This window comes from Topomyia yanbarensis, chromosome 3 (genome assembly GCF_030247195.1).
Source record: "Topomyia yanbarensis strain Yona2022 chromosome 3, ASM3024719v1, whole genome shotgun sequence".
Lineage (NCBI taxonomy): Eukaryota > Metazoa > Arthropoda > Insecta > Diptera > Culicidae > Topomyia > Topomyia yanbarensis.
Genome location: NC_080672.1, coordinates 172,193,617 through 172,319,027, shown reverse-complemented (window position 1 = coordinate 172,319,027; position 125,411 = coordinate 172,193,617). Strand labels below are relative to the sequence as shown.

General features: G+C 37.4%; 4 protein-coding genes and 1 pseudogene across 7 annotated transcripts; 4 read left to right on the top strand and 1 right to left on the bottom strand.

Annotated features, from left to right (window-relative positions):
* The first annotated feature begins 41,760 nt into the window (after positions 1 to 41,760).
* On the top strand, positions 41,761 to 79,829 carry LOC131694328 (pyruvate carboxylase, mitochondrial). 4 transcript variants are annotated; one of them, XM_058982977.1, is made up of 11 exons: positions 41,786 to 41,918; positions 60,926 to 61,166; positions 72,297 to 72,748; positions 74,789 to 75,045; positions 75,113 to 76,365; positions 77,040 to 77,084; positions 77,353 to 77,750; positions 77,815 to 78,074; positions 78,129 to 79,158; positions 79,223 to 79,298; positions 79,358 to 79,829. In XM_058982977.1, the coding sequence occupies exons 3-11, from the start codon at positions 72,653 to 72,655 to the stop codon at positions 79,528 to 79,530; spliced, it is 3,588 nt and encodes a 1,195-aa protein (XP_058838960.1). In that variant the 5' UTR covers positions 41,786 to 41,918; positions 60,926 to 61,166; positions 72,297 to 72,652; the 3' UTR covers positions 79,531 to 79,829. The 4 variants fall into 4 exon arrangements, with proteins under 4 accessions (XP_058838959.1, XP_058838962.1, XP_058838960.1 ...); XM_058982976.1 differs by lacking the exon at positions 60,926 to 61,166 and having other exon boundaries at positions 41,761 to 41,918; XM_058982978.1 differs by lacking the exons at positions 41,786 to 41,918; positions 60,926 to 61,166 and adding an exon at positions 42,166 to 42,489.
* A 2,683-nt stretch (positions 79,830 to 82,512) lies between these two features.
* On the top strand, positions 82,513 to 83,668 carry LOC131692365 (collagenase-like; annotated as a pseudogene).
* A 4,752-nt stretch (positions 83,669 to 88,420) lies between these two features.
* LOC131689311 (protein Red) lies at positions 88,421 to 124,297 on the bottom strand. Its single transcript, XM_058974308.1, is given in 5 exon segments — positions 88,421 to 88,745; positions 88,807 to 89,013; positions 89,076 to 89,274; positions 89,339 to 89,579; positions 123,469 to 124,297. Coding segments are annotated over 5 exon segments (1,548 nt in total). The 5' UTR covers positions 124,158 to 124,297; the 3' UTR covers positions 88,421 to 88,533.
* Positions 98,362 to 99,441, top strand: LOC131689312 (brachyurin-like). The gene is made up of 4 exons (XM_058974309.1): positions 98,362 to 98,463; positions 98,527 to 98,690; positions 98,751 to 99,010; positions 99,078 to 99,441. Exons 1-4 carry the CDS (start codon positions 98,416 to 98,418, stop codon positions 99,371 to 99,373), a joined length of 768 nt encoding a protein of 255 aa, XP_058830292.1. The 5' UTR covers positions 98,362 to 98,415; the 3' UTR covers positions 99,374 to 99,441.
* On the top strand, positions 108,292 to 110,058 carry LOC131689313 (vitamin K-dependent protein C-like). Its single transcript, XM_058974310.1, has 4 exons — positions 108,292 to 108,848; positions 108,921 to 109,084; positions 109,145 to 109,404; positions 109,464 to 110,058. Exons 1-4 carry the CDS (start codon positions 108,801 to 108,803, stop codon positions 109,757 to 109,759), a joined length of 768 nt encoding a protein of 255 aa, XP_058830293.1. The 5' UTR covers positions 108,292 to 108,800; the 3' UTR covers positions 109,760 to 110,058.
* Positions 124,298 to 125,411: the final 1,114 nt, after the last annotated feature.

The following is a 125,411-nucleotide window of genomic DNA, read 5'->3' as shown; positions in this document are numbered from 1 at the left end:
TCACTAGTGGTCTATCCCCCACATGCTTGTTCATATGTCAGTGGCGCCATAATTTAAAATGTGACCACAGTCCCAACTACAAATATATTTAAAATGACCGTTAAAGCGGGCGAAGCTTTGTTTTTTAGTGTTATGTCTGTTAGTCTCTGCTTGAACTAAGACCACCAGGGGCTCTATTTTGCCTGATATGTAAACTTTGCGGTTGGAGCCAACAGTGTATATGTTCAATTCTTTCGCTATTTTGAAATGATGCCGTCGCGTGGTAATCTTCGGTGGAAAGCACAATATAGTAGGCTAAGTGACCTTGAGTGGGACTATTTCTCGAGTACTTTTTCAAATGGACGTAAGTAACAATGAGAGATTCTCTTTGAGGTCTTTCTCTTCTGTTCATTACTCGGCCATTTCAACATTTACTACTCTACTCTTTGCATAATATTGTAGTAAAAACCGTCGGCTTTCGATATTTACTGGAAAATTAGTACAAAGTGTTGTAATGATGTCGTAATAAACGAAAGAGAAAGTAAACAAAGAGAGGCTCTCAATGTTACTTACGTCCATTTGAAAAAGTACTCGAGATTTGTTGTTTTTTCTGCAGCATTGTTGACGCATATCTCGATTTTGGCATAAAATTAGAAAAATATTTTATAATGCACAATAATTTGTGGATTGAAATGTATATTTTACTGTGATTGGAACCAGAATAGCAGTTATACTGACTAAAGAAAATTGATTATGAGTTGGAATGTGCTTATCTTGAATGTGTGTGTGTGCGTTAGCCTTCTAAATATCACTGGTCGGCAGCGATATTATGAAAAAAAGCTTCCTGCATATGGTCTGACTTCTCCATACAAACAACTCAATCTCGGGATTTAGCAGGTGTCAGATCTGCCAATTTTCCAATGACCCATTGCAGAATGACAGAGACCTATCGGTACATTCCGAGGTCATTTTCCCGTCGGCAAGCCCCGCTCAAATTTATACCTGTATGATTATTAAACTTTCGATTCCTTGCCACGAATAAGTGTGCATGGAATTGACACGCATTTAGTGTATCATCATTAAATTATTATGGGAACGTTTCGGAAAAATACCGATCTATTTTTTATTGCAGTTGTTCCGTTGATTTTACCATCTTCAGTGGATTCGGCAGCACAACGCTTCTGTAGCTCTTCGAGTTCCGTATTTTATTATAATTTCACGCTGATTGTCGCTAAATTCACTTTGATTTTCGAAATCAAAAGTTATATTTTTTTTATATTTTTGCTTGAAAAGCACGATAAAATAATGACAGACTGTGAATGTGCTTATCTTGAATGGAACTAAAATTAATTTTGATTAGAACTATAGTTTCAGTCCTTTTTAAATGCTGTATCAGGTTTCAAATGAACTATTGGTATCCCAAAATATTGGGATACCAATATTTTAATAAGTTTTAGTGCTCCAATCTCTATGAAATGTATCGATAGTAGCATTGGCGTGCGCAAGGGGGGGGGGGGGGGGGGGCTAGGGGTGGCTATAGCCCCCCCTAATGCTCTGGAATTAAAAAAAAAAATTTAGTATTATTATAATGTTGAAAAGACATGTCAAACTTGCTGCATATCTCATTTTATTTAAGCAAGCCATGTTATCTTAGTTGGCGCAAGTTCATTGAAATCAGGAATCTCTATCGACAAGATAAGGTTGCTGAGAGGAAGCGGTAACTGCAGCAAAGATTCGGTTACCGGCTTAAAAATACAAGAGTGTTGGTGATCAATTTCATTTTTTGCTTTGACTAAAAATTATAAACTTTTTTATTGCAAATGATTAATGCAGTTGGTAAAGGCATATATGGTGATTCCAGGAGGTATTACATGGAAAGCGAGAACAAGAGAAACTTTCAACTTTCTTCTAAAACTTAACAGTAATATAATCTTAGAAGAACTGTATAGATGTTATTTATTTGAATAACAACTTATTCTACTTCTACCTTTTCATTTTAACGACATTAAATTAGCTAGAAATGACTAAGTAGGAAAAGTTAAAAAAAATAGTTATGGATTTGGAATATACAGATAGGAAAGCTACCGGTTCTATTGGTTAAGAGAACGACTCTGCTGTTGCCGTGAAACATGGTAGATTTAAGCAATTCGTATAGTAACTCTGCCTAAGCACGACTCCTACCAGCAGAAGATAAAAAAATAGTCCGTAAGCTTCTAAGCCTGTTTCTACCCAAGTAACAATTGAAGTTTTATAGCATGCTACAAGTGCAATCTTAATTTAATTGTGAATACCAAAAATATATATGTTTAAATATCTTATTTCATGGAGCATAAGATATATAATTCCTCCTTTAGGACAAAAGGTTTTGGGGAACGATCAACAAGAGATTGCCTGATCACAACGTAGCAACAAGTTCATAAGGAGATCAGTTCAGTAGTCACATGACTATCGGATAACACACGAAGAACTGGTTCGATGTGGAGTGCCAACGAGCAACAAGATGAGAAAAAGCAGACTAGGAGCTTATTGCTCGCACTGGTTATATGTTAGAACAGTGTAGTGAGCTGAAAGCCGTTGAAAAGGACGATCACGACAGGGGCGCATGAAGCTTGATAATTATGGACTAGCATGTTAGAGACAGTTTAAAATGATATTCAGTTTTGGGCATGTAGAGCGTAGGAGACTCGTTAAAGTGATCAGTAGACAACCTATAAGGCGTCGTCGACTTTTGGGGAAAGCGTTGCTGTCACTGGAGGTATGTAACCGAGGAAAATATGTGTGTGGAGCGTGACTGGAAAGGTGCTCCCAGGAAATGTCTAATGCATTCAACCATGGTTCGCATCAAATACCCAGTCGCTATAAATAGCACAGGTTTACGAAAAAATTGATTTCTTTCCTAACTATGTTTTCTAAATGCATTTTGGACCACTCAAAAAACCTCGACAAGTGTTATTAAATGTTTCCCTACAGAAAGAAATTTGTTTATTTTCTACTTGATTCTCGGAGTTGCTCATAAGTTGTTTAGAAGTTTTGTTTGTCGTCATTTTTCTTATAAATCCATTAGAGATTCGCCCAATACCTTAAAAAGAGATTTTTTTTTAAATTGAAAAAATGAATTTTAGGTGAAAATGTAGGTTAGAATTCACATACTGAAAAAAATGATATCATTAAATTAAGTTAACAAAGTTTTAAAGTAAAATAAAATTATTTTTTAAACTTAAAAACCTATAGTGACAAAAAATCAGTGGGCCACAATCCATTACCAAATCCTAACGAGATAGAAAGAGAAACAATATATTTCATAAATATTTTGATCTGATTACTCAAATCAATTTTTGTTTTTTTATATTTTTGTTTTTATATCTCATAATGAATTTTTTATGGATTTTTCCACATTTCGAGCTCAGTTCATAGTACTTTTTTATTGATTTTATTTATGTTTTGTTTTTTGTTCAGTTGTAATACTTTTTATTGAAACATTCTTGAGTTTTGGATGCTCAGGAAAAATTTAATTGGTATTAAAAACGCTTTTAATCCACCTAACAGTGTGATGAGACATTTCTTATAACTCTTATCACTCTCTTCGGATATTATATCGTTTGAGAACATTTAGAACTTGATGCTTCGCGATGTTTTTGATAACACATACTACATGGGATAGTGGCAGGACTCAGAGAATCGCTCAAATCAGCATAGGACAACATCAGTGCTATAAATCTCAAACCAAATCAATGGGAAGGCGAAAAAATGGCCCATAAAATACACATACCAACGAATTATTGTTAATGCTCTGTTAATCAAATATCTAAATTGTGGTGGGAAAACTGAATTTTCCTAAATGGGTTATATATTGTACTGAGTCAAAAAAACCGATTTTTTTTTTGAATCGATTTGAAGTTTATACTTTACTCAAATTTCCAACGCGACTGAGAACTAAGAAATCAACGCTTTCTTGAAAAGGGCGATACTAGCAGTGATACCATTCAAAGAAAATCAACAGTGAATATTTCCAGATTTGTTTTTATTTCCTATTTAAGAACTATTGTGTTTTTACATCCTAAATTGCATGATTCAGTGATCGAAACCCAAAACTTCATAAAGTATTTGAAATCATTAAATTAAAATTTGTTTTTGCTATTGCAATTGACAAAATGATAGAATTACCCCTTTGACGATTGTTTACTTTTTCGGTCCCACCTATCAGCATTGAAGTATCGCCCTTACGTTTTTTTTTTTTGCAATAACTACCGTTCTACACCACCGATTTCGTCCGTGTTTTTCCAATAGCGATCATTGTTACTATTTACAGCTGGTATCAGCTTGATAATCCTAAAAAATACGAAAATAACAGTTTCGCCTCTAAACTGCTAGCAAAAAAAGTATCGCCCTGTTTGTTTGCATGGAGCGTGGAGAGCGAAACTTTAAATAAACAAACAAAAATACAGTTTCGCCCGTTGTATTTTTTACTGTAGTTTAAGAAAGCAATATCGTAGAATCCAAATTTTTAGGTTAATTTCTTGCGTTTCAAAGCCCTCATTCGCATGTATGAAAAAAAACCCTTATGTTTACATTAGTAAGTATCGCCCTTTTCACAAAAAAGCGTTGAAATGAAATCGCAGCTCCTGATATCACGCTATCTCCGAAGTGCATGCGTGCATAGTTTCAAATTTTACTTCGACATCGACTTTTTCTAAAGGTGACTTCCCAGTAGTATCCTTGATTTGAATTCTTATCGCTAATCCTAATGCCAGAGAACAAATAAAAACCTCTCGAACACGAACCGTTTGGGAAAATCATCATCATTACTGGAATTTTCATTTTCACGAATCTTTTCGATAACCTTCCGTCACTTGCGTTAATGCACTGGGTGCACAGTGCTCTGAAAATCTAGCTATCTGCGCGGCGAGTTAAATCTGTAAAGAATACTAAAAATTAATTTCTATTCCATAATTTTCAGTTCAGCAATTCGTGAGATCGTGCTCACCACAAGCCATGAAAAATAGACTATGTTGTGAAGCGATGGTCACTATTTACTAAAAAATCGCGGTTAAATAATAAATTAAACTATTAAAAAATTTCAAATAGTTTTTAATTTTCAAAAACCTTTTAGAAAAATTGTTTAATAAGCTTTCGTAATATTGTGTAGGAAAAAAGCTGAAAATTTCAGTATTTTCTCTATCTGCAACATATTAACTCTTAGGTATACCAATTAATTGGTATGCGAATTGGAATAGGTTCGCCAAATTTTGGAAGAAGTCTATAAAATAACCCCTTGAAAGCTACCTAAAAATTGTTGTAGTTCGATGCAAAAAAAATCCCCAAAAATGAAATGTACCTATTAATGTGAAATACAATGAATAATGCATACAATAAAGACCCATTTTTATCAATCTCATGGTGCATTTTAGGCTGACAAAATGAGGGCATTGACTAAATCGGGCAATTTTTTTTCTTTATAATAAACTGAAGCTGTTAAAATATTTTTCCCGTACCTTGATGTAGTCTGATAACTATTTCTGATTATGATGAACTTTTTATTTTTATATGGGAATTTGCTGTGTGATTGCACTCTTCAACTCGTAACTCCGGAACCGGAAGTCCAATCAATAAAAAAAATTCAGTAGCATGCAAATCGGTCCAGCCATCTCTCACAGACATTTTCCGATCTCGACGAACTCAGTCGATTGGCATATGCCCTCCCGGTCGGGATTAGATCGACGAATTTTAGAGTGAATGAGAAAGGCAAAAACATTTTTAGCAAATGTTGAAATTTATGCATTTTTTGGTGAGCAGTTCTATGTTTCATAGACATTAAATCAATTTTAACTTCACTTCCTATTAAGTAAAGACCCTTATTACAGTACATCTCTACAAAAACGAGATCAATTTGAAATTAAATCTGAGGATTATGATTGATTACAGAACTCTGGAATTTTCTATTGGAATGTTTTCAGGCAGGAATTTGACATTGATACTATTAGACAACTGTAAAATCAAGACCAAGAGATCAGTTACATATCAGGACCCCATTCCGACAATTTATCAAAAGTCCTCATGATGTTTACAACAACAGGTTATCAATCTACGGATCAGATAATTGTTATTGTAATATTGAATTAAATCAGTCTGCATCAATAAATTTTCAACTTCAATCCAATTTTTTTTGGGTGTTGTGGGGGGGGGGGGGTTGTATGGTGTTAAACCCCAAAACCTTCTCTTGGCTACGCCGTTGCTTGGAGTTATTTATTTCGCTTTTCATTTTCCGATATGTTTCAGATCCGATGGTTATAAGTTATAAAAATTGCAGTCAGAAGGTTCGCACAAATGAACATTTTTGTACTGATAAGTTATCAAGTTCCTTCCAGACAACTTGGAAGTGTTCGGTGATTATTTCTAGCGGTTGTAGATAGTAAAATGAAATACAAAATTCGTTTTATCGAAATAACGTTTGGCTTATTTCAATGGATTATTACTATATTGAACAATAAATAGGCGACAAAGAGTAATCAACAAACAACAAGCCATAACTTTTAAAGTATTCAAAATAGATATTTGAAGTCTTCAGTAAAGTTATTCGCAAAAGTAAGAGCTACAAATTTGCTGAAGGCATCATTTCGATATAATCACTTCCAAAAAAATTTGTGAAAATATCTCACTCATAGGGGGATTAATCAGCAAAAGCACAATACCAAAAGAAAGGGTATATTGCCTCCATTAAATTCTTCGAAGATACTATTGACCTAAAATAAGCCGTTTTGGCGTTAATAATAGATTACATGTTTTTGGTCATATTTCTGGCAATGGGAAATGATAAAAATCTTTCGTCCGCATTTAATGTTAAATATCTCTTTTGATAATAGTCCGATTTCAACAATCTATAGCTTGTACGAAAGGTATTTGTTAAAGCTGTCTAAAAACATATAAATTGTTAATCTATATTGTCAATTTCGGCAGATAATTTAAAAAAACTGCAAAAAACGCCATTTTTACGCATTCAAACATTCATATCTTGGAAGCTAAACATCAGAATCAAAAACAAATTAATAGCGTTCATACTGTTTTTTAGATCTTTCATTTAAAATTGGTTTGGATAAGATCGGTTCAGCCATTGCTGAGAAACACGAATGAGAATTTGTCCGTTACATACACACACACACACACACAGACACACACACACAGACATTGTCCCAAATCGTCGAGCTGAGTCGATTGGTATACAAGACTCGGCCCTCCGGGCCTCGGAAAAAATCTTGAAAGTTTGAGCGAATTCTATACATTTCTTTTATAAGAAATGTAAAAAGGTAGCTTTATAGCAGGCGGCCTAATAAAATTTGAGATAGCTCGGATGTTGAGATCCACTCTGATTTTTTAACAAAAATTTCCCAACATAATTCTAAAATTTAGAAAATAATCTAAATTAGAAAGATTTGAAGCTCTACGAATGTAGAATCGTTATGAGTTTTCTTTTCCGGTATAGTGCTCTTTGTGACCGGTTCTGGAAATTTTGGATTGCATTTTACTTGCAATGAAATGCAAAAATTTTAAAAAAATGCTAATGTTTTCATAAATTGTCACGCGATGGAAAAATAGAGAATTAATTCTGCACAAAAGAAATGAAAACCCCAGTATGATGATCACAATGACCAAACCTTTATATGTGCAATACAAACAGATTTCATGTAATGTTTGTCTGCTGTCCTGAAGGTGCCATTGTGTTGTCGAAGCGATGTCATCGTTTTCGTATAGGGCTATCAAGCAATCGAGCTGGACCGTTAAGCAAAACATTATGGCCAAAATCGCGGGTCTGAAAGATGTATGATCAGGATCTAAACAAATTCCATAAATGCATCTGATAGGGTAATGAAAATCTGATTTTAAACAGCTTCCGGGACAGAAGCTTTATGTTGCCAAAAATCACAAATTTCAAAGTCTAAATTGTTGTTGCACACAATTTTTCCGGAAAATATGTATGATCTGGCAGAAAATTTGCAGTTATGGCCGTAAGAATCCGATTTTCATCACAACCTACAATATGAACCGAGTTATACATCTACGATAATCTTAAAAACATCTAGTGATTAATAAATTGGTCCCTCCCAAGTTTTTAACAGATTTGGCGAGTAGCTACTACAGTAAGAATGCGCAATACAGGTCGGAATCGATTATCCGGGGATTTGAAAAAAATCTCACCCCGGATAATCGAATCACCCGGATAATCGAATCAAACTTTTTTTTTGCGTTATTTCATGAATTTAAGCTTCATTCGTGGAGAAATTGGAAATAAAATGACCAGGGCAAATTTTCCTATTATGGTAAATGTACCTATTTTGGCCCTAATCGATTTTTCAGACTTTCAGGGTGTGATTTGCATTTTCAGTTGGTTTTCATTTATTATTCATATTGGTAACGAGTTAACGATATGTATCAGTTGTTTATAGCTATTTGTACAAGAATTCTAAGATAAACTTTTTAATAAGGTGTGTCTTTTGCAATACAAGTCAAACTCGATTACCCAGGGCTTAGATTTTCCGTGGTAATTGATTCGATTACTCGAATACCAGAAAAAAATAAAGTTAGTAAGTAAACTGGGGGTCGTCTGTTTCTCGGCTCCAGTTTAATTTACGTGGAGTGTCACATAGCACAACTAACATGTCTAGTAATTCTAATTAGAAGAGTGCGTGTTGCGCACCCACAAAGAGATCCTTGTCCTTGTCCTTGTAGCATCATTTAGTTGACCAATACTGGATTGTCAAGTAATAACTACGCGTGTAGTCTTCGCAAACTGTCCCACTCATACTTGTCACTAGCGAAGGACTACCAGGTTCCCGGGCGCCTCAGCGAGAAGTACTCCTGCGCCCTCTTTACATAGCCTATCATCCATCTTTGCTTGAGCTACACTAGAATTGAAATCACCTCCAGTGACGGCCGGGTCTCTTTTCAGAATCTCGTTAACCGTTTCTTGACCAACTTTTTTCTACCGTCAATAGGGTCCCAAAACTATTTTTCATTAAAACTGTTGGCGTCAAGAAACGCGAAAAACCTGGTTTAAGAAAGATAGGTGCTTCTTTTGCAGCTGCTCAATATTTACCTTCCGATCTAGTGCAATTGCATAAAAAAGGTAATTGAGGGCAATCTAAATTAGAAAGTTTCAGCAGTTTTCAATAATATTCCCAGGCTAAGAAAATATTCCAAAATTTCATTTCGCCATTAACAGAAACTATCACTGGCAGCACTGCTTCAGCGGAACCCAATCAGATTAATTGTAATAACTTCTGTTCTAATGCTAATATTTATAACTTTTAGTGCTCAAATTAAAGATCTTAGTCGCAGTTATTAGCCTTACTCGACGTTGTGTAAACCAAAAGTTATAGTCATATAGAAACATGGTAGAAGGGCACGAACGGGTTAAAGATTCTATTGGAATTCTGAGCAGAAATCACTTATTGAAGGGGATAATGGGAGAAGAGCAATATTGTTTGTGTCAAAGTCGACTGGAACTCAAAGCAGGATATTCATGAGGACATTACACCGGATTCCAATGATAATAGGACCATGATTCTATCAGTATCTGGAATAAAGCAAAATCTTCAGCGGAATTCTATCTTGAGAAAGATTCCACTAGACATTTAAGAAGTTTTTCTCTAGAACCCTGCATCAAAATTTAGAGAAAAAACCGTAGAAATACGGATAAATATTGAATCGAAGTTCTGAAATAGATTCCATTGGGATGCTAAGAAAACTTCGATCAGAATCTTGAAAAGTATCCCAAACAGAATCCTGAGAAGTATGGCATCATAATCCCAAGAGATAGCCAGAAAAAAGTTGCATATTTGGCAATATTGGCATTAAAAACTTTTCATTTTTTTCAATCCCTAAACAAATCTTAAAAAAAGTATCTCGCTGATTGATTCTAGTGCAAACAGTACCAGAGATATAATCCGAAGAAAAACATTTTTTTAAACAATTTGTTGAAATTAACTGTTATGTGTCCAACAAAAAAACACCTATAACAGGCCAACGAGGCTACCAGGGTACCCAAAAATTAAAATGCTCATAACTATGGCTTCCTTTAACCAATTTTGACACTTGATGTTTTAGATTCAGGAACTCGTCCACTTTTGGATTCTGTAACATTGAACCCAATGAATGGATCTGGTTCTTGGTAATCCGGATTTTCCGGAGTAATGTTCCAGTACTAGGGTATGATTTGTAAATTTAAATAATGCCCTAGCAAAATGAGTATCAAAACTCTTCAAATTGTCTCGGAAGTCTGTTATTTATTGTTGCGGGATCCTATGGTAGTTTGAAAAATGGAATTGGAATGGAATGGCCATTCACGGCCCTACGGGCGCCTGCTCCGGAATGTCTGTTTCGGGGTGAAATCACCAAATGGTTCCAATACCACGAGGTACAGCCTATTGATGCTATGCCAAGAATTTTGATACCCATATTGCTAGTATTCCATTGAAATTCACAAATAGTATCCAAGCACTGGAACATGCTTCCGGAAGTCCGGATTCCCGGGAACCGGTTGGAATAACTCGATTCATTTTTACCAAGTTTAAAAGTGGATGAGTTCTTGAATCCAAAACACCCAAAAGCATCAAAATCGGTTGGAAATTACCTTAGTTATTGACATTTCAGTTTTGGGGATACCCGGGTATCCACGTCGGCCTGTGACATAGTAAAACATTCAGGAGACCCTCCTCACTCCCTTCTTACTATATCAAAAACATTAATATCCCAAAAGCTTGACTTAGTGAAGTTCTAAGATGTCACAAAGTTTCAATTTCCAGCTAAGGATAAAACATCGGAATTTCATTATTTGTAACCTAAAAAGGTATCCGGGTACCGCGTCGGATACATAACAGTTAAGAGTGTTCCCATGGACTGAGGGGCTGTTTAAACGACACAACAATTTAGGTTATTATATATTATCTCTAAATGAACAATTTCTTCAAAACTGGTTCCAATCCATGATGGTCGATTCCAAGTTTTGTTTTTTTAGGTCACTTTGCGCGGATAAGCTATTTTTGAGGTAGGTTAAAATTTGAGAGGAGGTTAACCCTAGACCCCCCATTTGCCCGAAAAAACGTTCTATTGACGGCAATGATGGAATTAGCACTATAATTAGACATTATAGTTGAAATTTGATTTTTTTCAAAACACCCGGATAATCGAATCATTTTCCCCGGATAATCGAATCACGGATAATCGAATCCCCGGATAATCGAATCCCCGGATAATCGAGTCCGACCTGTAGCAGTACCGGGATAATGACGTCAACGTCCTTGAGAATAGGATGAACTCCCCAAACTGCCCGGAATTCCACACCATCCAAATCTATACGCTCTATAAATATACAAAATTGAAACATGGCTAAGGATGCTAATTCAATGACCAGATACTGGAAAAAAGCAGCCAGAGGTGTTGACCAGCAGCTTGTGCAGAAACTAAATGCAGGTATCAAGCCCAAAGCTCAAATTTTCATTCGAGACGAATAAAAAACGCAAAAACCCACAATGCACAGTAGTTCCATTCCTTAAGAGAGAGGGTCATAAATATGTGCAATGCAAATATCGCTACTAAACTATAATTCTTTAGTAAATTTTGGATTGCTGAATCCGAACTTCACATTAAAAAATTGGTTGTATCCACCCAACAGTGTGATATGGCCTTTCTTATAACACTAATCATTCATATTTAATTAACATTATTTTTTGCTCTAACATTTTTTAGAGTATCAAATAGAACATTTTTTGATGTGATTGCGAAAAACACATGATTTTTTATTGAAAATTCTTAAGACTGCAGCTTTTGTGCTTGAACGCCAATATTTTGATATCGTTTCCAGTGAACATGATATCTCGTGAACCAAATCACAGACCAATGTTCAATTTTGGAATGTTGTTCGTGATTATAATGGCAAGCTCACTGACAAAATTTTAAATCAATGGTGAATGTTACAAATTTTTAAGAATACAACGTGTTTTAGCCACCATGAAAATAAAGCTTTTCGCATAATTAAAAAATATCCTCATTACGGTACCAATAATTTTAAAATAGAGCAACAGTTCATGACTTCAAATTTATTTATGAATTGGAGCTACGCATATGGTATGAATCGCAACGGACTTTCTCAAAAAATCCGCATTCGTTGTGGTGCGAAGTAGAATGAGCCGCACATCGAATATTCCATTCTGACATGTGTTTCAAAAAGTAGCGTCCAATAAATTAATATAACTCAAGTTGTAATGATCCGATAGAAAAGAAATTTTGTGAAAATAATAATTAAGCTATATAATTTCAAGATCTGAAGTATTAATAAATAATATAGTTTTAAAATGCGAAATGAATTTTTTCGTCTTGTACTAACTCGTCAAACATATACAACATCTTAGATTCTCCAGGAATTCTGGGCGCAGACATGCGCAGCTGAAGCCTAGTTTAAAAGGAACTGAATAGTCTGATGATCATTTTAAAGAAAAAATCGCGAGGGATATCGAAGGAAAAAGTTAGTTAAAGCCAAATTCAAAATTTTTAGTTGATTCTTCATATACATATACAACCATACTCATCTTTCTGCTTTCCATATCCACCTAAGCCCGACAATTATCGTTCAATACACAGCTATTAGTAACGTTGTCTGACAAAAATACTAATATTGATAACCACAGTTCGACAAAAAAAAATTCTGATGAGCAATCAATTATCAATATTATTAAACTTATCGGTATATAGCGAACAACCCTAAGAATTCATCTACACACCAAAAAATAATGAAATTTAAACGACATGTAAATCAATACGAATGTAAACATACAAAGATTGAATCAAAAATTTGATTGAAAATTAGGTTAAAAGCAATTGGAGGCTTCAATTTGGAGCATCAAACAGCATACAATTTTACACTTTCATTCGTGTAATATTACATGCCATTCATTTTACAACAGTATTCGTAAAATTATAATAAAATTCGTTGAAGAAAGCACGACAAGTCGTGTGTGTTTGTGATGGAACTTAGTTTTACATTTATATTCATGCTCCAAATATGTGCATGAAAATAAACTTAAAATTACAAAATATTTTTTTCTGTGTATATACTAAAAAATCAGTTCATTATTGTCAAAATCAAGTTTGAAACAATAAAACACATATCCTTAACCATACAATCACGAGATAAAAACACGCTCTTGCCGATATATTTTTTTTATATTATTGAACTATGGGGGGACCATCATTTTCTTCTAATAACATTTTATACTTCCAATAGAAAGCATCATATTGGCTTTGCGTATTGCAGGATACATGAAGCAAATGTTAAAAAAAAAATCCATTCAACTCATACGAAATCACAACTTAATATATTCTTAAAAAATAAATGCTTCAATTGTTTACGAGTTATGTGGGATTGAAAATGGTAAATTTTACTAACTTCAAATAAATCATATTGCAAAAAACGTGAGAATTGTTTTGCGTCAAAGACCACGAGAAATTTTTTTCGAGGAAGTTGAAAATGTTTAATGTTAATTTTTAAACCAACTTAAAATGGGATGATAATTAGATACAGAAATACTTTGATTACCTTTTTTGAGAAACCAGTTTCTACATTTAAGAAATAAATTAAACAACTTCAATTTCAATAACAAAATAAAAAAAACTGTTTTACAATCGAACATTTACCAGAAATCTACCTGATAATGAAGGTTTAACATAACTGAATGTTTTAAGCCGTTAGCCCCCCCTAATGGAAAAGGCTGCGCACGCCTATGGATAGTAGATATATTCTATCAAAACGTACCATTAAAGTTATTTTTACCTGTATTTGCCGCAAACCGGTTACCGGTAATACGAAGAAGCTCACATTGACGTCATAGCTTATGTCAATCAAAGCTCTCATCCGGGACACACGCATCACACAGTGGAATTAAAAATCTGTTCTGTTATCAGAAAGTGGATCTTGAAATGTTCCTGGAAGGCGTCGGTGGTTGAGAGGTGAGCGTGACCGCCACTCACCCCAGATGGTTTGGGTTCAATCCCAGCCGAGATCATTGAGATTTTTATGAGGTTAAAAAAAGCTATGTGCGTGTGGTACCGGTCCATGTTTTGGCGGGTCGATATCTAGTCCAGATAGTGGAAGACACCTCTCTGTTTGGCCTCGTAGCGGATAGTAACTAGGCAGACGGAAAGTAACTCGAACTAGAATAAGAAGAAATGTTCCTGCAAAATGCAAACATATAATAGCGTATCTCCTCCACCTCGAAAGATCTGTGATCAATAAGAGCTATTTCCATGAAATAAATTTAGTGAATTGAACTAAGTTACATAACTTACGATCCTCAACTTTAGGATCAATTGAAACACTCAAAACCAGCATATTTTAGGTATAGAAAGTGTGATGTATAACAGTTCATATTGAAATATAGATATTGTCCCGATCAGAAAGAAATAACAGAATTATTACAGACTGAGTTACTTTGTTATGATAACAAGTTGTGTTATAAATTTGGTCTCGTTAGTTGGTAAAATAACAGAAAACATAACAGAAATTCTTCTAGTATATATCAAAAATATGACAACCTGTGATAGGCTTCTATCAGAATTATAACAAAATTTGTTAGGTTCTCCCACGGCCAATATAGCTTTTATTACCTATTGTATAGTATCAACGAATTTAGCGTGCAGGTCTAAAAATAGAATAAAATAGAAAAATATAGCATACATTAAGGCGCTTTTCGGTTGGAAGCAAAAAGCTTCATGTAGCAAAAGCTTTCTTTAGTTTTGTCAAATGATTGCATACATGCTGGCTGATTGTTATTATGAATGTATGGACACGCTGATTGTTATTAGTGGATATAGCGATTTGAACCTGAGTATTCTGAGTTTTACGAAGATGTTTCCTGCATGAACCAACGACGTTGCTTTCGACCGATGTTTAATGTTAGCATAATATTCTACGCATTCGTCAAGGGCAAAACGATTATAGATGCAGAAGATGTTTCCAGAACGCACACATTGAACTTGGCCAAAGCCAAAGGACTGTTTGTTTTCCTTGTATAATACGCTTTGTTTTGATACAGTTTAGCTCACTACTACAGCTGCCTATATGACGATAGACTGAATAGCTTTATAATATCTTTTCAGATTAGGAAAGTGAGGCTATTTTTAGATTCTGAATAGTGCGCTTCGGTGCTTCTCTTGTGCGTTAACATGATTTACACGATTTTTAGGAATAATGTCGATGCGATATGGTAACATTTAGCGGATAATTTACTTACATTATTTTACGGAGAACACGACAAATGTTACTTATGATTCCTAATAGATTCAAAGAAACAAATACCAAAGTTTTGAGGCTTGAATTTTGAGATTTCAAGTAAAGTCGCTTTTGGGGTTTTGTTATTGGCATTTTTAAAATGGGAAAGATTAAGCAAACCAGTACAATTATCTCACATCTAATAAATTCTCAGAATGCAATTTTTTTATAATAGTTCAATCTATCAACTGCGAATATAATAACAGATAATCATAAAATTCGAGAAATTGTTGAGGAATCTTCGGTGTGACGAATTTTAGAATATTTCATGTTTTCTAAAATACAAAATTTTTCCTAGAATCATTTGACTAATCCATAAAAAATAGTTTAAAAATGCTATTTTATTTGAATCCGCGTTTCTTTATTTCATCAGGAGTGCTTGATACTTCCTGCATCTTCTTCAAAATAAGTTTTATATGAAAATTATATTCTTTAAAATAGCTTGTTAATAACTTTGCGATTCCAAAACTTTTTGAATAAAGGCTTCAACATTGAAATCATAAGCCACATATTCGAAATTGCGTGTCAGACGAGTGTATCACAAAAAGGTAATCTCTTAATCAAAATGCAACCAAGTAAGTTAAACACCTTATTTTCAAGTTTTCCGACCTCTTGCATCTATAACTTATCTATTCTCGTGGAACTTTGAATGTCCATGTAGAAAACGCAAATATATGGAAATCAATAAAAACTTCGAAAATTTGCTTTAAAAAGTTGAATAAATACGCATAAAAAGAGGCTTCAGCGTATTAGCAAATAGACGATCATTGGTGTAATATAACAATCATTCACAGTTGATCGATTGATTTGGTTAATTGGGGCTTTAACCGACTAGTCATTTGCCCGTTTTACAGTTTACAGTTAGCGTTCAAAGATAATTGTTAAAGAATATGTAATATATTATAACATCATCGTTATATGCGTACATTAAAATCATATTAGCAGTTCAATGATATCACCAGAAGATATAATGTTGAAATAAGTTTGCTTGCCTTGCTGATAGGGATATCACAAAAATAACACAGTGAGTAATAAATATTACCATGAGATATAAATTTGATAGCTTTCTGTTATGTCGTTCTGATCGGGGTATAGTGCATTCGATATGTCATAAATAGTAACGCGAGGTAACGCGTTCGAAGCTTAGTGAAATATATAGCAGCTATGAGCTGACGCTCGATTGTCATAGGTAAGTGAAATCGTACAGTTGTTATTTTTTTAAAGTTCAATTTCCACAAATTCTACAGTTCGTTAGAAGTGCTCCACCTATGTGTCCCCGATTACTAGCTATTGACCCGCTAGGTAAGTTTAGGAGATCCAAAGTCTCTAGTCTTAACAGAAAGCTTGAATATATGTCTTGTACTGACGCTATGCAAGCTCGGGATATCACCAAGAGTCAAAAATAGCTCCATGGACAGCAAAATGGATTTATGCTGAACATTGGATATCTGAATCATTTGGCAGAATATAGTCGGGTAATGAAATTACTAAAATTAATGTTTTTAATTTCTATGAACTTTGTATTTTCCGCACTATCTAAGGAATCCGCAATCTCTTAACACCTGAATGGTAGATTTTTGTACGACTTGAAGGTATATGCGAATCGTGCCTTGCAGGCTGCAAGGAAATCGCAAATCTGTTCGGCATATGAGCTTAAATTATGCCTTACTGACGAACGCAACAAAATTAACATTGTATCTTATGATTTTGATACTAAAGCAGAGATAGGTTAAATTGCATAAACATCGGATTCGAACAATTTGTTACAATTGCAATGGAAACTAACAATCAGAACACGAACAACTGGAAGATTCATCGATCATACGTATTACCGCAAAACAAGTACTTGTTAAAAGCTTTACACTTACATAAAAAACAAGAACCCAAATTGGGACAACAAAATCACTCAACACTGAAAACACTAAATGTAAAAGCTGTGAAGCACGGCAAAAAGTTAATCCTCTTAAGGAAGATGTCTTTCATTTAATTCCGCTATAATAAAGAAAAATTAACAAAAAAACAGTTGCTTTTCACCATCAGTCAGATACTAGTATTTCAACTATTACTAATAGTCTTCTTCAGTGTTCATATTGTCAAAGATGATGCGGATGTGCGTCATAGTGTCCCGGACGTTATGACGCACATTCATTTTCGGGTTCTATGACCCTTGTGCGTCATAATATACCGGACGTTATGACTCGCATTCAATTTCGGATCTTATGTCGCAGTCGATATCCTGGACACTGTGACGCACTTATAGGTTCGGATATTGTGACGCATAAGAACTGCCGTATAATTTCCCAGGTCACTTCGTCCTAAAATAATGTGCGTCGTAGCGTCCGGGACATTGCTACGCACGAAGGTGCTTCATAAGGTCCGAAAATAAATGTACGTCATAAAGTCCGTAATCATTCTAGTGCCACAATATCCGAAAGTAGTCCTGCGTCATAATGTCCGTGATCTTACGACGCGCACTGATACTAGGATGTTAAGACGCAGAGGAATTGCGTCATAAAGTCCGGGATAATATGACCCACTCATTGTTTCGGATATTTTGACGCACAGGTACTGCGTCATAGCATCCCAAGCCATAAGATCCCAAAGAAAGACGCGTCATAATGTCTGGGACAATATGACACACCAGGCTGCGTCATACGGCCCTTTTCTGCGCGGCTTGTGACGTGAGACGACTAATCTCACCTCACTCTAAGTGACTTTTCTCACCCAATTCTGAAGAGTCACTTCGGGTGACGTGAGACACCCATTTAACCGCAATGGGGAATCTCACATCACCCGAGTCGACTCTCAGAATAGGGTGAGATAAGTCACGTAAAGTGAGGTGAGATTAGTCGTCTCACGTCACACGCCGCGCAGAATGGGGCCGATAATATCCGGAAACAGATGTGCGTCATAAGTTCCCGGACTTTATAACGCAAATTATGTCGCACACCTTGCGCGTCAAAATGACCCGGACGTTATGACGTACGTTCGTTTTCGGATCTTATGTCGCTGTTGGTTTCGTAGACACTGTGACGCACATATAGTTTCGGATATTATGACGCATAAGAAAAGCGTCATAATGTCTCAATGCTGTATGACTTGGGATGTTATGACGCAGTGCGTGTGCGTCAAAATATCCGAAACAATGAGTGCGTCATATTATCCCGGACTTTATGACGTAATACGTCTGCGTCATTACATCCTAATATCAGTGTGCGTCATAAGATCCCGGACATTATGACACAAGACTACTATCGGACGTTGTGACACAAGAATAACTTCGGATGTTATGACGCATTTTTGCTTTCGGATATTATGACACATTCTCGTATATCATAATGTGCCGGTCGTTATGACGCTCACTGTTTTGGGACGTTATGACCTGGGACATGATGACGCAGCACCTGTGCGTCATAATATCCGATACTATGAGCGCGTCACAGTGTCCAACAGGTCCATTGCGACATAAAATCCGAAAACGACAGTGCGTCACAACGTCCGGGACATTATGACGCACAACGGGTACGTCATAACATCCGAAAACGGATATGCGTAATAAAGAATCGACCTATTTTACCCAATTAATCTGCAATCATATGTTTCCCACATGCATTATGTTGTTTAAAATTTATCATCATTTAAAACCAGTTGACTCAAATTAAGTATTGATTGTTTGTGTTTCAGTAACTAGCACTATCTGGGTGCCTATAAATCAATACTTAATTTAATTTAGGTGCCTTAATGCGTTTGTGCCCTTAATACTTAATACTTAAACCTTAATTGGTTTAAGCCAATTTTCCGTTTTGGGAACTATGATTGCATAATGCCAGGCGTTTGGCGCTTTAGCCATAAGACAAGAGTTCGTTTTCGTTATCTCGTCAGAGCTTCTGTATTGGCCAGACCAGAGCTTCTGTATTTGCTTCCCGGGACATCACTCGGGACGAGTCAGTTGCTTTTGACGTTCACATAATCACATAAGTCGTGTGAACTGTTTGGAAATTTTTTTGTGTCCAACTAGTGCTAATTTGGGTACTAGTTTATATACATCGTCTGACTAGGCTAATCAACCATCTGGGTGATGGTGCTAGTTACCAGAATTAAAAATAATCGTAGCTCTTTTTTGACGGCTGAAAATGAACCTGATGCGACTCATGGTGAATAAAAAAAATATTCAAATATCCATGTTATTCATTCAGTATATTCATTTCACTAATTATCTAGGAAAATGTTTTCAAATGTCGGTAAAGCATATGAAACAACAATCATCATCGCTTACATTGTGCCAGGGCCTACTTCGACGCATTTGATTCGTTGTTGCACTCTCACTTCGTGTAATAATCGGAGAGGAATGAAAATCTGCATGGATGAATGGGCGGTTTTTTCGTTTGACGTTTTCAGCTGCGTCACTGAATATTGAAAATGAATGCGGCTGAATATGATCAATTTTCATTCAATGAATTTGAATATTTTTAACTCTGCTAGTTACTGACGAGATGAATTCGAAACACAAAAAATCAATACTTAATTTAATTTAGGTTTTGTGCCCTTAATGCGCAAATTGGTTTAATCCAATTTTCCCTTTTAGGAATTATGATTGCACAGTTGACTCAAGTTCACTAAACCGCAAGTGCATGTCCTAATATCATCGATATGACGAAGAATACACAAGTGAATAGTTCCATTCCAGTTTCGACTGACTTCAGTTGGAGTAAGGCGTTCCCCGCGCATACATGGTTGAATATGGAAGATTGATACATTTGGATAAACACTCGTTTTCAATGGTTTCACTTTTGGCGACCATACTTTCATCAATATGAACTTATAAACAGTCTATCAAATGCCCGTTGTTCACTCTGAACCTATCAGAAACTTTGCCGGCACACGCAGCACTGGTAAATGAAGTTAGACCGGCTGGAGTAACTCCAATTAAAAATCGCCGACTTTTATAATTGGAGTAGCATGATATGCGGTAATTCAAGCATTTCAGGGTGGCAACTGGAAACTCAGTTCAGAACTATAGATACATGCGGAAAGTTTTCTCTGAAAACCAATGGAATATTTTTCTTCTTTAGATGGCAAATATAGGGTGACGAGCCCATTTTCGCCATGTTTCTATTATCACGCTATCCATTTAAAGCCGTTGGTTAGAGCAGAATCTGCCATCTTTGTTCAACGCATTGAGTCAAATGGTAGCGCAACAATAGGAGCACTCGATTCGAGTTTTCGTTGCGTTCGAACACGAGCATTTCACTGTTTTCAGCGCATTTGTGTAATTATCTTGGTTCTTAACAACGAAGCAAAGCTGTTGATGTCAATTTTTACGCATTCCATTGATTGTAGGCCAAGAAATTAATGAATTAGTGAAACACCTTTCTTAGTATGGTGAAAATAGGCACTTTACCCTATAAAACGATTAAGTATTCTTTCCAACATCGGCATTGTATGTGAGAAGTCTTTTAAAACTTTAACCCCTGTTATACCTAAACACATGCCTAGTAGAGTAGAGTTATAACGATTTTAAAACTTATGGTTCAATCCAAATGCAGAAATTTATAATTTTTTAAATGGAACTTATATAAATGAGAATATATTCATCGCAGAAACGTAGTATGTAAGTGGGGGTTTGCCCACTACTCGGGTTCTGGTTTGCCCGGCGAACCCTTCTTTTCAGGGCGGCCTAGGTGCCTCTACAGAATTTCGGATTTTCGTAACAACAAAAAAACAAAAGTAAACAAACAAGTAATTTACTAAATTTACCGACTTTTATTTCTCCGCTTCTCTACTTCACTGCTGCTGCTGCTGCTTTTGATGACTGCGGAAGGCGGGGGTTTATCCGACCGGCCGGGACTCCGACGGCCGAGTTCTCCTGCTGGGATCGTTGGCTGCTATCGCAGCGGTCCTTTACAATTAGCTAGGGAGGTGAGCTTTGCTCTTTTGTTGGAACCTCCCTAGCGACAGGGCGACTGATCGCCGGGCCCACTCACTCCCCGTGAATGGCCCAGGTAGATACCGCAGTAAACTACCTCAGGTGGATCCGTTGTCCTACCTGCTTCGCCCTCCTTTGCGATTAACTGTGGAGGAGAGCTATGCTCGTTCGGCTGATCCTCCACAGTGAGGGCGGCGTGGTGTTACTGGGTCCTTGGTAATTAGCCGGAGAAGCGAGTGGCTCCTTTGCGTTTAGCTTCTGATATCCGGCGACCCAACACCACAGAACACTATGGTAACCGAACCACGACCGACACTTTTCGACGGGATTACTTGCCGTCGCACGCGCGCACTTAACTCTCAGTCCAGTGGCGGGAAACTGTCCCGGAAAAACACTATTTACGGACGTCTGTTCTACGCCGTGGTTCGTCACTTTCTGTTCATCTCGATGGCCGCCTTTTTCACTCCACCAACCACCAAAAAACACACCGCCGCATAGCTGTCATTGCCATGGTACAGCATAGTTAGCAATCACTTTTACAGCGAGAGGAGAGCGGAGACCTATCTAAACCCTATGTTACTAATTCACAAACGTAAAACAAAAATTATCTAACCTATCTGTACGAATAAAACCGTTCACAAACGCGAAAATGAACAAAAATTTACAACTAAATGTGAACGGTACCGAACAGCGGTGAGCATAATTTTACGTAAACAATACACTCTACGGAGTGTATACGCAAAAAAAGGTATATTTCCACCCAGTGCAAAATTGTTACCCTGGCGGGTTACAATCTCGCCCACACCGGGTGGAAAAAAATTGGAAACAATTTTTTTCTAACCTAACACCTAACACCGATATAATAATAATAACGAAATGAATCAATAAATAAACAAAGAAAAACTAACTAACCCTAACCATTTCTTCCGCAATTTATCAATAATATTCATCACAAAAATTAATCGACCGAGTGTCCTCGTCGGTGAAATGTTTGCTCAAGTTTGGTCTGATAATACTGACAGCATACGCGAAGCGAGAGGCTATCAGCCATCGTCATTACTCAGTTATGGGTTGAACCCTAAATCCAATCCGAATACAAGATCGGTAACAACTCGAAAATCCCAAATTTCTGCAAGTGGCATTGACAATTTTCAATGTTTCAACTTGCAGGGGAACGGTTGTCGGCATTACATTGTTCGTTTTTTTTTTCATCGACTGTCCAAAAATGTCTTTCGTGTCCTAACGGTACCAGTACTACAACCTTGTGCTGGGGTTTCTATCCAAATACATTCATACATTATCCCATTCATTCATCCTCAATCACTGGCCTACTCGATCATTCACATTCCGATATGCACTTTGAATTGACCCCAAAACAATTTTATCTTATCATTCACACATGCATTCATTCGTTCTTCGATTCTACACTCATACATTCACACATACAATCCGGCTTAACACGTCATCGTTTCTCCCACTCGCAGACATTCCGGACAAAAGTTTGTATATTCGTCCCTTTTCGCCTCAAAACGCTTCGTACATGGCAAAAGAAACGTTTGAGAGGGACCAAAGAATGTCTTTCGCATAATTTAAAAATATCAAAATGATTCCCGCTGAAATCAAACGAACCATCCCAGGTTTAACCATAAACCCAAAATTATGCGAAATAAAATTTTATTATTCGATTCGAAATCGAAGACGCGAAGCGCTTTTTAACCCACATTTCCCTCTAACACGCACACCACTCTGATTCGAATCGGGCTACACCTGCATGATGCATAACCTTGGTGCGAACATCGGGCAAAACGTCAAAATTGATGATGGTGTCATCCATAAGTTGATGAATGAATCATCATCAAAACAAATAAAACGGATCGCGCAATCGTGTCTGCAATTCGTATTCCGCGAATTTTATTCGTTTTCGCGAGTGTCCCCGGAGTGGTAGTCGCGTAGGAAACCCATTTCCGCGAGTGTTGTGTCCCTGGAAAATATGGGAAAAGTAGTATTACAGTAAGATTATGCTCCAAACAATGAGTTTTTTTTACATTTTCTGAACCCGTAGGTGCTGGTGTCCCCCTATTGAAAGGGGTTTTGAATAAATTTGTTTTGCCGGACACGGCGGAAAGTGATGTATTTGATGCGGTCGGGGACCACGGTGTGTTTATGGAAGTGGATAATTCTATCCTTCCGTGGCCAAGACGGGTCCCCGACCATACATTAAGTGAGATAATTTGATTACCTCACTGCGTGAGTGGGGCGCAAAAGAATTTCGCTTCTATTTGCCGAACACGGCAGGTTGTGTATTTAGATACGCCCGGTGCCCGGGAGAACGGCACGGTATAAGATTAGTGTTTTTGTTTTTAGTGGAGTATTCCACCCTACCGTAGTCGTCACCGGGGCCGGAGCATATATTTCGTGCGAGTGTTTGCTTACCACACTGCGCGAGTGTGGCTCTGAAAAATTGCAGGAGGGAGTGTTTTGAAGAACCTTCCCGCAGCAGTTTTGGTCTTCCTCGAATTTAATAGAGAGGACAGAGAAACTTATTTTATTTTATTCGAACCAAAGTCCGTGTTGTTACCGTCGGGAACTGACGGCTGCTTTTGGAAAACTCCCAAGTGAGTAATCCATATAAAAGCATACCGTCAGTCCACAAACGGCACGGAAAAGTTTTTTTATGCTGGTTTAAGGAGATTTGCTGGCCAAACTCCGAGATTTTTACCTGCTAAATCCTCCAGCTCGTAGGAGGATACACCTTTTTTTGAGACAATTTTTGCCGGTAAGTATTGTGGTCCAAGTTTAGCATTGTAAGACTCGAGTGCATTCGACAACTTCATGTTTCGACGGTATACCATTTGTCCCGTTTCAAAAGGTTTGGAGAACTCTCGATGACGCAAGTTGTACTGATGTCGAATGCCCTTGCTTGCGTTTGCCAAATTTTTGACCACAATCTCCCGGATTTTGTCTATCTGTTGGTGTCTTGTTTCTAGGTCACCCTCACCGGAAATCCTGCTGAAGTCATCGGCAGATGCCATTTCACACCCGTGTATAATGAAATGAGGACTAAACCCAGTGGAGGAATGAACGGTAGTATTTAGGATGCGCTCCACATCGGTGATGTGGACATCCCAGTTGCGCTGCTCGGTTCGAGCATATGCCCGGATTGCGGTGTTTATCGAGCGATTTGTTCGCTCCACTGGGTTAGCCTGCGAATGATAGCGGGAATTCAGCCAATGTTTGACGTTGGTTTCTTTTATGAATTGACTGAACTCCTTCGAGGTGAAAGTGGAGGCATTGTCGCTTAGCAGAATTTCCGGGCTACCATGGCGATTGAACCACTGTTCGCGTAGTATCGTACAGAGTGATGTACTAGCGATTTTGCGAACGGGGGTTAACATGACGTACTTGCTGAAGACGTCGAGGACGACAAGCAAGTGTTGATTGCCATGTTTGCTTTTTGGAAGAGGACCAATATAGTCCACAGAAACCATTCGCCATGGTGCATTAGTCGCACGCGACTGACCCATTTCGGGCTGGACTGGGACGAAAGGAGCTTTGATTTCCTTGCACGTCCCACATTCTCGAATAAACTTTCGTACTTCAGATCCCATACGAGGCCAGTAATATCGTAACTGCACTTCGTGGATCGTTTTATCGTATCCCACGTGAAGCAAATTTTCGTGGGTACGTTGAATCAAATCTTGACGGAACTCGGGTGCTAGGACGAGTTTCCAACTGAACCGCGAGTCGCACGGAGCAACTTTCGAGTTTACATACTTGAAAAGTTGATCATTTTCTACTTTGAAGTCGGCATAGTCGTCAGGATTTTGGATAACTTTGGACTTCATGGAACAGTACCAGTCTGAGGTGGACAAAGCGGAAACGGCTGCTACGGCCCGGGATAACGCATCTGGAACGACATTGTCCTTGCCTTTCCGGTGCTCAATAGACATGTCGTAGAGTTGCAATTCTAAACTCCAACGACTCAAACGTGAACTGGTTTTCCATTTAGTCTTCAGTATCCATGTAATCGCTGACGAATCAGTGACCAGTCGAAAATGACAACCTTCCAAGTAACCTCGAAAGTGTTCAACCGCCATTATCACCGCCAGACCTTCCTTTTCAGTTGCATGATAGTTCCTTTGGGGAGTGGTCAGTTTGTGCGAAAAGTAAGCAACTACTTTCTCACCCTCGGGATACTCCTGCACCAGAACAGCAGCGACTGCTACGTCACTAGCGTCTGTCTGAAGAATGAATTCTTTGGAGAAGTCTGGTGGGACTAAAACTGGAGGAGTGACTAGAAGTTCCTTAATTTTAAGGAACGCGAGTTCTGCCTCGGAGTTCCAAACTAAGCTCTTGGTTTTCGTTTTGAGCAGATCGGTCAAGGGAGCAGTGACCTCACTGAACCGATCAATGAAACGGCGGTAATAACCGCACATCCCGAGGAAACGACGAAGTTTCGTCACGGTAACCGGTCTCTCGAGAATCGGCTGAATTTTGTCAGGATTGACCTTGAGTCCGTCCCGATTCAACAAATAACCAAGAAACTTTAGTTCGGGGACTCCAAAACGGGATTTTTCCAAATTGATGGTTAGATTGGCTCTTGCTAGACAATCGGCCACTGCTTTGAGCAACTGTATGTGATGCTCGAACGTTTCGCTTACCACGATGATGTCATCTAGGTAGACGAAAACGTAAGGTTCCCATTTACCTCGTCCTAGAACCTGGTCCATCAGTCGCGCCAGAGTAGCGGGGCTGTTGACGAGACCAAATGGTAGACGGGTAAATTGGAACATACCCCTGCCGGGAACACTGAAAGCGGTATATTTGCGACTATCCTTGGCCAGGGGTACCTGGAGAAAGGCCTCCTTCAAGTCTATAGTAGACAGGTACTTCGCATTGGGTAAGCCGCCTAACATTCGCCCAGGGTGGGGCAGAGGGTATGCATCTCGTACAGTACGCTCATTGAGAGGCCTAGCGTCAAGACAAAGGCGAATTGAGTCGTCTGGTTTCGTGACCGCCACAATATTAAGCGACCAATCCGAATAAGACTCCTCGATAATTCCCATAGACCGCCATCGGTCAACTTCTTCCCAGACCTTAGACAGTTTCTTTGGGCTCATGTGATAAGGATATCGGCAAACGGGTGCCGCACCTTGGAATTCATCTTTGATGACAATCCTGTGCTCTGTGAATGAGGTTGGGCTTAGCTTTCCGGGCTCTACTGCCTGGAAACACTTCTTTACTTCTTCTACGCGCGCTAACTGTTCCGAAGTGAGTATCGACTCACGCGGTACTTCATCTTCTTCATCGTCTTCTGATTCCTGACCTGAGTTCAACAGAGCACAGTTTTGTATCTCAGGAGAAATCCCAAAGGCGCGCCAAAAGTCCATACCTAGAATGGAGTTGACGGTCAGATGCTCTACTACAAGAGTGCATAGGACCTTTGTCAAATTTTGAAAAGTATACGGGAGATACGCTTGTCCAATGATTGGTAAGGATTGACCGGTCGCAGAACGTAGTTCGAATGGTCGTTCCAAACTATTCAAGGGACTTTTCGAAAACTTTCGGTATAGCTTTTTAGTCATAATCATGGCGTTACTACCACTGTCGAGCAGGGCTTTGAAGGATTTGCCGCACACTGCGACAATTGCAAATGGACGGTTGTCGAACGGGTCGTCAAGGACGATGGTTTCGACAGACAACGAATTATCATAGTCCTCATCACAAGCCGGTCGAAAACTGTCGTAAATTTGGGGATGGATTGTTAGTTCTTTGGAGCGCTGCTTTACTGCCAACTGCGACTTCAGTTGGTTCTGATCCCGTTTTTTAGGCAGTAAGGGCAACGAGAAACATCAAAACCTTTAAACGCACACACGATGCAGAAGACCCGCTTTGGTTTCCGACATTCCTCATGTTCGTGTCCTTTGTCTCCACAATTGTAGCAGACGCCGAGCACGGGAGGACGATGCTTTTCCACCAAATACTCCAGACACATTATAGGTTTCTGCGGTGGTTCTATGGGTTTTTGATTGTTTCCCTCGAGATTCTTTCCGTCCTGATTCCCTTGCTGTTTCTTTTTCTGGTTGTCAGGAGGCTTGTTTGAATCAAGACCTGCCGGTTTGGCATTCTTGCTCCAAAACGTTTTGGATTTTGCGTTGCCGTTATTCTGTCCACCTCCCTTTTGGTTTTGATTATTATGTTTTTGTTTGTTTTGTGGTGGATTATCAGAATAAGCAGCAACTTCCCAAGAAGAACCGAAAACTTTCTGATAAATCGGCGTCTTGGAGGCGTCGATCGATTTACCAAGACTCATCAATTCTGAGAGCGTGTTCACTGGCCTGAGGATAAGCATTTGTTTATAGTCGGCTTTCAGGTTCCGCTTGAGCACGTCGAGTTTTTCGCTCGGTGCCATTGGAACCGTCATAGCACGAAATATTTTCTCCATTTCCAGGAAATATTCCTGGAAAGATTCGTTACGCATCTGCCGGCGCTGGAGAGCCTTCATCTTGAGCGTAGCATCAAGTTCAGGATGTACAAAATTTACCTTGAGCTCGCAAACAAGATGGTTCCAGTTAAACAACCGGTTTTGCGCACGCATAGCCTGATACCAGGTCAAAGCATTGCCAGTGAACAAATGCATCGCAGAATTGAAAAGTTCGTCTTCGCACATTTGTTCACACGTAGCGTAATTTGCTACGGTGTCCAAAAACTCATTAAGTCCAGTTCCTTCATCAGTTCCAGCATACTTCCGAATCTTCCAATCAGCGACGCGTTGCGGGTTTCGCGAGTAATTCCTTGAGGGCCACCATCGATCCGTTTCCCGCGTTGGTGGATATCGAAAAGTTCGGATATGATGGTCCCGCCAGCTGTTCGGTCAATTCAGGAACGTAAGGCTGGTTCTGAGTTTGGTACGGGGCTGTGAATCCAGTATTCTGTTTCGGTTTCTCGATAGGAAGTGATGGACATAGATTTTGTTGACCCGAGAATCCTCGCTTCAACACAAATTGATCGGGACTGGGCGCCAGTGTTGGGCGAGGAATCTCTGGTGCATCAAATGAATCGGGTACGTCCATCAAACGCAAATCTTCCAGATCGGTCTGCAGATCCATCTCGGGAGCACTTTCCTTTTGATGTACTAGTGCCCGAAGTTCACTGACGGATTCACGAAGTGAGACAACTTCTTGAACCGTCTTTCTCAAAACTGACGAAATTGTTGTCAGTGAAGCAATCCCACCCATTAGCGTTTCAGTAGCTTTTGAAAAAGCATCAGACCCCTGAGACGCTAGGGCTCTATTATCGTCGGATTGCTGTCGCAATTGTCGAATCTCGTCCCTCATCTCGCACAAGACACGCAACAGGTCGTCCCCTACGAGCTGTTTAGAAAGAGATCCTTGGTTATCGGAAGGATTGGATCCCTGTGGAATTGCAGGTACGTCTGTACTCAGCAAATCTCCCAAAATCTCTCCATCCTCCCCTTCTTGGTTGTCGGGAGGAAGTGCTGCCTGTTCGTCACTGAAGTGACTGGAATAAACTGCTAGAACTTCCTCCAGCAACCCTGAAATTTCCTGATTGACCTCCCCTGCCGCATAATTTCGGATAACCTGGAGCCTAGACCCCAAATGAAGCAACCGTGTTCGGTAAATCTCCTTGTTTGGGCACCGGTACTGGAGATCTTCCTTGATTGTTAGTAATTTACCAAGGCAGATCTCCTTTTCTTCACCCACGTCACCCCGGAAATTGCGAACTAATTCCCTCCGAGGCGACCGCTCATGCGACAAAATTCCCCGAAGACGCCGCTGCCGCTGGACACCCGAAAGATCCGAATCAGGAGAGATAAAAATGCTTCGAGATAGCAACTCAAAATCCAGCTCATCGAAATGTAAATGATCGACGCGCATGAACACACACGCTTGGTTGAATTTCTCCAACGCCATCATAACTTGCGCTATATTAGAAGAAATCACCAAGACACAAAGCATGTAAGTACTGGTACGGTAAAATTTCTGATTTTTCGCCCACTAACGATTCCCTTAAAATTTCAGGAAATCAAGCTGCTCCAAAAATGTCTCAAACCGGGTTGAGAATTCAAGGCGATTGGCCACCGCAACCGAATAAATGACAACAACCTTCAAACTACTCGTCCGGCAGACCAAACACAAACAACGCAATCCACAAATTCGGACAAAAAAGGAAAATGCAAAAATCAAAAAATAATACCAAAAATGAAAATAAATAATAAATATACGACCGCGAAAAAATATTGCGGAAGAAACCTCACCACTGTTCTACGAAAATCCTTGATTTAGTAGAATCACCCCACACTCCGGAAGAAAAAAATATTTTCCAAAATAGGAAAATATTTTTTTCAGTGTGTTTTGCGCTGTGCGCCAAATGTAAGTGGGGGTTTGCCCACTACTCGGGTTCTGGTTTGCCCTGCGAACCCTTCTTTTCAGGGCGGCCTAGGTGCCTCTACAGAATTTCGGATTTTCGTAACAACAAAAAAACAAAAGTAAACAAACAAGTAATTTACTAAATTTACCGACTTTTATTTCTCCGCTTCTCTACTTCACTGCTGCTGCTGCTGCTTTTGATGACTGCGGAAGGCGGGGGTTTATCCGACCGGCCGGGACTCCGACGGCCGAGTTCTCCTGCTGGGATCGTTGGCTGCTATCGCAGCGGTCCTTTACAATTAGCTAGGGAGGTGAGCTTTGCTCTTTTGTTGGAACCTCCCTAGCGACAGGGCGACTGATCGCCGGGCCCACTCACTCCCCGTGAATGGCCCAGGTAGATACCGCAGTAAACTACCTCAGGTGGATCCGTTGTCCTACCTGCTTCGCCCTCCTTTGCGATTAACTGTGGAGGAGAGCTATGCTCGTTCGGCTGATCCTCCACAGTGAGGGCGGCGTGGTGTTACTGGGTCCTTGGTAATTAGCCGGAGAAGCGAGTGGCTCCTTTGCGTTTAGCTTCTGATATCCGGCGACCCAACACCACAGAACACTATGGTAACCGAACCACGACCGACACTTTTCGACGGGATTACTTGCCGTCGCACGCGCGCACTTAACTCTCAGTCCAGTGGCGGGAAACTGTCCCGGAAAAACACTATTTACGGACGTCTGTTCTACGCCGTGGTTCGTCACTTTCTGTTCATCTCGATGGCCGCCTTTTTCACTCCACCAACCACCAAAAAACACACCGCCGCATAGCTGTCATTGCCATGGTACAGCATAGTTAGCAATCACTTTTACAGCGAGAGGAGAGCGGAGACCTATCTAAACCCTATGTTACTAATTCACAAACGTAAAACAAAAATTATCTAACCTATCTGTACGAATAAAACCGTTCACAAACGCGAAAATGAACAAAAATTTACAACTAAATGTGAACGGTACCATACAGCGGTGAGCATAATTTTACGTAAACAATACACTCTACGGAGTGTATACGCAAAAAAAGGTATATTTCCACCCAGTGCAAAATTGTTACCCTGGCGGGTTACAAGTATCTTTGAATGAAATGTTTAGAATGAACTGCTGAATAACATAGACGTAGTCTTAGACGTAGACGTAGAAAATGAAAAGAAGTGAGGGGTTCTTGTGTACCATGGCCCCTAATGGGCCAAAAAACAGGGCCGGCGGGTAGCGTGGGTAGTATGGGTAGTACTACCCACTCGAAAATAACCGAGTGGGTAATTACCCACTCGAAATTTTAGACCTTTTTATAAATTTGAAATCTGCCACGTATATATCTCGGGCACACATTTGAAAATATCGATGTAAGACAATACCATTTGCACAAACACACAGCAAATGACTTAAGGTAAATGTAATGCAAGCGTGTGAATTGCGAAAATGAGACAAATTCCTATTGTATTACCCTCACTCTATGCATACTACCCACTCGGGCTAAAAGTGTGACACCGGCCCTGCCAAAAAATAACGCAAATTTTGGAAATGTTCACAAATCGTTACATAACTTTTACAAATTATAACATAAGAGAAGTCCCTCTCGTCTAAATATAGCCAACGAGATCATGATTATAAAAATATGAGTTTTCTGATTACAGATTTCCCAATTCGCCACAACTTTACTTAAGCGGGACCCATGCAATTTCAACACCAATGTCATCAATGAAGTTTCAAGGTCGGTTTTTTTTAATCTTCAAAAGTAATTGAAAATTCAAAACATGTATCTTCAAAATAAAAAAAAGTTTCTAAATCCATTGAGTAGATGCTTTACAATTTATTAGCAAAAAAAGTGCTCAATTTTAGGCCTCCCGAGTAGAAGACCCCCTTTCCATCTAGAAAATGTAATCATTATTAATGAACTTTTGATTCGTTTTTAAACAAGACATCACATGTACCTGTTGCATATGCCTGTACCTTTTTGCATTTAAAAACTCGTATCCAATTTCTAAAGCGACGATGATTAGTTTCGGTGGGAACTATGCAGTGTGATACCTAATCCAGCTCATGAATGGCAACCAGGTACGGAACGAATCCGGCTTAGGCAATGACACGAATTCGGTGTAGTATGGTCCCGAAAATGTGATGGACGATCTGCTGTTGGTAGACAGCGCATTGGCACTCTAGCAAGCCGGGTCAATTTTCTAGACGGAATTGCACTTGGTTTAAGGTATTTCGATATCACTAAATTAAAATAATCAAGAGGTAAGTATTGCACATTTCACACCAAATTGGACTCTCACACAAGTGTTCAATCTTCTTAGTATGATAAAAACGAACGTCGGATTGCTTTGAAGTAGGGTAATTTGAGGAGAGATGCCGAACATTTCTAAAAATCAACCTTGTATCAAAGTAAACCATTCAATATTTGATGAATTCATTTTTTATCAATTGCAACAAGTTTCTAAAACACTGTAAAATGGTTTTTATCACGAAAAAAAATCATCAAATTTCCATGAACATTCAAAAAAAAAAGGTCATTGCGGGAGAGATGCCGCATGTGCGGGTGAGACGCCGCACCGTGGTCACAAACTGAAAAATGGTGAACAAATGTATTTTTAGCTCTCGTTGATGTTTTTGTGATTAGGTGTCTTCAGCTGAGTTTCATGAAGTTTGATTACACCTATAAATCGGTTAACACCTTAATTTTTCTTAAAGGGGTACTACCATTTCCAGAAACATTTTTTTATTCAACATTTTAAAAATATTTTTCTTTTGCAACCTTGTGTAACGGTTAAGTTAGAGTAACTTAATTAAGGGTACTATTTATCTATATGTTTGTACGAGCGATATATATCTATGTGTTGGGGTTCCTTAACCTTCCGGCAGTCGCGCTAGTGCACTGAGTTAACGCTGTTCTGAAAATCTAGCGAAATCGTCTTTGGGCACCAGCGGCTGCTCTTTCAGGGGGCCATAAGCGCGACTTCCAGAGGATTAAAAGCAGTTTTTGACTGTTCCTCCTAACAATAAGTTTATATAACTTAGGTTTGTTCTTGAAAGATTCATTTTGAAAAACCATCAATTCGTTGAAATTTTCGTTTTTTTCCAAATATTTATATCACAACAAATCAATGCGTTCACGAAAATTAGTGCCTGAAACTTAAAAGAATAAACTAAAGTAACTAATACTTAGATACATATCGCCCGTTTAAATATATTGATAAATAGACTCATTATCCTATATGTCACTGCGTTAGGTCCGTTAGTTTGTGGATATACCTTATTGAGAACCTTTACCTGATGCAAAGGATCATTTAATGATATTCCGAGGTGAAAAAATACAAGTTATCTACGTATCCTCCGCCATCGAGTGCGGCATCTCACCCGCGATTTTGATGCGGCATCTATCCCATTTGTAGGGGAGAGAAGCAGTACGACGATATTTTCCTCTGAAATTATGGATGACCGTGCTCATGATCAGAATGCCTTCTAAAAGGTTTCAGCAATTCAACCGATACATGATTTACCAAAACAAATCGAACATTTAAAAAAAAAACGATTTAATCCACCTAGCAGTGAGATGAGACATTCCTTACACATTTCACTATTGGATTAGTTTGCAGAACTCACGAGAAGTAGGCACCCAACTAGAGGTGGGATGAAAACAGTTTCTAGTCTTGCACGAATAAAATCTCGAATAAACTGAATAAATTAAAGAAATCAACAAAACGATCGAAATAAAAAAGGAAAGCAAAAAATTAAATAAAAGGTTTTTAAATTCATAAAATGAGTAGAAAAATTAATGTAAATCAAAATTATAATATACACGAATCAAATTTGATTAGGTTATTAAATAAAAATTATGATTATATTTAGAAATAGTTATAAGATTAATAGAATAAATTGACTCATACTAACAAATTGAATGAAATAAAACGAATGACTGAACATGAAATGAATAAAATTAAAGATATGAATAAAATGAATCAAATGAATCAAATGAATCAAATGAATCAAATGAACCAAATGAATCAAATGAATCAAATGAATCAAATGAATTAAATGAATTAAATGAATCAAATGAATCAAATGAATCAAATAAATCAAATGAATCAAATGAATCAAATGAATCAAATGAATCCAATGAATCAAATGAATCAAATGAATCCAATGAATCAAATGAATCAAATGAATCAAATGAATCAAATGAATCAAATGAATCAAATGAATCAAATGAATCAAATGAATCAAATGAATCAAATGAATCAAATGAATCAAATGAATCAAATGAATCAAATGAATCAAATGAATCAAATGAATCAAATGAATCAAATGAATCAAATGAATCAAGTGAATCAAGTGAATCAAGTGAATCAAGTGAATCAAGTGAATCAAGTGAATCAAGTGAATCAAGTGAATCAAGTGAATCAAGTAAATCAAGTGAATCAAGTGAATCAAGTGAATCAAGTGAATCAAGTGAATCAAGTGAATCAAGTGAATCAAGTGAATCAAGTGAATCAAGTGAATCAAGTGAATCAAGTGAATCAAGTGAATCAAGTGAATCAAGTGAATCAAGTGAATCAAGTGAATCAAGTGAATCAAGTGAATCAAGTGAATCAAGTGAATCAAGTGAATCAAGTGAATCAAGTGAATCAAGTGAATCAAGTGAATCAAGTGAATCAAGTGAATCAAGTGAATCAAGTGAATCAAGTGAATCAAGTGAATCAAGTGAATCAAGTGAATCAAGTGAATCAAGTGAATCAAGTGAATCAAGTGAATCAAGTGAATCAAGTGAATCAAGTGAATCAAGTGAATCAAGTGAATCAAGTGAATCAAGTGAATCAAGTGAATCAAGTGAATCAAGTGAATCAAGTGAATCAAGTGAATCAAGTGAATCAAGTGAATCAAGTGAATCAAGTGAATCAAGTGAATCAAGTGAATCAAGTGAATCAAGTGAATCAAGTGAATCAAGTGAATCAAGTGAATCAAGTGAATCAAGTGAATCAAGTGAATCAAGTGAATCAAGTGAATCAAGTGAATCAAGTGAATCAAGTGAATCAAGTGAATCAAGTGAATCAAGTGAATCAAGTGAATCAAGTGAATCAAGTGAATCAAGTGAATCAAGTGAATCAAGTGAATCAAGTGAATCAAGTGAATCAAGTGAATCAAGTGAATCAAGTGAATCAAGTGAATCAAGTGAATCAAGTGAATCAAGTGAATCAAGTGAATCAAGTGAATCAAGTGAATCAAGTGAATCAAGTGAATCAAGTGAATCAAGTGAATCAAGTGAATCAAGTGAATCAAGTGGATCAAGTGGATCAAGTGGATCAAGTGGATCAAGTGAATCAAGTGAATCAAGTGAATCAAGTGAATCAAGTGAATCAAGTGAATCAAGTGAATCAAGTGAATCAAGTGAATCAAATGGATTAAATGATAATTCATCCAGTGAATACAATGAATCAAATTAATGAAATGGATCAAATGAATAAAACGAATGGATGAACAAAATGAATAAAGTAAAAAATAAATGAAATGCATAAATAAAACAAACGAATCAAATAAACAAAATGAACTGAAGTGATAAAATGAATAAAAAGAATAAAATGAGCAGAATTAAATGCATTGATTAAAATTAAAAATTGAACAATGGTAAAAGGTTATAAATTAATATAAAGAAATAAATTGAATCAAATAAATTATTTGGATGAAATGATTAAAACTGAAAAAGTAGTCAGATTATTAAAATGAAGAAACTGAACAAAATGAATAAACTGGAAAAAATGAACAAAATGCATACAATGAAAACAATGAATAAAATAAGTTAAATGAATGATATGAGTAAAATGCACAAAAAGAATAAACTGATCAGACTGAATCCAAAGAATGAAACGAATAAAATAAGTAAAATGAACGCAGATACACAAAACTAATTAAAAGATGCGGAATGAAATAATTAATTAAAATGGAATGGTCATATATTTGAAGCTAAAAACATTTTTGAATAAAGAAAATGAATAAACCGGATTGTACGAATTTGAGAGCCATTGCATCAGAAAGTTTTGAAATATTTTTGAAAATGCCATCTTCTGAGAAAAGGCTAATAAATATGCAATGGACTTTCTAGGGCTTCCATCTTTGTTTGGTTTTATTCTTTTTGTTTTCATGCTTCTTTACTTGACGGCGTCGTTTTCAGATTATCTGGTGTTTCTACTTTATTGTTGGACCTTAATTAGTTATCAGGAACTTGGAACGTTTAATTTGCTTTGGAATTCGAAGTTTACTTTTTGGTCACATATTCCCGAAAAAAGATTTATGTACAGAATAGAATTTACTGGTCCAGTATTTCAACGCGCAATTGAATATAGTAAAGTGAGACAAGGTCACATGTGCTTTCAAGCCCCTTGAACAAAGAACGACAGGGAGAATTCGATTCGTGAATGAGACAGGTAGATATTTCAAAGTTTTTATTTGCATTGAAGTAAATAGTGTGAAATGTCTAGGCTATGTCGATAGCATAAAAACCGTGCATTCAGTTGATTGCAATGCAGTCTATTTCCATTCATCCTTATAGCTTTCATATTGTTTCGTTCGGAATTCTCGTGCAAGAAATATGGATAAATAAGTCCTATACAGACCAATACTGTGAAAAAGGAATGGTTCAAAATACTCAGTATATCCAGATATGGACGACGATAAGTTAAAAGACACATTGTAGTTGCATCCCCCATCGAGAGTGGGTACTTTGGGAGACTTCTTTTCCTGGATCTAATTTGTGGATATTTTTGGTCTTTGAACCGTTATTTTTCATGAAAGTTCGTACCAATACAACAAATGTGCAGCTGATACAACTCATGGTTCATTCGCCTGCGCAACGTTCCGTCTTCCATCTGCACGCCACCATAGATGGTACGCAACACCTTTCGTTCGAAAACTCAAAGGGCGCGTTGGTCCTCTACGAGCATAGTCCAGGTTTCGTGGCCGTAGAGGACCACCGATCTAATCAGCGTCTTGTAGATAATGAACTTCGTGCGGCGGCGAATTTTGTTCGACCGGAGCGTCCTCCGGAGTCCGAAATAGGCACGATTTCCCGGATTTTGGAGCAAAAATCCAAATATCTCGAAAACTATTTTGTTAAATTCATTTTGGTTTAAAATGATACTTAGAATTATATTGTGTAATGAAATTACAGTTTTGTATATCAATTAGTATGAAATTTAAAAACATGTATAAAGTAATTGTTAGAAAAACTTTTTTACCGGCAACTTCTCCATCATGCAATCACATTCAAAATGTTTCTTTTCTGTTTAGATTTTTGTTAACAAAATATAATAAATTTTAAAAAAATGTTTTTTTGCAATTTAAATTTTTAAAAGAAATTTTTGTGTTTGTGAAAAATGGTGTATATATTTTTCGCGCAGAAATATTCATTCCCTGTAACTTGTTCTCAGATAGCTTTGTTTTTCTTAAAATACGGTAATCGAACAACTATTTTTTTGAAAATGCTACTTGTAGAAACTATCACGCCATTTGAAAAAAGGCTCTTGAGTCGAAATAATCTTCTTGACTGAATGTTTAGTCTTCCATGCCGGAGAAACGTGTGAAGTTTCATCGGAATCTAAGAGGGTCAGTCACGAGTTTCAAGATTTTCGACCGGATCTTCGCGGAATTCCTCTTGAGAGGCTTATGGTGATCACGATGGAAGTCCAACAGGTCAACTAAAATCTTGAAACTGAAACAAACCCATTAGTATAAGAATATTCCTCGTACCTTAACGATTAGTTGAATAAATAATTTCTTCCTCCACACGGGGACGTTTCTCCTAAAAAATCGATGCTTTAAGCTTTAAATATTGTATTAAAAAATTCTTAATGATGAAACAAAAATTTATGTATTAAAAAGGAATCGTTAAGACACGAGAAAAACTAATTACAAACAATTGACAAAAAATTGAAGAAAATCGGTTGAGTAATTTTTCGCCATTCGGAAAAAAACTATTTTTGGATGAAACGACATTTCGAGATAATCGAGTTTGAAATTTCAAGTTACCACTGCTCTTGGTACACGATGCGCGCTTCGAAGCGCTGTATCTATCGATCTGTTGACCGGAACGCTATGAAAATTTTTAAAAATATTCTAAAGGAGTTGTATTTTCAGACAAAGTAATAATTTTTTTTAAAGATTTTTGGAAAAATAAAAAGGTATGTAACCCCGTAAATGCTGTGCTTATGGGCATAAGAGTACCAAGTGCAAATACTCTCAGGTATGCTCTAAATGCATAGGAGACCACGTTACAGCATATTGTGCAATAGATTTATTTGTTGTGCTACGTGCACTCAGGTGAATAGGGACCGAAAGCTTAATTTGGAGACAAAACGTGCAGCCTATAGTTTCGAATGCGCTGTATACAGGAAGCTTGTTGAAAGAAAGCATTAGTAAATTATTCCTGACGAATCGTAATTACAGTTAAATAGCATACCAGGATCTCTGAATGGATTACTTTCTGTTACTCTTGGTGAAGCCAAAGAGGCTACCTTTGATACTACACCCCCTCAAAGTCATTTTCGGTTACAGTACACAGTAGGACAACCTACTTCTGGCCTGGTAGCCAATATTCATCAAGCTATCCGCAATCGAAGTTACCTCACGACTGTTTCTCCTGGTAAAGCCAACGAGGACATATGTCCTCTCAAAGCAACGTTTGTTACTGTACCCCTCAAAGTAATTTTCGGTTCCAATTTAGCATTGCACAACATACTTCCGGCTCCGTAGCTTACATTAATCTAGCCATCCGTAATTCAAATTATGAAGACATCACGACTGTTCCTCCAGGTAAAAGCCAGGAATGTCTGTGTTCCCCCAAAGCTAGACATACAGATACTGCCTCCGTTAAAATGAATTCGCATTCCCAGCTCCGAATGAACTACCAGAACGGGAGAGGACTACACACAAAGATATGTTCGTAGCTATATCCGAGGCAGAGCACGACATCATTATCCTGACCGAAACATGGCTAAACGACGAAATCAAATATCTGCAGCTGTTTGGACCTACATATACAGCCTATCGTAGCGATCGAGACCCAGTCGTTGCTGGTAAAAAAGAGGCGGTGGTGGACTGTTTCTAATTGGTTAGCGTCTAAACAAAAAGTTATAGTAATAATGGCCTAGAACAACTCTGAGTAAATATTAATAGCCATTTCCTATACCTCCCTCCGAATTTCGCAGATAACATAAATAATATTCAAAATCATATTCAACCTGCACTTGACATTGCCAATTCGCTAGAACCCGAAGCTTCTCATTTGTTATTTGGAGATTACAAACAGCCTGGTCCTGTATGGAAAACTACTTCCTTCGATTATGCTTACAGCGACCAATTCGACTCATTCCTTTGAAGATCTAGCATTGCATTACTAGACGGGATGTTATTACTCAACATCTTCTGTTTATCAATGAAGATGCATACAAGAGCTGCCATGTGTATCGTGCAGATGAGCCATTCTTTGAAATGATCTGTATTCAACAGGTTATTTTTGATGAAATGTTTGACGATTTGAAGTATAACTTTTCAAAACCCGATTTTCACAGCTCACTACAAACAATTAACTAGGTGACTTTGCTCAATAGCGCAACCGATGTAAATGACGCAGTAGAAAAGTTCTCATCGATTCTGACACAACTGTTTGAAATATATGCTCCAGCACCGCGTCCTATACCAAAACCACTTTGGTCCAATCTACGACTCCGAGAACTTAAACGACTTAAACGGCATTATACCAAATGACGGAATCTTAATACAAAGCGGGAATTCATATACACTAGCAACAATTACAAAGCTAATAACCGCTTTCTTTATTTTCGGCACGTGTTGCAATCGCAATCTCACCTTGAGCGAAATCCCAAACGTTTCTGGTCCTGTGTACATGGAAAGCGTAGGGAAAGTGGATTTCTTTCTTGACTTTAGCACTAACTAACACTATCACTACCCGTGGCATTTGTAACATGTTTGCAAAACATTTTTCAAATGCATTTGAAACAGTTTCGACTACTCCAGTACAGAACTACGCGATGTTCCCAGGGACATTAAGAACCTAGCTGACATCCGTTTTTCCGAAGAAGACATTGTTGCTGCTATTGAAAAATTGAAATCTACAACATCAGCTGGTCCAGATGGGATACCTGTCATTCTTTTAAAAAGATACGCGAATGCCCTTTCTGCTCCTTTAAGGCTGATATTTAATCAATCGTTGGCGCAAGGGACGTTTCCTCTGCGGTGGAAAAGTCAAAAAAGTGTGTTTGAAAAAGGTGATGAGCAGGACATAGCAAATTATCGGGGCCTTTCAGTCTATCTTCTGACCTCGCACAATGCAGAAGCAAAAAATCGCTACGCTATGGCAGGCTATAGGCACCAGTGAAGCAAGCCAGCGTTTTGTTCTACATCAGTGCACAAACAATACTGTATCGTTGCCCCCGGCTGCGGAGTGAAATGATTCTGCCAGATAAAACAAAAGTGCCCGTGCTACTGGATAACATGATTTCGACCAACTTCAATAAAACTCATGTTAGACCCGCAGTTCAGGAAGTGGAACAATTAGTTAAAGTTAAAGTGGAGCTTAATCTCGCTGAAGTTACGTACATTCAGCTACACTACGTCAAAAACTGTGTTTTGTTCACGTTTAGAAGTTTAGCACAGACAGAAAACTACATTGCAAAGAACAACGTGCAGCACGAAGTCGAATTTAATAACACCAGAATCAAAATCCCCGTGCATATGGAAAACGGCATGGGGGACGTGCGTATCCATGATTTGATCCCACGCACTAAGGAAGATTACATCAAACGAACCATGTCACAATATGTAGAAGCAGAATCTATTACAAATGACACCTGGAGAATTTTTTTTCATCGGCATTCCCAACAGCGTTCGTATTGTGAGGATGCGAGTGACCAAACCAATACCTTCTTACATGATTATCGAATGCAAATTACCGAGAGAAGGCGTAACCTACAAGCAGACAACGCTAATCACATATCACGGACCGACCCCAACATGCCAATTTTGTAACCACACAGCCCAATACGAAAAAACATGCGCCGAAGCAACTAGTCAAAACTCTACTACTACAGCCAACCCTAACAAGCAGCCACCGACACCTACAGATAAACCAAAAACAACGATCCAATTAACCAATAATGCAGGTACAACGGCCATGACTCCCAAACCAAGAACTAGCATCGTCAATAAAGAAGCAAATACCGATGAAGACGGATTTACAACAGCGACCCGTAAGAACAAGAAACAAATAAGAACCTCTGATCGTGAACAGCAAGAAAGCAGTACCGATGATGACATGGACGGGAACGATAACACGAGAGAAGGCAGACTGAATGACCCCAAGCGGCTTCACCACCAAGGAGAAAAGGATCTCAACACGCAGCAGCAAACTGCGTCAACAAGATCTGGCAGACAGACATTCTTAGTACACGAAATATCGAGTCACATAACTTTATGAATTTATCAGGTGTGCCGTAGCGTAGAAATCTTGGACATTTGATGTTCTCCTTGTTCTTCAATGACGTTTGTAATGTCATGTATCGTGTTTGTAAATACATAATTTGAAATCATTAGAATTGCATCTAGATATTTTTATATATTAATTCATTTATATAATTTGCATATTAATAAGTTAGTTTATTTATTTTTCATTTTATAATTTACTTTTTTAATTTTTTTTATTTATTTGTTTATTCAGCTTTTAACAAATGTTCAGCTAAGGTTATTAGGTTAGGTTAGGACAATACAAAATATATTATTTAATACACATATCGATACTCCACAAAAGACATGCCGTCGGTAAAATAGACAATGTGCTCAAGCAGCACCAGAGCGTGCTGCATGAAGCACGTGAGTTCGCTCATCAGTAGTCAGCCGCAACATAACACGCATACTCCCCTAGCATTGTCCGCGTGCCGGTACAATTGGCGTCGTATAAACAAACCGATCGATGAAAGCTCCATTTGGCCGATTCAAACACAACGCCAACTTCAAAGCTGGAAGCTTCAAATGCCATGATTTTGCTCCGTCGTGTTAGTAAGTATGGCCTAGGTTCGCGTGCTGAACCCCTGGCTGGCAGTGGTCGCATACAGCAAATGCGAAATCTCGGATTTCAGTTGTTGGTAGAACGTGCCGGTGTGAAGTTTAGTGCTCCGAAACAACTGTGTTCTCTGTGCTAAATCCGTGTCTACATCTGCAAACACCTTTTGTTTGCTCTTGTTCTACAAAGTGACAACCGGTAAAAAAAATTTTCTCTTCTATTGTATTTCGTATCCGATCAAGTGGTATTCTAATTATCCGCACAAGCGCACCCCCGAAAATGCTGTGACTCAAATTTGTGTTGGTTAGAGCAGAAGGCAGAATTGATAATGAAAGGTCAAACATTATCGATTCGCTTATTTAAATTGGTCTGGTCCATGAGCTTCTGCCGTTTGGATCTAGCGGCACAACTGCGAATTGCAACCTCATCGAATGGTGTTTGAGAATATTGATGTACCATGTGCAAAAAGTGACATTGCGTAATACGCTGAATAGTGGATGTATTTGATGTATTTCTGTTTTCAACTTTTAACTACCGTTCGACCTATCGCAGCAAATATTTCGGCGACAGCTCACGTATTTGTCTGGCGAACAAACAGCGGAAATTTTACGATGCACAGAATAGATAAGCGTGCTTCGATAATATCAATCGCAACAAAACGATTACAATTTACTCGGCCAAAGACGATTGAACTACAAAAAATGCTTATAATGTTTGTGCAATTTACTGTGCAAGTAGTGAGCTGGGAAGTGCGTAGTTTTCTTGCAAGGTGATATCGTGCAAATCCCCATTACAATTTTATTTCTGGAATTCGCCTATTTGGCGAGGGAGCTTAGGAACTCGGTGATTTGGATCAGAACAATAATTGCATACGAACTACACTGAAAAAAATCTGTCCAACCACACGAAGTTAATTACTATATAATCATCGTTGGAATTTTTCATGTCTATGTTAATTTGTTACATAAACACTAGACGAACTGTAGTTCAAAGTCAGTGACGGTAAATCTACTCTTATCAGCCAACATTGAATGCATCATTTGATCAGTCCGTGTACCAGTCGTAGAAACTTGCGATCGAAATAATTGTGGCAATATAAACTTTCGGTCGTCATTTCTCATCACGTGAAAAATAATTTAATTTATATAGAAAGTGTATAATACCAGCTATAAACCGGATTTCATACAGACATCTCTATTTTATAAATAGACCGCCGACCGCCCTTCTCCATGAAAATGTTTGGTATATAAAAGCGATTTTTGGCACTGTCGCAAATGGATGCACTCGACTTCTTTTTCATTCTCTGCTTTGCGCACAGAGTTTAAAGAAACTTTTCAAGTTCGAATTGCATACCGGCTACTATTAATGTGTTGGTAAAATCGGTAACTCCAGTCAGACTATAAAGAAAACTATATAATTGGATTGGAGCCAGCTTCCTTGACCTGACAAATGGTACAACCACCAGGGTATCGTTAATGCTAAATAAATTACAAATTACAAATTGGAGGGTATCATGGATGATGGAGTTAAGAAGACATTTTCGATTGTGCACAGAGTTTTACAAGAGTTTTAACAAATTAATTAAATTTAATTAAGTTGTAAATAGTTATGAGGAGGATAATATTAGTGTTACTTGACTGGTGGTTACGTAAAGTATTAATGTTTTAGGAAAGAAAAGTAAAAGATGTTCTTCCAATTTTCCCTTCGTTTTGTGATACTCGCTTTGCCCCAGCTCACCCGCTATTAAACGAATCGCGTGAGTAATATCACATGGCGTCGAGTGGTTATCGAGATATACGTGGACTAGATGACGTCTAGTCTACCTTGAAAAGGGTCAACGTGTTTGTTTATTTTCTATTTTACCTGAAAAAAAACAGTGGCAGTGATTGAACCACAGAGAAACAGACAATCACATCGATCAGATGAAAACTGAAATTCGCTAGTGAATATTAATTTATTTCAATTCCGTCGGGCTCTGTAGAATAATTTTAGTGTTGTTAGACTATCAGCACCGGTGCGTAAGCAAATGCGTGTGTATTTTGATTACGCTAAACGATAATAATATATTTACCCACCCGTTTTCGCACCGGTCGTTGGTAAATAGGTTGCCAAAATAATAATCTGTTTTCACACCGGTAGTTGTTATTATAGTAATGTTACATTTTTTGCAATCATGAAATAAAATAATTTTATTATTTTTTTTAATTATATGGATTTAATTCAGTGGAAAAATTATAGCTAGAAAGAAAATTATTATACATTTATTTATTGAATTCAATAATACATTTATTTATTGAATTCAATAAAATCATTTCAGTACCAAATATCGTTTTCTTTTCCAAAAATTATTTTATTGAAATGATTGCAAAATTATTCAAACTGGAAATGTTTATTGAGATTAAAAGTTGATTATTGTTTTAATGCAAAAAAATGTTCGTACTATTAATTTTGCTGATTGAAGCAATAAACATTGTATAATTGAATTCAATAAGACATATTTTTGTTCAAAGATGTTAAAATTTTCTATGTAATAATAATTATGAGAATTCATAGAATTCTATGAACTAATGTTTGCCCGGCAGTTGTTGTCTGAAGTACATACTACGACGGTTCCGAATAAGGAGTGCAATGAAGAAGATCTCATCCTAGATATTACGAACAGACTTGCGGTGGAAGAAGCTTTTCGGCCATTCAACGATTGTTTTGCGGAACCAGTTTTAACGAACGATCGGTTTCGAAGACTTTCGTTTTTTTGTATTTCGAAGCCTTTGAAGAGGAGATAATTGAAAAGCCAGAGAAAGCTGGGTTTTACTAAAATGTGCGAAAGCCGTCTGACATACGTCCTTCGGACGCTACTGTCAAGTATATTCGGATGGGAGAAAATTTGCGCCTTAATCTATGTGAGAATCCTGCTATACCCCAGATAATAGATGTTTGGACAGATTTTTACATAAATATTTAGCCCAAACGTCCCTCATCTCAGGTAATATTGCAGAGAGTATAGTTGGGTAAATATATCTGCGTTTTAAGAATGTTCAAAGGCGATTTTGAATCGCAGAATAGTGGGCTTATTCAGGAATACTTGGTATGCTAGACTGTACCCACTCGAAATGGAAACATTACTGTACAACTTGGGCAGAATAGTATCCAGTAAAACAAAAATAATGAAGTGGTGGCATTTTATGCGTGGCTTCAATAATGATATTAAAGAAGTAAACTTCGTTGTTTTCCGAGGTTGATACACGAAGTACGTTGATATAGTCATCACATCTTGTCTAACTTAGAACTAGAATCAGGAATCAGTAGCGGTTGGCTCAAATGGCACGTTCCCGATGTAGATCCGAGCTTTGTGCTTAAAAGACAATTATCAATATTGAGTTGAGGGGAAGTTCCAAACCAATATTCACCAAACACATCTAGTGGTCGTGAGCAAAAGGAGTATTGTCATCTCTTTCGTGACTGCTGTGAACTGCGCTGCGCCAACAATAGTTTCTCCGGACATCCGCAAGCAACAACCGCTATCCAGCGCTACTATCGGCCAACAGACTTCCAGTAATCGGTATACGGACTTTGCGTACACCCAGTAAAGTTCAAGTGAGCCGGAATTCTGGCTGGTTTTAGTCCATATTCCGGCTCCATTGATAAAACCGATTCTAACTAGAATGTGTCACTGAAGCCAGAATGCGAATTAGAACCAGCCAACATTCCGGCTGAGCTAAACTTGTATTCCGGCGCCAATAACACAACTAATTCCAATTAGAATCGGTTGTATCATTTGAGCTAGAATAATAACTACAACTACATCTACTTCAAGAAATAAACATTAAGTGCGTACGCTGGGACAAATTGGTACACACGAATTTGTGGCAAATTGATACAGTGTATCAATTTAAACTAACATTTTGTCATCGATACGGTAATTCCAAAGATGGAATCAAATAATGAGTTATTGCTCAAAATTATAAATTTCATTCCAATTTATCAGTATGCAAATGACATAACACGGAATCTTGCTTTCAAACAACGGTCCTGCGGGGTAGTGCAAAATTCCTAGCGTCGGCGATAAGAATTTTTTCATAATTCAAAATAGCGTACTGTGTCTCCAACTTTTAACACAAACAATTTGAAATTCTATTAGATCTTCGCCTGTCAAATGCATTAGCATCGCCTTTTACGATGCGATGAGCTGAAGCGACAATAATGTAATGTAATGTTCAGATGTGCTCTTTTGAATATCATCGATGAATTTCCCAAATCAGTCTTCGAATTGTTATATTTGTTTGTCTGTTCTTAGAACGAGCCAAAGCATCATCAGGCGTTTGCCATGGCCTCACACGGGTCTTAATCATAGGTAGGTTAAACAGTCGAACGCTCGAAAAATTTTGAACGTGACGTTCGCTGCTTACCAAATTGGTCATCAAATCCATATCAATGTATCCATAGTTTGGATAAAATTCTCGGAGTAAGTTGAAAAACTATTGCAACGAATTAACAAAAGTGGCTATCCTAGAATTATAGGACATTTCCACATTGTTCGATGCGGAATACTTCTAGTAAATTTATAATAAACGTTTCGAAACAAGCAATTTCATTGTCCAACAATAAATTATAAAGTTAATTAACATTTCGTGTTACTGTTTCGAAGAACAATATTAGAAATGTTAAAATGTATTAAAAATATCATTTTTATAAATTAAGTACAACCACCCAACCCCGTCTACTCCCGCTCTCCACTTATTTCCAGACTAAGTAAATTGAATTACAAGTGCATTCACGTTCATGCATTTCACTATACTGCCTATGATCGCAAGTCAGTCCCATGAAGATAGGAAATCCCATAGAAAACGGGATGCGATCATTGGTAGTATACACCACAACACAAGGGACCATCCATAAATGACGTAGCATTTTGAGTGATTTTTAACACCCCCCTCCCCCATCGTAGCATTTGGTCACAAACCTCTAAATACACCCCTGGTAATTACGTAGCTTGACCGTAAGCCTGCCCCCCTCTCCTTGTCACCGTATTTCTTTTTAATTCTATTCTATTCCCCTTTAAAAAAGCTACGTAGCATGACATGACCCCCTACCCCCCTGTCGTCACACATCATCACAAAATAAAAAATTCTCCCTCCCCCATATAATGCTGCGTCATTTATGGATGATCTCCAATATTATCCCTCGAAAATATGATAAACCACCGGATGAAATGAGATGGTGATGATGTAACAGGTGTGATCTGTGTCCTGCCATGCGTACCTATTAGCAATTAAATCCAGCGTTTTTGAACTAAGTGCCGCAGAGTGTGTGATAAACCATTATCGTCGTGATCTTCTTTTTACTACTGGTCCTGAATTAAAAACTTTTGCGCTAGAAAAATACACGCATTTTCTTTCTTCTCGAATCTTACTTTCCACAGTCCCCACAATCATCACTATTTGTTCGCTGCGATTTTCGTTGGACACTGTCATTTTTCGGGCTTTTACAAGCTTCAAAGCCAATGAAATTCCGCTTCTTGCTAGCATCCCATCAATCGGATCCTGGGACACATCATGCCCAGCTTGACATAATGCTACATCTTCCAGTTCAATCCAAGCTGCTTAGATGCACTCATTTTTACTTCCACGCAGAAAACATACAGCATAATCAAAACTATGGGTAATTGAATACAAACAAATACTGTTCATTGTATCAAACGACAAAATAATTGGTGTGAATTGAGGTTTAAAAGTATATTTTCATTAAAATTATAATAAACTTTTAATTTCAATAATTGTTTTAATTTCTGTAAACTTTAAAAAAAGTTATTGAATTCAATCAAATAATTTATTGTCTCCCAACCAATAATTTTATTTATTGAGCTCAATCCATAATTTTATTTAAAATAAAAATCTTCCACGAGTCGAATCAAAATTCACGCAGAACACTTCTGCATAACATTTATCGCGAGATCCTATTTTTTACATTTTCCTTTGTTTTGCCTCCGTTCTGCGAATAGCAACGTTGGCGTTGGTTGGAAGAAGTTACCAAATATAGACACTCACTATAAACCGAAACGATAAGTTTCCATTTCCCAACCTGTTTACCAACCGCCGGTGCGGTGCCGTGTTATGATGGCGGTTAGCAAATCGCTTTTACCCACGCTCCGGTGCTGTTAGTCTTAGTAAGGCGTCGTACACAATTGACGCAGCTTTTTTCGGCATTTTTCGAACCCATCCCTTCGTACCTCGTAGCATTTGGTCACAAAACTCCACCTTAGAAACAACGTAAACTTCCTCGCCACCTTCACCCCCGTTGCTACCTAATGAAGCAAAAATCAAATATATTTTTGATTTCTTTTAAATACACCGTCTTACAAATTTGCGACTCGCGGCTTTTATCAATATTAACATTCGAAAATATAATTGTCCTGTAAATGTAAAATAGTCATATTCAGAGCAAAAACATCGTGTTGAGAAGTTTGTTTCGAATGACGACGAAATGTATGTTTGACCCGCAGTCGCCACAGTTTTACTGTCGATAAAACAAAAGTAAACATGTCCATCGAAATTTGCGAAAATTTAACCAGCCAAGTAATTTAAATTCAGCTGCCGAAGTAAATCAAAATTGAAGCTTTCTTGTCTATCTCCAGTACAGCCTTTTTTAGTGGAGAATACGAATCAAATATATTTAAAACAGCATAAGAAATCTTTACTATTTTTGCTGGATTGGAAAATCCGCGTAAAAAGTTAGTTTAGTGTATCTGACGTTATTATCGCTTCCTTCTCTGGGAAAAAAGAAAACATTAAATGATGTTTTGGAACCAATAAATTTTTATTCCGATTAAAAATATGAGTGATATCAGAGACACAACTGCCACATTAGAGTGGGACATAGTTAAACGGAAAAAAATGAATTTCGCTCCGAGCAGCTAGCAACTGGGTCCTAGAATACCTTTGCAAATTCTAAGCTTAATCGGTAAAACTATATGGTTGCACCCACAGTTTAAGATTTACGTGGGATTACGCATGCAAAAGTTATTTTGGTAGTATAACGATTTTAGACACGTTAAAATTCGAAGCATGTTTTACAGTATTCCAATAAACTTATTTGAGCCACGTTAACATACCGGTACAAAATTCTACACAAAACCCTTTGAAACTCAGCTCAGCTATTCTTTTGGAACCAGCATTTCATTCTGTTCCGAAATCTCTTAGATGATCGTGCAAGCATTGAAATCGCGGTGCGCACCAATTCCTCGCGGTCAAGAAAAATTTCAAGATCCAATTCACTCCACTCAAGAATTTATCTCGAAATTTAAATTTGATGTTGGTGTTGTGAATTACCATTACCAAGAACCATTTCCCGAATCTTCTCACCTTTTTCGATTTCGTAGCCACCAGTGCCGACAAATCGACCAAGTATCACTTAGTCATTACTAGTATCAGTATAGATCTTAAGATTGTCCATGTAGAAGACATGGGTTATTCTGGTGTACGTCCTCCACTTCGATCGAGTGTTCTACTGAGGGGGTTTGTTAAACAAAACTAAAACTCCTCTCAAGAACATTCAAAACCGCAACAGTCCGTTGTCCCCAGTTCTGAGCTGCTATAGTGCTATGTTGTAGTCAGTGTTGTACTAAAGGGGGGAAATAACATTTTCCCAGGATTTTATTTTTGGGTTTTAACCAGGTTTTTTTCCCAAATAATTTTAACATCTTATATAGTTTTTTCGTTTTATCAAATTTATGATATTTATTTAATGTTATTTTAAGATGTTTGCATTTACATTTTGTTATACCTTCGTGAAATGACCCAATAGTGAGATTCACTTTCTGTGTCTCTTACGATTGTACGCGTGAGCATGAAGTGAAAGGCAAAATAAAAAGTATTGGCTGTTGAGCAGTAGACTCACTTTTTGTTGAACTACCAATAGAAACGCATGTGTTCTTTTCACACTAAAAAGAAATCCTTTTTTGTACATTATAAATTAGTATAGTAAAGTGGCGACGAGGATAAGATAAGACATTTGAGAGACTAAAAATAAAAATCGCTGGGAAAGAACATGCTTTGTAAAACTTCCTTCAAATATGTCAAAATCGAATTTTTCACAGTTTTTATTCAAAAGTTTTTTGAAGTTTGTAAGAGTGGTTTTACATCGAAGTTCGATTGTTACGCTTGAAGTTTATATCCGATTTTTACATTCTAATATGTTTAAAACGGGTTTTACGAAACATGTACTGTTCTTGCTGCCTTTATTTTTGGTCACTTAGTTTGCATCCAAATACTCCAGCTTGTTTTATGCAATACAGCGAACAATAGTCATAGTTACTCTGAATAGTGAAAATCAGAACAATTGTGTGATGCCCAAGCCACTTTTATCCTGCTTGTTACACAGTTTAGGGGTTGCTGCAATTGTAACGAAATTAGGATAGGTATATCGGTAAAAGATAAAAGTGAGTAATATGTAGAAAAGGGGTGGCCTTGAAAGTCGTAAAATTGGCGGATCGACATTATTTGAAAGAATTTCCAAATAGTGTTATGTCTGTTTGTCTGTGATTTTACTAACTTCAATAAATTGAAAGAACAGACTATTTTAAGAAACATGGATAACAACACATCTCATTCTCTCATACTTAACATAAAACATATTTCATATATTTAAATATCTTGTGACATTTTTTGAGGTAAAATACAAAGATTTTATAAAACTTTAGAATGCATAATATGCTTCGAGATTATTTTATTACTTTTCCAGCGAAATCGATTAAGTGCTCGAAGTTTTATATATTCAACTATATTTACTATTGCAAATGTTTTAAGATCCCCATAAAACTGAAAATTCATTCCTTTTGTTCCAATCAAGAATATTTTGAAAATAGAAATATGTGAAGTAATGAATAAAAGCAAAAATAAATTAAAATAAAAACCTTAACCCATTATCAATCAGTGCAATATGCCACTAGACGGACTTAATGTCAAGGCAGTCATCTTTTTGCTCTCCTTCCTTGGCTAGAAAAATCACTCACAGAGGTTGACGCCACAGTAATAGAGTAATTCATTGCTTTTTCACATTTCGCACGATACTCTGTTCTAAAGACCAGTGAGCAAAAGTATGGTAGGCGAACGACCTTATTTGAAATAATTATATTTATCACGACACTCGCGTGTATGTCACTGTCAGTCCACTAATTCATACTGTGGTTCGCGGTACTGTGTGGCGCTAAAATACTACTCAAGAGCTATCATACTGTAGCTAACCTCAACGAACGTTATCAGTTGGGTGTGTTGCTATTTGAACGCACCATAAATTTAAATATTTATATTTAGAGATCCATCGCTAAACCGGTTAAACACTAAGTCGCATTTACGCATTTTTTCTCTACTGTTAGATCAGATTGGTAAAAAATTATAACCATCTCAGCTCACCTGTAGCTACATACGATACTTATAATAGTGGTGCTTGTTATGTTTTTTATATCCTTCAAAACACTAATAGTGACACTAACTTTAAACTGAATTACTTCTAAAAGGGTACTTAATTCATTTAACTGACAGATACCCGTATGAAAATTTTTCTTAAGTTCCCAACGAAAGCAAAAAATAGGTGTCATATTAATAAAATGCAGTGAAATCAGTTTTGTAATTCTGTTTAAAAAATATAACCTGCAAAGGGTTGTTAATTTTAATACACCCAAATAAAATAGTGTATTATAATCTTCGGAATAAAATAATGCCTGCTACACAACCAATCCGTTTTTAATTTTGTCGAAATTCGTGACTATTTTTATCGTTTATCTTTCTGAACTACACATATGACAATACCCATTTAATATTATCTATTATATTTATAATTAATTATTATCAAAAAAATAACCAAAAACATTAGGTGACCCACCTTACTCCTAGGTCATCTATCTTAAGCAGGCATTGCATTTATCACTCATATGAGTAAATGCGTCCGGATAATTTGCTACTGCGACAAGAAAAACTCACATTTTCACACGAAAAGTTATTGGCACTCACACAACTTCTCCGGATAAATACAACGCGTTATTTCTCCGGATAAATAAAACCGCCGGAGAATAAGCGAATGAGTTTATCACGGTATCCTCTTTGCGCTCGCTGCTTTGCTGTCACTATTCCAAAACACGAAAGAACAAGTCTATCGCACTTCTTTTGCGCTTTTCTTGGAAATTAAGTGTATATTTTGACGCTTTTAGTGATTTCCACGAAATTAAAATATTATCATTTTCTCCGGTGAGAAGGAAAAAATCAAAGAAATTTTATCCGGAAAATTATTCTCACGCTATTTGGGGAGACGGAGAATTTTGCGACTCATCTTATCTCGGAAAAGTTGGACATCGGATAAGCTTGTTCTCGCGTGAGTGAGTGAGAATTACAATGCCTGATCTCAAGTGATAGTCACTTTTGCCTTATCGGTCAGAAGCATACCGTTTCGAACGTTTACTGATCTTTGATCTCCATGCTACTCACACGCGACGTGCATGCCACGACCAAGGATGTTTTCAATCATACAACTTCTAGGTTGTGCCTACTCATAGTGTGTTGAGCCCATTTCACCCTATTTCTGTTATCACCTTACTCATTTGAAGCCGTTAGTTAGAGCAGCATCTCCCAACTTTGTTCAAAGTATTCAAATTGTAATGTGTAAATTGGGGTACTCGATCCGATTTTTCGCATCAAAGCACGAAAATTCCTTAACATTTGTAGTAGTTTGTTTTCGTTTGTTAGTTCAGAAAATTTTCGAACGAATACCAGGTTGATACCAGTTTATATGCATTCCATCGATAATAGACCGAGTAGTTAACAAAATAGTACGACAGCTTTTCTAAAAGCGTCAAAATAGTCTCATACTTCTATATCATTCCTCAACACTGCATAACAAAAAATCCGTTTCAACGAAGCATTTGCGTGGTATGTTATACATCCTAATATTGGGTGCATGACATTAAGCATATGTCCATGAGGCATAATGAACGACAGCCATAATTTACAAAAGGTAAATTGTAAATAATGTTTTTATTGTACAGATTTTTATCTTGGACTATAACGAGAGACTGCAAAAAGCCAGCAGTACTACAAAAAAATCAAAAAGTCGCGTATAAATTAAAAACTTTCCTGGGAAATTATGTGAAGAAGAATTGTACAAAATTTAGAAACGATTGGTCGAGTAGATTTTGAGTTAAGAGGTACACCGAAAAACAAGCTTTCAACTAGGCTCTTCTGAAGATTCGCTGTCACTCGCTCAATTTCCAGTATTTTGGAAAGGAAATTTCAGGAAATATTGTTCGATTGTGATATTATTATAATTAAAGTAATATACTACCACCGTCTACGGTGTGCCTAAAACCGTTATTAACACAAAAAATGACCATCAATTCGGCATACGACGTTCGTAAGGTACGGTATTCAAGCATCTTCCCAGTGAATTTCAAAATGATCCATCGAGAGATTCGAGATATATAGCGATTTAAAGTTTTATGACACGTTTCATAAGGCTACCAGCATACACCCACAGGTTTAGTCTTATCTTTATAAACAAAAAATATTTGTCTACTTATTTGGTACTTGCCATTCGAACGATATTGTATTCAAGTATATTCTTTGAAAGTTTGAAAATATTTCATTGACGGAATCGAAAGTTATAGCGATTTGAATTTGTATGCGGTCATCGATGGGTTTTCTACCAGACTTCAAGCATGAATCCATGTTTGTCCATTGACTATTTAAATCGTTTATAGGTGTAGCGGTTTTAAATAAAAACCTTACCATTTAATTACATAAATATAACGTACAAAAGGTGTTATTTATATGCTGCACTGAAAAATACCAAAATAGGGTTGTCTTTCTAATGTTATAGTCAAATGCGTAAAACAAAAAAATTGCATAAAAGTTAGAATGGTTACTTCAAAAGGCCATATCTCAGTGGTATGCTGCGTTGTTTTTTCATTACTTAACAGGTAGACGTTTTATCAACAATTTTCCTTAAGAAGAATATAAAATATAGTTGCCTACCTTAAACAATAGACAACATAATTATTATCAAGTATATGTATTATCATTATTTGAATATCTTTATATTCAAAACGATGACCTATCAATTTCTATACATTATGCTGAAACCTGTTATAAAACTTCAAATCGCCAGATCTCGCGAAACTCTCGATGAATCATTTTGAAATGCACTAAGAAGATGCTTGGATACTGTATCTTTCAAATGTCATATGCCGAATTGATGGTCATTTTTTGTGTTATTAACGGTTTTAGGCACACCGTGGCCCTCTTTTTTTAAAATTGAATTTTAACTGATTAGTTTGAAACCGCACCCCCCCCCCCCCCCCCCCCTCCCTGCAGGTGTTTACTCATTGGTGAGTTCTGAACGTATTTTCGAAGCGAAATTAGGCTCAGAAGCCATTTTGATTGGGCTAATTTCGCCACTCAACCCAAGAAGAAGTTTTGCTTTACAACAGCTAATCATGACGCCAAGCGTTCGACTGTGCTAAACAGTATCGCACAAAACAATAAGACCACTATGGTAGTTGCATTTCATTTTGCGCCACAAACCTTGCATGCCATTATAATGCCATCTAGTAGCTGTGCTGATGCCAATGAGCATTACCAACTTTGTGGGATGAAAAGTAATGCGATGCAGAAGAAATTGCATTTTAACGAGAATGTCATCAAAACAAAGAGACATATAAACAGGACCATGTTCGTGATCTGATTCGTTTCCTAATGCTGCAGTTAAAATTCTATTGTAGGTCTACTTACATTAAGAGAAATGTCGAAAACTACATAAGAAGGTTATTTTATAAAGATATTATCATAGGTTTTTAGCGAAAAGGGACAAAGTTTTAATTTTCGAAGAAGGGACGGTTTTGGATGAGGAAGTAGGGACGGTTTTGGATGAGGAAGTAGGTGTTAGAGAGAGAATCACCAACTTGTTTCTAATGTTCTGTGTGACCCAAACTCACGGGTTTAGTGTTGAAAAATTGTTGGTGGGTGGGTTTAGAATTGAATAACGGAGCTGTGGTAGAACAATTATTTCTCATCACGTACAACCTTCGTCGTATGTGATGAAAAACATGTGTCTTGCTTTTTGTTGCTAGTTCATTGAACTTCAAAAATAGATTTAAATTTTAATGTAACTATGTCAACTATTAAACTGGTTCGTGGTTTTGTGGAAAAAATGATTCCAATTAACAAGCACAGCGATTTTTGAATTTATTTTTGGTCTCAAATCACTGCGCAAATGTTGGGCGCGATTGGCTACTCCTAGGCTTTGCACAGATCGTTTTAAGTTAGTATGGGAAAAGTCAATTTTCGCATCTTTATTTATTTATTTATTTCGTCAATCGATGTAGACTACAGATTTCCTTAATTACTAATGTGTATATTTCGTGAATTTAGTATAAATGAAGCAATTTCGGCTTTTACTGAATCATCCTCCTACGCGTTAGAATTTCTTTTGTGTATAAAATATTGCTTTAGTTTCAGTTTAGACATTGTAAAATCAATTGAGTCGCAATAGTGATTATAAATAGACATCATTCGATTTATGGGGCTATATTTTGCATAGTTTGTGCGAAAAGGAGTTATTGAAAATATACTTCGATTTCGTAGCTGTCGTGAAGGTGCATAAAAGTTCAATTTGGATAAAATTTCAGCTGAATCGATACGATGCGAAACGATATTATTAATGAATGAGAGCATTGCAAATTCGCGACGCTCCTTTAATGTTTGAATATTGATAAGCAAGCAGCGTGCTTCATAAGATGGCAGAGGGAATGCTGTCCATCCTAATTTACGAAGGGCAAATATTAAAAACTGTTTTTGTACCGATTCTATTCGTTCTTCATGTCTGCTTGAAAAAGGGCACCAAATAATACTGCAATATTCCAATATCGACCTAACATATGCAATATATAATATTTTTATTGTATAAGGATCTTCAAAATGATAGCTAAAGCGTTTTATAAAACTGAGCATGTTGTTAGCTTTGTTTATAATTGTGTTATAATGATCAATAAAATTTAACTTTGAATCTAATATAACACCTAAATCCCTAATTCTTTCACATTTTACTACAGTCTGATTTCCTAAGGTAATCTCAACATTCGGTGTTTGTCGTTTTCTACTAAAGGTTATTGAATTACACTTTTTCACGTTCAGTTGTAAGAGGCTTTTTTGACACCACATGTGGAAAATTTGTATTTCGTTTTGAAATGTATTAATATCCTCGGCATTTCTTATCTCCAAATAAAGTTTCATATCGTCCGCATAAATTAGTATTTTCAGTTTTTTGAGAATGAAGGAGATATCGTTCACGTATAAAATAAACAATAGAGGGCCTAAATGAGAGCCTTGTGGAACTCCTGAGGTGACTTTAATTGGATTAGATTGCTTTCCTTTAAATTTAATTATTTGCTGACGTTCGGAGAGATATGATTCTAACCATGTAAGTAGCCCAGGCTCAATGCCGATCTTTGTCAATTTATAAAGTAACATTGGGATGTCAATGCGATCAAATGCTTTACTAAAGTCTGTATAAAGTGCCTCCACGTAGTTTCCATTATCCATTGCAATCAGTGTATAATTAATAAATTCTAGTAAGTTTGTTGAGGTCGAACGACCTTTGAAGAAGCCATGCTGGAGGTTGGAAATTCTGTTTTTTATTTGAAGAAATATTTTTTCGTTAATGATTGATTCGAAAAGTTTCGGAATACAGGAGATTATGGCTATCCCACGATAATTACGTACGTCAGATTTTTTGCCAGATTTATATATAGGCACTAAAAAAGATTTTTTCCATATTTTAGGGAACTGTCCAGATTGCAAAGACATATTAAACAGCCAGAACAATGGGGCAGTTAACTCGGTTGCTAGGTTTTTCATAAATAATGGTGGGATTCCATCAGGGCCAGAACCTTTTGATACATCTAAATGTTTTAGAGAATTGAAAATGTCTTCCACTATGACATGATTGACACTAATATCCAAAGGAAAATCGGGAAGAAAAGCGAAGTAATCGCGATCACGGTCTTGTTCAGAAAAAGTCGTATATATTTCTTGGAAGAATGTTGCAAATAGGTTGCAGATTTCTTCCGAGTTATCACGTACGTTGTCATCCAAGTGCATTGTTGATGGGAAATTGTCTGATTTTAATTTAGTTTTGACGTAGTTGAAAAAATTCTTTGGACAAGATTTGATCTGCTGTTCCGTTTTTGAATTATAATCCGCAAGTGCAGAATCTATGGCCATATTTAGTTTATCGCAAATGTCGAAATATTTTTCCAAGTCCTCATTATTTTGGTTTTTCTTATATAGCTTATGGGCTTTTTGCTTCCTATTTTTCAAACTCTTAATTTGTCTATTATACCAAACGGGATGCTTCGAGTTGCCGTGTCGTCTTTTTTTCTTAATAGGCACCTCTTCATAAATTATTTTGAAAATAATTTTGTAAAATACGTCCACTGCGGTTACAATATTTTCTTCATTTCTAAGGCTATTTTGCCATTCGACACTACTTAGCTTCCGCCTGATATTGTCATAATTGGCTTTATGGTATTCAAAGACTTCTTCAAAGTCACAATCGCTGGGTTTTTGAATTTCATGGATGAATAAGGAAAATTCAATAGCAGTATGAAATGCTTCATTTTTCCACAAAGGAGTTAGAGATTCAGATACACAGAAGTCTTCCTGAATGTTTGTAAATAAAAGATCGAGATAGCAATTCTGTCGATTTTTTACGTGATTTATTTGATTTAGTCCTATGCTAGCAGTTTTGTCGAAAATATACTGCAATGTTTCGTTTTCTCCCACGACTGGGATTAAAATATGTTCGTTTTCAGAGTCCGGAATAAAATCTGCGTTGCGTTGGTTAAAGTCTCCGTAAATGTGAACTTTAACCTCGGCTGGGAGTTCAGATAAAATTTGTTCAGCAATTTGGAAAAAGCTTCGTACGATGTTATATTAGCATGCTCTGGTGGGAAATATACAGAGGCAAAAACATGCATTTCGCCGGCAATGTTTGATTTAACCCACACATGTTCAAATTCCTTAAACTTCACTGTGACTAGAATTTCTGAATTAAATTGAGCCGAAATACCCACAAGGACTCCCCCGCCAGACTTCTTTTGAGATTCGTGAAGATTTCGATCGTCTCTGAATACGTTAAAACCACTGCCGAAAATTTCTTCACTTTTTACGCTATCGTCCCAGCTAGTTTCAGTTCCTAATATAACCAAAAATGACGAACCTAATATACGTTTATGAATTTCTGCCATTTTGGCTGGACTTTTCATCCTATTAAAATTTTGACAATACATTAATAATTCTGTCGCAGTCTTTTTTGTATTGGAAAGTCTACCATCATTATCTAATTCTTGGAAAACACTGTGCTCAACAGCAAACTCGTCTTTTTCTTCTTCTAAGGAAAGTGTCGAAACTACCGAAAACACGAATGTTGAAAGCGGCATGCCTCACACTGTGATGATGATGGCGAACATTCCGTATTTACTGCATTTAATTGATGCGATGATCTTGATGTATCACGTGCTGGGTAAGGATTCAAAATCTCGCCTCGTGTAAATTGAATCGATGGAATATAATTTGTAGATAGGCCGGAAAAACGATCCTTGGCTGCTGCAAGAAGCACTCTATCCGGTGGTAGAAGATTCGTGTTGCAGCTATGATTGGGATGACGGTTTTGGTTATGACTGGAGCTACTGGCACGACTAAAGAAGTTGCGATTGGAAAAATTGGCCGGCGGGCCACAATAACGATCGTTTATTGTTGCAGGGGGTCTCCGATCAGGTGGAAAAATATTGTTGTTGTTGTTGTTGTTTTTAATATTAGTATTCCGGTTTCTAAATATTTGTTTCTTTTTACGCCTTCTAGCCTTATCCGCCTGTTTTTGTTGATTCAATCGATTTATTTCTCGCGCATCGTACTCACTCCAGTCAGCTTTCCATACTTTTTTCGTGCCCAAGAAACGCCATCCTGAGTTAATAGCGTTATTTAATTCAATTTCCAAACTGGGGCGTGAGTCATTCGGCGATAGCAATTGCGCGGTCTTATTATTCGCATATACATATGCTGACATCGATTTAACCTCGTTGAGAATTTCTGGCAGCAACGTTGATTCATGTGACGACCGTAGTTGCTTGGTGCTTTTGTTTTCATTGAGGGCAACTGAGACCGACTTCAACTCGTCGAGAATCTCGTATCCTAGGGTGGAATTTGGAGGATTACTGTTGGCTGTGTCTAAAGACAGCTGACTAAGCTGACTTATTTCCGCGTTCATGTCACGCAAATCAGCGGATAATTCCGAGGTAACTGTTTTTAACGATTCGTATACACTATCTGATGTTGACTTAATTGCTGTGTCAAGCAGAGAGGTAACGTGGTTTTTTATTGCAATAACACTGCCGGCTAGACTACTATTTTTGTTGATTGCAATCAATTCCTGTTTAACAGTAGTGAGAAGTATTTCTAGGCCTTCGAGTGCCTCATGTACTAGGTCCGGCTTGTTTTGCTGAAATGTTAGTTGATGAATCACTTCAGTATTCTCCCGTATTTGTTTTTCCAGAAGTTTTTGCTGCTCGGCGAGTCCGTTGAAAGCAATTTTCCCATGTAGTAGTTCCTGACACGAGTCGCAGCATGGCAGTATGTACGAGTTGACATCAACCAATCTCCTGTCCTTTCTCCTTAGTGATCCCCGCTGCACGGTCACGCCAATGCAAGCTGCATGATACTTCCTTGGGCATCCAACACACGTCCACAGAATCGAATCCGCAGAGGCGTCCAAGGCACAAATTTCGCAGTTCATTTTATTATCTTTCGCACTTTTTTTTAAAATCGGTCACTTAAAACAAAACAAACTTTAGCACGCGGCGCGCGGTCAAATTGAAACAAAACAAACTTTAGCACGAGGCGCTTGGTGAAATTAAAATTAAACAAACTTTAGCGCGCGATACCGGGAGCGAATGCAAAACACGTCCACACTTATTGACGACTAAATATCGAATCCGTCCATACAAATCGCTATTTTATTAAAATTGACAAACCAGCATAAGTAAAATGCCTAATATAATTTTTTTTTTGAACAGTAACTTGATAGGATATAAAAAATACTATTACCTACATTTTTTATCAAAATTATTCACTTTTCACTGAATCACATTAACGTACTAGGAAAATCTGAAAAGCAATCACCTGACGGTGAAATCGAACCCTTATTATACTATTTCTAATTTATTGAATAAGCAGAAATTTGAAAAATCCAAGTTAATTTCCATAAAAACTTTATGCGCTATGCGCAAAGCCGGGTGGCAACAAGACTTAAAGTCACTTGGACCATACAAAAAATCAAAACCTCCTTCACAGTAGATATATAATGAATATATCCATATCAACTTTTGAATAGGGCTTGTAAACAAACTTTTGTTTTGCTGATTTCTCTTAATATGTTATAATTTCAGCACAGAAAACATTTGAAATTGATTCTGCCAAGGGTAAAGATGTTGATTCATGTGTATCATTCATGAAATCAACTCGGCAACTGAATAATGAGCGAAATAAGTTTGTGTAAGTAATTTCATTAGCCCTTTTGAAGAATTAATTATTCTCTTTTCATGTTATTCAAAATAAGAAGTAAAAATTAATTGATTTGCATAAAAACTTGATAGTGAAAGAGCACATAGAAAACAACGAAATTTGCATTTTTTTGAGTTAGTCTTATTATTTTGTCTGCCACTGTATGTCTACTTGTACTCTAACGCAACAAGGTCACTTCTGATAACAGCTGTCCGTTATTTTTTACGTAATGGAAATCTGCTCTTGCTGATAACTGTCAGAAAGGTAAACATAAAAAGTGGATTGGAATAATCAGTGAGCATATATTAATTCGCTTCGTACTCTTGACGTAATAATTTGCATGCTCAGCTCCGAATAATTAAAAATGTGTACGGGCAAACTGATTTTCAAGGGGTCGATCAATAGATATTTCTTTACTTTTTTTTTCGTTAAAAATTTACTTTTGATAGATATCAGAGCAACTTGCACTAATTAAACCTATTAATAACCTGTAAGCATGCCAGATTTCAATTAATACTGATTCAATCGTATGTTCGAAATTAAAACTATACATTTACAATTCAAACACAGTGATGAAGTATAATTAGAAATTTCGCATTTTTGTAGGTCGGCACTGAAAAGGTTCATCTATTCGATTGTACCGAAAAGAGTTATGATACTGTTCATTTACCATGCCCCTGTTTCAAACACTAATAAATCGCCGGATGGATGGTTGATAACTGATGCTCAACTAACCATGCAACTGACAGCCACTAAAAAGTCGGTTAGTCTCGCACGTACTCCGGAGCAGTGCACATCATCATTAAATTCGTCCTAGGAACGGATTGCGGTTTGAGTGGCTAAAAAGGTATGAAGTGTTGATGAATGTGAAAAGTTTGACCCGGCACATTGTATTACAAAGAAGAAAACAAAAGAAAGTGCTGCATTAATCCTGTGGAATGTCAAGATATTCTGTACAAAAATTTTACCTAAACTGATGTGTAATGGTGATACCAAATTTGTGATAAACGGAATGGCATTTATTTTGGCATGCTTATCGCCAATCAGATAATAAATCGGGAACTAAGCTAAAGTCCGACCCCGAATGCTATCTTAATTACAGCGAAATCAATATGATAAAAGCCATTATCGTGCCTTTCGATGACCTATTTGATAGAAGCGCAATTAGATTATTAATAGGTAGTGTTTTTTACATATGTAAGCTGCCGTTAAATTGAAACAATTAAATTACTTCACCATAGTTCGGATATTTCATAGTAGATTACAACATTTTTACAAAATTCAATATTACATAACAATTGATTTTGTAATCATTATGCCTGAATTAGAATTAACTGGAAACAACAACTGATAACAAGGATTGACCTATGATCCTGCGAATCAAAGGTTACTCCTCATACTGACGGAGGACTTTGGCTGAATGATGATTCAATGGCAAACACAATTGATAAGTAGAGTTGTTCACCGTCGCACCACGCCATCAACAGTTCTTCGATGCCGCAGTTTAATCTTTTAATGTGTGTACTGCACCTGCATTACATCTCATATCATATTAAGAAAGTCCTGGTCTTCTCAGGTATTTTTGTGAGGATTTCTGAGATCTACCATACATTTTGATCCACCTTGTGGTGCGATTGTGCCTTTCTCATTTTTCCAAACTATGATTCAGTAGCTGCCTATATTCAATATAATTGTGGAAACGTCGATTGCATTCTTATTGGACTTAGCGCGTATCTCACGACTACCACGAAAGTCGATGCCGAGTTAAGTGACTTGAGTTTGAGCTTGTGCGGCCACGCCTGGCTGCTACTCCGTTATCTATCTGGACTAACTGAAGTTGCACAGGGAATCAGCAGATAATTATGCTTGGGAGTAGCGAAACATCTTTCAATGTGCAACTTCTGATAATCCTAAAGTGTTCATTGATCAATACCGGCGCCGGTCAGACCCGAACGTAGATATCGCGGAAGGAATGTTAGTTCGATACTTGCTTTTGCTAGAGGCCATATAAAGGGCGAACACAAAATTATTGCGACACTGAAAATGTCATGCCAATTTTCTTATAATGTTTAAAATCAAACCAAAATTTTAGGGTAGTTTTATACATATATTTACTTCAAAAATCAAAAGAAAAGTTAATCGATGGAACCTTGCGTGTAAAATTGAACGCATTTTCGCTCCATCAAAGTCTTTACAGTGTCATCCGGTACCAGTTTCTCAGTTTTTTTCAATTTTCTTAACATGTCCTTCTCGTCTTTGACTGTCTTCTTGAACTTCCGAAGCTCCCGCTTCATCATTGCCCAGTACTGCTCCACCGGGCGCAGCTCCGGACATTTTGGCGGATTCATGTCCTTTGGAACAAAATGGACAGAATTGGCCTCATGCCACTCCAGGGCACTTTTAGAATAGTGGCATGATGCCAAATCTGGCCAAAATAGCGGAGCTTCGTCGTGCTGCTGCAAGAACGGCAAAAGGCGCTTTTCGAGGCACTCAGATTTATAGATCTCACCATTTACTGTGCCCTTTGTCACTAAAGGCTCACTCCTCAGTCCGCAAGAGCAGAAGGCCTGCCAAATGAGATATTTGGAGGCGAACTTCGACATTTTCTTCTTCTTAAATTTGTCGTCCACATAGAACTTGCTCTTGCCGGTGAAAAACTCCAACTCCGGAATTTACTTAAAATCGGCTTTTATATACGTTTCGTCGTCCATCACACAGCAGCCATATTTTGTCAGCATCTTCTCGTAGAGCTTCCGTGCCCGAGTTTTAGCCGTCGATTGTTGCCGCTCATCGCGGTTTGGGAAGTTCTGTACCTTGTATGTATGTAGTCCAGCTCTCTTCTTTGCATTCTGGAGGTAGCTCTGCGACATGCCGATTTTTTTAGCCAAATCACGGCTTGAGACGTTGGGATTTGCTATAATCATCCGCTTCACCTTTCCCTCCGTCTTTTTGTTCTCCGGTCCCGGTTTTCTTCCAGCTCCTTTGCCGTGGTCCAACGTCAACCGCTCCTGGAGACGGTTGAATGGCGAATGTTCAACATTTTTCCCAACTGCTGGTGCGACAGGTCAGGAAATTCCAGGTGTTTGGAAAGAATTTGTTCTCTCGACTCGCGTTGGTTCACCTCCATTTTCGTTGAATCGAAAAACACGACTTCGAGTTTGACAGCATGTAAACAATACACATCAATGAGAAAGTGTGCAAAATTTGGTTGATTTTACCCAATGGTAAAAAAGTTATGCCCTGTTGAATGTGTCGCAATAATTTCGTGTTCGCCCTTTATAGTACTGCGCACTCCACAAGTATCATGGGAGGAGAATATTTGTTAGTAAATATAGAAGTTGGATTCTACTTCTTCATTACCGACGCCAGAGAGGTGACTCCACTATCTGGACTAGATATCGATCCATCAACTCATGGATCGAAGAGGGGAAGGACTATGCAACACTCAACTACATATTATGCCTTCTATTTGAAACTTGGTTTGTGAAAATCGACTCAGTCATCACCGAACTTTAATTGTGCAATATGTCCGGAATCCGGGACTTTCAAAATTATCGATAGTGGACAATATATTCAAAGAATGTTTGATTGGCAATCAGTGATCTAGACCTGCGAATAATTAGAGAGATTTGGTGACTATTTCAATAGATTTTTACCCACTGTGGTATTACGATTGAAACGGTTTAAATGGGAAATTCCAGTGTGACCTTGCGAATCAACCTCCGGAACCAAAAGTCTGAACTGAATGAAATTCAATAGCAACCAATAAGATTACTGTATCTTTCAATTGAAATTAGGTTTGTGAAAATCGGTCAAGTATTCGCTAGGAAATAGATATGATAATAGCTTATGAACTTGGCGACTTCCCCAGGGGCATCAATCATCATAGTTGGCCAATGCGGTCAAAACTACTTTTATTGATCATCAGTGATCTAGACTCGCAAATCCAAGTAATGTTGGACCGTTTTTGATATGTATTACACCATTCGCACATGCTGGTGTTACCAGTTCATATGGGAGTTTGCTGTATGACCGCACTCTTTAACCCGTAACTATGGAACCGGAAGTCGGATCAACTAAAAATTCAATAGCAGCTTATGGGAGCGTTATACCATTCAGTTAAAAGTAAATTTTGTGTGAATCGGTTCAGCCATCTCTGAGATAAATGTGTAAGTTTAAATGAGACACACATATACATACACACCCAGCCATTTTCCGATCTCGACTAACTGAATCAAATGCCATATGACACTCGGCCCTCCGGGCCTTTCATTATATGAGAAAGGCAAAAACATTCATGTTTTACATTGAAAAAAGACAATTTTAAAAAAGTACTAGATCTTTGCAACAACCTAGTTGTATGGATGGAATTTTAGAGTAACCTTGGGACTATAAACTGGTGGTAATTACTTTTTTAGGGTTTTGAAACATTAGCGAAATGTTACATTTTTAAACATTACATTACTTTACAAAAAGATCTTATTTTTAATTTTTTTTACCAACCTCTTCTTTTATTCGTTTGAAAATTTTAAAAGTGTTTGAAAAACGTTTGTCGGCAGCCAAGAAGACTAAATCGAGGGAAAATACAAAGCTGGAAACCACAAAAATGGTGCAAAGAGTAGCCAGTTGTTTCAAACAGAACCCCAACTTCTCCGTCCGAGATGTCGTAAGCAAGCTGGGAGTCGGCTACAATTGTGCAACGAGTTTAAAAAAACGAGTCGTGCTGTCGACTTAAAAGAAGGCGGTGACTCCAAATCATGACAATAAGCAAAACAAGTCGACCAGAGAACGATCGCGAGAACTGTACACGAAGATACTGATGAAGTTTGATTGCGTGGTACAGGATGACGAAACCTACGCCAAAACAGACTTGAAAGCGCCTCCTAGACAGGAATATTATACGTGGACTGGAAGGTGGCAGAGATTTTCAAACACATTAAGCTGTCGCAGTTTGCAAAGAAATAGCTCGTGTGGCAGGCCATCTGTTCCTGTGGCTAAAAGAGCGACATTTACACTACAACAGAGACTATCAACCAGAAAATATATGCCCAAGGATGCCTGAAAAAACGCCTGTCGATTGGTTTTCCTCAAACAAAATAATTGATCCGTTTTGTTTTGGCCGGATTTAGCATCTTCCTGCTACGGATAAAAGGCTATGGAGCGGTATGCCACAAGCAACGTCATGTTTGGCCAAGGACATGAACCCTCTCAACACGCCAGAGCTCCTCCGAATAGAAAAATGTTGGGCAGTTTTGGAATACTAGTTTTTGGAAGCACATAAAACTCAATCGAGTGCCACCAATTTCACTCTACCATTTGAACCAACGAGATGAACAAAGGCGGCAGACTCTTCTCTAATCAACGACTGACACTGGTGAAAATAAGACTAGGGAGTAAATAGGCTTATTACGAACTTCGGACGACAATTCAGTGAGATGCAGTGGTCTTTTGGAAAGGGCTAAAAATGTTCCGTGTTGAAAAACATCAGCAGATGTTTTCTTCGGCATCTTATCATTTGTTGTGCATGTCTCGCCGTCTGTGCCCCGTGCTGTAGTTTCGACGTGGTTGCATAAATTATTACCTCCTTCGCATTCAAACAGTCCGCGCCAAATGATTGATTTTCTTAAAAATCTCTGCTTGATTTACAGAAACCCTACATAACTGCTTCTAAATTTAATACAAAATTGGTGCACATTTTTCCAACCGATTAGTGGAGCTAGTGTGCGATTTCGTTCAGTGAAATGAAAGATACTAATGTACAAAAATATCACACCTAAGTAAGTAAGTCCTAAGTGCATAATCTATCAAGAATCAAGAAAAAACCTACAATCTTTATGCCGTCGTACAAATTACAGGAAAGTCCGGAGACTTAATGGGATTACTACATTTTAGAGATATCTTTAGAACTTCTAATAGTTTCTACGAAGCTCAGATCAGTACTAAAATATTAGGGTAAGCCTAAAAACAAATTGTTAGCGAACTCCAAAATATCTTTATGAACTTCAGGGAAGATTTTTAAACTTTATAAACTAATTGCATGTGTTGATGGGCCGATAGCTAGTGTCCAATTGGGGTAGTCTTTTCTCTAGCGTCGATGTTAGGCTAAGTTCAGACCGAGGACGACCGGAAAATAAGCATGATAAAAAACACGTTCTTCCTTCTTCCCTAACGAGGGCACAAACTATCGAGGTAAACCTGTAATCATCTCTTTTTATTTACCTACCAAGCCCCCATGTGGTAATGCAATAATATACTACTCATACAGTTACGCTTTGAACTAATTATCATCAGTTAATTTAGTACATCTGACTCAGATACTAATTAGCAGGAATATGACAAAGAGAATCAACAACAAATTTCAAATCTTGCAAAAATCAATATTTTCTTTCTCTCGTGCTAATTTAATATTAGACCAAACAGATAAAAATGATGACTGTTCCACTACCACACGTACTGCTATCCCCAAATACACCGGAGAGTACTTGGTGCATCGTTCAACTAAAAAAACGAATTGTACAGTTATCATTTCTGTTGTTGTGATCATTAATAGCTGTGAAAATTGTGGGACGGTTGGATGCTCCCCGGATTTTCGCCTTGTGTTTAATGTTTGTATAGAAATTAGTATCGGAATACCACTTTTTATAAAAGAATACTTCGAACGTTTCAAAAATTTCTGCTGGGAAAAATTTCCCAGTATTGGAGTGCATATAATTTAATAATACTGAATGAAATCACCGCTACACATCACAATTTTGCGCTATACGATCGGAAATATATGCATCTATATTATATTCAATTCCGAATAATTTACAACTACTATATTTCACTGAAATAATTATTTTAGTGATAGCAGCAATTATTTGCGCCATAATTGGTCTGCACTATTCGATCGAGTAAGCCTGCGCTGCTATAACTGCCCCTTTGTCATCAAATCAACTGCAACTCACGTACAAAAATGGAACATAAGGAAAATTCGTTAGTTAGCGTTTTGACGTCGTAGCAGCTGCTGCGTTTCATGTCAGCTGCGAAATTTTCGGTGGCAATATATCTCTTGACTGCCGCCAGACATTCATAGCATTTTATTCCAATGGCATGCCAGCTTCTGGCATACATAGATAATACAATGATCACAGACCAACAGAGCACTCTTTCGAAGCCGAATAAACGTATTTCAAGCGTGCGCTGGCGATTGGGCGGATTACTGCGAGAGAACCGCGCTCGCTTACTCTTAAAATTCTCTTTGGCATGTTCAGATAAATTCACTAAGACGCATTAACACTGGTTGTCGCGTTGTGTAAAAGATTAGCTTATTGGATGCTGATATTATGATTTTATGATAGCATTACGGGATTTGCGCATCTATATTAAGACCGGCTTATTTTATATTCAACTATGTTACCTACAAATTTAGTTTGTGAATTCGCGGTTCATTCTGTACACTAAGAAATCTACTTGGTCAAGGTTTGAACATACTATTATTAATAGAGAATTCACTTTAACTTACAGTAGGTTCAAATAGTATTGACGACTTGACCATTAATTTGCTTTATTTGTGCATGCCACGCTTCCAACTGGCCTATTTCCAAATTTATGCAACTAAACGAATTCTTTTTAGGCCCACTATATTTGTAATGAAAATATTCAATAATCGTAAGTAAAACATATGACTTATGCTAGATTCATTCTTTCAATCTTGAAGAAAGGTACAGATATTTTAATATTTTTCATTCCAATATACGTTCACCATTATATCGGGATTTCACTCAGAAATACAGAAATAACTAATTTTATTGCAATTAGAAGATAGTAAAAATTGCAGCATTCGATTTAACAGGCAAAATATATTCTACTTCACTTCGGTTATGTCTCTGAAATTACCCACCCATCTTTTTGCATCTCCGCACATTCAGATCGCTATTTCACTCAAACTGAAAACCCAACCTTATAAAAAATTTGTCCAGAATATGGTTAACAACTTTGCCGAAAACTGTAACATCGTTTTAAAAAACAGCCTTAAAACGGAAGGGTTGCGATAAGAATCGAACTAGGTAGGACTCAATATTACAACATTCAAAAACATTCGATGCTTACAAACGAAACAGCCGTGTTAAATCACTTTCACTTCTTTTAGCTGGCGGACGACTCACTGAAACGCATCCCATTTAGCGCGATGGTGATTTCGCCAATTCTAATGTTTCGGTTGTTGCACCCAACGTCAGTACCGCCGGAAAACGGTACGTTGCCAACTCACTGACGACAACCGGTGAATTCTCAGTGGCGATGTTGGCGATGAAGATATCCACAAGACATATTCTTTCGTGACGTTACAACGATTTGACGATTCTTCATTCAATTAATATGTTATAACTTTATCAAATGAACGCCTACATCAAAACTTATTACATGTTTTAATGATAACTTATGCGGTAGTCTAAAAATCACGCCGCAGTTTTTTTTAATTGGAGCAGAAAAAATTGACCAAAACAAGATTTTTTTTTATATCTGTTGTGGATAGATTTGAGCCATTTGATACATTTATTTATTTGACAGGTCTCAATATAGTGGTTTAACGGAGCCAGAATAGCAGCTTTTATCACATATTTCACAAACTAAAGTAAACTGGCAGTATTGCTTTGTTTAATTTGGTAAGGAGTCTGTTTCCCGATCCAAGTTTATAGTATGTTATTTGTATTGTTGAGCTTAAACATGTGGATTTATATGACAAAGCAAGCACAATTTAAGCGCCAGACAATCGACAGTGCTAAGTATACTGAAATATTGTATATATTGCATAGTTGCAAAGATTCAGAGATACTACGAAAGAATGTGTTACATCCAACCGTCAATTCGACGGGTTTTTAAATATCTGCAAACAACTATAAACACTCCCTCGTCTATCTTTTTTTAACTCATTTAAGATGAGCCAAAGCCTTATTATCCGACTCTAAGCAATTGAGACGATTTAGTGCGATCACCCAGATAGGTCTCTGTAGACCCAATTATTTCTTTACAACCTCCCGTAAATTCGAATAGATACCCGTCTATATTGGATTTTATACCTCAGGCATTTCGATAATGTAGCTGCTTTGAAGATGTATTTGGGCTTGTAACGGAAGAATTGGTTAGTTACTTAAGGACGGCACGTGCGACTGCAACGGAGGTTGCGGATAACCTTATAACGGGCGTCTCGTCGATGATGGCGAAGTGTGGAATGGTTAATTGCTGGGAGGAAAGAAATATTCAGGGAACGCATTATTATTCATGGCTAAAATTCCCTTACAACCTTCCATCGCATGTCCTGGACTACGTTGCTGTTAGCGTTATTGCATCGGAACGTACCATATGACCAGCGTTTAGGAGAGTAGAGCGTAGGTGGACTTTTAAAGAAATATAATGTGACGTTGTTCAATCGTATTCAAATAACCTCCTCCAGCGTTGTAGATCAAATCTTATATAAAATATTGTTTATTTTCTTAATCTATAATTAGGTTTGATGAAGGAGTTCATTTGAAAAGTTATAACAGATTTAGAGAATGAAGGTTGGTCAAATTGTTGTAATGTCACGAAAGAATGTGCCGATGGTATATAACCCCTTAAGCACTTAAGGGTATACATTTATGAATTTATGAATGTCACGCTAGTATAATTTCCTGTTCACGAAACAGCTTGAAAGCGTTTCAATAAACCGTACCGCAAAATTTGACACTATATCTGATAAATCATTCAAGCGTCTGATAAAAGATAAATTACGTGACGTTACAACGCAAAGTGTATCCTGTTCTGACTTTAGTTCCGCACATCCAATAAAAGAAATTGTAGGCTTTTTAGAAAAATATTTTGACGTAGGACTACGTCTTTGTCTTCGATATAGGGGTACACGTTGCAAATTCTACAAAAATGGTATGTAACGAAAAGTGGTCCAATTTTAAACGGATATAATTCAGACATCTCACGATAAATTTTCATATTTTTTTCGCATATCGCTCCAAAATACTTCTAAGAATAGATTCCAATAGATAAACCCAAGGATTTTTGATATCATGGCATTAAAAATTTAAATAATGAACAACCTAGTCAAAATATCGGCAGGCGAAGCAGATCACTGCGCTGTATGTTTTCACAGCCAGTGTAGCTGAGTTAGAAGTCCGTTACACTGCCTGTGGAGGTACGCTACCCAGTGAATGCGAATGAGCTTGTTCGTTCAAGCACTATGCTATCTTTTGTGTTGTGCTCGTTTCCAGCACACTTTTATTCGTACACAAAATAGTTTGTACATGCGAGCTCCATTTGCAAACATGGTGTCGTGGTATTAGTTTTCTCTTTCGCTCTACCCATCAGCGTTCATTCATTTTGGTTTGTGTGCTTGGGTTTAATGTTTGAGGCGAATGTGTAGGTAGGTAGATCTAATTTGTTACTAAATTGCACAACGAAAGTTTCTTATTTACGTTCGATCAATTCATTGATTGATTTCCCCATCACGTGGTTCATTTCCACTCAGCCTATAGTATTTTGATTCTACTAATAGGTACATACTACAAAGCCTATTTATGAATGAATACACTGCCACTTGAAAAACCGTTGCAAAAACGCATATTGTGCATATATAAAATTGTTTTCGATTCTTGTATATTTATAGTTTCGATATATGATTAAGACCACTGCATTCGCTATATTTGTAGGCGTACTTTAGGAAAGTTATAATAATGGGAAATATAACTAGAATGCTTGGTCTATACATGATTCACTGGTCCGGGTTTTATACCACACACAATCGAAAAGTTTTTACAAGCTAATCTTATTCTATAAAGATTTAGTTCCAGATATTAGTTCGGTCACAGTTTTCTGTCTTCTTTCTTTAGATCTTCTTAAATAAGTTTAATCGGATTCGATCACCTACTACAAATGAAATGACCTGATAACCAAGAAGGTTTGGTTCAATATGTAATATTCGATGTTGATTGGTTGTGATTAAACCATACGTAAGAAAAATGTTTGATTTATTATTACTACAAATGTACTAACAAAATAAATATTTCACATTAAGTAGTATAGTCCTACGTCTACAGCTCGTGCAATTTCATAGGGCTGCCCCTTGTAGTTTTTAATACAAAGAGAATCCGGAGTATAAATTTGAACAAAATTTCAGTTTTTCAATAAAATTAAAAAATAGGCAGTTTTCGTGACCTTGCAACGCAGAAACAATAATAACTTCTATTAGTTCAAAAAGTACTAGTGGTCAAATCAAGAAAAAAATCTTTCTAGTTTTATTGTTCTACACTCAATAACTAACAAATTCCTTCAAACAGATACAAATTTCAATAATAGTATCATGAAATAGAACTTTTCTTAGATGTTAATAATTCAGGAGCCATTTTCCGTGAAATTCAACTTGCTTTTCTATATATTTTTCAAATATTTTGTCGAAATGTCAATAGTTGGATTACATAACTTTTCAATGGTTTAAACACTACCGAATCGAGGAAAAATATTGTACTACCAAAATAAGACAAAACAAAAACCTCCTTCTGGTGTACAAGCCCGCGGAATGTGTCATGTAGCATTTAGCCGTAGACGCTTCGGATTATAACGATAACATTAAATGATTGAAAACATGAATTATCACTTTCAATTGGATCTCGAACGAAAATTATTCGGCCAAATATTGTGCTTGTGATATGCGAATTAAAATATTTTTGTGCTATTCAATTCACAACTTCATTTTGCGTTTTCACACATCAAAAGAATGCTAGTATGCCTTTTAGCAGTCAATTTAAATGTCGACAGTAGCTTCAATAAGTAACAATACAATCCGTTCCTCCCTCACAGTCTACTGCTAGAAAGGATATAGGACAAGTAGTTAGGCAAACGCTCTATGTATTATTTATTTTATGCTAAACGAAAATTGTTGAACATTGAACCACATTGCAATAACATCTTATTCAATAAATCGTTGAACTTGATTTTTCTTTCTTTCTAGACTGTAATATTGTAACTGATAAAGCAGCACGGCTCTTAAGTGCGACGTGCCGATCAGAAGCCGCATCAGAGCGGGTGAGCTGCCCGTTCATACGCCAACAACTGACACCGCGGATGAAAGTAGCAACCCAGGTCAAACATACACCGTGCACAAGTACTTCTCCGACCAATCGCACTACTTAACCCAGTGGCAACTACCTGTGTATATCTGTTTTCTATACCTGACTGCTGAAGTACATCGTTAGCTACTAGTTGTTAAAAGTTTTGTTTTTGATATTTATACAAACAAATAGTGAACGCTGAGGCGTGTTTATATAGTTTACTAAGCAAAACTGCTCTACGCTAACCATCATCACAATGTCTATGTGCGGTGCGAGAATTGCATTGAAGTCCTTCCAAAAGGCACCCCGCGTCAGGATTTGGTCAATGGCCAAGAATGCCTATTCAACTCAGGTAATTTGGAATATAGTTCGCGTTGTCCTCGTGTGAAGCAATACAAAATATCTTTGCTATATGATTCGTTAATGGATCGAATTTGTTTCTATACGAAAATGATTCAAATGTCATTGAGAGTTTTACTTGAAACAAATATTGTGGTAAGCGAAAAAGTGTAGCGAACCCCTGTACCAAATAAAATTCACACCTAGTAAGAATACAAACAGTATTTTTAATGGATATACACTGAAGAATGAATTTAGATCTCATTCTTGTGCGTGCGATTCGGTTTACACAATCAAGGTTCTCAAGTTAAGCCTTATCCCGTGCAAGCTCTAATTGTATATTAGAGTCTTTCCGGTATATGAGCCGCAAAATTACGCGCTCTACCCAAGATTTTCTAATAATTGTTATTATACAGATATTAGTTCTAATCATTATATGTAATTCCTTTAGGTCAGTTCTTTTCAATCTATATTTCTTTCCGTGTAAGTGCTTTTCAATACTGAGTGTCTTTGTTTGCCAATAAAATCTAATAGAAGATACGATCGTGAAGTGCTTGGACAGATGTTACTGATGATATCAGTGTTTTCATCAGATTTTCATATGTTACTGTGGATGTTTAGACGCAATGTGCTCGTTTCGGTAAGCATTGCGAGGATTTTCCCAGTTTGTAATTCTACCTCCTCCTCATCATCAGTATTTGCTTAGTGCGTCAATAAATTGATGACACTCTGCCAACAATTTGTCCAGTGACGATTGAGCGGCGTTCGTTATACGTGATTCATTTGAAATCTATCGCAATTTCACGATGATGTATTTTGTGTAGTATTACAACGCGAAGGGCAGGGATTAATAGCCATATACGGTTCCAACTCGTTGCTAAATGGTGCGCCTTTTTGACAAAATATATCCTTCATGTTTAAAGAATCGCAATTAAAATACTGAAATATTCACACTGAGAGTAGAGGGCGAAAATTTGGCAAGTTACACCGTCCTAGAAAACAATCACCATTGCATTCAATCCATGGATAAATCCAATTCCCTAAGAAATCTTCTGCTTTGGATCGCTGAAGCTTCTAAGCTCTCGATACTGCAATTCATTTTTGAAGTGATATGTAATGTATCCATCTGACTGATTTGGGGTCCCTGATGGTTCGTTTCCCTTCTCCTTTTCCAGTTTTTCCTGGCATTTTTCTCTTTAATTGAAATTTAGGCATTTGAGATTCCTTGTTCCACTTTACTTGTGCCTAGGTGTTATGTTTATAATCGCAGACGTTTCATCTTGTGACCAGATAGTCTCTTGGACATAGTGGGAGACCCATATCTTCAGTGGCCATGGTGTCTTCCGCGACAGACCCTTTTCTCTGTGCTGCCTCCTTCTCTTTCTTGGTGGCTGTCTTCAGCTGACTTAGGGCTTGGACTGAAGTTAGAAAAGATGAGGTAGGGAGCGGAATAGGGCTTGGAAGGAGTGGTGGAATCTGTTAGATTGGCACCATTGGCAAACTTAGCGCCGTAAAATGAGGCAGATCGACACCGATCATCCACTTACCAAGGCCTCAGACTTGTCACGTAGAGGCCTGCTAGACAGCATTTGGGTTTCATGTTGCTTGGTGTTCTTGTTCAGTAGCATCGCACCATTGAACCCAATGCGACACCAGCTAACAAATGTATCGACAAGCTCCCGCAGGTTTAAATCATAAGCGAATATCAAGCAGAAAATCATTGTTAAATAGTGTATACGGTAAAATGTGATAAATTGTGGTATCTTATCACATATGTGGAAGGAAGTAACCTGAATCGTGACTAAACATGTTTTTACTGAAGAAAAAATTTAAACGTTTTTCGTGGGATAAACAAATTATTGATCCTGGGAGAAATGCGTCAATTTTGGGCAATTCTTACGCGACATAATAATGGTTCCTTACCATACCTTACACTCGCCTAAAGCCACTATTACAATATTGGGTTGTATTGCATAGGTATGTCAGTTTCACCTGGGGACAAAGAATATATACAAAATGACGAATTAATGTTGATTTGGGTTCCTATTTAAAGATAGAGTACAAACCCATCCGATCCGTGCTGGTTGCGAATCGTGGTGAGATAGCCATCCGTGTCTTCCGGGCATGTAACGAGCTAGGTATCAAGTCTGTGGCCATATACTCCGAGCAGGACAAGATGCACATGCACCGACAAAAGGCAGACGAGTCCTACATAGTTGGAAAAGGTCTGGCGCCGGTCGAAGCTTACTTGAACATTCCAGAAATCATTAGGGTATGTAAGGAGAACGATGTAGATGCAGTGCATCCTGGGTGAGTATGATCGAAACACTGTTTATTACAAACATCTCATTGTGAATACTCTCTCCCTAAATTATAGATATGGTTTTTTATCTGAACGATCCGACTTTGCCCAAGCCGTAATCGATGCAGGCATACGATTTATCGGTCCAACCCCGAAGGTAGTTCAGCAGATGGGTGATAAAGTCGCAGCACGTCAGGCGGCAATCGCTGCTGGAGTACCAATTGTTCCGGGTACCGATGGTCCTATCACAACCAAAGAAGAAGCACTCGATTTTTGCAAAAAACATGGCCTTCCCGTCATCTTCAAGGCTGCCTACGGAGGAGGTGGACGAGGTATGAGAGTGGTAAGAAAAATGCAAGAAGTCGAAGATAACTTCCAACGTGCTAGTTCGGAAGCTAAAGCTGCATTTGGTAACGGTGCTATGTTCATTGAAAAGTTCATCGAGCGACCAAGACATATTGAAGTGCAGCTCCTTGGTGATAAGGCTGGAAATGTGGTACACTTGTACGAGAGAGACTGTTCTGTCCAGCGAAGGCATCAAAAAGTTGTTGAAATTGCCCCTGCTCCAAGATTACCGGTTGAAGTGCGAGACAAAATGACTGAATACGCGGTGAAACTTGCCAGACATGTCGGCTACGAAAATGCCGGTACAGTGGAGTTCCTCTGTGACGAAACAGGCAACTTTTACTTCATTGAAGTGAACGCACGGCTTCAAGTCGAGCATACGGTAACGGAAGAAATTACCGGCATTGATTTAGTACAGTCCCAAATTCGCGTTGCTGAAGGAATGACATTGCCTGAATTGGGTTACACTCAGGATAATATTAAAACACAAGGCTACGCCATTCAATGTCGCGTGACAACGGAAGATCCTGCCAATGATTTCCAACCAAACACAGGTCGTCTGGAAGTGTTTAGGTCTGGCGAGGGTATGGGCATTCGTTTGGACAGCGCTTCCGCTTATGCCGGTGCCATAATTTCACCATACTACGACTCTCTGCTTGTCAAAATTATCTCCCACGCCCACGATCTACAATCATCAGCTGCCAAAATGAACCGAGCTTTGCGCGAATTCCGAATTCGCGGCGTCAAAACTAATATTCCCTTTCTGCTGAACGTACTAGAAAACCAAAAGTTTCTCAACGGCGTCCTTGACACGTACTTCATCGATGAGCACCCACAATTATTCCGCTTTGCAAAGTCCCAAAATAGAGCTCAAAAACTACTTAACTACCTCGGCGAGGTTCTAGTGAATGGCCCCACTACACCACTGGCAACAAAATTGAAACCTGCAGATACACATCCTCATGTACCGCAGCTACCATTGGGTAAGTATTATATGTCTGTCGAAAGGTGTAGGAATGTGTAGTCCCCGGGTGGCAAACCAAGTAGCATTTGTCAGCTTTTTTCCTAGTACTTGCTTTTATTGTTTACAGCGTTGTTCGACAAGTCTCGCTTTCGCATTGTTTTACCTTATCTAAATTTAATTTGTGTTATTCGAACTATTTATGTTGTATTTCCCTAAAAATATTCACTTATCCTACAATGATTGCTCCTTGATGTTACTTTTTTCCTTACCTAATTTCTACGTTACCTAAAGAGAGTGTCGAACTTACTTTCACTCCATACCTTTTATCATCCTACCCATTAGAAGTTGGTTGGAGCAGCGTTTTGTTCGACGTATTGTTGGATTGGTTGGGGTGAAAATAAGTATTTTGCAATTTTTGGGCTAATTCCAATACCAATTTATACATATTCCAATAAGTAACGAAATAGTTCAAACCCATCCCAAAAGAGTCAAAATACACCTATCATCGTATGTCCTGTCCAATATTATTTTTTGTTCCATTCTCTCGTTTTTCCAAGCAATTTATTTTAAAATATTGGTCTTATTTCTCCATTGGGTTTCAAAGTTACAGTTATGTCCCCATGTATTATTGTGTTTTTGGTCAATACTAATAATTTATGTTATGCAACAACCTATGAATGTGTTTCTTCACAGATTTGTCACCAGCAGCGCTTGCTGCGGAGGCGGATGGCAGAAAAGGTACTTGAACGCTAACAAAAAAAAGATAATCAAGCTATGCAATAAAATTCACAAACAAACAATAATGGATTAATCGCAAGCTAGGTTATAATTTTTGCATAAACTTTAAGGCTATATGAAAATTGAGATTGATTTAAATTGTTTCGCACTTACTAATAATTCGATTAACTACCTCCTTATTGCGTAGTAATAATGTTTGTGAATAACTTTCGTAAACAGTAAAGCTGGTATAAACTGCGCTTAACAACCCAATTATCACGTTCCACAGTAACCGATCCTCCTCGTGGCTTCAAGGACATTCTACGAGAGCAGGGTCCGGAAGGTTTCGCCAAAGCTGTCCGCGCGCAGAAGAATCTACTTTTGATGGATACTACCTTCCGAGACGCCCACCAATCATTGCTGGCTACCCGTGTTCGATCACATGACTTATTGAAAATTTCACCGTACGTGTCGCATAAGTTCAACAACCTTTACTCCTTGGAGAACTGGGGAGGTGCGACCTTTGATGTTGCCTTACGCTTCCTACACGAATGTCCATGGGAGCGATTGGAGGCCATGCGTAAACAAATTCCCAATATTCCGTTCCAAATGCTGCTACGTGGAGCTAACGCTGTTGGTTACACCAATTATCCGGATAACGTCGTTCATAAGTTCTGCGAACTTTCGGTAAACATAAAAACTGACAAACTACAAAACCCAACGCAATATTTTATGATGAGCTTCATTCTAGGTTCAATGTGGAATGGACATCTTCCGAGTATTCGATTCTCTGAACTACCTTCCCAATCTAATCCTGGGTATGGAAGCAGCTGGTAATGCTGGAGGAGTAGTCGAAGCTGCTATTTCATATACGGGAGATGTCAGCGATCCAACCAAAACAAAGTATGATCTCAAATACTATACAAATCTTGCTGATGAGCTGGTCAAAGCTGGAACGCATGTTCTATGCATTAAAGATATGGCCGGTCTATTGAAACCACAGGCAGCTAAGTAAGTATTGACTGAATTATTGTAACCCTCTTCAGTAATTGTTTTCTTTTGCAGATTGCTCATCTCAGCTATTCGTGAACGGCATCCCGATGTTCCGATTCATATCCATACCCACGACACATCGGGAGCAGGCGTTGCATCGATGCTAGCCTGTGCCAATGCCGGTGCTGATGTTGTGGATGTGGCCGTCGACTCAATGTCTGGAATGACATCTCAACCGAGCATGGGTGCCATCGTGGCTTCCTTACAAGGTACTCCCCTCGATACCGGTTTAAACTTACCCGACATCAGCGAGTACTCAGCTTACTGGGAACAAACTCGAACTCTGTATGCTCCATTTGAATGCACAACAACAATGAAGTCCGGAAACGCCGATGTGTACTTGAATGAAATCCCTGGAGGTCAATACACCAATCTCCAGTTCCAGGCCTATTCTTTGGGCTTGGGAGACTTCTTCGAGGATGTGAAAAAAGCATATCGAGAGGCAAACTTATTACTTGGTGACATCATCAAGGTCACACCATCGTCCAAGGTAGTTGGTGATTTGGCTCAATTCATGGTGCAAAATCATTTGACTGCTGATCAAGTCAGGGAACGCGCCGAAGAACTTTCGTTCCCAAAATCAGTCATTGAATTCTTGCAGGGTGCTATCGGTACCCCACATGGTGGATTCCCAGAACCTTTCCGATCCCGTGTCTTAAAAGACATGCCGCGAATCGAAGGTCGACCTGGCGCATTTCTACCTCCATTAGACTTTGTTAAGCTTAAAAAAGAACTCGAAGAATCTCACCCGGATGTGTCGGATCGCGACGTCATGTCTGCTGCCTTATACCCTCAGGTTACAAACGATTACCTCACATTTAGAGATTCATATGGGCCCGTCGATAAACTGGACACCCGAGTATTTCTCACTGGTCCGAAAGTGGGTGAAGAATTCGAGGTCACGATCGAAAAAGGAAAGACTCTTGGATTCAAGACTCTAGCCATGGCCGAAGATCTGACAGCGAATGGTGAACGCGAAGTGTTCTTCGAACTGAATGGTCAGCTGCGTTCAGTACGAGTTCGCGACAAGGAGGCTGTGAAGGTAAGCTATTTTTTTTAATATTTCGGGCAAATATTGTTCAACGTCATGAAATTAAATGTTGCAGGAATTGCACATCCATCCCAAGGCAACGAAAGGAAACAAAGATCAAGTTGGTGCTCCGATGCCTGGTTCAGTAATCGGTAACTTTAAACAATCATTTAACGTTCAATTGTAACTAAAACTTGTTTTTAATTTACAGAAATAAAGGTAAAAGTAGGAGACCACGTTGAGAAGGGTCAACCATTGATTGTGCTATCTGCCATGAAGATGGAAATGGTTGTCCAGGCGCCACGTGCCGGTGTAGTGAAGACACTAGACATCACTGCTGGAATGAAACTAGAAGGAGAAGACCTAATTTTAACCCTGGAATAGATCGAATAACAGATAGCAGCACTAAAAATCGAGCTAAGCTAGGAAAAGACATTCAACTATTTTGTTTTGCATGAATGGTGTTCGCGTTCGTAGAAATTTTTGAGTGGGTTAAGTAAGAGTTACGTGGGGCAATGTAATCACCATAGAAACGTTGAGACATACGATAAATTTAAGACTTTCTGTTACACTGTGTCTCGTTCAAATTTTATCATAGACACTTTTTTGTTACTAGTTTTTACATTTTATACATTTTCGCTTTCAGTACTGAAATATGGAAAAATATACTAAAAGATATTCAATCGTTAGAATTTATTTCGAACTCCCAAGCTCCTATGTGCATTACAATACATAGGTGTACAATACTTCACTGTTCAAATCGACAACTAGTCTTTCTTCAAGATGTCATCTCTGATCGTTCGATTGTGTTGCGTTGCGAAGCACGGTGCTATTCGTAGATTACATACTAACAATTATCATGCTGCTTAGAGGGAGTCTAACTCATCTTGCTTGTAAGGTCAATGTTCGGGAATGAACATAATATCTTTCGAGTCCAATAAATCAATAGCATGAGAATCGCCTTTGACGATCGCGACCATCTTCGCCGGTACTTAGTATAGGATAGGAAACGTTGATGTGATGCCTGCATAAAGGAAGGCCTAGCGACGCTTCCATAAGTACCACGGAGTCGGATTGAAGGACAGGTATTCAAGAATTTCTATAAATTTATCGACAGTGAATGGAATATGATGATCCGGAAAACATTCGAATGAGCTCGAATCAGAAAGCACAGGCCCTCGCGCATCTGATTATTCAAACGTAAATTTATTCAAACAGGATTTAAAAGATAGGTCGGAAATTAGATGCGGCCTTGATGATGAAGGAGAATTATTGAACACATCAGCAGTAGAGGAAACTACTATTCCATTGAGATGTAAACTTGCTCAATGTGTGTCGAGATGAAGGACTGGACCTTTCAAAATGCCATTCTTCTTTATTGGAAGCTCCAAAAGAAAAATTTGTCCCGAAAAAAGTTGCTGTCAATGCTCAACCCTCATACATGATTCAACCGTTATCAGATAAGACCATGCGTATACTCCACGCACATTGGTGCCATGTGGATTAGTCCCTAGTTAGTCAAATAAACATTAAACAAACAAAGAAATCAGTTTTGCTAAGTCCAAACAAATGTCAGCTCGACTGGCATCACCCGGCGGATGCGTGTTCTCTTGCAATGCCATCAAATCAACGAACATTCAAAATTACATACGACACAATATGTGCGATTTGAAAAATAGTACGATGAAAACTAAACTTCGAACTAAATATTGTACAATATTCAATTCAAAATCGACTAATCATTACTTTTAAACTACTCATATATAATCTTATTCCTTATGAAGTAGTGAAATGATTTTATGTAAATCGGAACATTGGAATAGTTATTGCTAAAACTTGCACGACATTGAACGCAATAACTAATGTTGGGGAGACTTGACTAAGATTTTATGGGGAGACTTGACCAAGTGGTAATAAGCTGAAGAAAGATACAAAATTTCTGATATTTACTATGCTATGGTACCGACTGTATTTGAGTAATTAATCACGTCATAGAAAAATCCCACCTCAAACATCAATAAATAAAGTTAGCAGTAATATGGCTGATTTCGTGACATGTGAACACGCCATGGAAGCAGTACAGTTAATCCTTAAAATTAAATGCATTAAAAAAATCGAAATTTTATGTTTTGTACTGCTACCTAAAGATCTCAACAATATACAAAAAAAGGATTACAGTATGTTTTATTTCATTATTTTTTGCAATAATTTTCAAAATTCTCTAGGTCAAGTCTCCCCAGACCTTGGTCAAGTCTCAAGTCATAGCGAGACTTGACAAAAAATAACGATCACAGAAAAACTTTTATAACTTTTGAAAAAGTAAATTAAAAAATCTGCAAAAAATCATGAACACTCACAATACCTTTGCACATTATATCTCAATGACTTTGGAAGGATTGAAAACTTTTTTAGAGATTTATGCAGGTTTAACTGAAAACATGGTCAAGTCTTCCCATGTTCCCCTACGTTCAATGAAACGTGGAAAGCAGTCCTCGTTTTTGAAAACCTACTGAATACCTTATCTTTCAAAGTTAGCTTAGGTTGTCTCTTCCCATTGTTTCATAGCGGGCATGGAGAGCGCGGACCCTTTAGCTAAGGTGAGCGCTTTAGATGGTGACGTCTACGCTAGAACAATTTACCTTAACGAAATTTCCAGTATTACCCATCAGAGAACTCTCAAAAGTTAGCAAAGTGCTAATCTATTCCGACAAAAAGTTAGTGTCGGTTTCTGAAGAGACGAAGTCGAAACGCACCCATGACTAATGATTTCCATGCTAATTTACATACTATTTTCTAACACTATGAGGGATCCCAGGCTAAAATGAATCGACCACAAGTTTACCAGTTTTTTTTGAACCCGAAATGGAACCAAAAATGAGTGTTCTCGCTTGATGTCGTCAAGTTTACTTTATTTTATACAATAGTGCCCCACCCTAACGTGTCGTTTAAAATCAAATGATGCACACGTGTTGGAACTAGAGTTATGCACATGGATAGAAAATTATTCAAAATGATTGAAAATACGATTTCGTAACATTAAACGTCTTGAACCAATCAACGGAGAAGAACTACAAAAATGTTGACCGTATAAGATGTGGTATAGTTGCACCTCAGTAGATTGAAAATGTAAGATTTGGCAGAATTTCTATTACACACGAAATTGGTACTAATAAAGCAATGTTTTAGGAGCTATCAGAATTGCTGAAAACAATAGTCCTGGAGACAACAAAAAATCAACTCGAACCAAACATACTTGCATTTTTTTTATCTTTAAAAACGTGACAACATTTTATCATTTCGAGCATCTTGATAACATCAATCGGTGAAATGCATTACAAATCATCGATATATAAGTGATTGTATAAAAACTTGCTCAAATCAGTTGCGCCAGTTTTCAGTTGTTTGTTACTAAATATAGTGCATATCAGGCACCTCCCGAAACTAGGAATGATAACAAAATATTTATTCGCTTTGCTATCGCTGCTTTCAGTAGCACACGCAGCAACTGTAAGTAATTAAAATGCCGTATATCCAGAACACTGTAGAATACAATTCACACTAAGTTTTAACAAAAGCATGATGTGGTACCGATTCCTAGAAAAAACTTGCCAAACAATCAACTCCTGAGTAAAATTGTGCATGGCCAAGACGCAGCCCAGGGTCAATTCCCGTGGCAAGTTTCAATTCGTGCCACGATTGGACGCTCCATCACCGTATGCGGAGGTTCCTTGATTGCGCCACAATGGATTCTTACAGCCGCCCATTGCGCAAAGGACTACACTGGATTTCAGATTGGATTTGGTTCGGTTTATCTGAATGTGCCCCGTCTAACTATGTCAACTGTGACCAAAATTGTTCATCCCGACTTTGATCCAATTAGATTGAACAACGACGTTGCCGTCATAAAACTCCCCTCACCTGTATTGTTTAGCAATGATATAGCACCAGTGAAATTACCACCTATATCTTACGCAACGAAAACATTCCAGAACGCTTTGGGGGTGGTGTCCGGTTATGGAAGGACATCTGATGGTAAGTTTCTTTTTGAAACCCAAGAAAATACATTAATAACAAAACATTTCATTCGCAGCCAGCCAGTCCATATCGAACGTGCTAAAATACGAAAACATGCGAATAATTTCTAACGCAGACTGTGCCACAGTCTATGGTACATCGGTGATCAAAAACTCAACAATGTGTGCGATCGGCTGGGAGCGCACGAACCAAAATGTTTGCTAAGGCGATTCCGGTGGTCCACTGGTTTTGAAGGAGAACGGGACATATGTACAGATCGGAATTGTGTCATTTGTCTCGAACCGAGGTTGCAGCACTGGTGATCCATCAGGCTATATACGAACGGCTTCCTATATACACTGGATATCACAACAAACGGGAGTGCAACTTAGAATATCATCCTGATTCTTCCACATTTGAGAAATATCTTACACGTAAGCACAAAACGACGCATCTTGGAATAAATTATTTTGTATAGTATACATCAATTGTAATTGCATTCCATTTTGTCACTAGCCGATTACACTTTGTAACTTTTATTTTTACAACAACAGTCGATTTCAAAACAAGTTTACATAAGAAAGGCTCAATTGCACCACTAGGTGGATTCAAACAGGTTTTTTGTTTTTAATTTAAAGTCTTCACAGTTGAAATACTCGTGTGTTGAAACTCCAACATGTTCGCTTTTTATTCTTTATCCACTTTACAACACTCAATTTTGCGCCCCATTGCTGTGTACATTATTCTAGTGTGTACCTGTGGGGGTGGGCGTAGCGTAGTTGGTAAATCGATTGCCTTGTACGCAGCGCACCTGGGTTCGAGTCCCGACTCCGCACATAGGGTTAGAAATTTCTCATAAGAGATTGTTCTAACCCGAAAAGGCGAATGACCTTAAGGTTAAAACCTCTATAATAAATAAAAAAATAGTGTGTACCTGAAAGTGACACACTTATTGTATGATTCATCCTCACAAAGTTTATAAATCAAGATCTCGGCCCCACGCCTTTTCCTAATGTAAGCGCCCTTGGCGGGGGCCAATCTGACCTATCGCACGCTACCAATCTAGATATTTGAAGTGCTAATTAAAATGAGTATTGTTTAATAGTTGAATCATAATGATTAAAATTTATAAGTAGTATTTCCAATATAGTGAGTATTAAATGAATAGTTTGAAAATTGTTCCAAAGAGTTCTAGAATGGTATTATTTGTTCTATTTTCGGCAGATTTAAGACTAAGAGAAACGAAATCAAATGAAATTGAAAGACGGATAGGTATTCTAGAGTGAATCAGTTATAAACTTAGAACGGAAAACTAGGACTAGCCAGGCTAATATGGACATGATCGAAAGGAAATGTGAAGAATCCTTTGCCTTCTGCTAAGTAGGAGTTGGGCGCTGCACCCAAGTCTACCGCATGGTCATTGATAAAACATAACTCATCATCATGTTTTACCGCCGACGCCGATTCTTCTCTCGGGCGTTAATTTGTATGCGCCTCCTCGTGTTCTTCGTAACCCCACTCTGTTGTGGATCCCTAGACACCGTACTTCATATGGACAAAATAATCCACTGGAAAGATGTTGCCGCAGGTTTAATGAAGCTTCTTCAGTGTATGATTTTAACGTTTCCAAGCATAGATATAAGTTATTTAATAAAAAATATATAGTTTTAAAATGTGTCTGTACGGTGTATACCGAAGATAAGAAATAAATAAATAAATAAAAAAAATTATAAGGAGGAATCCCCTTTCCAGCCCAAAAGTCAGTATTTCCCGACACGGCGACATGTTGTTGTTGTAACAAGCTGAAAATATTTGATAACCTATTTTTTGAAATATCTACAGGTGAATTGAAGTGTACTCGTTATCATCATGTAATTAGGAAAAGTGATATAACGAACTGCTTCTTTTACTTTCAGAATTATGTTATCTTTGAGACAACTTCTTTTTCGTTGCTACTTGCGAGTGCTAGTGAATTGACTTTACGCTGAAAAGCAACGCAAAACTTGCGGTTGTTGGTTACCTGTGCTGTGAATTAATTTAACGATTAAATGATCATTTACTTCGAACAGTTTCGAACATTTAACCTTTTAATATAAGGGAGGGGGTTTCGCAATTACAAAATTTCTGCGAAAAAGTAGCGGTGTTAGATTCTGTTGTAATTATGTATACAATATACGACCACGATAATCAAATTGACTATTTCAATGATCACCAATAATATAGGTACAAAAATTCTCAAAAAGCCCTCTGTACCTCAATATATTTGACAATTTATTAACATTCCTATGTGTAGTCAACGTTCCTCGGCTAGGAACCATTCATAAACAAAGTAGATTCAAGAGGAAGTCGAAAAAGCCTATGAAAGGATGAATATTCATAAAGTTTTCAAAGCATTATACGATTTTTTTCTTTGGTCAAATTCCACGGTCGGTTCTCATGGTAAAGAAGGACAAGTCTGTCTGCCGTAAGACATGTTGGTAGACTTGAGCGATTCGTAGTAACACTGCCTAAGCTCGATTCCTGTTGGCAGATGGCAAAAGATTAGTCCGTAAGATTTTAAGCCTGTTTCTAATGACCCTGCCACTTCTAGTTTTCGGATCTGAATAATTCACATACTTGCTCTCACTTGAGTACTATGGCACTAAATTTTCATAACTTTCCCTACTTCGTAATCTCTAGCTAGTTGAATGTCGTTAACCCTTAAAGGCGCAAATCGATTTTTATAAAAATTTATTAAAATTGTCTCAAAGCTTCAAAACGTTACTGCGATAATTTTTAGACGATTTTCGCAATGTTGTTTTAAAACAACATTGCGCATTTAAGGGTTAAAAAGTAACAAGCAAATTACATCATATTGCAAGTGAACCGCAATTATGGTGTTTGCCTAAATTCATATATGGGACCATAAAAAAAATATGTCATATTGTGACATATGAGGGAAGAAAGCCACGTAACATGTTTTTACTTAAGAAATATTGCCCTTGAAGAATTTGTTACTGAATTTGGGAAGGGGTTAAATAAATTTGTGACAATTTGTTACATGGGGGGAGAGGAAATCAATTTTGGTCAATTTTTGCATTACGTAAATTATGAATGGTCTCTACGTGCGGCCGAAAATAAAATGTAACGATGTAACAGTCGTTTAACCCTCAAAAAGGTAAGCTGAATCGCCACAAGACCCAGTGAAATTAAAACCCTTGTTGTCGTTTTATCTGTGAAAAGATTGAAGCCCCGAAGACACTCCATGGTTTTTTTAGCATTACAAATTCAATAAAAGTCGAGCATTATTACCCGCCAGGCCGCTAAGAATCCTTGCCTTTTTGAAGGTTGAAAACTTTTAGTATAAAAATCAGCAAAAAATATACAAGGTTCATACAAAGTAGTTTTATTTAACTGCCTGCCTAAACTTGAATGTGACGATATACGGATTTCCTTACAAACGATTTTTTATTCTCAATCGGTTTTTAGACAGGATGTTCATCTATGCCAACTTTTTCGGATGAGAATTTTTTAAGCAATTCTTATGCTGCAGAATTCTAGTATGATTTTCATGCTCGGAGTTTATATCCGATTGCTTTAGCAAATATTATGCTATATCCTCTCTAAACTAAGGAAGAAAAAATCGCCTTTGGGATTAAGATTGGTGTTTACCCAATTTTTCCTCCGTAGGGAGTAATATAGCTCAGTGCTTTCACATTGACCTGCTAAGCTAAGACAAGTTTCAGCTTCGCTGTGTCTCATCGGCTCAACAAAGCTTCCAGTCTAAAGGGACATCACGTTTGACCAGCCGTTTGATTGGAAACATAAATAGTGTTTCCGTTGTAGGATTTAGTGTCAAGGCGGCGCGAATCTATCCCGACAACAAGTTAGTGTCGGTTTCTGATGAGACGAAGTTGAAACGCACTCATGACTTTACATTTAAATATATTTAAAGCGGGTTTCCGAAGCATATTCTGCAATCGCGATTTTTGTTTTCGATAGTTTATATGAAAATGCACATGATGTTGACTCATATTCCTCTCAATTTCATGTATAAACAATATTCAAGGATTTTATTTAAATTGTTGTGCTTTTTTAAACATGCACATAGTTAGGCATAATCCACGTAAAATTAGGAACAATGCTGATCTTGTGCGCATAGTTGGGTTCAAAATAACGAGCCAGTTTTTTATATTTTTTGTAGTCAATGAATATTATTCAACCATAGGGTCTGATGATTAAACTATATAGTTGAATCATATTTTGGTTGTTTTCATGTAGCTTTCAAATGGTTTACAATATCGCCTTGATGTCAAAGGGAAAGTTACAGGAAATTTTATGCAGCTTTTGAAAAACCTATTTCCGTTGAAGGAGAAACGCGAATAACTTATGAAAAGATTGTAATACAACAAAATAATTGTGTTGTTAAAAAAAATTTAAAATAATATAAAATAAATTTCAATAAATTTCAGTGTATATGTTTTCGTACAGAAGCAGGGATACACAAATTAATCTGTGTTTCACAGTTTTTCAATGTTATGCACAGATTTCCAAAGTTTTCTGTTTTATTGCATAGATTTGCACAGTTTTCTGTTATAACACACAACCTAGCACAGATTTCTTAATAAACTAAACTAAACTAAAAAAAAGGTCGCCACTTCTTGTTTTGATACAAATTTGTACGTTTCAAGATATATAATATGACCTGGCATCCTTGTAAAGAAGAATTCATTCAATGTAACTCGTTCTCAGATAGCTTGCTGTTTAAAATACAGTAAATGAAAAAAATAGAAATGAATGCACGTAGAAACGTCTACGCCCTTTTAAAAAATTGTTCTTGAGTGAAAATAATCATATTGACTGTGGAAAATGTTTAGTCTTCCATGCCGGTGAAACGTGTAGAGTTTCGTCGGAGTCTAAGATGGTCGGTCACGATTTCAAAGATTTTCGGACGCATCTTCACCGAATTCCTCAGATACGTGAGCAGATATTGAAGAAGTCGGCGAAATGTCGATGAAATGTGTATCTGTTAAGTTCAAAAATTGCCACCTGGTGAATTAAAAGGGAATCTTTCCCTTCACTTTCTGCTTAGGTTTAGACGGTTTTTACATATGCGTTTGTTATTTTCTTCAAGTTTTTGTTTTGCGATTTACATCTTTGCAGATGACTTGTTCTGCTCTTTGGCTCTCTATCTTTGGCCTGATTTGCATTTGTTGGCATTTGTTCTTTTTTAGGTTTGCTTGATGGTTTCTCAAGGAAGAATTACAAACATTTACGATCAATGGTACCTAATATTTATTATAGTTTCATTTGAATTCACTGCTAGCGCATAAGTTAATAGTATATATGATAATTTATATATTTTGTTAATAATTACCTTCGATAAGATCTATTTTACTGCTTAGCTTTTTTCATGTCGCTTTCGCCAGAATCACCCTCTTTCGCCTTTCGTTTATGAATTATGTTCTGAATTTGCTGCCACTCACGATCCAATTCAGCCTTCTCGTTTTTCTCCGTTTTATGCTTGCGAGTTTTACGTCCATCTTGCATTTTCACACCATACTGGAAAGCAGCTTTAGGTAGAGCTTCTTTACTGCTCATGTAGTCTGAAATGTCGCGCAAAAATTATTTCTACTTTCCTTACGAAAAACTAGATTCGAGCCTTACCCGAGTATTCCTCTTGGGTGTCGAAATCCCACCGACCAATGGGACCTTTCTTATTACCGAGATCCATTTTAGTGTAGTCCACCTCATCATCGGAATCATCGATAGCGTCATTCATCTCTTGTAATCCAGGATAACATTCAGCGTATCCTTCCGGCTCCGCCGTTAGCTTTGTTATCAGCTGAGCAGATAGCTTTGGTGGAGCAGGAACTAAAATTGAAAAACAATCTCGCACATTATATACTAACCGTGACAAATCTGCAATTACTTACTATGAATGGCCCCAGCTTCGCGTTCTTCTTGTTCACTTGGCTTATCGAAATATCGATGTTTCTCTTGGCCATCATCGACTTTCGATGAAGAAGCTCCTTGATCAAAGCGACGTGTTGGCTTATACTCTCCAATGTCACCATAGATAGAATCATCCATGTTTTTGTCATCCGGCAGCTTGAACAACGGTTTGTCCTTGTCCTGAATAACGGTACAAAGTAACGAAATCCATTGCGGCAAGTAATCAATTAATTAAAATACATACCCTACGCTTGTTTTTCTTTCCTCGTCCACCCTGACGAAGATAAGACAAAATCTGAGCCAGTTTGTTGATGACTATATCGTTAGTCGTGAGAGTTTGAGTATCACCAGCCACCAACGGTACTTCTGCCTTCGATCGAATCACTGTCGTAGGAATGTCCGTTTCCGCATTCTCGTCCTCCAATTCGATGTGATAGGCCATACGGCCCGGGGCAAACATTTCGTTGCGTTCGACGTGTCGCGAGCTACGTACGAAAAGATTGATAGTTACACAATGCAATACTTTATGAAATATGGTTTTAAAACACTTTACTATTAACACCTAAACGCTCGGGTTGAGATTTCAACACATTTTTTTTTTCAAAAATTCATAACTCTTGATAGAGGTTGACTCTATCAATTCAGATGCTTGATGGATGGAGAACCGGATATTCCTCTAGTTTGCACGGCTGGTCCAACAATACCGGAGTTATTCCGGATTGCGTTGGGGTGTCTTTTTTGCCAATTGGGTTTTATTTTAATAATGACATGGAAATTTTCTATGGGATAACGCTTAAACTATTTTAAAACTTGTAAAGTTTACTAAAACACATCATACTAAAGTAATTTGAGGTTTGTCCTATCTTCCCCGAGGGTCCTGGAACCGGTTACAAGAGGCCAATAATGAATGCTCTTTGGATCCATTGAAAGAATGACTCCAAGAATGACAAAGTCAGTGTAAGTGGCAGAAACCTGTGTGTGAGAACCAAATCGAACCATTTTAACCATTTTCAAACTACGAGGGCACTTGACCGGTTCACCGGTGAATCCGGATTTTGATCCCAGACAGTCACTTTCATCAAATTGCAAATTATTCATGATACGTCACATTATCAAAAACATCTACTGAGCTATACAATACAGTTGAAGGCTATGAAAACAAGTATTTAGACCATTTGGCAACGATGGTGAGTTCCGGTGATTCCGTAATATGATTCCAAAGGGTCACTTTTATCAAATCGTAAACCTTCATCATGCGACGTATCAAAAAACATCTACTGAGCTTCACAAGATGGTTGAAAGCAATGAAAATAAGTTTGGAGGCCGATTGGCCACGTTAGTCAGCTCCGGTGATTCCGGAATATGGTTCCAAAGGGTCACTTTTATCAAATCGTAGAATCAATGGAAACTGAGTCCAATGCCCAAGCCACTCGTCTCAACCTAATTGTCGAGACAAAAGAGATTATAACTACTAAAGGTCGGATGTCGCTGCTAACACTGAAAATTTAGCATCTCGCTCTCGCATATGCTAGGCCCATTTGTTAGACACCTATTGCCCCGGGTACACACATGTCAAAGTAATGGGATACAACATGCTAGAGCGAGACCCCACGTTTCAGTTCCTGAATACATGGAGACAGTAGCGCTTTGCTCTCTCTAGTAGTTATAATCTCTTTTGTCGAGACTTCATAGGATCATTTTCTCCAACAATTGTAATTGCATTCGGACGATACGAGTTATGGTCGGAAGCTGTTTCCCGGTTTTGGGATGGCGATAACTTTCACTTGGAAACAAGTCACTCATCTTATCCTGGAAAAGTTGGACATCGAATAGGCTTCTTCTCGCGTGAGTGCGTGAGAATTACAACGCCTGATTCATTGTTAATATTACCCTATCTGTTAATTCTACATCTACTAACCGCACACCAATATCCAAAAAAACGCATAGTTATCGGACTGAACGCCCAGTTGACAACTTTCGTTTCATTATGTATCAACTTAGTGTTTTGCCGACAGAAACAAAAAATTCCCATCGACATAGAGAGAAAATAGCATGCAACTTTCATGCTAGGTGCATAGCGATAGGGAGATATCGAGATAGAAAAAATATCGAGCTGCAGAGACCATTCATAAATTACGTAACCCAAAAATCGCCCAAAATTGACTCCCTCCTCTCTCCCCCATGTAACAAATTGTCACAAAATTCTCTATCCCCCCTCCCCTATTATGTTACGAATTATTCAAAAAAATTCTTCAAAAAAATGTTTTTCTTCAGTAAAAACATGTTTCATAGCGTTCTAGCTTACTCTCCTCCCCCATCCCGAAAAAACGAAAAGCCCATAATGCCCCTATGATCATGGACCAAATGCACCCCCACTGCATGGTGTTTTGATAGTGCTTGGAATGGGTTCAACCTATGAAAACACCATCACCATGGTCCGGAAGATCCAATTTAAAACCCATATTCTGGTGTATTTATGGGTTTTTGTGACCATTTCATGGTGTTTTGATGGTTGTAATATTTAGCGCGGACCATGTTCATGGTATTTTTTTTGGGGTTGTATGGTGTTTGAACCCATGAAAATTTGTTCGGGATATGTCGTAACATGTAACAATTTGTCGGACCCCCGCCCACCCCTAAAAGAGTTATATAATTTATGAATAATCCCTAGCAGTGATGATCTATTACAGAACCTTTCCAGCTGAGCATGCAACATTTCCTTCAGACGTAAAAGTCTTAACCTTCCTGTCGCGCTAATGCGCTGCTCTGAAAATCTAGCGAAATCGTCTTAGGACACCAGCAGCTGCTCGTTCAGTGGGCCATAAGCGCGAATTCCGGTGGGTTAAAGCAGCTTGACCGAAAAGGACAATGTCGAGTTACAAAGGAAGGATTGGACTACAGCAGTATCTTAATGATATGTCACATGCTGACTTTGATTCTGATCATCATTCAGAAGCTATCTTCCTTTTTCAAAAGGCAATTAACATAATATAAACTAATACTTCGTGAAGACCGAGTACAGGTTTGCCCTCTTTCGCTCACTTCACCCATGTGGTACACATATAAGCAATACTACACTCCTTTAGTTATCAAATCTACAGCAAAATCTAGTCAAGATATAATGCTACACCTTCTGTAGCTGAAGTCACCGAAATAAACGAAGTCTGATTATAGCGTGTGCGTAAGAAGAATTGATTGCACAATCGCTGTGAATTTTATGAATTAAATCACAGTCATTGGGAATTTCAATAGATTAGTATAATTTCTTCGGCAGGAAATCACTTACTTATCATTAGATTTCATTTGATTAGTTGGCTTTATTAGATAAGATAATAAGAAATATTATGTCATGGTTTCAAGCTTTAAAATGTTTAACTCCGCTTTACAGGGTGTAGTCGAGATAAACAGACACGAATAACCTTATCTTATTGTCGATACAATCATTGCGTTTGAAGTATAACTTCTTAAAGTTTTTTTGTGTTGCAAATAAAAGAATAAATTAGCTCAAAGGTACTTTCATCATTTCCCTGATCCAAGGGAAAGAGAGAAGGTGTTAAAAAACGGCAGTTAATTCAAACTTTTAAGCAGAGCTCCGAATTTTCGACAGGTTTATTTGAGTTGAAGAAGGAACAAATCTCAAATCATGCCCTACTATGTTCAAACGGTAGTTGTTAGTTGCATCATTCATTCAAACAGCCACATCATTCATTTTCCATTAATTTTCAATTTCATTGCCCCTGTTCTCTACAGGGATGCTGACCAGGTTTTTCAAACAAAACTATCCTGAACATACTTAACACTGTTCATGTACGCTGGAAAATGCTATACATGTCAACATTTAACATAAACTGGCCGCTACAGAGCAGAAGACTTTTGCTGGTGAATGAAAAAGCATCAATTTGAAATGAAAGCATTCGGTTTTGTCATGAAAATCCCGCCAACTTGAAAGTAAAGACTTGGGGGAGGCGTTGAATTTGAATCTTGATTGCGGTAGATTTAACTGAACCTTGGCATGTGAAAATGAAATTTTGCATCACTGGTCTCAAGTAATTCGAATCGCATACTAGAAAGCGTAAAGCTTTTCACCACTCTAGGTTCGAAACTTTAGTATGTCACTAATCTAAATACATCAGCTCATTTCTTTCCAATGAAAACAAAACGCCAGGCAACCCAAACGTTCAAGTTTTTCGATTTGAGTTCGGTATGCGCTCACTAGCTTGGACTGCGAATTGTCTGAGTTAAGGGCCTTGATCGCAACTTGATTATCGAAGCAAAAGTCTATAACTCTGCTTAACAAACCCCTTCGAAGGATCAATTGTACCAAACACTATCTCGCGAAATATTCTGCTTGAAATACAGTGTTGTATCTACCTAGCGGGTGAGACTGTTTCAATCCAATTTGAAAGTGCTTGTTGTTGTTCCACATAGCCATAAAACACTCCTCTCAGGAGAGAATCTTCATGTCCTGTATCCTGTCCTGTAAGGGGCCAAGCATAAAAGACCTACCATGTTTTGGGGTGGGGAGGGTATGTCGATTTCGTGAGAAAGTGTAACGAGGGTGAGGGTAGGATTAGTATTAGGTTTAAAAAAATGACGGACATCAAAATTCATTTATTCCAGAAAACAGTTAAATGTTTCCCCATAGGGGAATTATGTTTAAAACCGACACTTTTTCTGCGTTACCACAAAACCAATAAAATTATAATTTATTCTTCTTCAGAAAATTCTTAACAAGGCTTAATTTTGCCAGTGCTTCAAAAAATTAATTTCATTAAAAATTATTGATTGTAAAACTTGGAAAACAAAGTGGCTTCTTCTAGACACTGCGGGTAAAACCGACACCCCATAGGGGTAAGATCGACGCCCTCTTTAATTTATTTTCTCTCCACTTTATTAAAATCTTTATCTTTATTAAAAATGTGATATATGCGTGATTAATAAAGTGTCAGTATGTGTGATGCAAATATGTGCTTTTGTAGATTCTTTATGTAGTGACGGGAAGAGAGTTCGAAAGCGTAGTATTATAAACATTGAGTACTTTAAGCTATAGGATTATTTCTTGGTATGGATATTTCCAAATGATCCTTACGCATATCATTGCAACCTTCATTGTCATTTTATTTCGTAAGAGAAAATTTGCAAGTGTTCTACATTCTGCTAATAGGATTCATTCATGAGTGACACACACTTCTTAGTAAAACTACCTTGTTCAAACTTTGATTTGTCGAGACTCTGATGATCAACGATCTACCGGGGTATACAGAAGATCATTGTCTCATTGTGATAAAGTTTATACATGACAATCCAGGAGTACACTAGAAATTTGGTTTGGTGAGCTTTTTGCAGAAATAGCAAAAGCTTCGATAGAATCAGATGCAAAAATTCAAAATTTTTTATTTTTAATGAGACTTACAAGAAATAAACACAATAAAAGTATTTCTGTGTATCACTACTATTGCTATAGTGTGCCAATAGTGTAATTGAAGTGTCACAAAAGATCCCAGCCTTTTTTAATGAATCGTAAATAATCACAACCATGTTAACAGCGTGTCGGTTTTACTCCAACAGCGAACATTTTTTCTTAAAAAAAACAATAAACAATTTTAATACCTCAAACTCATCTTCAATACACCCAGTCGATCATAAGAAAGACCGATATTATAAGTTCAGAAAAATGGCGATTTGAAAAACTTTTGTTCGGTTAAAACCTTAAAATCTACCAACAAAATCTTACATCCAGACGAGTATAAACACTGCAGTCGCATGTTTTGTTTGTTTTTATGGCATTCGACGTAATCCAATTTGTCTTCAAATGCTCTACATAATCATACTAACAATAAAGTATTATTATGAAATGAACAAAAAATTTATTTCTAGGGAAAGTTGTGGGGTGTTGGTTTTACCCATAATTCCCCTACACCAGGACAATGTTGATATTGATACTAAATGCATTCAAGTCAATTTCATGCGGTTATGAGGTAAGCAAGCTCATCGATTGTCAAGCTTACAAAAAATTGCATGGATTTTTTGACACGATTTTTTTTCTTTCTCTAGAAAAATATTACTGTAGACATACAAAAAGGCTCATCTTCCTATTTAGTTACATTGGTGTGATAGTGGAATTCGATCTCCTAGTCGTGGTAATTTGAATATAATCCCAAGAAAGCAGTCTATGCAAAGCTTGACATAAATCGGTTAAGTAGTTTTTGAATGCCAGTTAACACCGCAAATCGTGTTTTCCAGAGACGTTCTACAAAAAGCTATGTCACCGAGTCGCTTGTCGATATTTTTGCATAGAAAAATTACAGGATGTTATTGAAATGATACATTACAATGTACAAAAGTTTTAATCAATTCGCTTTACCCAATGTTCTAAAAAAATCACAAAAGGTGTTTTTTTCACGCTGAAACCCTTACTAATTAAGTCTCAAAAACTCTACGTTGGAGTTAGGTATTTTTTACATAGAATATGTATGCAATATTTGAAATAAATTGTTTGAGTAGTTTTTGAATAGCAGTTAACACCGTAAATCGTGTTTTTTCCAGAGACGTTCTACAAAGAGCTTCATCATCGAGTCGCTTGAGGATATTTTTGCTTGAAAAAAATAGAGAATGTTGTTGAAATGAACAGAAAGGTGCTCCATGGGACTTTGCTGTTCAAAAACACTAACTCATATTCTTTTCACTGACATTTCTCAATGAGCCCGTGATCCGGAAAGTTTCATGAATTCACACCATCTCATAAGTTTTGCTAGACTTAGGAGGAACGGGGAATGATGTTGCGGTTGCCACGGTGCTCAACACCGCTCCGCGAATAATATTAGAAACCACTACTGTACACAATTTTCGCAAGATCTACACTCACCACCTTATAAAATGATTCCTTCGTTTTCGTAAGCAATTATCAAGAAATTAAAACGTGATATGTTGATTAGTTATTTTCTAACCAAAGTTTAGGGTAATTTCGGGAGAGAAGCCGCGTCAGGAGAGATGCCACACTCTCTATATCTCGTATATGGGGTCACTTTTATACGGTAATATGATATTGTAAGATTGTCTTTCGAAGAATTACAACACAGGAGATGTAAAATAATCCTTATTATTAACTAACGAAAATTTTACTAATGATTATGTGCGTCCAGTTGCATCCTCAGCGTCGAAATTTTTTCAGCGCTATTTTAAAATTTCGTTTTTCCAAATTGTTTATTTTTTTTTTGTAAATTATGTATCGGTTGAATGGCTGGGAACTTTTAGAAGGCAATCTGATCATGAGTGCAGTCATCCATAATTTCAGAGGAAAATGTCGTCGTGCGGCATCTCTCCCCTACAATTGGGAGAGATGCCGCATCAAAATTTCCGGTGAGATGCCGCACTCGATGACGGAGGATACGTAACTAAAATGTATTTTCTTTCACCTCGGAATGTCATTAAATGATCATTTGCGTAAGGTATAGGTTCTAAAAAAGGTATATCCACAAACTAACGGACCTAACCGTCCATAGAAAGCGCTAGAAGCAACCCTTTGCTTCTAGCGCTTTCTATGGACTTTTTCAACATACAATCGCTATTTACGAAATATTTATCATCGATGACGAGCATAAGAGCCCAATAGCAACGTTTATGTGTATGCATGTTTTTCGTATTTTCAAATTCAATTCTAATTTTATTTCCTCAATTTGTATGAACATCTTCGTGATAGTTTAGGGAGGGCGGTTAAGGGTTTCAGCGTAAAAATTTTTTTTTTTCATAAAATGTGTGTGTAAAGTTTGAAATAAATTGGTTGAGTAGTTTTTGAATGGCAGTTAACACCACAAATCGTGTCTTTCCAGAGAAGTCCTACAAAAAACTTCGTCACCAAGTCGCCGGTGGAAATTTCTGCATGGAAAAATTACAGAATGATACTGAAATGATACATTATAATATATAAATGTTTTGATCAATTCGCTTCATCCCAATTTCTAAGTCAAATTCACAAAAAAGTTTTTTTTTGCTGAAACCCTCAACTGCCTCCCCATGAGACTTACAACAAAAACGCTACCGTAGCAACCACAGCCACTTTTGTTAAATAATGTTAACTTGTGCAATATGCAGCCAAGGCCATCCCATCAGTATACCCGAATAAATGTCTATTGCTAGATTTTTATGCTATCTTTGCAACATTATGTTCCCATATCGTACGACATGTGTTATCATTGAACCATGCGGCACTGGCCACTCAATATGCTTTGTTGATGTAATTTTTTATCATAATCGAAATGTTACCGAATCGTCGGTGTATTCGGGTGGTCAGTTACACTGTGTGACAATTTTATGGTCATCAAACTCAAGCTGCATCGGATTTGTTGATGAAAAGAAGCTATAAAATAGCACAACTCGTAAAACTTTGCAGCACGTTTAGGCTGACTTACTTGAAGTGGACGAGTTGAATTTTTAAGTGCAAAATGGAATGTAAATGATAAATGAATTCTAAGCAAATTTCGGTACAACACTTCGTTTCTCTAGTAAATGTTACATAGCTGAATCCGAGATTTGAATTGAAAATGATTATATCCACTTAACATTGTGATAAGACCTTTAGTATACTATAGCTATTCATTTTTACCATTAGATGCCACAGGTTTGTAGTGATGATTCTTGTTTATCACGATCAGCCAATATGAAGTTAGTGAGTAGAGTGAGTGTAGTGAGAGTGTGTGAGTATAGTGAGTGTGTGTGTAGTGTGTGTAGTGTGTGTATAGTGAGAGTGTGAGTGAGTAGTAGTGTAGTAGTAGTGTAGAGTAGAGTATAGTGTGTGATAGTATATTAGAATATTATATATATATTATATATATATATATATATATAATATATGATATATATATATAGTACTATATATATGATATATTTATATATGTATATATATATATATATATATATATACTATATCTATATATACTATAACACTCACTACTATCTCTACTCTACTATACTCACTACTACTCACTCTCACTATATATATATATATATATATATATAACAAAACAACGTTTTGTATCGATTTTACAATAAACTGTGCAACGTTCTGGTAATTTTACTCTATAGTGAAGATGGTGATGCCGGCGTGAAGCTAGAATAGCTTCAGCGAACATAGTTGGGTAATTTGATAGGTATATTCTGAAAAAAAAATAACACTGTCGCACAGTGTTATCGGAAACAATCAAATCATGTCTTGATAACGGTAACAAGTATCGAGAAACCTCATACCTACGACTATAAAAGTACGCTCCGAAATTAACCTCTCATCAGTAGTAATCCAAAGCTAGGGAGTCAGGTCAAGTGATAATGAAGCGATTCGGCCTATTTACAGTACTGTGCGTGTTGGGAGTTCAGGTGCACAAGGATATTGAAGGATACTTATCCAGTTACTAACAACACACTGATTTTTGTTCTTAGGCTCTCGCAGATCGTACACCTAGAATAATTAATGGACACACTGCTCCTCATCAGCCTTACAATGCGTATGTGCAATACCTGAATGCCCAAAATGCTGGTTTCTTCGGAGGCGGTTCGATCATCTCCGACCGTCATATCATTACGGCTGCTCAGAACATTCTAGGGTAAGCGGTAACATAATCCTGTTTCTACAGTTAACAATAAGTTACATTATCAACCAATAGGTTTGTTCGATGGGATATTGGACTTGGATCGAACATGTTCACTCAGTTGTCCATGCTTACAACCACCACGGCTACTGCTCATCCGAACTTCAATTCTGCAAACCGTGCAAACGACATTGGTATTATCACACTAGTGAATTCTCTCGTGTTCACGACGACCATCGCTCCGATAGCGCTTCCAGCTTTGAATGAAGTAACTCAACTACCACTCGAAAATGAACAAGGAACTATTGTGGGATTCGGTTTCACAACAGCAGCCTGTAAGTCCTGGTTAACACCATTTAGTTACAGTGTAATCATAAAGGTTTATTATGTTTCCCATCTCAGCGACTGCAAGATCCGATTTCCTGTTGCGAGCGTTCCAACGTGTCACAAACGATGCTCGCTGTCAGCAATTCTACCAAATTACGCTACCGAATCATTTCTGTGCCGAAGATACAGTTGAACGAGCCAATGTTTGCAACGGAGACATCGGAGCAGGATTCGTAACGAACGTCCGTGGAAACAACCTACTGACAGGTATTGCTTCACTGATCACACACGGTTGTGATATGCAGAGTCCAACCGGATACACTCGCATTTCTGCGTTTAGACAATGGATTCAATCTGTCACCCAAATTTAAGAAAGGAACATAAATGTTAATGTGATATTTTAAAGTTAATGGTGCATATACAGAAGAAATTGTCGGCAGTGTTGTGTTTCATCTTCATTTATCAAATTTTGAAAGAAATCAAACTACAACACGTTGTACGATAGTAGTTCAAAAAGTTCTTGGCCGAAGTATCGATGTTGTTGATATGACCATAATTCTATTACATTAATTATGTTAAAAACTTGACGTAATTTTCTTCTCGTTTGTTCAGCGTGTTTGTTGTTGTAGTGACGTTTTGTATAAGTAAAATAGATAAAGTGTTCAACTTTCAGATAAAAAGAAACTGTCCTAAATCGGCCGTGATCGATTAAGTAACCGCGAAAATCCTCAATGCCGCACTAAATGATCATTGACTGTAGGTTCGAGATATTGCTGAGGCTATGAACAACTCGAAAGACAATGAGTACTAGTGACATCTATGTCAAACCATACCATGCATATTACCAGAAGCTCTTTTTTCATAAACATTTGTAGGTTGTAGACCTACTCTTGAACTGTCCAGGATTTCGTGTTGCCTTTACATTCCGAAAAAGGTTTTAAGCTTGCTTGCATTAATGCCATTCTCATTGCAATCACATTCTCATTGCATCAAATCGGGTAAACATGCAATACGATATAACCTTCCGGAATGCAAAATGATTTCTGCCCATTATTTACGTTGTGTTGACGTGGAAGGCATATGGGTTCATTTTTCTACAAATCTCGCCAATTTTGGGCAAAATACATAAATCTTTAAAAGTCTTGAAAAAAATTAACCCATTATTGCCCAACCTACTATATATAGTAGGTGCTAAGAATAACTCCTATTACTTAAGGAATAACGCAGAACAGGCATTATCAATTAGTTAATATTGTTCGTATACTCTTACAGAATACGTTTAGAGAAGTTAGAGTGGTTAAACCGGTGTTTATGTTTTGTTTTTATTCAATTTTACCTTAAGGGGTTACACATTTTTGTCATGATGAAAAAAAATCGATTTTTTGTAAATTAGATATTCTCAAACTAGATACGCTGAGGAAAATATTCTCAAAATTTCATTAAGATCGGAATACTAAAACTTGAGTTACAACGATTCATAGACCGCTACCCATTGACCAGTCGTAGGCGGTGCGTAGTGTTTGATACGCTAGACCGTTGACTCGCTGCAGCGACAGTAAAATTCGATTATCTCGGAATTGTATTTTGTTGAAAAGTTCATTCGCGGCGACCACGATATCTCAGGAATTAATTAATCGATCAATCTGAAATTTTCACTGGTTGTTCCTTATTATATCAGCTACTTTTAGTAGGAAATTAATTTCACTGGAATGAGCTCATCATTTTTTCCAATCGGAAAACTCAATTTGTGCTGTGTGTGAAAAATAAGTTGGGCAATAATGGGTTAATGTCATGTTCGAACAAATTTAAAGGACATATATTTTTAGATTTCACCGAAAAAAATCTCGAAAGCACATAATGATTCACATAATTCCGTCAAATCTTCTGTTTCGTAAAATTCATTATCTACGGTTATATTGATTAGATGATTGTTATTTATTTCTTTTGTGCAATTCTTAATATCGTTGTCTCACTGTGATAAAGTTCATCTAGGACAAATCAAGAGAACAGTAGAAATCCGGTTTGATGAGCTAAGAAATAGCAAAATCTTCGATAGAATCTGATAAGCAATGATTACAATTTTGTTGTTTTTAAAGCAATAAACACAATAAAAGCATAAAAGCAACAGCGAACGTTTTCTCCATAAAAAAATCGATTTAATCCACCTATCAGTGAGACGAAACATTTCTTACACATATCACTGTTGTATTATTCATTAGTTTGCCGAACATAAGCAAAGCAACTAGATGTGAGATAAACACAGTTTCGAGTCCTGAACGAATAACACTTTGAATAAACTGAATAAATTAACGAAAAATAATAAAACAAATAAAAACTTAAAATAATAATAAAGCAAAAACATAAAAAATAAGTTATTCATAATATGGATAGAATGATTACTATAAATCAAATAATAAAATAAATCAAATTAACCCAAATGAAAATTAAAATATTAAAAAAATTATGAAATTAAGAAAGTAAATTAAATTGTTTCAAGCTAACAAACTGTCATCCAATAATAACTAATAAAATGAAAAAAAAACTAAATAAAATATATGATTTGGGAAAAAATTAACAATTTTAATAAAATGATTAAAATAAATGAAATAAATAATATAAATAAAACTTAAAAAAGATTGTTGAATTAATTAAAAAATTAAGTTGTTTTTTTTAACCTGAACAAATACATCGCAAAATTAAATTAGCTTGGATGCTAACAAATATTTCAGATAAGTTGAAGATCTTAGAAATTGATTTGAAAATATCAGGATAGATCTTAGTCGTGACAGTTGCCACGAACACGATTGGGAGAGATCGGGAGTGGGGAGAGACGACAAGTGTGGAATGGTAATTAATGGTAGTACTGTGACATTATTTTTGTATATAGGACGAAATTTTGATTCCTTATATCTTTATTATACATAATGCAACTGATATTTTTTTCGCCATAATTAGTATGACATAAATCTTGCAAAAGAAGATAAACTTTCTTTAGAATTTTGTTATTCAAAAACACAGTTGCTCTCGGTGATGTTACGAGTATAATATGAATGTGAATTATGTTAGCAATCTACGCAATGCTTAATCCAACGGATAAATGCATCAACTCTAGACAAATTTTTACTTTGAAGTGAATTTACGCATTGTTTTGTCTTTGAATGAAATATGCGTATTAATTTTTGAGAAATAGGTACCGTACAGAGCCCATCCACCGATCGGGTACCATTCACCGATAGTCTTGCTGCAAAAATCGTTTTATTTCGAATATTAAATCGAATTAAGAAATTAAAATTAAAGCGAAACATGGAAGCAGTACTTACAAAATCAATATAATATAAATTTTCAGTATGCATCTTTTATTATTTCGCCAAATAGCCATTTTTGAATGCCGCATCACAACAAGCGCCATTTTTGCGGTTTTGTTATTTTTGTCCCTTAAAACGCTAACTTGCAATTCAAGGAAATAAAACTGTTATGGTTAATATTTATAAGTAATTAATATACAAACAGAATGAACAAGGCATGCAGCGAACATTTTGATCTAATTTTCTGCGAATAAAATCTTATTAACCCAGAATTTTCAAAATAAGCAATGACCCGTTCTTTGAAAATGTAGTGTCTTCTATTTACCAATCACGAAATAATGAATCTCGTTTAGTCTGCAATTTCCAAAAGGTTTGAATAGTCCGATAAGCAACTGTAACTGGCATCAGCTGTAGTTGAACGTGGCATGTTAATGTATTCCTTTCAAAAACATATCTGGTTGAAATTCGGACGAAATATGCGGAAAATAATCAGTGCTTTTCAATGATGAAGATGCGAATTACCGAAAAGGTATCTAGTTGTAATTTCTAGAATGCATGAACGTGTATTACTACAGATTCTCTTGAAGTGTTAAGCTATTGCTCAAGTCTTCACATTTAAATAACGTACGTTGGTGGTATCTTTGATCAACGAGGAAACGATAAGTACGATAAGAAAATTCCCTTTAACAAAATCATCGAAACAACAAAAACAATTACTGGAAAATTTCGATGAAAGCACTTTGTATCTATTGAATTTTGTTTTCTTTGGGGGCGTCACAATATTGGGCAGGAATTTGGGTGAAGATGTGCAATTTAACTTTTCGCTCGTTATTTCATTTTTCGATTCAATAATTCGACTGATCAAAGTTACCTCGAGAGCAAAGATTGTAAATTCAAAATAAAATTATTATATTTTTGGACAAAAACAAAATAAATCACCCAACGGTTTGTACCTATGGGTATCACTACCTGCTTTAAAAATACAAACAACTACATCTAATTGATACCATGAAAGTTATTCGAAAATCGTTTGAAAATGTGATCAATCTTGCCCCATTTTACGGTGACTCGAATCGAACTACGGTTCGACTGTCAAGGTACCTAGGCTGACCTAGACCTGTTTTAATCCACCTAGCGGTGCAATTGTGCCATTCTCAATCATGAACACGAGAATTTTTGCGTTGTTTATATTCATTATAAGCTTCCAAATGTATATATTACATTTTTATTATACACGACATGACAATTATATACAAAAAAAGAAATCATTATTCTAGTTCTAAAAGTTTGTAAAAGAAAAAACAACTACATTAATATAAAATTGAAAAAAGGTGCGAAATCGGCACCCAGTCCCATAAAGTCAATTTTTATAAAAAACATTTTTCGAGATAACATAAAATCTCGACGTTTCATGCATTTTAAAGATGTTTGGCATCAAAAATACGAATTCGATTTCTAAAATTTGAGGGGGCCCCCCGTTGAAAAAAAATTTTGAGATCCGGTTTACATGGGAATTTCATATGTTTCCGGAACCATATAAGCGATCCGTACAAAATTTTATAGACATCTGTGGGGATATTATAGCTATCATTTGAGACTAAGTTTGTGAAAATCGGCCCAACCATTTCCGGGAAACTGATGTGAGTTCGTTAATTTTGAAAGAAAAAGGAAAGGCCGTTTTTCCCGGGTACTTCCGGAACCGTCTATGGTGGTCAATGTAGTCAACGAAAGTTTGGTTGGCCGTCGGTGACCTAGAACAGCAAAGTTAAGTTGTATGAGAGACATTTTAGCGAAATTTTCATAATCAATTATATTTATAATACATAAGTTTAGTGGTATAGGGAATCGTAACACTGTTAGATGGATTAATTATTTTTTCCTGTATTACATGTAAATTTTCAAATCACTACAACCTCCTTAAATATTGCTAAAATTTTCATTTATAAACTGTTAATCGGCCAGAAGATGAGCAATAACAAGTGATCGGAGAATGGATGTCCATTAGACTGCCCAGAAAAATAATGAATTTTTGAAAATTCAATCGGCCCACCCCTGATTCGAATCCTAGTTCTACCACGAGTTCTTGCACCAAATTTGAAGCAAATCGGACAAGTCTAGCTACCGGACCAACGTGCTTGAAGTTTGTATGAGATTTTTCGACAATTTACATGGAGAAAACCCACTAACTCGCATTTTTGCCGCTAGGCGGTACTGTATGCATCGTATTATTACTGTTAGTGAAAATAAGAAAGATAATTTAATTGTCTACAACTTTATCGAAGACTGCTAGTCAATCCGGCTTTGTTAAAAAATTTATTAAAATTTTAACGAAGTGATGTCTGCGTCAGTTTCCCATGGGGCCTAGCAGTGCAAGGTTGTGTATCAGTTCTCGATTCCCACGAACTATAAATTTTTGTGAAATAACCGTTAGGTTTAGCTTAATAGTATGTTCAGAAGAATTATACCACATAATACGAGTTATGTTTTGGTTGCAAAATTTTAGTTCCAACTGTGACCGCATAGAGGGCACTAACACTATTTTTTCATAGAAGAGAGATAGAATATCGAGATGTTCGGGAGATTTATTGCAAAATGCCTGTTCTACAACTTTGTGGAAGACACTTAATTTCTATCTCTCTCCTTTGAAAAGTTAGTGTTGGCGCCCTCTATGCGGCACAATGTGGAACTAAAATGTTCTAACCAAAACATGACTCCTATTATTTACTATAATTCTTCTGAAGGTACTATTGAGCTAAATCTGACGGTTATTTCACAAAAATGATTAGTTCGTGCGAATCGAGCACTGATGCACAACCATGCACTGCTAGGCCCTATGGAAAACTGACTCAGATATCACTTCGCTAAAAGTTTAATAAATTCTTATAACAAAGTCGGATTCATTAGCAGTCTTCGAAAAAGTTGTAGACAATTAAATTATCTTTCTTATTCTCAGTTACAGTGATAATACGATGCGAACAGTGCCACCTAGCGGCGAAAATGTGAGCTAGTGGCTTTTCTCCATGTAAATTGTCGAAAAATCTCACACAAACTTCAGGCACGTTGGTCCGGTAGCTAGACTTGTCCGATTTACTTCAAATTTGGAACAAGTACTCCTGGTGGGAATCGACTCAGGGGTGGGCCGATAGGGGTCATTTTTTTCTGTCACACTAACGTCCATGTGATCGGTGAATGGATACTCATCATTTGTATTGATCGGCGAATGGCCCTCTAGAGTAGTTGGGCGTTTCGGCTGTTTTTCACTTTCCACAAATTCTTTTGTAAATTTGCGTATTTTTCCTTAGTAGGGGTATAAATAGTTTAATTGAAAACGGACCTCTATTAGATTTATCTTTCATTCTTATTTTTTAATGCGCGCTAAAAGTTAAAATGGCTGTTAATTGATCGATAGATGGGCCTTGCACGAAAATTAATTATTAGGTAAATTCACAAAATGTTTTCGGAATCAAATTCCTTGAATCACGCAGATGTGTTTTCATACCCAGATATTCAAAATTGGTTTAGTTTTGCTCCAAAAACACCCGTAAAGCAATACTCTGTATGCAACGATCTTATTTTTAGTTAGTGGAAATTGGTGAGCGAAAAATAAAAATACAAAATGTTTAATATCTCCGCTGTTCGTGAACGGAGTTTGACAATCTATAGCTTGTTCGAAAGGTATTTTTACCAGGTTTCTCATTATGTGCATAATACTACACCATTGCTTTGTTCGAATATTATTAGCTTTAAACCCTTTGTGTTTTGACAAAATCATCTATACCTCAGAAAGTAAACAACATCTCGAAAAACAAAAATAATAGTGTGAAATGGAAACATAAGGCCTTTCATTTCAAACTAATTTCGTTGAGATCGGTTCAGCGGTTGCTGAGATAATTACATGACATTAGTGCACATACATACATACCAACACACACATACAGGCATTGTCCCAATTTGTCGAGCTGAGTTGATTAGTATATAAGACTGAAATGAATAAAAATTTGATTTCTAGGGAAAGTTGTGGGGTGCCGGTTTTACCCGTAGTTCCCATACGTCACTGACAAACGTAGCACACGGATATCATTCTGTGGTTCCTGTAAGTTCGAATCCATTACAAGGGGCCATTACAATCCATTACAAGGGGCCAAGAGTAGAGACTTCCGGACGTAACGGACGTTTGTAGGTTCACCATTGAGACCGCGTTTGTTAATTTATAAGTGTTCGTGGATGATCGCGAAGGGCTCGAGAGTTTGTATGTTAACGTGTTTGTTGCTTGCAAGCGTGTATGTAACTTCGCGGGGATGAATTCGATTTTATAACCGTGTGGCTATTCGCATATTCGCGTGTTCTTGAATGATCACGCGGATCGTAAATCTGACGCTTAATTTTCAGTGTGCCGTTCAGATACTAGAAGAGAGTTTCCCCATATCACTAGTGGTCCCGGTCATATGTCGGCATGGAACGTGTTGTTTAGTGAATATGAGCGAGATTTTTTTGATTTGTAAAACTAATGGCATGATAGTCTAGGCAGCTAGGATCAAGAGTAGAGGCTGTGACCGATTTATGAGGTGTTTTAATATTGGCGAGATCGCGGACGTAAGTATTTGTAGATGATTGGAATTGTATGATCGCGACCAGGTTTATGTTATCGCGAAGCCCCCATTTGTACGTTTGGAATGAGAGAGATTGTGAATGTATATGTGAGAATATGCAATTGATTGTGTTAGTGAGTGTTAGTATAAATCTAAGATATAGTAATGAAAGAAAAAATAATATAACGAATTATGAAAAAAAATGCGAAAAGATAAAGTAAAAGCGTATAAATTAGTCGATATTATTTTTGGTACACATCAATAGTGGAAAAACAAACTACTTGAAGCACAGCGAAAATAGACTAATGCAGTAGAAGAAAAAAAAACGCTTGTAACATGCAGCTAGACTACTTGAACTAGTCTAAATTCCAGCAAATAATATTCATTTATCATCAACAACAATTGCATTCTGGTAAAATCATGCTATGCTGACCGGGAATGGATGATTCAAGTGCGTCGGTAAATCAATCTACCTTAAATTATATAATTCGATCCTCCAGAATGAATCGAATCGAATGCACGAATTGAACACCGCTAGAAAGTGTTCAACGAATCCTAGGAAGGGTTACCTACTAATCTATCGTATACGCCAGTTCTGCATTCATTCACTGGCCCAGCTGCCACAAATACTCAGACGAACACATACACAGATAGACATACGACTAGCCCATAACAGTAGTACACTAGTACTAAAACTACAAATATTACAACACAACCACTAATAGCTTCTACAATCTACATTCACATTTTTCTAATTAGTCGATCGATAAATCGACAATGACCCCCACTGCGAGTCGTACCCACAAACACTGCCATTAAGCCTGTTGAACAATGTTTGCAAAGACAGCCTGCATAAAAAGTCAACCCACGGCGACCCGCCAGTGTGCCCAGGCTGTTGATTGACTTCATCGGCAGCAATTGTTTTATCCAAATACAGCACACATAGCTAGTGTCGTTTTTGCTTGAAGCGAAACTGAGCCAGTTTCTAACCCAACTGCCGTCAAAATGTATGAACTAACAGTGGTTGGAGTTAGAACCTGACTTAGTTTCAGGGTCAAGCAAAAACGCCATAAGCTAACTGCAACCATGTGCTTCGCCACGACGGTACCAATGCAGCAATGGGCATCTGAAACTGCAACTATCGGCGATAAAGTGTAAGACATTGCTAATAAATCGCCACTTACACGAGATAGAATCCCTTCCCTAGTACTTTTCTTCCCTAAATCAAAAAAAAATCCCCCGAGCAAGTTCTCGTCCTTGCATATAGAAACGCAGTAAATCATAAAAATGCTCAAATCGAGCAGTATCGTACTATACAAAGCGAAAGTAATATATTATTGTGATATCGCCACTATTCAAAAAATAAGAGCAAAACGACTAAATTTTCGAGGAACACCTTACCATACAATACTAAAATAACTGTCAAAAGAAAAGCTTGAAGATTACAAATATGACGTCTGCTCCATCACAATTTCGCCGAAAGCTGTATTTTGCTATCGTATTTTGTTTCGAAGTTAATTGTCAGTCAATACAAATGAACCTGTAGTATAGTCCAACATATTTTATTCATTCTAAATTCAGAATTTGAGCCACTGTGCAATGTAACGAGCAACCATACTTTATTAAGCTTGTGAATGAGAAATTTAATCACTGATGGATTATGATCGTGATAAAAAGAAAGTGCGCTAAGTTTGGAGTTGCGCAAAGTAAGGTGTGTACTTGGCAATCAAAATTTTAACGAATTGTCGGTGTGATCAGGTGGTCAGTTATCAGAACCAATCAGTTCGTGTCTTGATAACGTTGACATGTATCGGGAAACCTCGTACCTATGACTATAAAAGTACGCTCCGAAATTAACCTCTCGTCAGTAGTAATCCAAAGCTAGGGAGTCAGGTCAAGTGATAATGAAGCAATTCGGCCTACTTACAGTACTCTGTGTGTTGGGAGCTCAGGTATGCAAAGAAATTGAAGGATCTCTTATCATTAGAATCTGATCTGATCCATAATCTATTTTTTCTTCAAAGGCTCTCCCAGATCGCACACCTAGACTCATTAATGGAAACATTTCTCCGCACAAGCCATATAATGCGTATGTGCAATACCTGAATGCCCAGAATGCTGGATTCTTCGGAGGAGGTACGATCATCTCCGACCGTCATATCATTACGGCTGCCCAGAACATTCTAGGGTAAACGGTTACATAATCCTGTTTCTACAGTTAACAATAAGATATATTATCAACAAACAGGTTTGTTCGGTGGGATATTGGAGTTGGATCCAACATCTTCACTCAGTTGTCTATGCTCACAACCACCATGGCTACTCCTCATCCGAACTTCAATTCTGCGAACCGCGCAAACGACATTGGTATCATCACACTAGTGAATTCTCTCATATTCACGACAACCATTGCTCCGATAGCGCTTCCAGCTTTGGGTGAAGTCACTCAACTACCACTCGAAAATGAACAAGGAACCATTGTAGGATTCGGATTCACAACCGCAATCTGTAAGTCACGGTCAAAACCATTTGTAGTCAAATTATAAAGGTTTATTTTCCCATCTCAGCGACTACAAGATCGGATTACCTAATGCGAGCGTTCCAACGTGTCACGAACGACGCTCGCTGTCAGCAATTCTACCAAATTACGCTACCGAATCATTTCTGTGCCGAAGATACAGTTGAACGAGCCAATGTATGCAACGGAGACATCGGAGCAGGATTTGTAACGCACGTCCGTGGAACAATCCTACTGACAGGTGTTGCTTCACTGATCACACACGGTTGTGATATACAGAGTCCAACGGGATACACTCGCATTGCTGCGTTTAGACAATGGATTCAATCTGTCACCCAAGTCTGAGAGAAACAAAATGCTAATCTAAATGTGATGTTTTAGATATCAATAGTATAGAGAAGGACACTATGTATCAAGCGAAATCGTGAACAGTTTTGTGTTTCATTTGATATCACATTATAACTTAAAAGAAATTAGAAACCCGAATATTACAGGCTGATAGCAAAACGAATGAAACATGCTTTTCAATAATGAACTAAAGGATAAACTACAAGTTGTTGTCATAACCAGGATTGGAAGAATTGACCATTGGCAAAACCAGTAAAACCACGCAAATATATAATTACGAAATTACCTTTTCTTTTCTTTTCTTATATTTATTATTTATTCATTAATTTATTTGGAGTTGTCCAACTGGAGCTGTTGAGTTAAATTTTCGAAAGGGGGTGAGGATCACTCACTACAATTGCAGGCGAGACGGGAAACATTCCCACTAAAATACTGCTTCTTGCCAATTGCAGCGGATCGTGATTCTGATGTTTGATTCTGAGTGTACACAGATAAATAAAACCACCCAAAAAATTAGGTTCTTTCAACTTAAATTTAGGTAGTTTTGCGTTTTACATCTCATTCTACAGTGGGGTCGGACCGGACAAAATCCTTAATTTTCGTTTTCCATTTTCATACCTTTCATATTTTTTTCTAAATGTACCATATCAAAAGCTGCATTCACCAAATTTTTGAGTTCATCGATTGAAAAATAAAAGTGTTACATTTTTAAGCGAACAAGGTCTTTGAGGAACAAGTTCTAATCGTCTGGCTTTAGTATTGGGGACGGGCATAGCGTAGTTGATAAATCGATTGCCTTACACGCAGCTCACCTAGAGTTAGAGATTTTTCCAAAAGAAAATTCTCTAATCCGAAAAGAGGCGAATGACCCTAAGGTTAAACCCTTTATAATCAAAATAATAAAAAAAACTGGCTTTAATATGTTACACAATGATAATATAACGCCACATATTGCTGTTTCTTATAGCGACTCATCTCAGAAATTAAATGGTGTACTTTGATTTGGGAAACAATCCATGCATAAAAAGTTACCAATGAATGCGATGTTGTTGCGACGCCCTTTATGCGCAATTATATGGCAGTGAAACTAATAATCATTCCCTCGCGCATATGTCAATACGGACCAGTTTGTTTTTGAGTGCTAGAAGTGTTATAGGACAAAACAGAGACGGTATAGAAAAATGTCGTAGTCCTCGGAATTAAATGTTAGAGGAACTAGTTCAGAGAACCGAAAGAACACTGAAATGTAGTTTATTAAATGAAAACGTTAATTTTAATTTGTGAATTTATTAATAAAATTATTACAGCAGGACTATCAAAACGTCGTTTCCTTCCAAAACGAGCCGTAACATATGTTGCTAAAAACCGACTTATTTATATTCAGAGCGTCATCTCGTTATCGATAAAAGCGAGTTGAAGAATCGCATCTAGTACACCTGACGTAGAAATTTATCTAATTTACGATTTTTCAAATAAGTTTTATCGTGGAGACGCAAGGTATTATCAGTTTACATATTTTTTTAATATAATTAACCGGTGGATTTCTGATTCGAAACGCCGCTTTGAAATTTGTGGCGATTCATGTGATAGAACAATAAGTATGTCTAAAAGGGTGTCCCCAAATGAAATCATGTCATAAAAGCAATCGGGCTCACTTCTTAAATGAAAGGTTAGGGTATTATGACCACTTTCTTCGTTGGAGTGAATTTGATAAAACACTCCCTACTGTTGGCGAATAACATTTTTTTTTAAATGAGCCGATTCTGGGTAAAATTTCAAATTCATGCCTGTTGAAGTGCTCTTGAACTGGCTCAGATTTTTTTCAGGATTTTTTTTTATTTTCTGGAGATCCAAATGGAAAAGTTTGGTTAGTTAGTTTGTATAAATTGTGGCTTATACGAGTGACAGAGCCATTAAAACTTAGTACAAAAGTGTAATTTTTGGTGCTTTTTATTAGTTTTTCTTCCAAACTGGGTACCTACAAAATTTTAAAAGCATAGGAAGCACTTCAAATAGTTGAGCCGAATATAGGGGCGTAATTTTGCTGAAGAAAGCTGTGTTTAGCTACGGCTAATGGGGTATGAGTTATTTAAGTTTTTGTTAGATAACCTTTTGACACTTTATGCTATTCGTCAGAAATAATACTGTTCTTCAAAATAATTAGTCCGTGATTTGTTTTTCGGAAAATAGAATGAGAATAATGGAAAATGGCGTTTTCCGTTTGTCTGGTTTCTGGTATCATGTGATGTGATGGCCGGAAGGTTCGAGAAGAACCCCCCCCCCCTGTAGTACATCAGAATCGGTTTTTATGAGCATTTGGCGATTTTTTAAAAAAATATTTAATATATTAATAGCCACCGTGACCGTGGTCGAAAACCACGACAATTAAACAAGCATGTTGAATTAGTACCAGATTATGGCGTATATTTGAATGTTGAATTAATTTGCATATTCAGATTTTGTATATAAGCTCTTATTTCCATGTTAGGTACCTTAGAGTGAAGATAAATGCAGAAGAAAGAGGTTATTGTTGAAAAAGTGATCTTTACGTTTTAGATCACACAATTCCGAAATAGTTAATTTTGAAGGATTTGTATTTTCGAAAAAGTTTTACAAACGGATACAGTACATCGTCTTTTTTTCGAGAGTTGTCCTACTGGAGCTGTAGAGCTAGGTTCTCGGAAGGGCTCCCCGTCAGAATCACATACTACAATTTGCAGACGAGACAGGCAATGTCACCCACTAAAACACTGCATTAGGCCAATTGTAGCGGGCCGTCATTCTGAATGTGATATTCATTGTACGGTTCAGGTATGTACCGGCGTAGGGACTCGCGATCGCGAAGAGCTCGAGCATTTGTTCGTTAACGTGTTCGATCGCGTGTGCGTTGGTATGTCGCGCGTGCTAACGTGTATGTAACTTCGCGTATATGAATTCTATTTTATAACCGTGTGTGAATTCTATTTTATAACCGTGTGTACTTTATTTTTTGGTGTACTGCTGAGATGCTAAAAGAGTGTGAGATCTTCCATATCACTAGAGTGCCCAATGATGTCGCCATGGAACGTGTTGTCTAGTGGATATGTGCTTTATTTTTTTATTGGTCCTACTGAATGTATGGATCTAAGTTACCGGGGTGTTATTAAGTTTGCGCGATCGCGAACGTAGGTGTTTGTTGTTAATCGCGAAGGGCTTAAGCGTTCGTACGTTAACATGTTTGTCACGTGTGCTCGCGCTCATGTGACTTCGCGTGTACAAGACTGGATTTTGTAACCGTGTAGCATTTGCTATATACGCGTGCGTTCTTGGAAGGTCATGCGGACTTTCATTCTGATAGTTTTTGGTGTACAATTCACATTCTGACAGGGAGTAAATTACCCCATATCACTAGAGTCCTCGGTCATGTCGCCATGGAATGTGGTGTCCAGTGGATATGAGAGCTTTCTTTTTTAATTGAATCAATTGAAGGAAAGGGCCTAGTCTGCTGATATCAAGGATAGAAACATCCTAAAGTGACCGATTCATGATCGTGCGAGTGCGGCAGTTTTTAGGTTCACGCTTGAGACCGCGTTTGAAAATTTATAGGAGCTGAGACATTCACTTTATCACCGTGATCGCGGGTGTAGGTGCCGAGGATGGTCGCGAAGGGTTCAAGCATTTGTATATTAACGTGTTTGTCACGTGTATGTGACTTCGCGTGTATAATTTTGATTTTATAATGATGTAGTGTGTATTCTTGTTTGAACGCGCGCGGACCGTAAAACTGATGCTTCATTTTTAGTGTATGGTACAGATGGTAGTCCGATTCCCTATGGGGAAACTTGAGTTCCAGACTGGTAAAACTTTCGGACGTGACCGTTTCATGATCGCGCGAGTGGTGGTTTAATGTTTGAGACCGCGTTTGGAATTTTAAAGATGCCACGTTTACTTAACTACCAGGGTGTTCATGTAGGCGAAATCGCGGGCGTAAGTATATGTGGATTATTGCAACTGCATGGTCGCGTTTGTGCCCAGGTTTGTGTTATCGCGAAGGCCACGAGCGTTTGTACCTATATGAGTATAGATAGCGTATAGTAGAGATATACCAATAAAAGGAATCATAATATGCCGAATAAAGAAAAAAGATGCAAAAAGTTTGACTTGAAGTGTATAAATTGGACAATACTATTTTGGTATACATAAATAATGGGAAAGCAAACTAATAGATTTACAAAAGAAACAGACTAATGAATTAGAATAGAAAAACACATGCAATCAAACTCGTCTAAATGCAGCAAATGTTGTATATTTATCATTAACAACAATTGCATGCTGTTAGACTTTCATCATGCTATGCTGACCGGGAATGGATGACTCGTGGATGAATGGCGTGGATGGATGGCGTGCGTCGCTAAATTTATTTTACCCTAATTTATTCAACCCGATTTTTCCAAATGAATAGAACCAAATGCTCAGATTGATCACCAGATTTTTTAGTTACTATTCTATCATATACGTCAGTTCTGCATCCATTCCCTGACCCAACTGTCACAAATACTCAGACGAATACATACATATATAGACATACGACTAACACACAACACTTGTACACTAGTACGAAAAACTACAATTATCGCAAAGCTACAACTAATAGGTTTCTACTTATTCTACTTTATTAAATTAATTTAATTATTAAATTAATTTAAGTAGTATATGCACGATGACGAAGTCAACCGATAAATGGACACACAATGACTCCCTCCGTGAGCCCCGTCCACGAATACCACCAATAGAACAATATTTGCAAACACGGCACACAGCAAAAGTCAATCTACGTCGATCCGACAGTCGGCCATGCCACCGCGCATAGACCAGTGGTTTAGCGTTGGTATGCGCAGGTGCAGAGTATAAAGAAACATATAACATAAAAAAGGCGCATAAGCCCTCTCGGTCTCCTCGATGCACCACTATCGAGGCGTAATGCAATACCCATCTTAAAGCAATTGCATTAAGATGCTTGATGATGTTTGCAATACCGCCAAACCCCTAAACCTTGGGGAGTGTACAACAGAATACAGTACATCTTCTGATACAATAATTTTAGTGAATAAGTCTCTTAGAAGTAATTATGAAGAACAAACTCTTCAAAAAATAATTAGAGACATGGCGTCATTAGCAAAGTTATCATTATTTTTATAAATGACTAGCTAATACCCATCGCGCGTTACTGCGATACTCTGCGAAATAGGAAGAAAACACAATTTGTTCCAAAGCGCCATCTGGCAGGCAGATAATATCCAACTAATAGCACACAAACACGCCCCATAACAAATACCTATTGTGTGCAAATTTTTACGGAAATTGGTTAAGCCGTTTGGGAGTCTATAAATCATATACATACAAACTTTGACTTTTATATAGATAGATAGATAGATAGATAGATAGATAGATAGATAGATAGATAGATAGATAGATAGATAGATAGATAGATAGATAGATAGATAGATAGATAGATAGATAGATAGATAGATAGATAGATAGATAGATAGATAGATAGATAGATAGATAGATAGATAGATAGATAGATAGATAGATAGATAGATAGATAGATAGATAGATAGATAGATAGATAGATAGATAGATAGATAGATAGATAGATAGATAGATAGATAGATAGATAGATAGATAGATAGATAGATAGATAGATAGATAGATAGATAGATAGATAGATAGATAGATAGATAGATAAATAGATAGATAGATAGATAGATAGATAGATAGATAGATAGATAGATAGATAGATAGATAGATAGATAGATAGATAGATAGATAGATAGATAGATAGATAGATAGATAGATAGATAGATAGATAGATAGATAGATAGATAGATAGATAGATAGATAGATAGATAGATAGATAGATAGATAGATAGATAGATAGATAGATAGATAGATAGATAGATAGATAGATAGATAGATAGATAGATAGATAGATAGATAGATAGATAGATAGATAGATAGATGGTACAAAAAAATCATCAAATGCTCATTAAACCGGATCCTGACATACTTGTTTTTAGCGACCGTCCCGCGAGACAAAATTTGCAAAGTCGGACGAATTAAAATCTGTCTGCAAGTAAACACCGGTCCTCGGGAGGACAAAATTTTGCACCTGTTTGTCTCGAAGTGTGTAGCGTCAAGTCCACTATTTTGTCCAGTCCAACGTATTAAGCTCCTAACAACGCGTGTTGAATCATCAGGGATGCAATTAAAACTTCGTATTGATTCCGCTTCTGTCTTGTTCCTGATCTCCTCTTGGGTCCCTTAGGCCTGAAGCAGATCAATCGACTATTAACTAATTCAGAGAGCGCTGATGATCGTAATATCCACGAATACTAATTTCCCTGTAACTATGGATTCTGCCAGTTATGATTCCTGTTCTAGTGTGTATTAATAATCGCTTGGTTTGAGAATCAAAAATAATTTAATATTTTGTTAGAACTAAGCCACAGCGAACAGATATCCAGTTTCGAACAAGCAAGTTTGTTTTGTCATTTGAACAAATATTTGCTGGACCATTACGACCACCATACTGGCATATCCCATAATTATAACGATCACTTGGATATCAATTCTGTAACACTTACGCACTAAACGGCAGGACAGAACCACCTTTGGTGGTAACCTCTCGATTATCTTTGGATGTGCCTTTTACTCAACTTTTACGCTTGAGATGTCTGTTATCTGTGCCGAAATTGATGTTGCTTCTTAGTTTTGCACGACCCAGGGGGAACTTGGCTTTGATCCCACTGCTCTGTCATCGATGTTACGTGATATTCGTTATGGAATATTGTTTGTATGGGGTCCATTCATAAATAATGTCTCGCAGAAAAAGTCTAAAAATTGTTGGTTTTATTAAACCCGCTCCACTAGTACGTTTCAAATATTTAGTTTTTCTCTCGGTAATTCATGGTTTTTCCCCAAACTATCAATACGCGACATAATTTATGAACGGCCCTTGGTAATATCTTTAGAGTAGACAATCCAATGAAAAATAGAATTGACAGCATTTTTGTGCGTTTTTAGCACCTTGTGTCACATATTTTATGTTTTGTTATACATACTAAGAATACCAAATCATGTGATGCGATGGCCGAAAAGTTAGAGAAGCAACTCCCCCCCTTTCCCCACAATTTTTTTCCGAGAGTTGTCCTACTGGAGCTGTAGAGCTAGGTTCTCGGAAGGGCTCCCCGTCAGAATCACATACTACAATTTGTAGACGAGACAGGCAATGTCACCCACTAAAACACTGCATTAGGCCAATTGTAGCGGGCCGTGATTCTGAGTGTGATATTCATTGTACGGTTAAGGTATGTGCGGGCGCAAGGACTCGCGATCGCGTGTATCATCGCGAAGGGCTCGAACATTTGTACGTTAACGTGCTCGATCGCGTGTGCGTTTGTATGTCGCGTGTGCTAACGTGTATATAACTTCGCGTGTATAAATTCTATTTCATAACCGTGTGCCTTTCGTATATTCGCGTGTGTTCTAGAATGATCGCGCGCGGACCGTGAATCTGATACTTAATTTTTTGTGTACGGTTCAGATTCCAGCAGAAAGTGGGTTCTTCCATATCATTAGAGTTCCCAATCATGTCGCCGTAGAACGCGTGGTCTAGTGGATATGAGCTTTATTTTTTTTTATTGGTCCAACTGAATGTATGGACCTAAATTGCTAGAATGAAGGCTAAAGATTTCCGGACGTGACCGATTCATGATAGCGCGCGTTTGAGAACGCGTTTGTAACTTCGTACGTACTAAAACGTTCATACAATTGCCGGAGTGCTATCAAGTTTACGCGATCGCGGGCATAGGTGTACGTAGATGATCGCGAAGGGCTTAAGCGTTCGTATGTTGACGTGTTTGTCGCGTGTGCTCGCGTGCATGTGACTTCGCGTGTATAAATACGATTTGGAAGCCTTGCGGCCATTCATATATTCCCGGACCGTCATTCTGATCTTTAGTTTTCGGTGTACGGATCACATTCTGACAGGGAGAGAGTTACCCCATATCACTAGAAATTCCGGTCATGTCGCCATGGATCGTTTTGTCTAGTGGATATGGAAGTTATTTTTCAATATTATTATTTGTTTTTTATTAATTAACAAGGACCTAGATTGTTCGTACCGAGGATAGACTTCCGGACGATCCCGATTCACGATGGCGCGAGCGCGGGAGTTTGTAGACTGACGCTTGAGATCGCGTTGGTAAGTTTATAAGTGCTGAGATTTTCACCTTATCACCGGGGTGTAATCATGTTTGCGAGTTCGTGGACGTAGTTTGCTTGGAAAATCGCGAGGGGCTCCAACGTTTGTACGCTAACGTGATTTTATAACGTGTGTTCTTGAATGGTCGCGCGAACCGTGAGTCTGATATTAAATTTTCGGAGCGCGGTTAGAATTCTGGCAGAGAGTGGGATCCCTTATACCGATAGGGTTCCCGGTCATGTCGCCATGAGACGCGTTGTCTAATAGGTATGAGCGTAGGCTTCTAGGATCAAGGATAGACTTCCGGACGTGACCGATTCGTAATCGCGTGCGCGAGGGCATTTTTTTAGGTTCCCGCTTGGGACCGCGTTTGAGAATGTGTGAGTGTTAAGACGTTCACTATCACCATCTTTGCTGACCCAGCTGAAGGCGGGTGTAGAATGGCAGTATAGGACTCGAAAAGAAGAAATAAAGGACAACATGTGAGAGACGTAATAGATTAGTTAGGTACAAGATACAACTGAATTCATGATCATCACATGAAAGACTTACATTAGTACTTCAAACTCTACCAATACTTGAATAGCCAACCACCACACATAGCACATCCTTTCTCAATTATCTATTTGGTTGATTGTCGGCTATGAGAGAGTAAATAGAGGAAAGGTATAGAACAGAAAAAAGGCTCATATCAGCCCTACCGGCCTCCTCGATAAACCACTATCGAGGAGTATTGTAATCAACATCTTGATGCGGATTTCTTATTTAAATAAAATCCTGAGTAGTCATAATGATTGGTGGATTATTAACATGAGAACTAATTAACCTCTAGTAGTAGAACTTGGTGTAAATATAGAAACTAAAAAGAGCGAAGGTCCTTATATTTAGATAACTCTATTGAATCTATTTTGGCTGGATGATTTTTACAATATTGTCCATCCCATAAACCTGCGAGAGCGATAAAGAAATAGATATTACATGCATCTAAACTACTTTTAGGTGTTTGTTGATGTGGTTCACGTGGATTGGATTTCTTCAAAAACTACGTGTTTCAGTTTATTAAGTTGATTTAGTTGAGCATTGACTAGTGGCTGAACAGTATGTTTAAGAGTAGGTTCCATCCATAAGAGATTGTCATCTCTGTTTCTGAAAACAGCGAATCCGATTCGTTATAAACGAGTGTTACTCGCCATCTTCACGAGCCAGAGCGACAGAGCGATTTAAGAGATAAAAATACCCACCTTCAGTCTGATCATCTCTTATAGATGACAGTCCATTGATCCGAATCGAATGACTCGATCACTATGCTCAAGATCAAATGAGTCCTCGAACAACCGAAGCAGTATGTTCCCCCATTTGAAAGTAGAAACATCCACATCAGCCGTCCGCCAAAACACTCGATCGAATGATTATTAGTCATGAGATTCAGAGATCAATGAACACGCTCGCATCTCCCACTCTTATCGACCAAGCAAGAGTACGCGCCCATCAGGCTTATCACCCAAGCCCAGGGTCCCCTTTCCCCCCAATTTAAATTTTGTAGTGAAAATGGATTCTTCAGCTAAAATAAATGTGTGTTTCAGTGCAATGTTTGATATATTTGCTGCGGAATAACGAGATATAAGACAGTAATTGTTCACCTATACCATATAGTTTTGCTAAGCGCCGTTGCGTCGTGTTTCGATTTACTATGTGAATGAGGCGAATTAGCAAATATTTCAAGAAGACAATTTCATTTATATTTAAAGTTGGAATAAGCTGATAGTTCTATACAAAATAATATGGTCATGACTAATGAAGAATAGAACTTGAACTTATTTTGACCAAATTATTAAATGGTTAAATGATAGGTTCCAAATCAATAGATGCACAATAAGCTCTACTGCCATAATACGTACATTATCCCATATCCAATCTTTATATTTGTGTTGAACCAATGAATAAAGCTATGCTTTGCTTTTATAAAAAAAATACCTTAAATTTGAACTATAAGCTCAAATATCAATCTCAAATGTTGGCGTAAAGTAACCCCAGCAGTGGCGTAAAGTAACCTTCGAAGACGATAGATTACTAATTTGTAAATATAAAAAGCTAAATCATACCGGTTTGAACCTTCGTTCGAACCGGTCACAAATCTTGATAGCTCCTGGTTTACCTAGAGTTTTTCAACAGCAACAGTCTTTCTCAAGACTACCTATATTCTTTCGACAATTAGTCTTTTTCAAGACTACCTACTTTTTCTTTTTCAGTCTTTTACAAGACTAAAACATTTTTAAAGAACAATTCAGCCTAAAGAAATATTTAATTCTTCCAACATGCCTGGTTCCTTCCAGAAAGGCCGTGTGCCAAAAATTAAAGCTAAACGGAAAAGGGTATCTTCTCCACCCGAAAATTCAATTGACTGCAGCAACTCATTCGATGTTTTACCGGAAGGTGAAGCTTATGAAATTTCCTCGCATTGCGCATAATGTCAATGAGAAGAAAACGCAATCACCTCCGCCTATAACAGTGATGATCTCCGACTTCAAAGCCTTCCGAACTGAGCTTCCGACGTGCCTCCCGGACGTGAAAGTCTTTTCAGATTGGCCGAAGAGGAGAATGTCGAGTTACAGCGGAAAAATTGATTGGCCACAAACGACTACTCCAGTATCTTACGGAAAAGTTATATAAATTTTATTCATATGATTTCAAGACAGATAGACCATTCAAGGCTGTCTTGAAAGGGCTACCACAAGGTCAAAGTTTGGATGAAATATCCAACGAATTAAAAAATTTGCTTGGCTTTTCTCCTTCAGTTTCAGGCTTTTCCTTATGAAGAGAAAGGCTAGCAGCGATAACACGCCAGTACGCTCTGGAATTATCCAAGAGCTTTATTTAATTCATTTTAACCGTAATGAGGTTAATAATTTGAAAGTATTTGAAAAAGCACGTTTTATGTCCCACGTGCGAGTAAAGTGGCAACATTATAGACGACATGGGGGCAGAATTCAAAATCTGACCCAGTGTCGTAGATGCCAAGGCTTTGGGCACGGCACAAAAAATTGTCATTTGGATTCCAAATGTATGATCTGTGGTGATAAATCGCACACGAAAGATACTTGTCCGGTGAAAAAAACCACAAAAAGTTTCAAATGCGCTAATTGTAGCAAAAATCATTAATCGAATTTCTGGGGTTGTCCTGTTCGAGAAAAAATTATAAATTATCGTTCTAGACAACAAAACAACAAATAAAAAATGTACCTACTTCTTCAGGTACACTTCAAGAAAACACGTCCAAACGTGTTATTCCACAATTGATTGTGTTTCCGCACAAGCCAAGCTTCTTCTCTTAAACCAAATAATAACCATATTATTAAATTTAATGGTTTGAATTTAACGTGGTCAGATCAAGTTAAACACTTGGGTTTGATTTACGATAAAAAATTCACGTTTAAGGATCACATTGAAGGAATCCAAAAATGCAACAAATATATAAAATGTTTATACCATCTTATAAATAGGAATTCTAGGCTTTGCCTAAAGAACAAACTATTAATTTATAAACAAATATTTAGACCGGCAATGCCATATGCAGTGCCAATCTGGGCAAGTTGTTGTGCTACTAGGAAGAAAACGCTTCAAAGGATTCAGAATAAAATTCTGAAAATGATTTTGAAGCGTCCTCCCTGGTTTAGCACAAATGAGTTGCACAGACTCGCAAACATAGAAACATTAGAAATTATGACGAACAGTATTATAAGCAACTTCCGACAAAAATCGTTGCGATCTTCAATTGCAACGATTAGCTCTCTTTATAGTTTATTAGTTAGTTTATAAGATTTGTTTGGCTCCTTATTCCCAAGACAAGTAGGTTTAAGACGGGAGCACGTCGTTTGGCATAAGTTCATTTGGCATAATGTTCATTTGGCATAACAGTAGGTGACACATACGTTCGTTTGGAATAATGTTCATTTGGCATAATGGTCATTTGGCATAATGGTCATTTGGCATAATGGTCGTTTGGCATAATGGTCATTTGGCATAATGGTCGTTTGGCATAATTTAAAAAATACGTTGAATTTTCTGTTACTAGTCGTTTACGCCTAATGTGGCTACGCCACATCGCTTTAAACCCGGTGCTGTCCGACATCGCTCCGCTCCGTCGGCCTTGAACTAGTTGATAGCCCCTATGTTTGAGTAATCCGGGCAAACGAGTGGATCACAGGTTTGCTCGCGAGGGGCCGCCGACGCACCATCGGAACCCGGCGGATCCCGCTTCGGATCCTTGGTCTCAGTTATGCGACAATGCCAAGAGTTAATTAGTATATAGGTTCAAATAACTGCTCATATTTGAAAGAAGAATCAACCCTTATGTTTAAGTAATCCGGGCAAACGAGTAAATGAACACTTTGCTAGCGAACATATTAAACATGCAGATTAAAAGAGCTGCTCATTTCTGAAAGAAGGAGTCAACTCCTAATTTTGGGTGAAACGGGCAAACGAGTATATCACCAGTTTACTTGCGAGGGCCATTTGGTATGCAAATTTAAAGAACAGGTCATGACTGAAAGAAGGAATCAACCTTCTGGCAAATATACACGTATATATTTGCCAGAAACAAGGATAGATTTCTTCTTTAAGACATGAGCAGTTCTTTGAATTTGTATACCAAATAGCGCTCGCAAGTAAACTGGTGATCCACTCGTTTACTCAAACTTAGGGGTTGATTCCTTCTTTCAAACATGAGCAGTTCTTTGAATCAATATACCAAATAGCCCTTGGAAATATCGCATAAGCGAGAGCAAGGGGCCGAGGTGGTCATCGACCCGCCGTCAGAAGTGACTACCTCTCACCAGCAACTTACTCGTTTGCTCGAGTTACTCAAACATAGGGGCTATCAAATAGTTTAACTACCATACTTAAAGCGATGTGGCGTAGCCACATTAGGCGTCAACATTAAATATAAGAGATTTCAATGGATATTTCAAATTATGCCAAACGACCATTATGCCAAATGACCATTATGCCAAACGACCATTATGCCAAATGACCATTACGCCAAATGACCATTATGCCAAATGAACATTATGCCAAACGAAAGCATGTGTCACCTGCTGTTATGCCAAATGAACATTATGCAAAATGAACTTATGCCAAACAAACTTATGCCAAACGACGTGCTCCCCTTTAAAACATCCTACTAAAAAAACTTAACTGCGGATGCATATTATATCTTAATAATATTTAACCGAATCATGTAAACAATAGGGATAAGAAGTCACCACTTGTGGCTGAACACCCAATATACTAAATTAGAAATGTAATGCAAACAAAACAATATAATCAAATAGAAAAAAAGCTAAACCTAAGTTTTATACTCAACTTTATGTAATCGCGAAAGTTTTAGTACTATTTGGTGAATTCGAACAATTTAAATCAAATTTATCTCTCGAAAAAATTGTATCTAAAAATGGATTCTTACCGTTGTATCTCCAAGATCCGATGAATATTCTTCCCCATGCCAGTTCAAAACTCGATTTCGTCCCCTTTCTGCAGTTCCTTCTCGGGGACCGGTTGCTTCTGCTGGGTCTCCGCCGGGATATCAGCTAACTTTTCCATTTCTTCATCCAACTCCTGCTCTTTCGCTACAATTTCACTGCGAACTTTTTGCAGCAAAGCATAATCGAGACCCTTGACCAAGTGAGTGTGCTCCATATCGCCACCCAGGAACTTAGATTCCTGTATCTGCTGCCGACGTCGTTCGGCCGTGTCCAGGCAGGATTTTATATCCGGGGCGACCGCTCGATAACCACTGGTCGAATTTGCAGGATCCAGATTCTGATAATCGGGATTGGCACCATCTCGTCGCTCTCGAGCGCGGTCACGATATTTTTCTGCCAATTCCGCAAGCTTGTTATCTTCCTGCTTCTTAAGCTGGGCGTAGAAATTTTTCTTCTTCCGGCGCGCCTCATGCCGCTCGGTAGAAGGTGGTTTCATCACCGACGATGACGCGGCGGTGGACGTTGCTTTGGCCATGGCATCCCGGACCGATCCAGCTGCATGACTTGAACCACTGGGGGCTTTCGGGGTCATCAGCAATTTACGGAAATCATCGTTCGTCAGACGTTGGGTTGCCGGTGTATCCGGCTCGTGGATGTCGTCCCCAGGCATTATTGTACCAAAATATCAACAATATACACTGTGATACACCAAAATAACACTGAGATATACAAATTTGAGTTTAGAAATCGAAAACACAAAACCTGTCAAAACTTTCCGAGCGATTGATCTCCTGTGAATTTGTTTATGAAGCATTCAATCCGGGATGCCAGGTTATTTATTTTTAATATGTGCGCAGCATATGTAAAAATCTGCATAAAACAAAAAATTCTAGAGAAAATTTTCAATAGGACGTAAGTAACATTGAGAGCCTCTATTTGTTTACTTTCTCTTTCGTTTATTACGACGTCATTACAACGCTTTGCACTAATTTTCCAGTACATATCGAAAGCCAACGGTTTTTATTAGAATATTATACAAAGAGTAGAGTAGTAAATGTTGAAATGGCCGAGTAATGAACAGAAGAGAAAGACCCCAAAGAGAATCTCTCATTGTTACTTACGTCCTATTCTAAATTTTCTATTTGTCTCAAAACAAGAAGTAACAGGTTGTTCGATGCGTTTGTTATATTGGCAAGAGGTCAAAGGCGGCCCTTACATGTTCAATATTTTTGTCAATACTAGGCAGTATTGACAAAAGTATTGTACGTGTAATCGAAAAAACTTGTATTGACGATGTGGATTTCAAATGGGATTGAAATATTGTAACAATATCGTCAATACGCGTATTGACAAAAATATTGAACGTGTAAGGGCCGCTAAAAATGGAGAAATTTTCGACATAGATCTTTCAATAGGGCTTAAATCGCAAATGTAAACAAACTGCGTTTTCACTATTATGACATTATGCGACAAAAATACAAGATTGAGGTGAAAATTAGTTAAAATGGTTTTTAGTTCGATTTATAATTAAACAAAACGGCGAAACATGCTTTTTCTTAGAGATTTCGACTTAGGCCCTTCTTCTCATATGGAATATAAAGGCTAAACTTACATTTTCAGACAGAACCGGGGCGTACGGTTATTATTCACAAAATTATTCTTTAAATGGCGGTTCTATTGTATAAATGATAAGCAATATCTACTATGATCATGTCTACTCGATAGTTGTTGCACATAAACATTCGAATATTTCGATATATTTATGAAATTTGAAGAAAAGATGCACGCGCCCTTTCATTTACATCGGGTTTCTATCGTTCAAACCTTTCAAACCAACTGAAAAAGAACCCACATAACATAGAAGAAAAAATCTTCCAACAGCGTCATCTATATTTCAGTATTGGACACTTCACAAAACCCGCTT

Coding starts and splice junctions, on each gene's coding strand:
- LOC131694328 (XM_058982976.1), top strand. CDS start 72,653: ATGTCTATGTGCGGTGCGAGAATTGCATTGAAGTCCTTCCAAAAGGCA. Junction 78,075..78,128: donor TTGAAACCACAGGCAGCTAA/GTAAGTATTGAC, acceptor TTTCTTTTGCAG/ATTGCTCATCTCAGCTATTC. Junction 79,159..79,222: donor GCGACAAGGAGGCTGTGAAG/GTAAGCTATTTT, acceptor TAAATGTTGCAG/GAATTGCACATCCATCCCAA.
- LOC131689312 (XM_058974309.1), top strand. CDS start 98,416: ATGAAGCGATTCGGCCTATTTACAGTACTGTGCGTGTTGGGAGTTCAG. Junction 98,691..98,750: donor GCTGCTCAGAACATTCTAGG/GTAAGCGGTAAC, acceptor ATCAACCAATAG/GTTTGTTCGATGGGATATTG. Junction 99,011..99,077: donor CGGTTTCACAACAGCAGCCT/GTAAGTCCTGGT, acceptor TTCCCATCTCAG/CGACTGCAAGATCCGATTTC.
- LOC131689313 (XM_058974310.1), top strand. CDS start 108,801: ATGAAGCAATTCGGCCTACTTACAGTACTCTGTGTGTTGGGAGCTCAG. Junction 108,849..108,920: donor TCTGTGTGTTGGGAGCTCAG/GTATGCAAAGAA, acceptor TTTTCTTCAAAG/GCTCTCCCAGATCGCACACC. Junction 109,405..109,463: donor CGGATTCACAACCGCAATCT/GTAAGTCACGGT, acceptor TTCCCATCTCAG/CGACTACAAGATCGGATTAC.